This window comes from Pseudochaenichthys georgianus, chromosome 14 (assembly GCF_902827115.2).
Source record: "Pseudochaenichthys georgianus chromosome 14, fPseGeo1.2, whole genome shotgun sequence".
NCBI classification, from domain to species: domain Eukaryota; kingdom Metazoa; phylum Chordata; class Actinopteri; order Perciformes; family Channichthyidae; genus Pseudochaenichthys; species Pseudochaenichthys georgianus.
Genome location: NC_047516.1, coordinates 29,962,258 through 30,106,436, shown reverse-complemented (window position 1 = coordinate 30,106,436; position 144,179 = coordinate 29,962,258). Strand labels below are relative to the sequence as shown.

The 144,179-nt window shown below is 40.6% G+C and overlaps 3 protein-coding genes, 1 long non-coding RNA gene and 1 other non-coding gene across 7 annotated transcripts; 4 read left to right on the top strand and 1 right to left on the bottom strand.

Annotated features, from left to right (window-relative positions):
- Positions 1 to 25,678: 25,678 nt before the first annotated feature.
- Positions 25,679 to 25,863, top strand: LOC117459125 (U2 spliceosomal RNA). The gene has a single exon (XR_004553497.1). It is a non-coding gene; the product is annotated as a U2 spliceosomal RNA (small nuclear RNA).
- A 27,346-nt stretch (positions 25,864 to 53,209) lies between these two features.
- On the bottom strand, positions 53,210 to 56,716 carry LOC117458420 (uncharacterized). Its single transcript, XR_004553436.2, has 3 exons — positions 56,627 to 56,716; positions 53,850 to 53,921; positions 53,210 to 53,306 (listed from the first exon to the last, which is right to left on the bottom strand). It is a non-coding gene; the product is annotated as an uncharacterized lncRNA (long non-coding RNA).
- A 5,049-nt stretch (positions 56,717 to 61,765) lies between these two features.
- pcdh1g32 (protocadherin 1 gamma 32) lies at positions 61,766 to 71,955 on the top strand. Its single transcript, XM_034099453.2, has 5 exons — positions 61,766 to 61,877; positions 63,491 to 65,973; positions 71,035 to 71,102; positions 71,209 to 71,321; positions 71,626 to 71,955. Exons 1-5 carry the CDS (start codon positions 61,766 to 61,768, stop codon positions 71,898 to 71,900), a joined length of 3,051 nt encoding a protein of 1,016 aa, XP_033955344.2. The 3' UTR covers positions 71,901 to 71,955.
- Positions 71,956 to 82,659: 10,704 nt separating this feature from the next.
- On the top strand, positions 82,660 to 91,400 carry LOC117458119 (protocadherin alpha-C2-like). 3 transcript variants are annotated; one of them, XM_034098386.2, is made up of 3 exons: positions 82,660 to 85,229; positions 87,297 to 87,333; positions 88,182 to 91,400. In XM_034098386.2, exons 1-2 carry the CDS (start codon positions 82,794 to 82,796, stop codon positions 87,306 to 87,308), a joined length of 2,448 nt encoding a protein of 815 aa, XP_033954277.1. In that variant the 5' UTR covers positions 82,660 to 82,793; the 3' UTR covers positions 87,309 to 87,333; positions 88,182 to 91,400. The 3 variants fall into 3 exon arrangements, with proteins under 3 accessions (XP_033954277.1, XP_033954276.1, XP_071061612.1); XM_034098385.2 differs by lacking the exon at positions 87,297 to 87,333; XM_071205511.1 differs by lacking the exon at positions 87,297 to 87,333 and having other exon boundaries at positions 88,179 to 91,400.
- A 15,677-nt stretch (positions 91,401 to 107,077) lies between these two features.
- LOC117458963 (protocadherin alpha-C2-like) lies at positions 107,078 to 137,340 on the top strand. The gene is made up of 4 exons (XM_034099734.2): positions 107,078 to 109,858; positions 113,482 to 113,540; positions 122,630 to 122,715; positions 133,427 to 137,340. Exons 1-4 carry the CDS (start codon positions 107,318 to 107,320, stop codon positions 133,732 to 133,734), a joined length of 2,994 nt encoding a protein of 997 aa, XP_033955625.1. The 5' UTR covers positions 107,078 to 107,317; the 3' UTR covers positions 133,735 to 137,340.
- Positions 137,341 to 144,179: the final 6,839 nt, after the last annotated feature.

The following is a 144,179-nucleotide window of genomic DNA, read 5'->3' as shown; positions in this document are numbered from 1 at the left end:
AAGAAAAGAAGTTCTTCATTATTAAACAACACAATACTAATGTTTGAACTTAGGAAGAGTTCAGAAATCAATATTTGGTGGAATAACCCAGCTGTTTCAATAACAGCTTTCAATGCGTCTTGGTTGCTCGCCACCAGTCTGTCACATTGTTGCTGGGTGACTTTATGTCTCTCCTGGCACACAAACTCAAGCAGCTCGGCTTTGTTTGATTAGGAGACGTTCGATTCCTGTTTTGAATAGTGTGCCGTCGATGGGTTTCATTCCATTTCAAAATGCTGTTTGTCACTCAGCGCACTGCCACTCCAACATCCAATCACAGAACTTGAGGACAAATCACGGGGTTTGTCAAGCAAAACACATGGTGTAGTCCCAAACGATAGCTGAGGATTCTGGGTAGTGTAGTGTCTTCGGCCATCCTAAACTGAACAAATATTTGTTTTTCCGAATCGAAGGGGGGAAATTACAAAAGCATTGTACACAATTTAAACCAATCAATGTTGTGTAATTAACAAGGATAATCTGGTGTTTTTGAGTTGATGAGTAGTGCAGATATCACTGTAAAATCAATCGACAGTAAAGAGAATACTTACTTCCGGGTTGTAAAATCCTGCATTATCCAATGGGAATGGACGCTCACATTGCTCTCCGTAATACAATAAAGGGGACATGATCAAATCGGAATATAATGTCTTTTAAATAACCTTAACTAAAGGGAACAAATCTATTTGACACAGCTGAAGCTCTGGCCTTCCTTACAAACTAAACTAATTTAATAAAAATCACAGTTGTATTACACACAATGCACAAACATTCGTAACTAATGCACCATAATACATTCTGACGAAAATAAAAATATTATGAATTACAAATAAAATAAAAGAAGCCTCCCCCGAGTTACTACAAGCTATAAAGTATATTTTAAAAACGTTTATAGAATAAAAGCTCACTGCAGGACGTTGTAGAAATGCGTGTGTGCACCACGACAAAAGAGCCTCATTCACTTTACATTGGGGTTGTTGGCGTGGTGCCGACACGCAAATGTAACAAAGTTCGTGAGTCCACCACGCAATGCGGTGTTAAGGAGTCGTGGTGGAGTCACGCATTCTGGTGAGATCAGGTTGGATGTTTGTCAATTTAAAAGATAATTGTGCAAGTAAAAAAAAAATATGTGTCGTAAAACTGTGAAGTAACACATTTTTGTGTGTGAAGCGCTCAATGAACTACATCTCTGGTCTTGCATACGTCACCAACACCAAGATGGCCGTCACGTTAGCACATTCACCTCTTTCTTTTCAGGAATGAAGTGAAAAGTATTAAAAGTTGGTGAAAATCACTACAAGTCTGGCCATGTTGAGAACTTACACAAAAGAGGAGTTAGTCGGTTCCGTAAGAGCCAGCATGCGGGACCGGCTATACAAGGTTTCAGTGAGTAACACGAGTGTAATGTGTAACGTTGGATTTGCCAAGCCGTGGCTTGGAAGCATATACTTGCTTCGTTTCTGAAGGAAGTGACTTGGAAGTACGCAACTACCAAGCCAGCATCCTCGCGATTGAGAAACACCCTCTCTGTCTCGTCTGAAAGGAGTGCTGACGGAGAGCAACGGAACTCCGCTCCAGCTCTTCAAATTAATTCATAAGGAGCCGTACACATGCCGCAGTGTTTGCGTGGCTGTGTCTTTAGTTGTAAGCACAGTGGTGATTTGTTGTTATTAGCATCTGGCTAGCTAGCTATGCTAACGAATTTAAATAGCTTTTCTACAACCAGGTGGAAGAGAGCTCGGTGAGGTTAACCCTTTCATGCATAGAGGTCACTACAGTGGACAGATATTCAAAAGGTGTTTTCTTGTATATGCATTGTTTTTTTTTGCATAGTTGCACCGTCATCCACTACATTGTCCCTATTGCATCATCCCATACACTGCTACTCAGTGCCAAGTCAGTGTAAGTGCATGATACTGTACATGTCTCTAAACCAAGATGGACGACAGAAAGCCACATGGACCAAGTCACCCATCTATATCTTGCCAATCCTTTTATGGAAAGCGTCCCCTGCAGGTATAAAAAAGGTGGTGACATCAAGTAACAACTAAGGAATCATATAATTCATACATTATTAAAGTATTGATTTTATGTTTGCAGGAAATCATGATTAACCACCTGTCCACTACAGTGGACGTCATGCATCACTGGCTATATTTCAATTACAATTCGTACTAGTACTGCTGCTGTTTTTCCCAGGGCCGTCCCTCCCTACAGGCAGATCATGCAGACTGTGTGGGGCCTCACCTTGTGGAGGGGCCACACCTTGCAGAGGGGGGCCTCATCTGAGGCGCACCTATGCGCTTATGTGGCGCAATTAGGGTGGCGCGGAACGGTTTCGCCGCTGCGAGGCTCCACTAGCACTCATCATATAACTGTGCGTGGTGCCTCAAGTTGGCCCCTGGCCCTGGTTATTCTTGAAAATACTTCATCTGCAATATCTTTTTGGGCCGTAAATCAATATACTCATGTTATTATAATGTAATTTTAAGTTTGCACATCTTTATTTATCAAAATGTACATCTTCAGTTCAAACCCTGAACGCATTCTGTCCACCTGAGTGGACATATAAAAATCTCCTTGAAAAAACTAGATTATGTTTTTCATGCCCCAAGAGCAATAATAACACTTGGTAAAAAAATCCTGACTGAGGCTTTCATAATTCATGCATGAAAGGCACACCTTGATATGATCATTATAGTTATTAATGAGACATTAGAGACTAAAGGAAAAACAGGTATAAAATACTATATGACAGTAACAAAAAAGTTGTTAAAAATAACAAGAATAGAGTTTAAAAAGTGATTTGTAAAATATCCAAAAAGAAAAATCTGCTTACAGTTCTGTTTCAAATGTACGGAGCCCTGGAGGGTTCATAGAGAGAAAAATAAATAAAATGTGGCCACGTTTTACTTTCTCGTTCGCGCACGAGTTACTAAAGCGTGCGCACGAGTTACTAAAGCATGCGCACGAGTTAGTAAAGCGTGGCCTCGTTTTGTGTGTGTGTGTGGTGTGTGTGTGTGTGTGTGTGTGGGTGTGTGTGTGTGTGTGTGTGTGTGTGTTGTGTGTGTGTGTGTGTGTGTGTGGTGTTGTGTGTGTGTGTGTGTGTGTGTGTGTGTGTGTGTGTGTGTGTGTGTGTGTGTGTGTGTGTGTGTGGTGTGTGTGTGTGTGTGTGTGTGGTGTGTGTGTGTGGCACAACTTGCCCCCGGTGCGGGGTAAGTTGTGCCATTAGAGACAATACACTGGGGTAAATTGTGCCATTGATAATTGAAGTAAAACAGATCATTTTAATCTCACAAACAATAATGCTATATAAAAGCAAGACCAATTCAATACAAAATTATTTATGTAATGTTTATTTAAAGTTTTAATAACATCAAAGGCCACTTTTCTATAACAAGGCCTATGAACAGCTAACATCCTACTTGTCCAATGCTGCAGGGAAATATGAACTTCTGTTCCCTTCTGGCTGAACCACCAAGTTTTGTGGTGTGGCCAATTTGCTTAAACAAGGCCTAGCGCCACATGAACACATACTCAGAACAACATTTCAATTCCAAAATGAGCACCTAATCATCTGCAAATCATCTGCATCTGAATCTCTTCACAGATCGGCTACTACTGAACACCCATTGTCAATGCTGCAGGGAGATGTGAACTTATACTCCCCTTCTGGCTGTACACCAAGTTGTTGTGGGTGTGGGTAGTTTCTTGAGCACATCACCTCTAGGGATGACTCCTTCATCATTCTCTCGAAATGTGAAGATGGGCTTTCCATCAACAGACCTCTTACAACTTTGCTTCAGAAAACTTTGCACTGATCTCGTCACCTTCAACATTCTCCACCAAATCCAACATAGTTATAGGATTTGGATTTTTTTACCTGCAAACTTCACATGACAAAGTCACCAGCAGACAGATCCTTGTCACCATCATCATCATCACTCTGGACATCTGAACTCTCATAATAAGTGGCATCGCTAAGTGGAATCGGAAAGTCACTCTCTTCTGAGCTACTGGAGAGCACTTTCTTTTTGGACTTGGTTGGTTTTGACCCTTTCAGAGCCCCCTTCTTATTTCCACTCCTTTTCTTCTTTTCAGCCCGTTCCTTTTCTCTGCTGTGTGTCTTCTCCAGGCCATCTTCTGCCTCATCATTGGTGGTGGAGCTTTCTTCTGAGCTACTGTACACAGGTTTTGGTTTGATTTGCAGCTTTCAGAGCCCTTTTCTTCTCTCTTTCATTCTTTTTCTTTTCCTGTTCAGCCTTTTATCTTCTTTTTCTTTGTGAGCCTTCTCCAACTCCATCTTCTCAGGTGTGTCGGTCACAATTCTTGTTTTCACTTTCTTTCTTACAATTTCTTTTTTCTTTCTGTGGCTTTTGGCAAGGGAAGAATGACTTCTGGAGACACATAACCCAAGTGAGCAGAAGAACCAGATTTGTCACTTGATAAGTGCTTGGGATTTGTCAGAGTTTTGTCCAGGGCTCTCCTGGATCTGGATCTGCTTCAAGGAAAGGACTCAAAGAACTCAAAAGCCAGTTCACGGCATTTCATGACACCTATGCTATGAAACATTGCTGCTAGTGTCTTAATATGGTCAGCCAGCTCTTTCCCCATGTTCTCATTGAATACTCGTTTGGCGACTGCTGTTCTTTCATAGCCTGGCTTTGTTACTTCTCCTATATTTTTCTTATTCATATATCTTTTTATGGTCATCCTGCAGATCTTCATCTCCTTTCCAACCTGACGTAATACGTTCTTCCCCTGTTGCACCTCTTTCACTGCTCTTTCCAACTCCTTAAGAGGAGTTGAAACCCTGTCTGTCTTTCTTTTGTATTTGCGTGGCATGATGGATTTTAATCTAAAATTAAGAATGTCACATAATTTTAGTGATCAAATGTAAGAATACAATGTAGCCTACAATAACAATAAAATACAATAAAGTAATATATAGTAAATAATCATAAGTTGGGTTAAGTTGTGCAACTTAACCCAGGTCCTTTGGCACAAATCACCCCAAGCCCACCATTTTGAAAAAAATGCATCCCCCAGCTGTTTTGAGCTAGCATCATGCTAACTGCATAGACTCATGGTGTAGCTTACTAAAGCACTAAAACATGTGTGAACTGTTTTCAAAGTTGTCTAAATTGTTCAAACACAGCAATCAAAAAACCTTGATCATAGAAATGTTACTTTGGAGGGCAAAAAATAGTTGTTTGAACTTAAATGTGCTTACCTCTCAAGCCATGTGTCTCCCTTCTTTGCAGGATGATTGAAATGGATGCCTCTTCAAAAATATTTGGTCACATGACCAACTTCTTCTATGGTTTTCTAGATAACAGGGGTGGCAATACTTGCCCCTTGGTACAAATTACCCCACTCTCCCTAACTATGGAGAACCAGATTTGTGTAAAGTACTGTTCGTGGTAATTTGAAAACAAATGACGGTGGTGTCGGGCACACACGAACACGCACACAGAGCTGAACACCACACACCACAACACACACACACACCACACACACACCAACACACACACACACACACACACACCACACACACACACACACACACACACACACACACACACACACACACACACACACACACACACACACACATCATGCACCCCGGTGACAGGACATGTCCTTCATAAAACGAGGGGGTATACTCTGGTAGTTCGATGTGTGTAGAGGTGTGTGTGGTTGAACGTAGCAGCCTCGATCTCTATTCAGCGGTTCTAATGAAGGGAAACGCAGTGAAGTAAACAGTAAAAGGCACAGCTCTTTGCAGCTGGTGCTGCTCTTCTCAGATTCTGCTAAATTACACGTTACTGCCTCCAGTGCCCTGTACGACGAAGCCAGTTCAACAGACCCTGGACCTGGATATGTTCGATTTACCCGGCTTAACTAACCCTAACAAACGCGATGTCGCTAAGCGGTCCTACGAAGCTGGTTATCAACTCAGTAAATCAAGCAGGGTTTCTCTGTCCGGCTGAGAGCGCGTTCACGTGAAAGGGACGGGGTTAGCAACATTTGACCAATCACAAACATGGAGACGCGTGCTGACAGCGCAGCGTCATACTTCATGAATGAATAGTGTAAATAGCAAATCCTGCTTCGTAGTACAGGCCACTGGTGCCACAGAGATTTCATAAAGTGAAGGAGGTTTTCCTTCTATAAAACAGCTGCGGGCAGCAGCAGATTCTGTGAGTCACGGACAGGAATCCCTCAATTTAAATAAAACGAGGCCATGCTTTATTAACTCGTGCGCACGCTTTATTAACTCGTGCGCACGCTTTATTAACTCGTGCGCACGCTTTATTAACTCGTGCGCACGCTTTATTAACTCGTGCGAACGAGAAAGTAAAACGTGGCCACGTTTTATTTATTTTTTTCTCAATGAACCCTCCAGGGCTCCGTACAAATGGGTGTTGAAAGATGTATCCATAGATCTCCCAATGTTGCTCTCAAAGTGCACCAGATTGATGCTTTTAACTTAAATATTTAAAAAAAAATCTTCCCGGGGGAGCATGGACCCTAGAGGAGGTTAGGATCCCCCCCCCACTTAAATCATGTTCACATGGATAGGATACTAAATACATTTGCACACATCTTGTGTCCATATCTTTCTGTTTTGGTGGTCATGCCACAACCCTGCACATGCATGCATACGTGAGTCATGGTGAGATATATGGATTAAGAGGTTGCTTTTTCTTTGCACAGCATGAAAGAAAGGCCAAATGAATGCGCTGTGATTTTAGTTTTTTTAGGTTGAGTTCAATAATTTGTGGCCCTCTCTGAGGATGTTGTAAAAATTGAAAGGAAAAAGGTTCCCCACCCCTGCTGTAAATAATAATAAAAACCCTTGATTTATAACTTAACATCTCTGTCTCCTATTGATCTGAGTAAGAATAGCCAGTTAATTGAAGCATATAGCACAGGCCTTTGTCAGATGGTATATTACGCTATTTGTTCTCTCTTTTTTCACCATACCTGTGTTTGCATCCCTGGCAATACATGTTCAGTGTCTATTCTTTGTATATTTACTGCAGTTGTTCATGTATACCGGTAGTCTGACACAATATTTACAGTTTGAAAGGGTGTTAAATGAAATTTGGTGATGATTAATGGTTTTTGTGTTAATGTAATAGCAATTAAAACAGGACCGGTCAAATTTGACCGCGAACACCAAAGTAAGGGGGGGGGTGGCGGATGAAGACAATAGGAGGGTTAAGCTTGTTGGGGTTCTCTCTTTCCTGTAGTGTGTAGGTCCCTGTGCATAATGGTCTGCAAAGGCTGAAATCTCCTTCAGAATGGAGTTTCTCAATCAGAGCAGACTGGGCTCTGGTTTCAGACAGAGGGTGAAAAGAAGTGCTGCAGAGAAAAATAAAAAGCTTTTTAAACATTAAAACTTGTAAATATGTCACATGATTAAACTTTAATGGGTCTAACACCAGATTCCAGTGTGAACAGGTCACATTTCTGAAATGACCTGCAAAATAACAGTGACAACGACAGAGTGAATGTGGAGGCTACTTGGTGTTTATACTTTAATTCAATGTGCAGTGGATGCCAGCAAATGCATAAGCAGAAAAAAGCAACAACAAGGAAGAAGAAAATGTAATTATGCTTTTTTGTGGAGCATATCTCTGTAGGGGGGATGTGTTTGGATGCAGAGTTGGAGAGCTACAAGTTGTGTTGTTTTTGGACGAATTTTAACACATTATCTTATTAAGAGATGTACACATTTCAGATTTCACTGTTCCGACATAGTTATACAGTATCTGATTGAAGAACACTAAAACATTTGTCTAAATAAATATTGAAAATATGTGATTCACTGTGTTATTTTTCAGTTCACATTGTTATAAAAAGGAAAAACTGGGCTGAGTCTTGCATACAAATCAGATTTGAGCCACTTTTGCCTGCAGCATTAACAAGGACTTATAGCTCAAGCGACTAATCACTTCTTCAGTATCACTTTATAATGCATCTTACAAGTATCACATAATTACATCTAATGACAGTCTATACTTGGGCATTACTTCATAAGTGCACATTGTTTCTTGTAGAAGCTGTGAAATGACTGCTGATGGCAGTTGGTCGAGCACCTTGTCTGTTAATTGCAATTGTGTACAATAAATTGACTTGTTGAGGAGATGGATGTTTTCTTATCTTACTTCGCCCCTGGGCTGTTGTGTTAGAACCAAGTTATTAATAGCATCGCTATTGATGAACTGTCAAATGCTCAGCAGTCGGCAGATGGACACTTGTACTTGATAACATGTTCGAGGCTGGGGGCCATGTTCCATTTACAGAGCTGAGGGATCGCAGTGTGTGTACTGTAGCAGCATCGGGGCTAATTTAGAGCCAGCAGATGATAACTCTGTATGATGTGATTTATTGGTAACACTTTATTTTGATAGTCCATAGTTAACACTATAAGTCATCAGTTGACATTCAAAAATACTGTTTCAACAGACAATTAACATGCATTTCACTAACTGCCAGTAGAATATAAGGTACATCTCAAGTGTTGATCTATAGATTTTACAAAAAGTGTCTGTTTACTGTCAACATGTTTTTTGCAACAGGTTAATAACCGATATTCAACCTTACTATCTGTAGATTGTGTCAACATCTTCAAAATTGACAATCAACTACTCAAAATCAATCTGTCAGTTGAAAGTCAACAGGGTTATGTCGACTATCTGTTGATAATCTGTTGAGTCGAGATGTCAACTAAAGATTACATTAAGCATTAGTTGATGATCAACAGGTAAGCAACTGTAGAGTTGACTATCAGTATACTTTTAGTAGGCATTCTCCACCAAGCGTTTGTAGGCATGTGTCAGGACTATCCAATTAAAGTGAAAAACAGTTGAGAACAGTAGAAAGTCTATAACCTATCAACAGAACACATACATTCATCCACTAATTATATGCAACAGACATGGGAATAAAGCGAAATGTTTTGCACAACTGATCACGAACACTGGATAACTGAAGTCAATACCAGGCTATAAAGCACAGTAACACAAACACTATAGGCAGCATATCAGAGAAAGAAAGCTTTTTCACTTTAATTGGATAGTCCTAACACATGCCTACAAACGCTTAGTGGATGCCTACTAAAAGTATACTGATAATAATAATAATAATAATAATATATTTAATTTATATAGCGCTTCTCATCTGCCAAGACAAATCTCGAAGTGCTTCACAACAAGGGATACTGATACGCTTTGAGATAATAAAAGACAAATAATTGTAATAATAATAAGAAATCAAAAAATAAAATATAAAATAGAGTACAAAAATAAAAGTCGGAGATAGCGATAAAAATGGCAGTACTCCAGGTGTACCGTGCTCAAAGTTTATTCGAAGGCCTGCCGAAAGAAGAGGGTCTTAAGGCCGGTTTTGAAGACCTCGGTGGAAGGGGCAGATCTCAGCTGATCTGGGAGGGAGTTCCAGAGGCGCGGGGCGAATGAGCAGAAGGCTCGGTCTCCCATTGTTCGGAGACGTGTGCGGGGGATGTAGAGAAGAGGAGCGTGGCTGGAGCGGAGAGAGCGGGTAGATGTCTGGGTATGAATGAGGTCACAGAGGTATTTTGGGCTTTGTCCATTCAGATAGTCAACAAAATAATGATAGTCAACTCTAGTTTAGTTGACGATCAACAGATAGTCAACTAAACTCTAAAGTTGCTTATCTGTTGATCATCAACTAATGCTTAATGTAATCTTTAGTTGACATCTTGACTCTCAACAGATTATCAACAGATAGTCGACATGACCCTGTTGACTTTCAACTGACAGATTGATTTTGAGTAGTTGATTGTCAATTTTGAAGATGTTGACACAATCTACAGATAGTAAGGTTGAATATTGGTTAATAACCTGTTGACATGCTACTAAATGTCAACTGATGACTTATAGAGTGTTAACTATGGACTATCAAAATAAAGTGTTACCGATTTGGTAGACCCAAGAAACACATAAAGGTGCATGTTCAACAACCCTTTTAAATAACGACGCTTCAGCGTGCTTGTCAATGTTTGAGTGTGCATAGATGCATTTCTTTAACAAGGATATTTGAACAACAGAAAGGCGGCGAGCTTAGCACCATAGCAGCTTTAACCATGGTGTCCCTATAGTGATGCCCAATCAGGGTAAGTGCTTTATATCGATTTAGCAGTCTGTGTTCAGCCCCTGCTTTTGATTTCCCCCATTAGGTCAACAGAAAGGGTGAACCTATTATCAGCATGCTTCATCTTGATAACCAGCATTTGTGTATTGCTTGTTGATAAAGGTTGCTCAACACCCAATGTTGTGTGCGTGTGTGTGTGTGTGTGTGTGTGTGTGTGTGTGTGTGTGTGTGTGTGGGTGTGTGTGTGTGTGTGTGTGTGTGTGTGTGTGTGTGTGTGTGTGTGTGTGTGTGTGTGTGTGTGTGTGTGTGTGTGTGTGTGTGTGTGTGTGTGTGTGTGTGTGGGTGTGTGTGTGTGGGTGGGTGGGTGTGTGTGTGTGGGTGTGTGTGTGTGTGAAAAATAAATGCAGATAGCTTCAGTCTTTTAAAGTGTGACATGTAGATGTGCGCTTGATGTGCGAGATTTATGAGTTGCACTGCACTCATCCGTCTCCGATATTTAGTAGTAAGTCCATAAATGCTTAAAGCGAAAGGAAAGAGGAGTGAGTAATTCTGAATGAGGACAGTTATGAAGAAGTTGAATTATAATCTCATCAAGAGCCAGTAGATAATCCTCTGTACGTCAGTTCGTGAAAAATCGAAGGCCGTGGATGTTTTTGAGCTTCTGTCAAATCACACTGGCTCACTTTTTGTCATTAGACAGAAAAAGTTCAACTTTGTGCAAACTTCAGATATTTAATAGTTGGTGCAGTTCTGCAAACATCGATCCTGCCATGCCACAACAAAACATATTTCACTGAGACAGTAGAAAATATATTAAACCTGGATATTAATTCAGTCAGTGTTGTACTTGGACATATAACTCTATTGATAATGCCTTATTGCATTTTCAGTACCAAGAATAAGACCAAATCCTTGAAGTAATTGTACCTTTTTAAAGTTTTGATACACTGGACTTAGCAAATATTTACATTCATTCAATTTAAGATTTAAATCTATAAGCAGCATACATATTAATATACTTCCTCAGTTAAAATCCCATCTGAAAAGGGATCACACCAAGAGCAGGAGAAGATTAATTTTGAATAATAAATAATAATACATTTGAATACTAATACCTAGTTGTGTGGGATGAAATATATTCATATACAAAAAAAAAACTTTCGTCCAAAAGTCTGAATTCTAGAAAAGAACGCAGCAGGTCAAAGTTGTGTGAAGCATTAGTGTTAATTATTGTAATTATGGCATAGAAAACATTTATTTTTAAAAGAGGAAAGTTTCTTAGAAATAAAAAGCCAGCTATCCTTAGCCATGCAATTCTATTCATGTCACATGCAGCATTTTTATTTTTATTTAATGGACCTATCATGCTATATTTGAATACTATATTGTCGGGCCATACCTATATAAAACCAACACATTCTCACTCCCTAAGCGTCCAGGAGCGACGTTTGGTCAGGGTCCGTGGCGTCCAGTTGTGACGCTCCTAGGCTCCTTCAGCGTCATAAAGGGATGCAAATAGCTTTCAACTGATTGCAATGTATTCCCATCTGCGGCGGGATTTGACGCTCATGGAGGCACGGCATTCGTTTGTGTCGGCTGCCCTTAAAGGCAATGTGAGCGTCCATTCCCATTGGATAACGGAGAATTGTACACCCGGAAGTAAGTATTCCCCTTACTGTCGATTGATTTTACAGTGATATCTGCACTACTCATCGACTAAAAAACACCAGATTATCCTTATTAATTACACAACATTGATTGGTTTAAATTATGTGCAATGCTTTTGTATGTTTCCCCTTCGATTCGGAGAAACAAATATTTTTTCGGAGTAAAGGATGGCAGAAGACACTACACTACCCAGAATCCCCAGCTATCGTTTGGACTACACCATGTGCTCTGTTTGACAAACCCCTTTTTTTTCACCATGCAATCCAATGGCTGGCGTCTATGTCACGTGATCTTCAAATTTCTCCCTGCAGAAAAAGAAAACATGGCCGAACTTCGTTTTATTCTCGGTGGAAAATGCCTATTTTAAAGTTAGTTTGGCCATTAAAATGCGTTTTGATGTCATTTGATGCGAGAAATATGAGTTGTTATTTCAGATTATGTGTGCAGTGGATGTACATGATCTTTAGTTTGCTAGTTATTACGAAGATTACTTCAGGAAATCGCGACGTTTTCATTGTTACCAAGGTGGTTGCTTGGGACGCTGCTATCGATATTATTTCTGTTATGTTGTGTAACTGTTTAATGGTGTTATCTTTATTGCTAACCCCTTCCCCGTCAATGTATAGTGTAATGTACAGCGCAAACATATTAGTTTAACAAAATCCGCATCTAAAGATAGCCTACGTTATTTTCCCCTGTGCAATTCCAGTCTCACATCTCACAGCACATCGTCATTAACAAATACCGGAAACAGACCCAAAACATTTAAAAAAATAAAATAATACTTTATTCCGAGTGTGCTTGCTTTTCTCTTGGAAAGTCATCACATAACGGCATTGTAATACACGGTTCGGCTGCATTAAATGTTACATATCTGCCGTAGTTCTGTATTTATCGAGCCCTGATGAGAAGACTTCTAGACAAACATGAGGAACTGAAAACGTGACGTGGATCATAATATATCAGCCATTAAACAACATCTTATATTTATTTTCACACAATACGTCTCCTTGCAGTATCAACACTAATTCGGCTGACTTTTATATTTGATACAATTGGTAGATAGGCTGTATTTACACCATAAAGGTGCACAGCTGATATAAAGGGACACCTAGTGGTTAAAGCATGTTATTGAATTTCATTATTTGTATTATTAGATATTAATAGGATCCAGTGGCGAGCCGTCAGGGCCCTCTAGGCCCTCTGTGAGGGCCTAAGATATTCTAAAAAATTATATTTGAAAACATTAAAAAAAAAAAAAATAATTTAAATATTATTTTTTATATTTTGTTGTTGTTACATTTTTCATTAATTTTACCAAAATATCTTGATTTAATTGTATTTAAAATAATACTTCCAAAGAAATAAATCCTTCGAATCTGCCTGTTCAGTTTCTGTTGGAATGTGAAGGGTTAAATGTCTCTGCGAGTTACTGTGAAAACGGGAGAGCTTGGTCCCTCTCTACATTCACAGAGGGCCAGCTATAGTAACTCAATGAGAGAGTAATGTCAAATGACAGTACAATTGACCAATCATATCTTCCCTCTAAATGGGCGGGCTTTATTTTCGCGGACTTTATGACAGGTTCCGCCCGCTGCGAGGTCTATGCAAGTGGTGCAGTGACGCGTCCTAAAACCCGGAAGTAAGCTTCGCGCGGATTCCCTCGACAGAAAGCAATGGGATTTCTCCATAGGATTTTGGAAAATACCTCGAAATAAGGTCTGTGGAAAACGAACCTGTTAGATAAATGCACGTTGTGTTCCGCCGGATAATATCCACATGTCTATCCTACTTTTTTTGATTCATAAATCTAATCGATAGATTTATGATCGATAGATTTATGATTAGCATAAGTTCGTTCATGATGGCTCACTTCAGTGATAGTGATGACATCGTTGCGAAATTATTAACCGAGTCATTTTCAAGATTGAGTTACAATGATAAACTGGAGTGGCAAAGAATCAGCTGAATGACCCGCAAGTGCTTCATCCAAAAGGACAGGAGGATGGACTTTGTGTTTCAGTGATTTGATCATCAAAGGTAGGCCAAGTCATTTTCAATGCGGGCCGCCGTGCCGACTTAATTCATTTGTAATTGCTACTTGGCTGTGGGTGCCCTGTCATGATAGGTGTTTATATAAATGGTGTTGTTTTGTGTGGTAGAGGGTCGCTGTCATTAATGCGTTTTGCACCCCGGACCACTGTTTTGATATTCCGCTGAAGTATATGTTGAGACGTAATATCTCTTCTTTTTTTCGAGGGAAGGGGGGGTCAGAGGGCCTAGGTATAAAAGTCACGGCTCGCCACTGATAGGATCCCTATAAAGTATATTCATTACTCGTTATTCTCTACTAATAGTTAATTAAAGACTGTATATAATGACTATTTTGCACATCCCTTTCAAGATTTCAAGATTTTCTAAGGTGTATTGACATATGATAGGCCTACACAACTATGGTGTAGTTCTGCATTGAATGAAAAACTTGGGTCACAGGTTCCTCAACAGTGCATTACAAGACATCTATCAATATTTGTTCATACCTCCAGCAATGTTAACTATTTTGAAGCACTTATTTTAACTGATATTATACATAATGTAGTATACTCTTATAAGATGTATGTAGATATTTCATCTCCGGCCTTGTCAGGTAACAATCAATAAATAAAGAACACAAAATTGTTCAATATAAAACACAGAATGTGTGTGATTATACTAAATGATTTACAAATAAACACAACTGCATATTTACAACTGTTACACATGCTGATGTAACGCAAATGTTCCAACTTGGGATCAATAAAGTATATCTTATCTTAAGCTGATCGATGGCTACTGCCATATTTGCAAAATTTGCCTCTGAACCTTGACAAGTGTATGTTTCAGGCTTATCAATTAATGTAATGTGATGTAATGTAATGTAATGTTATGAATTAACAACAGGGGTCACACACATAAGACCAGCTGTTAAATAAAGCTCTTCTGACCTTAGCTGGCATGTGTATATTAATGCTGCCCATTATGGGCACAAGCAATTTTCACCAATTTATTAATGATATGTTTTACATTTGAGTGTTTCCTATCCCGTAAACCTCCAGGGATGTACACAGTTTAATACTGGCAACTTCTTATTATGGGAAATACGAAAACGTCTTTTAAAACTACAACTCCCAGTAGGATGCATAAGGATGCTCATAAGTGTACGTGGTACCAGAGCACCCTAGGCAGAGCACCCTAGGCAGAAGGTCCATGATCGATTTCGTTATCGTATCATCGGACCTGAGGCCGTATGTTTTGGACACTCGGGTAAAGAGAGGGGCGGAGTTGTCAACTGATCACCATCTGGTGGTGAGTTGGGTCGAGTGGCGGGGGAAGCCTCTGGATAGACCTGGTAAGCCCAAACGTGTAGTTCGGGTGAACTGGGAACGTCTGGAGGAGGCCCAAGTTCAGGAGGCCTTCAACTCACACCTCCGGCGGAGCTTTTCGGGCATTCCTGTGGAGGTTGGGGACATTGAACCAGAGTGGTCGGTGTTCAAAGCCTCTATTGCCGAAGCCGCGGTAGGGAGCTGTGGTCTCAAGGTCTTAGGTGCCTCAAGGGGCGGTAACCCTCGAACCTCCTGGTGGACACCGGTGGTCAGGGAAGCCGTCCGACTGAAGAAGGAGGCCTTCAGGGATTTGTTATCCCGGGGGACTCCCGAAGCAGTTGCAAGGTACCGACAGGCCCGAAGGGCAGCAGCCTCATCCGTGGCCGAGGCAAAGCAGCGGGTGTGGGAGAAGTTCGGAGAAGACATGGAGAAGGACTTTCGGGCGGCACCAAAGTTGTTCTGGAAAACTGTCCGACACCTCAGGAGGGGGAAGCAGGGAACCATCCAAGCTGTGTACAGTAAGGATGGGACGTTGTTGACCTCAACTGATGGAGTGTTGGGGCGTTGGAAGGAACACTTTGAGGAACTCCTGAACCCGACAACTCCGCCCTCTATGTTAGAGGCAGAGCTGGAGTATGACGGGGGATCAACGCCAATCTCCCGGGGGGAGGTCACTGAGGTCGTCAAACAACTCCAGAGTGGCAAAGCCCCGGGGGTGGATGAGATCCGCCCGGAAATGCTGAAGGCTCTGGGTGTTGAGGGACTGTCATGGTTGACACGTCTCATCAACGTTGCGTGGAAGTCGGAAACGGTACCGAAGGAGTGGCAGACCGGGGTGGTGGTCCCCCTTTTCAAAAAGGGGGATCAGAGGGTGTGTGCCAATTACAGAGGCATCACACTACTCAGCCTCCCCGGGAAAGTTTACTCCAAGGTACTCGAAAGGAGGGTCAGGCCGATTGTCGAACCTCAGATTGAGGAGGAACAATGCGGATTCCGTCCTGGTCGTGGAACGACGGATCGGCTTTTTACTCTCGCAAGGATCCTGGAGGGGGCCTGGGAGTACGCTTATCCGGTCTACATGTGTTTTGTAGACTTGGAGAAGGCGTATGACCGGGTTCCCAGGGAGTTACTGTGGGAGGTGCTGCGGGAGTATGGGCCATCCAATCTCTGTACTCCCAAAGCGAGAGCTGTGTCCGGGTCCTCGGCAGTAAGTCGGACCCATTTCCGGTGAGGGTTGGCCTCCGCCAGGGCTGCGCTTTGTCACCAATCCTGTTTGTAATATACATGGATCGGATTTCGAGGCGTAGTCGTGGGGGGGGGGGTCTGCAGTTCGGTGGACTAAGGATTGCACCACTGCTTTTTGCAGATGATGTGGTTCTGATGGCTTCATCGGTCTGCGACCTTCAGCACTCACTGGATCGGTTCGCAACCGAGTGTGAAGCGGCTGGGATGAGGATCAGCACCTCCAAATCTGAGGCCATGGTTCTCAGCAGGAAACCGATGGACTGTCCACTCCAAGTAGGGAATGAGTCCTTACCCCAAGTGAAGGAGTTCAAGTATCTCGGGGTCTTGTTCTCGAGTGAGGGATCAATGGAGCGTGAGATGGGCCGGAGAATCGGAGCAGCGGGAGCGGTATTGCAGTCGCTTTACCGCACCGTTGTGACGAAAAGGGAGCTGAGCCGGAAGGCAAAGCTCTCTGTCTACCGGGCCATTTTCGTTCCTACCCTCACCTATGGTCATGAAGGATGGGTCATGACCGAAAGAACGAGATCGCGGATACAAGCGACCGAGATGGGTTTCCTCCGCCGGGTGGCTGGTGTCTCCCTTAGAGATAAGGTGAGAAGTTCGGTCATCAGGGAGGGACTCGGAGTTGAGCCGCTCCTCCTTCGCGTCGAAAGAAGCCAGTTGAGGTGGTTCGGGCACCTAGTTAGGATGCCACCTGGGCGCCTCCCTAGGGAGGTGTTCCAGGCACGTCCAGCTGGGAAGAGACCAAGGGGTAGACCTAGGACCAGGTGGAGGGATTATATCTCTTCGCTGGCCTGGGAGCGCCTTGGGATCCCCCAGTCAGAGCTGGTTGATGTCGCCAGGGAAAAGAAAGTTTGGGGCTCTCTGCTGGAACTGCTACCCCCGCGACCCGACCACGGATAAGCGGGAGAAGATGGATGGATGGATGGAACTCCCAGTAGAGACGTGCCATAGATAGAGAACATGTTTGCGAAACAGAATAGCCAGCATGTGTAGTTCTGGGGACGGGGTGGGGGAGGGGGGGACGCGGTGGACCCGTTCAAATCCAGTTTTGGACAGTCTGCCGTGGTTCCATCCCATTTCAAGTGCTGTTCGAGAATCGGGGTAACCCTTGGAGCACACTCTCCAATCACAGAGCTTGAGGACTATCACAGGGTTTGTCGAACAAAGCACATGGTGTAGTCTAAACGATAGCTGGGGATTCTGGGTAGTGTAGTGTCTTCTGCCATCCTTTACTCCGAAAAAATATTTGTTTCTCCGAATCGAAGGGGAAACATACAAAAGCATTGCACACAATTTAAACCAATCAATGTTGTGTAATTAACAAGGATAATCTGGTGTTTTTTAGTCGATGAGTAGTGCAGATATCACTGTAAAATCAATCGATAGTAAGAGGAATACTTACTTCCGGGTGTACTATTCTCCATTATCCAATGGGAATGGACGCTCACATTGCCTTTAAGGGCAGCCGACACAAACGAGTGCCGTGCTTCCATGAGCGTCAAATCCCGCCGCAGATGGGAATACATTGCAATCAGTTGAAAGCTATTTGCGTCCCTTTATGAAGCTGAAGGAGCCTAGGAGTGTCACAACTGCACGCCACGGACACTGACGAAACGTCGCTCCTGGACGCTTAGGGAGTGAGAGTGTGTTGATAAAACATGTCTGCGAAGTTTTTTTTTCAAAATACCAAACAGATCATGGATTTTAGTCATGCCTCATTTCGCTCTATTTGCTCTTTTTTAGCAAGGGCTGAATCTGAGAAGTCTTCTTCGCTGCTTTTGTGGCAGACTACAGCGCCACCTACAGGCCTGGCATATGTACTACAGCGTCTCCAGCGCTTTCGAACGGCAATGGCCATGGCTGTCTCCTCCTGATAGGTGGAGAGTTGGCTATATAGGCAGAGCTCCTCGTTTCTGACATCAGAGAATTTTCAAATCTGTATCAGTCTGTATCAGATCCGTTACTGCCCCTTTTTTAGAGATTTGGGTATGGAGGAAAAGAGAGAGGGTTGTGTTTTCTGACACTTGGTGAGTTCCCTGACACACCGGGGACACATACTGTATTCATGTATAAAAGACGTACAAAAGTGCATTTTGCATGATAGGTCCCCTGGCTTTTCTTAAATGTCCCAAGGATTGATTATAGATAATATCTAAAAACTGTTTTATTAACAAAACATTTTTTTTTTTTTAAAGGTCTACTATGAATTAATATCACCTTTTGTCTTGGGTTTGTTTTTGTGTGACATGGCAATCAGTCGAAAAAAATTTTTTAAATATAAAATGCCATTATCTCATACACACTTGCTTTCTTAAAACTCTACTTTCATGCCTTAATTTGCCAAACCCTGCATTTTTTAACGCATGGTAGACAGGAGCAGATCGGGACTGCTCATAACCAATTGCCCCTTGCGGGATTAATAAAGTTGTTGATTGAATCCAACCATGACCCCAACAATCAAAAATAATCATGAGATATGGAAAGATTCATCCCCCTAGCAAGCAGCATCAGCAACACTGATGATGATCATTGTGTCCTGCTGAAGGAGAAACACCTGACCTGTATACCCCTCATTATCTTCATGGAAAAGCCTATGTTTTCTACCAACTGTCCCCTCCAACAAAATAAACTGCAGCTTTCCTAAAACGAAAACAGCTGCACATGTGTTTTTTTCTCTGTGACAAATAAGGAGGATTAACTTATCAGAACTATCCTGTCCTGGGATAAAGATCGACACTCAGGCCTGTCCTGATATCTTCTGCGATCTGCCACAGCTCCATTCCTTCTGTCTCCGGGGGTAAAAATGGTGTGTGTCATCCAGCTGAAAGGGCCGTTGCAGTTGCTCTCCACTGAGCAGTCTCCTAATGCCTGAGCAAAGAGGAGGGCAGGGAGGATTGTCCCCGACATTGCCCAGCCAGGCAATCAGCTGTTGCAGGATTGGTGGGAGGTGGAATTAGTCCATCTCCACTGGCTCTGTCTACTGCTTCTGCAGCCTCTTCCCAATACCTGTCCGCCTCCTCAGCCAGCCCTCCATCCTGAACTAAATCTCACAACTGACTGCCTCAATACAAACCCGACATGCGGAATGATCTTTTCAGTTTATCCACCAAAACTGCGCTCCCAGGTTTTTTTTTAGAAATAAACTTTTCCGGAATGAAAAGCTGCTGCCTGTACAGAATGTCAGAGAGATTAGGGATCCAATTTAATGAACTCTTATAACTCATTTTGCAGCCTTAAGCATTATTATATATCATACATTATTTGCAGTGCTGGGATCAAACTAAGTACATTTACTTAAGTACTGTACTTAAGTAGAAAATGAAACTATCCAGCAACGTATACAGTAATCAAAATGAATGCATCCTTACAGATGCATTATAAAGTGATGAAAACACAGCTTATACTGAAAAATGAGAAAATATCACTGATGTTGTGCATATTTTGGTTATAAACATTGAATACAAGTTATTTGATACATTTTAATTGTAAAAAGAATTGTCCCATAAAAAGTTGAGCCGTAAAAAAAGGGCAATGTGAAAAAGTGGTTATTGTACATGTTCAAAGGATAGTCCCCCAATTAAACATATATATTTTGAGTTCATCTTAATAAATAGTAATACATTTTGTGTTACAACTATTGCATTTATTTGTATTAAGTATGTTTCTGGTAGAGGTGTATTTAAGTAATCCAATCATGATTTAATTGTGTCACCAGTAAGGAGGGCTCAAGTTACAGTATTATCTATTCCAGTGGTTACCAACCTTTGGTCTAACATACTCCTGCAGTTCTGTTCAGTTGTGTCCTTGGGCAAGACACTTCACCTGAACTTGCTCCTGTGGGTATTGTCCACAGTGACCATTGCATGTATAACAAATATGTGTAATGTGTGTATCTGTAAGCGCTTTGAGCACTGGAAAAGCGCTATAATAAATGCAAGGAATTATTATTATTAGTTCACCTCCATGAGATAATCACAAGTACTTCTTTGGCCCCACCCGATATGTTCCAAAGTGTTCATTTGAATCTTTGTTAAAGTCGCATTATACAACCTTTCCCCCGAGGTTGTAGCATTGTTCTTGACAATTTTGAGAACACTGGGCTACCAACAAGACAAGATTACTAATAACTGATAACTTACTTTCAGTTTCCATTTTCATATACGAAACAACATTGGTGTACTTGTTTATATTTTTCAGCTAATTTTAATTCATTTCCAAGAACTAGAAACCTAAGGGCTATATTAAAGGCAAAGTAAAAGTATGAATAAGCAATGGGTCTCTTTTGCCATTGAGAGCTTTCACAGTTAGCATTACTCTGGTTGTTCAGCTACCTGGGGAAAGCTACTTCAAGCTGTTGTGTTGAGCTGCTTTTTATCAAAATGCTCTCTGGTAAGAAGAGAAGCAGTGTATTTTTTTTTCTGTCAAACGGAAGAAAGGAAGGCGTGTGGTGGTGCTGCTGTTGACAATAAGGGAGCAATAAAGACTATGTTAGTTTTATTATTTTCATTTACAGTATGGGCGCAACTGAAACGCTATCTTCTTCCTTTGTGTGCCTTAAATCGAGCCTTTATCTCCCCGGAACAATGCGACCATGAGGCAGACGGATACAGAGAAAGGAATGCTCACAGGGAATTCATCTAAACCGTGTCATTATTCTACAGCCGATACAATGTGCAATCAACATTTACATCATAATACATCTTAATCACATAGGGTAAAAGCAAATAATGTGTCTTTAGAGACTTTAAACTGGATGATTTAACAGCCTACATACATGGATGGATGGACATAGTAGTTTATTAGTATGTTCTTCATCCATTTTAGCAGTTTGTTTTTTACTTCCCAGCGTGCTTGTCACTCGTTGTATTTGCTATCACTCTCAGCTTGCAGCATGTTGTGATTGATATTAATATTAATATTAATAAAGTATTGCTACATCTCTACATTTTGAGTTATAGGGAAAGGTTTATCATTTCATTAACTTGCACGTACAGAATTTAGGACAAGGCATTTATTACTGATTTTCAGGTTTACATTTGTACATTTGCCTCTGCTGTTTTTGCATATCTCCATGCGTTAATGATCAGAAAGCTCCCTTGAAAAAGAGATCATTGATCTCAATGGTATTTTACCTGGATAAATAAAGGTTTTGAATTGAATTGAAAGCTCTCTATTTGTCTCATACTGCCTGTGCTGCAGCACCTCTTTTCACCCTCTGTCTGAAACCAGAGCCCAGTCTGCTCTGATTGGTTAGCTGGCCGGCTCTGGTCAACCGCTTAGAGATGTGTTGGAAATTATCACGTATAATGTGTTGGAGTGCTAGCCAACCGTGACTGTTAGTGATGTCACTATGTGACAGGATTCCTATCGGGTTGTTTCATACAGGGGGGAGAGAAACTTCCTCTGGAGGGAACTTTGGGATATTAGCTTTGCTGACCATTTACTTACACAAACATCTATAACACACTACAGGAAAGGGGAACCCAAAAAAGCATAATAGCGCCTCTTTAAGTTGCAAAGAGGAACAATATCACTATTGCTGTAAAAACTAAATTAAACAAAAAGCATTAAACAAAACTTTTCCTGTAACACTTCAGTGATCGTAGAGGGGTTGTTGACAAAAAAGTCTGGAAGAAATCGTTGTAGATTCCATAGGTGAACCACTGTTAAGCTAGCTGCTTCCTCAGTATACAATCTGTACATCAATATTAACAGTGCCTTCATAGAAAAGAACATTCTAGCTCAGCAGAGTTTGTGAAAGTCCTGGGCAGTTGTTTTTGCTAGTTTATTCATTTAAAAGAGAAAATAAACCTTGAGTCAGCTTCCACTGGAAGTTCATGCAATAGCCATGCACTTTTTTTAAGCAGTGACCGAGGAGTTCAGAGTTTTATTTACCAACACTTCAAAATCCAATGTCCTGCTGACAAGTGGCAATGAAAAGTCTCCCGGGGCAGCGGCTTGGCCCAGAGGCAGGCATGATGTGTGATGACTGAAAGGTTGTTGTTCTGATTTCTGGTAGCAGAAGCAGGCTGTAGGTGTACAACGCTGGGATCTAGAGGGTGACTGATAATGCAACTATGGTACACAGAGCCACGATGGAGGGTCCCTGAACGTGACACTGAAGCACAATACATCGGAATAGATCTGCAGCGACGCTTCTTCATGACCTTTCCAATGAAAAACATGTTTATTACGGGAATGCTGAAAGAGATTTAGTGATGTAATGTTTATCCAGGCATAAAGCTATGAAGAGCGGTAACTAATTTCCATGTCACCTGAGGCATTGAACTTTGATATAAATACATGTTGGCATGTTTTGACATTGATATATTTCAAGTAATTGTAATTGGTTAGATTAGAACTCATATATTTACTTTAAAATAGAAAAGAGATTGAGAATTAAGTAATATAGACTGGTTAATGCACATTTGAGGCACATTTTAATGACTTTTCAGAAATGTTTAACAGAGAAACACCAAATGCCAGGGGGGGTTTTAGTTTTGACCAGTGTTGCCTAGCAGTTGTCAAGCGTTTGAATCACTGTGCTGGAAAATGGCACTGGTATGACACGGACAATAACAAGAGCTGACGTGTAAATATGAAATATGTTGGCATGCAGCTGCTGAAAACACAACAATATTCCAACTTGTTTTTTCAGATTCATGAATATCTTTCTAAAACAGTCATCACATGGTGTGTGATTTATTTGTTTCCACCAAGTATGATAATTAAATATCATTATACTCATAAGTCAGCGTTATTATTCTGTGCCAAAGAGACACTTATTGCTTATTTCAAACAGTAACCCGAAACAAGATTGCTGAATCATCAGCATAAAAGTTTGATATGCTGCAACAACGTTATTTTCAGAATAATCCTTGCATGCATCGACTCATGCTGTGAAAGAACAGGAGTTTTCATCCTCGGTGGATACTCAGTATAAAAAACTGGATCAGCTAATTGCTGTTTCTTTCCCACCCGATCATTTATAAAATGGTGTCTTGCAAATGGAATAAGCAATCTAAGAAAATACATTTGAATTAAACAACCAAAGAGAATGATTTATCTTTAATTTGTGTTGACAGATTGCTATTTTTGTAAATGCAATTTGCATGGTTATGATTGTGAAATATCTTCCAAGTGAAAATGATGTTTAAGAGGAAGGCTGTCTAATATCCATACCCCATTAGACAAAGATTAGACAGATGCTGACCTCTACAGGTTTGTTTCTGCCTTGCATTCTTGACAGATATCACTTCAAATTATGGAGCACATTACGAGGCTTTTATCTCAATCAAAAATGGATTGAGATTGATTGCTTTTATTTACATCACAGAAAACACATTGGTTACAGGCATGCCTTTATACATGATTACACTCATTAAATCCAGCCAAACGATGAGGATGTAAGAAACGTGTTGTTGCAGAGGCACTGATGGATAATGAAATGTCTCACTGGACCCAACATGTAGTGGCAGAGCAACAGGGAGGCAGACAGCTAAAGCAAATAACTGGGCTATCAGCCTCTACTGACAAACAGCCACAAGCCTGACTGAACTGGGAAAAATAGAGCGGTGGAGGAGACATGGTGGCAATGGAGCACAAAGTGGAGATGACAGCCTTTAGGACACAAGTGACAGCAATTGAGGGTAGACTGAGTGCAAGTGAGTGTCAGGCAGAGGGAAAAGCCATGCTGGTGCAACAAGCATTAATAGTGACTGGCACATGAGCTAAAGACAGACACAGGGGTCTCCTTTTCAGGGTCCCCTCACACTGCCACTCTGGTCAACTGAGGAGGAGTGCATAATGATGTTTCACTGCACACATTTTAGTCCTGACTTTTCTCAGAAAGTTGGCAGAGTTTGCAAGAGCTGGCCATAAAAAACTGAAAAATGTAGATTAGTGTTTCCTAAACCCATTATGATTATTCAAAAGGTTATTTGGGTCATTTACTTAAAGATACTTCGTTTATTGTCATAGAGCAGTACAAAACCAGAACACTTATAAATGTTCTTGATTAAGGTATTATTTTCTGGCTTAATAGATTTGTTTTTCGTCTTTATATATTAGAAAATGATGTAATATGTCAATTAGTATTTGTCAAGCCCAATATGACATGCAAAAATGTTTGTCCATTAACTCAAAGATATGCAATTTATTGTCATTGGGGATTTAAAAACTGGAAAATATTCACATTTAAGAAGCTGAAATTAAATATGTTAAAAACATTTACTTTAAATATTTTATATATAATGAAATATAAGTGTTGTAATTAATGACAAAATTAATCAATACATCTCAACAGCTCTACAAGTTAATTTTGCACAGTGTTAAAAATACATCAACGGAACTTATAGATCCAATTTAAAATGCACTTATTGGATGTAACAGAGATTGTTGAGGGACTTTCGGGTATCAGGCCTTTAGTTTTCGATAAGTTTAATTTTGCAAGAGAACTTCTTGAGAGTGAATGACCTCATATTGAAGGACATTGGACAATTTCACAGAAATGCCCAAACTGTCACACTCACTGGCCTTTATTAATAATAAATGGCTACACATTTCCCAACAGGATGTGAAATTAGACAATAAATCAAGAGGACATCCAAAGGTGCTAACAGAGGATCATCTGAGTGGAAAGAGCAGTCACCTGTTATAAAATGGTTCTGTTTGTAGTGTAATACAAGCCCTACATCCTATAACACACAGCAATACATCATATCACCCGTACTACAAGAAAAAAGATCCTCATATGCCTGATCTTTCATTCTATATGAATGCTAAAAGGGCCATTTTGAAGCAATGGTGAGTCTAGATTTGACTGAAAATAATGCTTAACTCAATTACTTATACTGGGAATTCTATTTAGAAAAATATTACTGAATCCAAGATCACAATCCTGTATGGAAAGGAAATATACTGTTACCATCCTTAGTATGTTTACATACATATGGGGCAGTAGATTGGGACTTGGCTTGGCAACTGGAAGGTCACCAGTTCAAGTCCCGGCAAGACCAAGTGCTACCGAGGTGTCCCTGAGCAAGGCACCGTTCCCCACACTGCTCCCCGGGCGCCGTTCAAAATGGCAGCACACTGCTCCTAACACTAGGATGGGTCAAATGCAGAGAAACAATTTCCCCTCGGGGATTAATAAAGTATATCAAATCAAATGTATCCCATTTTACAAAGTGAAATGCTCATGATTAAAACATGAGAGTTAAGCTATCTCGGCCGTTTGGCTTAGATCAAGTGTAGTATCTGTTCTTATCAGTTTAATATCTTATACTTCCTCTATAAGGTCATAACATATTAAACAGATGTTTCGATGGGAGCTGAAAAGGGGGGCTCGCCCTGTTCACTCCACACATCGACCCGCTATTGCAGAACGAACGGTGCGCCCTGATTCAGGGTTGCAGGTCAGTAGGGACCTGGCTTGCGAACTAAAGGGTCAACGCAGAAACGGCCCGACCCATTAAGCGACATCAGCAGCCGCTTAGGGCCCCTCAGCCACTATGGGCCCCCCAGCAAAAAATGAATGAATTCATTTTTCTTTTTATCTCAGTAAACCATCGCCGTGATAAGTATGTTTAATTCATTTTATTAATATGCCTAGATTTCCTACTCTCAAAGTCATGTATTATATTATTGAGTCAATCATATAATACATTAACCATGCTTTACCTGAACCTCATCATGACACTAGAGAGGACGGCATGATTGTAATTTCCCGTGTTCAGTGAATGCAACAGAGGCAAGGCACCAGACCAACCAGAGAGTTGAATGGAAATAAACATCTGTCTTATTGGATGACAGGTACCTATCCTGTGAGCTGTGACAATGTTTCAAATAAACTGTCAGTCGGACTCAGAGTTTTTGAAGATGGACATAAGAACATTTGTTCTTAAAAAATATGACAATTCTCAAGTGGTGGCTCACACAACACCCCCAGAGCCACCACTTGAGCCAGGTAAACAAGGTATGTAAATGTCAGTAAACTTCCAAGTTATGCGAACATGTAAGCAAAGCATAAATTACAGCTACGTTGATGTTACTTTGAATCGTGGGGGTAAGCTAAACCGTTAGCAAGTAGCTATAGCTAGCCAGATATATTAAATAAACATTTTGTCATATGATCTAAATGTAATGTTTTTTAGCGTTACCTGGTGATTTAAAAGAAAGCTCTCTGGAAAATGTTGGATGTTGAAGCTACCTTACAGTACACAGTTGATCACAGTTGAGTTTAGTCCTGTCAGTTAAAGTGTTTCATAGTTAGCTTAGGTAAGCATCAACCCAGCACTGAAATATATGGATATTATGTGACAGTATTTCTGAGAAAAAGTCAGCTGAAATGGTGGCATAGTTGCCACTGCTTTACGTGTCGACAGCATGTTTGAACATATTTGCAGCAGTACATGTGGCTGTTTGGCCACTGACGTTGCCATAACAACACCTGAATTTAAATGTGCAACCTCTTTTTGTGACAGATTTGTGCATGAAGTTATTATTCTTCTGAATGATATTCCTATTGACAGCTAGTTTCTATGAGAACATTATGAGATGGACAGCCAGAGAGAATGCATGAAAACACGTTATGAAATACTATATGATAAAACAAGAATACAGTTTAAAAGGGGAGTGATTTGTAAAATATCCATAAAGAAAAATCTGTTTACAGTTCTGTTTCATATGGGTGTTGAGAGATGTATCTATAGATCTCTCAATTTTGCTCTCAAAGTGCACCAGATTGATGCTTTTAATTTCAATATTTAAAAAAAAAAAATCTTCCCGGGGGAGCATGCCCCCGGACCCCCCTAGAGGAGGCGAGGACCACCCTAGAGGATGTTAGGTCCACGGTGTTTACATGCTTTTTTATACAATATGTGTGCTTATGCTAACATCATAAGACAAAAGTTGTTTCCGTGTTGTGTGTAGTGAGAACGCGCTAGAGTGAGGGGGGCCCCCAAGCCAAAGCTCGCTTAGGGCCCCCAAAAGTCTAGGGCCGGCCCTGGGTCAACGCTTCAATTCCCGATTGGACCAACAAAATACGGAGTGTGGACTCAATTCAATTCAAAACCTTTATTTATCCAGGTAAAATCCCATTGAGATCAATGATTTCTTTTTCAAGGGAGACCTGCAGCAGTAGGTTCCACAATAAGACATAAACACATAAACAACAGGACAACAAAAGGACATCATACAGCAAAATGTACAGGGATTACAATTTACATATCTAACCACATGTACAGGTACCAACAGCATCTGATTTTGTAGCATCCAACCGAGCTTTAAAAACATGTAGTGGTACTAGCTTGGTAATTTTCCATTATTTTTGCAGACTGTTCCATGTTAGTGGAGCTGCACATCTAAAAGCTTTCTTCCCTAAGACAGTCCTAGCACTTGGCACATTTAATAAAACCACAGCATGCGATCTCAGGCAATAAGTACTTTCAATTTGCAGAGAGATCAGGGAGCAGATATAATATAGTAGTTTATCCAACATGGCTTTGTAAATGAAAATGTACCAGTGACTGAGCCTCTGTACAGTAAGTGATGGCAAAACCGCCTTGGTATACAGGGTACAGTGATGCGTAAGTGCTTTACAATTTGTCAAAAATCTCAGTGCACTGTGATACGCAGCATTTAACTTGCTCAGGTAATTGGCAGGTGCATTCATATATAACAAATCACCATAGTCCAACACAGGTAAAAAGGTCACAGTGACTAGGACTGGTGGCTGGTCCCTGCTGCACTGCTCCCTGGCAGCCTCTTCACTTTGGCACCTCTCTATAAAATATATAATATGTTGGTGCATATCTGTATTTCTATGTATATCTCCTAATCCTATCACTGTTTTTTACTATCCTTTATTCAGGGGATCATTTTAGGGGATCATTAAAGGGTAATTATCTTCTTTTTCTATCATACAATTACATAAAGTGACATTTTTTAATACAGTAAAATGTATGGTTGGAATGGAATCTTAGTAATCAAATATATTGTATGCACATAACAGAGGCCAAGGTTTTAAGCACTAGACCATAACAGGAGTCGACCAGACGTGACTGATCCGTAATTAGTTTCTTTTTCAACATTGTTGTGAGATTCAGTTACTTTCCTTCAGTCAATGAACATTGCTGACTCAAGGCTCTTTTTTGTTTAACTTGTGCAATATAACTTCCATAAACATCTATATCAGTACTCAAATGGGTAGGATGGGCCATAAACAGGAGGTATATGTATATTTATAAAGGCCTGAACGATCATGCACACATTATATTAATAGCTGATAAATGTGGCCATTGTTTTTTATTTAATCCTCATATCATATCATATCAGTCTTCATGGTTTGTGAGTTCCTGTATAGTTCCAAAATATGAAATACCATAGAACAGATCCTTGTCGTCTGACGTATTTCCACATCCTTCTCATTTGTAAGGAAATGTGTCTCTGTTGCTGTGGCTAAAGGGTTAAATGTGTGTCTACAGGAGACCTACAGAATGGTCTATGGACTATTGGTCTAAAATAGACCATTGATGTATGAAGGGATTTTGGTAGCACCACACTGTATAATAGTTAGTAAATGCATGTTTCTCACAAGAAATCCTGCCAAAAATTATGTAAAATACATGTTTCCTAATTTGCTGGTGTAGTTAAATCATCAATATTATTTTTAGAATGTTGTAGTACAACCACTATGAGACCTATAATTGATTTTGTGTACCACACACTGTAAGTTATTACATATTTTGTACAAGAAAAAATCACCACGATTATTCAAAAACATATTTCTTCACTAAAGGTACTGTTGTTTAGCAACATAAGACCACTAATGGGTAGCATTGCATGTACTGTATAATCATGAAGTATTGTATTTACCATATAGGAACAAATCTACAAAATTATTTTCTTTCGTGTTGAATAGTGCTTTTCGGTAGCACTTTCCTGTCTGACAGGGAATGTTATTAAATATTGTGTTGGTCTTTTATGTCTTTTTGGCATTACAGAGACCAATGGAAGTTGTTGAGTATTGACTTGTTTTGATGAAAATGAGGATGTAGCTCATTGTTTACCTCACTGCTGTTGTTAAAAGACCATGTCTGTGTTTTAACACTGTTTGAGAAATTGATCCGTCAAGTTTGGAATTCTCAATAACTTTCTAACATTACCAAACTGTGTTCAAACGTGAACTTGACCTGTTCTTGGTGTAATATTTAAAGCTTAAGGTTTTATCAGCATGTTGTACTTTGGAATATCAAATTTATTATCACAAATTTTATTTCACAAAATATATTTCTTCAAAGGCCACAGATGGTTTGCCTCTAAGTGTTCACTGATTCATTGATGAAAGCAAAGGTCAAAAGCATCATTTATTTTTAATTGGCTAACCAAGGCCTTGCTGAACATAAAAAGACCAGCACATACAACATTAAAATACAATGTTTGTACAGCTAGAAATAATAGAGTGGGTAAGTGTAATCTTGAACATGAGCTGTATGTCCTCAGAGGACCCATGTAACATGATAGCAGCAAATATGTTGACAATGGTTAGAATTGATGGTATAGTGATGTAACCCAATAATGCATTACATTTATCTAACGAGAAATCAATCGCTGGATGCCAAAACCAAAATCCAGAACATCACATTGAATCTATTACAGATCACTTGAGAGTAAATATTATAAAGTTTATGACAGCTATATCAATTGTGAATGCACAGGAAGTGTCATAAATCTGTGTGTATGAGTTTTTGTGTTAGCTGTCCAAGTCAACCATACCCTGTAGTCTTTACTAAGAACCAGAATGATCTATTCATAGTGTCAAGTCATACTTTAGAGACATGAGAGCTATGTCGCTACGGGGGATGAACACCCTCAGCAGAAACTGAAAGGGAGAAATACTTAGCTATGCTTATTAATTGCCACTTATTGATTGTCAGACATAGGAGGAGTGCTTTCTGCAGAGGGCTGGATGACACAATAATAGATTTGGGTTGATAGAGAATGTGAGAGAAATAATTAAATGAGCCAACAATGGAAAACTCTCGCTGCTTTATTAAAATGAGAAATGAAATATTGAGATGCAACTGGAATATTAACGCTAGGAATAAATCAGCATGTTACAAAAACCAGGAAGTTATAGAGACCACAACGCAAAGCAAAGCCTATAAAGAGGCTGCAATAAAGGGCTTAAAACAGAGATTTATATATTATTATCGTTATTATTATTATTATTATTATTATTATTATTATTATTATTATTATAGGAGTAGTAGTATTAGTATTATTGTTGGTGTTGTTGTAATTATTATTATTATCATTATTGTATTTATTAATATTATTGTTATGAATAGTACTTTTATTATTGGTATAAACTCAATTAAATCAGTGGTAAATGTTTAAAGAAAACTGATTAAAGTTGTTGAAAATCTATCGTTTAGAAAATGTAAGAATAGGAAACCATGTTATTAAAAAAATACAATTTAAAGGAGATTACACATTAAGTAAAATCAGGATAGGCTCTCCAATGGAAGCGTGTTTTTAGAAGGGGCTTTAAGGAGATCACCGATTCAGCCGACCTGATTTCGCTCAGGCAGATTAGTAGATTAAAAGTCACTAAGACGTGTAGAAAACAGTTCCAAATGAACTGGGTCTAAAGATTTTAAATTCCACAACCAGGTTCAAAATTAATTTCCAAGACTTACACTAAGGGGCGCCCTTCGCACAGCCTGAGCCAAAGCAAATGTGATAGGCAAGCCTCACATTGACTACAGTATATACCTGCAGTGGTGTAAGAGGAGCAAGAAAGATACAGCATATGTTTTTAATGCTTTAGTATCAGACTGCATAGGTGTGATTAACTGGAAAATTAATGTAATTCCACAGAGGGTCGCACATAAAGGTTTTAAAAAGATGCATTTGCAAGCTTAGGGGCTGTTGAACAAGGAGGAATTACCAGAGTTCTCTTTTATCAAGGGCATTATGACCAAACTAATAAACAGCCACAGCACAAACCACACTGTGCATACCCAACACACTACTGTCTCATTGCATTCACATTTCAGCGCCATGGACAGCAACAGTGTTGACAGCTTCACAGCACATCAACAAAAACTATAATAAAATGTGCATACAAAAATATATTTGTAGAAAACACTTTATTTCTTATTAAATGTAATGTATACAGGGCAATTTGGAGGGTTTCAGGATAATATGCTTCCACTCTGTAGTGCACCTTGTCTAGGCTGAGTAAAAATATGGGTAATATGGGTGAAATATAGGAAAATAAACATTAATACATATATGACAGTCAGCGCAAATTGTAATACAAAGCTAGCTATGTTACTAATGCTGTTCAAGTCGAAAATCATGACAATAAGCCCATGTAATATACAGTATATTATATAGAGGACCTTCCTTCAAAGCAACAAATGAGACGCTGGTTTGAGCAATGTATTACCTGGGGGGTATACTACGAAGCAGGATTTTCGCTTAGCCGGCTAACTTCAGGGAAAACTCGGGGTTTCCGGTCCTACGAATCTGATTCTCTTTTTAGCAGGCTAGATTTCCATGGTAACTTATGCTGTGCGGGCGCGGCTAACCTGGGGGCTATACTACGAATCTAGTTCAACCTATCCTGGATATGTTTTGAGTTACACTGGCTCCCTATAGAACACAGGATAGAATTTAAAATTCTTCTTCTCGCCTACAAAGCCCTTAATGGGCAGGCGCCATCTTACCTTAAATAACTCATTATACCCTACTGTCCTACTAGGGCATTGCGTTCCAAGAATGCAGGGTTGTTGGTTGTTCCTAGAGTCTCTAAAAGTACAATGGGAGCCAGAGCCTTTTCTTATCAAGCTCCACATTTGTGGAATCAGCTTCCAGTTTGTGTTCGGGCGGCAGACACCCTATCCGTTTTTAAGAGTGCGCTTAAGACCTTCCTTTTTGATAAAGCTTATAGTTAGGGCTGATTAGATTCAGCCCCTAGTTTTGCTGATATAGGCTTAGTTTGTCGGGGGACACAGACCCGGCATCATGGGCGGGCCCCATGGGGCCGGGCCCGTCCATCCAGGATTTGGGCCCGACCATCCAGGATTTGGGCCCGCTGTTTTAATCAGGGCTGAATACAACATTGTAATTGTTTTATTATTATGTTCAGTGGCGGCACCAGGGTATACTTGGGTAGGCTACAGCCATACCAATAAATGGCTTAGCCCCACCATGAAAAATGATTTTAAAGTAAGCTAAATAAAGTCCGCCAACTCGCGCGGAGTAAATTGCACAGACAGCAGTTAGTAAGATTGATTTCAGCAGTCACTTGTCTGGAAATACCGAAGACTAGAAACGGTTTGAAAACTTTTGTCACGTAGTGATCATCTTCTCAATAGAACATCTTTGATAATGTCTTCTGGCCAATCAGAATCAAGAAAACGACGTGGTGTTGTTGCAGGAAGTCCCGACGGAGAATATTTTTGTTGTAGTACATCTCTATATACATCGATACAACATTACGTGTTGATAGAAATCAACACGTAATTAAATAAGACCCCACGGTTTGATGATTGATGTGTGGGCTGTCTTTCATTTTGACACACAGAACAATGGGGGCTATCCACCCTTATCCACAATGTAAAGTAATTCACAGCCTCTTCCCTCTTCTCTCTGTGAGGAGCACCAGGTTCAGCTTTCAGAACAAAGTAACACAAAACTGAAATGGCATTCATTTTTTTAAATATGTTGTGTAGTAATAGATGTATTTATTTTTCTTCTCAAGAGAGTACCAGAATGTGTATTTTATGTTAGTATTTCAAAAAATCTCCCCAGACCCCCCTGCAGGGGTTGGGTTTTCAGCATGTCAGCTCTTTCACAATTCAGTTTTCCCGGGAAATGTAAGTTTCGGGGTGGGCCCGCCCTGGTACATCAAATGCCCGCCCAGAGACGTATGTCTGCCGCCGGGTCTGGGGGGACATCTTACTTCTTCCTTCTCTCTGTCTATACCCGTGTACTCTCATGTTCCGATTAACCCAGCTTTCCCACATTTCTTTCTTTTTGGTGTCTATATACGCCGGGATCCGGAGTCATGGATGATCCTGCGGTCCTTTGTCCTGGATCGTGAGCCCTGGATCGCGAGTCGTGGCTGTGGTCCTGGATCATCGGTCCTGGATGGATATCCTCGTGGATTCATCTTCCTATTATACACACATGCATTTCCAAACATTTGGACTACCTATGTTGCAAATGTATTATCTTTTCAATTTACACACGGCATCTATTGCACGTCTGTCCGTCCTGGGAGAGGGATCCCTCCTCTGTTGCTCTCCCTGAGGTTTCTCCTATTTTTCCCTTTAAACTGTGGGTTTTCTCCGGAAGTTTTTCCTTGTACGATGTGAGGGTCTAAGGACAGAGGGTCTAAGGACAGAGGGTGTCGTATTGTCATACTGATATTCTGTACAAACTGTGAAGTCCACTGAGACAAGTGTAACATTTCTGATATTGGGCTATATAAATAAACATTGACTGATTGATTGATTGATTGAGTTATCCGGTTGACTTAATCCAAAACAAAGCCGCTCTCGTTAAACTGTCCTACGACGCTGGCTATCAACTTGTTGGCTCAAGCCAGCCGTGTCCTATCTAGTTAGGTGCGCGTTCACATGAAAGGGGCGGTATCTGGAGCATTTGACCAATCACAAACATGGAAAAGCGTACTGACAGCGCAGAGTCATACTTCCTGAATGAAAAGTCAACTATAATATTAGTCAAATATGAAGAAGTTAAACTTTAAACATCCATGACTTAAACACTTTATCCAGGATAAAAGCCACATAGTTGCACCTGCAAGGTGAATACAGCTGGTAAAAGAAAGTGTTGAATGCGTACATTAACAGGTTTATGATATCACTGCCCCGTCTAAAACCCGTGGATCTGACTTTCATTAGGCGCGTTCACACCAAGTACTTTTCCCACAAAGGTTCCTGAGAACTTAGTTCATGAGAACTCTTTTAGTTCTCATGAACTAAAGCAGATCGGATCGCGTTCACACCGAAATTAGTTCCTGGGGGAGGATTAGGCAAATGAAGCCGCTGACATCACTTCTTCTTCTTCTGCTTTGGGCTTACTGGCAGGCCGCAAACCACTTCACGGCGTAGCCGCGTATACTGCCACCCGGAAGTCTCCGGAATTGGGGACTGGCTTCAGTAGAAGCTGCTGGGACTCCCAGCAGCTTCGACTGAAGCCTTCCGAGTAAATCGCCAGAACGCCGACACCTCCTCATCTCCACCGCTCCCATGTTTTATTTTGTGTTGCCATAAGTTAGTCTCTCTGCGTTTCTGCGCTGCGCTAATGCTAATGCTAATAATGCTAATGTGAGGATAATAAAATGGCGGCTTCACAAAACTTTTTGGGAGTTTTACGGGGCGTGGTTTGTAATCCGCCCAGCCAATCAGACATAGGAACCTTTTTCTCCCACGAAAGTGAAAAGGTTCTCATTAACTAATTTTAGTTCCGGCTCTTTTCGGTGTGAACGCAACATTTCGGAACTATATCGGAACTAAAGTGGGAAAAGTACTGCGGTGTGAACGCGCCTATGGTTGGTATCTCAACTCTAAACGATTTCAAGTTTTTCAGTAGCAGCGTCTCAGAGCAGCAAGCAGCCAATAGGCTGATCTGATGCTAGCTGCTGAAGCACTAAGTTCATTGTTGTTCTCACTTTTACCAAGGTCCTCAGACGCTACTGCATCTCCTCTCCATAGTGAAAATGTAAATGGTGTAAAAGGAATCTAGTTGACATGGGCTGATATTGGCATAATACATGGCATCTTCAAGAAGTGATATAAGAATGGAGCTGGGTACAACCGTATCCTGAACGAAACATTTGTATGGAAACAAAATGTTACAATTAACTGAAACACACTGCGAAAAATTAATGGGCTTTTGTTTAGACAAAAACACAGAGAACACCCACATCAAACAACACTATTGTAGCAACCTGTCAATCACTACTTGTTAGGATTTGTCTGTGTTGGTATTTTTCTTGTCCTTTTCTATCTTTGGGTTTCCTGTTTTATTTTGTAAAGTGTTCACCCCCATTTCCTGCCTGTATGCTTTCTGTCGGTTTCCCTTTCTGATTACCCAATTGTGTTCACCTGGTACCTATGTGTTTTCTCCTCCCTCCTCACATGTCTCGTGTTTATGTGATTAGTCCTGGGTGTATTTAAGTTCGGGGTTTTCTGTCTCTCTTTGTCGGTTCGTCTTGTGATTTGGCTTGGTCTGCGATCCAACGGCTGACGAGTGGTAGAGAACGGAGAAGTGGTGTACAGAGTACGATTTAAAGCATCTGTGAAGTTTTCTTCACGGAGCCTACATATTCGTTGCTTTGGTGAACGGGTGTGGGATTATTTGAACGCCCCCCTGGGGGTTCTTCCGCTGATTCAATGGCAACTGAGCCAGGAATGGACAAGACCACGGCAACGCGGATCATGGACAACGAGAAAGAGGGGGGCAAAATGGACGGAAAGGAGGATACAGACGAAGAGCAAGGACAAAACAAGAAAACAGGAGAGGAGGAAACAAGAAAGGAGAAGGGGAGTGAGAGGTACAGTGTAGAACTAACTGTGGAGGTAACTGTGGATGGAACAATGATGGACTTACTAAAGGGAATACAAAAAAAGTGTGGAGTTGTGGACGGGTGCAGAGTGAGAGGGGAGCGGCTATATGAAGTCACCATGCGGACCTGTCTGGGGAAAATGAAAATAATGGAGAGGCTGAGGGTGAACGGGGTCATGGTGCACGCACAGGACCTCTTGAACAAAGATCTGACTGTCTCGTTCCTAAATCTGCCGGTATATGTACCCGATAGGATGACACTCAAGAGACTGGAAGAGTGGGGGGTCGAGCCCATCTCGGCAATCAAAAAAAGAGTGTGGCCGGGCACAGAAATCACAGACGGCACCAGATTCCTGAGAGTAAGGTTCAATGACAAGGTTAGCTCCCTACCCTATTCCACAAAGTTAGACACAGTGAGGGGGGCGGAGTACTTCAGAGTGTTGCACAATCGCCAGGTTCCTGTCTGCCGGCTGTGCATCCAGCCCGGTCACTTCTTTAGGGAGTGCCCGGAGTTTAAGTGCCACAAGTGTGGCCAGACAGGACATTATGCCAGGGAGTGCAGGTTCAGGGCGGAGAGAGAGGAGGAAGAGAAGGAGGACAAGGAGGAAGACGAGGAGCAAGATGAGGAGGAGGAAAACGAGGAGGAGGACAACAAGGAAGGAGTGAAGAAAAGACCCTTTGAGGAGGTCAGCGAGGAGGATGAAGGCCTGAGTGGGGGAGGAGCGGCGGGAGGTGAGGATGGAGCTAAGAAAAGTGCAAGGCAGAGCGCCGAAGGGAGCAGCGGCAGGGGAAAGAAGTGTTGGAGTCCTGGACTGGTGGAGGACATCTCGGAGGCATCAGAGATGGAGGAGGCAGTGCTGGAGGAGGGCCCTGTGGGCGACATGGTCTTCGGGAACCCTAAGGATAAGCAGAGGGGCCGCGGCACGAGGAGAAAAGAACGTGGGGATGGGAAGAAGACCTCAGCGGAGAACGCCGGGCGGAGTGCTAGACGCAAAGTGGACAAGGAGAGGGAGATGGAGATAAGGAGAGCGAGCTCAACAGAGGGGGAGCTCGAGAAAGAAAACGGCTTAAGGTAACGATGTTAAGGACGCATATTATAAAAATATCCCTTTTGATGGCAACCATCTCCTCTTTTAACGGCAATGGCCTCAAAAGTAGGATTAGAAGAGAACGGGCGATAATTCTATGTGGGGCCAGTATAATATGTCTGCAAGAAACACATAAAGGAAAGACACAGGTACTTACATTTGGGAGAAGGATGAGCATTCACATTTTACCAGGATTCCCCTAAAGCTGTTAGCTAAAACCTCTATTCACATTGATTACACATCTGTTGGCAAAGTACTCATGGGAGTCGAAGATGTCCTGTAAAGCTTTTATTGTAAACAACACACTTCTGTTTACATTTGGTATTTCTCACTGAAATGATTATGTACACTGTACAACTGTATACTTTAGAAATCATAAATCGGGTGGGTTAATTTCCTTTATTATGAAACATTAAAAAAAACGATTGGATTGTTTGTAACTTACAGTTGGTATGAAATGTACACAAATATCATACATGTGCACAATATATAAATAAAAAACGGACATAGAAAGGGAATTCGCATTATGCAATTTTGGTCGGGCTAATACAATATTGTTTTTTTGGTTTGGTCCATATTGGTGTGCAAGTCATGCTATAAATATGCATACACATTTTGAATAGCATGCCGCCATCGATTATGTATGATTGGAACATGCCATAAGGCAGTATCAAAAGGAATGCATCTAGTATTTAGTTACAAAATAATTGTGACTGTCGTATACATAATAAAAAAATAAATAAACAATGTTGTGTCAGCAAGTTATAATGAACCGTTTTCATGTTTACACAGGATTTATTATACATGCTGCTCTGTGTAATGTTGGAATGTGTGTATCGTAGGTGTGTTTTTTTTAACCACTTACATTTGGTTGTTAAAAAAGAGAAGGGCATGGGCGATAGCTGAGACGAGGAGAGATGTGGGAAGTGGGATGAAAAGTAATTGATGGGTGTGATGTATGACAAAAGTGCATGATGGGTTGAATAAGTGTCTGCTATATTTGAGAATGCTTGATATAAACTGAGAGTTTGTTGTTATTGATTTGGGTGAAAGCCTTGGGGTCCTTTCTTTTTGGGGATCAGTAAGGTTTATATTTTTCTAATAAAAAAAAAACGAAAACAAAACGTGATAACTAAGTTCGTCGGCGAGTGTTCTGTTTGTCTTTGTCGATATACGTATCATAGCCTTGAAATAAAGGAGTTTTCAGTTATATCTGCATTTGGGTCCTACTTCCAACACAAACCGTAACATTACAACCCGACCTTAAATATGGGCCCAGCAGATCCTTTTGAGCAGGAATTATTGGATTTTACTTTTTCTTTGGCTACCTGCTCTGATCAATGGATAGGAGCGGTCAGGGTTCAGCAGCGAGATGCTGCTCTGGCAGAAGCAGTCCACCTTACACTGAGGAATCAAGGTTTGGTGAAATTCTTACCTGCCAGGCTTTTGGATTACCTCACAATTTGTTTTCCCGATCCTGACAGACCCAGGTCTCCCAACTCCTGTTTTGACACCACACGCATTGGTGTGGTCCGTCTGGCGTCAGCCCCTGCTTCTCACCCAGTGTTTGCTACTGTCCAGGAGCCATTCGCTGGTACTCGTCTGGCCTTTGGAGGTCCACGGAGCCTCCAAACGGCTCCTAAAGGAAGAGGTCGCAAGGCCAGGTTGGCAGCACGAGCCCAAAGGGCCAGGGTTCCAGAACCAGTTCAGCCCCGAGCAGTCATGGTTCCGTGCCCCAGTACCATCCCACATAGCCATGGTACCGTGCTCCAGTACCACCCCACACAGCCATGGATCCGTGTTCCGGTTCCCTTCCCAGCAGCCATGGTTCCGGCTCCAGTGCCGGTCCCAGCAGCCATGGTCCCTGCTCCGGAACCGGACCTTACAGCCATGTTTCCGGCTCCAGAACCAGACTTTACAGCCATGTCTCCGGCTCCAGAACCGGACCTTCCAGCCAGGATTCTGGCTTCAATTCCGGCCCCAGTCCCGGTCCCAGCAGCCTTGGTTCCAGACCCAGATCTGGCCCCAGCTGCCACAGTCCCATCTCCAGTTCCCCCTCAAGTTCCCTCTCGAGTTCCCTCCTTTAGTCCCTCCTCTAGTCCCTCCTTTAGTCCCTCCTCGAGTCCCCTCTCTAGTTCCCCTCTCGAGTCCCCTCTCGAGTTCCCTTCTCTAGTCCCTCCTCTAGTCCCTCCTCTAGTCTCTCCTCCAGTCCCCTCTCCAGTCCCCTCTCGAGTTCCCTCCTCTAGTCCCTCCTTTTGTCCCTCCTCTAGTCCCTCCTCGAGTCCCCTCTCTAGTTCCCCTCTCGAGTCTCCTCTCGAGTTTCCTTCTCTAGTTCCTCCTCTGCTCCCTCCTCTAGTCTCTCCTCTAGTCCCCTCTGTAGTCCCTTCTCTAGTCCCTTCCCTAGTTCCTCCTCAGGTCACTTCTCGAGTTCCCTCTCGAGTTTCCTCTCGAGTCCCCTCTCAAGTCCCTTCTCGAGTCACCTCTCGAGTTCCATCTCTGCCAACTCCAGGACATGTCCTGTCCCGTTGGAGGCCCCGCCGACTACTCTTCTGCCGGGGGTCCTACCAATCGTATGTCTGTCCCGTTGGAGGTCCCGCCGTCTACTCTCCTGCCGGGGGTCCTGCCAGCTCCTTGTCCTGTCTCGTTGGAGGTCCCGCCGACTACTCTCCTGCCGAGGGTCCTGCCAACCCTTTGTCCTGTCCCGTTGGAGGTCCTGCCGTCTACTCTCCTGCCGGGGGTCCTGCCAGCTCCTTGTCCTGTCTCGTTGGAGGTCCCGCTGACTCTCCTGCCGGGGGTCCTGCCAACCCTTTGTCCTGTCTCGTTGGAGGTCCCACCGTCTACTCTCCTGCCGGGGGTCCTGCCAATCATATGTCCTGTGCCGTTGGAGGTCCCGCACACTACTCTTCTGCCGGGGGTCCTGCCAACCCCATGTCCTGTGCCGTTGGAGGTCCCGCAGACTGCTATTCTGCCGGGCGTCCTGCCAACTCCATGTCCTGTGCCGTTGGAGGTCCCGCAGACTGCTCTTCTGCCGGGGGTCCTGCCAACTCCATGCCTTGTCCCGTTGGAGGTCCAGCAGACTACTCTTCTGCCGGGCGTCCTCCCAGCCCTATGTCCTGTCCCGTTGGGGGTCCCGCCGACTGCGCTTCTGCCGGGGGTCCTGCCAATCCTGTGTCCTGTCCCATTGGGGGTCCCGCCGACTGCCCTCCTGCCGGGGGTCCTGCCAACTCCTGGTCCTCTTCCGTGGGGAGTCTTGCCAACACCTGTCCCACCGGCTCCGGATCCTGTCCGGTCGACACCGGAGCTGTCCGGTCTTCGCCCTCGAGCCCGACCCCCTGAGAGCCGCGGTTTTCGCCCTCGAGCCCGACCCCCTGAGAGCCGCGGTCTTCGCCCTCGGGCCCGGTCCCCTTACTCTTCCTGCCGTTGCCTTCGCCCTCGGGCCCGGTCCCCTGACTCTTCCTGCCGCTGCCTTCGCCCTCGGGCCCGGCCCCCTGACTCTTCCTGCCGCTGCATTCGCCCCTCCATGGTCCCCACCTTGGACTCTGTCTTGCCCCCGGGCCGTCCGCCCGAGTCCCCCTTTTTGGACTCCGCCTTGCCCCTGGGCCGTCTGCCCGAGACCCCTTCCTGGTCCTCTGCCTTGCCCCCGGGCCGTCCGCCCGAGACCCCTTCCTGGTCCTCTGCCTTGCCCCCGGGTTGTCCGCCCGAATCCTCCTTTTTGGACTCTGCCTTACCCCCGGGCCGTCCGCCCGAGAACCCTTCCTGGTCCTCTGCCTTGCCCCCGGGCCATCCCCCCGAGACCCCTTCCTGGTCCTCTGCCGTCCTCCTGACCCCCTCCTCCCACCCTGGTGGCTTAAAAAAAAAAAAATCCACTGTGTGTGTTTCCTAAGGTTGTGCCAAACTTTTAAGTAAAGGATCTAAACATTTCCTAGGGATTTAGTGCTTAAACCATAACTTGATTGACAGAGAATGAATTGCCAACCATTCAAAAGAGAGAGTATAGGCTATGTGCTAAGCAAGTCCATAACATTGTTGGTTTGAGCTTTTGAAATATGAAGATTTAATTTTCTCCCAGTTTTAATTTGATTAAAGTAAATTTGTCAGAATCAGAATACCTTTATTAGTCCCACAGAGGGGAAATATACAAATAAGCCTTGGTCTAGCGTAGTGTTAATTTCGTTGACTAAAACTATGACGAAATATGTTCGTCAACTACCTTTTTTCCATGATGAAACACCAGAAACCTGACCAGATACTCTCTGCAAAGCTGCTTTCTTAATCATTCAACCTGTGTTTTTCATCAAATAAGGACAAGATAATCTTATTGTGAAATAAGTTTGACTAAAATGACAAATCATTGGTGTTGGCTAGACTAGTTTGACTGAAATGTTCTATATAATCTGATGACTAAAAAAGACTCAACAGTTTTCATTGACAAAAAGTAGACTAAAATGCTCAGACTTTTAGTCGACTAAAACTTGACTAAATAAAAACAGGATGAAGGTGACTAAATATGACTAAAACTAAAAAGGAAATTTAACACAAGACTAAAACTAAATAAAAAAATAGCTGACGAAATTAACACAAGTCTAGCATTAAGACCGTAAACTAGCAGAAAATGGTAATACATCTAGAGAGCTATTTTACCGTAGACTTGTGTAAAATCTGAACAAATGCAGGTTTAAGGCACTTCCATATTGGCTTTGCAGGACTGGAGGTTGCCGCTTGTTTGCATCCCAGTAACCCGCACATGGCCTGCAACTCACAGTTTAGATGTATGTTTTACTGTGTAGTAGTGACAAATAATATACAGACAGGCTTTGGTTGTTTTCAGCTCAACAGTCTGTGGGCCTACGTCTGACAACAATATAGCTTTTTATCAGCTAAAAATGTTCTTTGACTGTGAACAAATCTGGTTGTAGACATCTTTGGCTCGCAAATCCAACTCTATGTTCACGCCTGAAGTTGCTAATCTGACTGTAAACTATTAGAAGCGTCATATACAGTATTTAGTTCAAACAGAACCCTAGATATATAGCCCTTTGATTCCAAAGGCTTATAATTGCAACCTGTTTAACAATATACTGAAAAAAAGTATATACAACATAATGTGTTTTTTTTTGCATATGGTTCTTGCAATTGTAGAACTATGCTGAGGCTCTTGTTCAAAGACGTTGTGCTAATGTGCATTTTTAAAGACCTTTAAACCTCTCGTATCATATTTCTGAAATGATAAGATAAGAATGTCATAAACAACATTTTGAAGTCTGAAATGTCAGAAATACCAGTATTGGTATAGAAAGTCAAATGAAATGATTAACTGAAAATGATAACATGACATTTGTGATTTTGTTGATTAAAACCGCACACATAATATCTGAAAGCCATAAAATATAAATAGCGGGTCAGACAAAGGCAGTCTCTGCTTCTGTCTGGAATCTGCCTCTCCGTTCCTGGATAAGTAATGATCATAGCAACAGAGGAGAAGCCTCTCAAATTGGCTGTCTAACAGTCCATCCCCCTGGGAAAGAAGACCATGTTACACAGTCTGAGCAGTCTCTCTATTGATGCGTGGTGTTGGTGTGTTGTAGCAAAGAGACAGCTACTTGTTGGTGGGGTAATTGTGTAGTCTCTCCATATATACGGCAGTGACCTCAATTGCTCTATAGTCTCTTGAGTCTGCATTTTATTGCAGCCACTTTCCAATTCCTCATTTGCACAGTTGTCTGCAGGTCAAGTGTGCATGTACTATGTAGCCCTTTTTGTTCTGTCTGACTAGCAGAATCTATTTGTAACAGATAAGGTTTCAACGGGTAGTGTGTAGCCTACCTGCAGACATGGTGGCTTTTCAAAGCGAAATAAAGTGTTGGCTAGAAGGAAAGAACTGGCCTGGTCAAATTCACAGTGTCCCTCGACCTCCAAACTGAAGATATCTGATTGAAAATGGGTTCTATAGGTAACCAATAGTCTGTCCTTTAGAGGAATTCCAATGTTATTCTAATCCTATACAGTTTTGGACAAAATCATGTTACTTGTTCGTGGTACACACCCAAGTTTTGCAATATTTTGGTGGTATTTAATTGAAATACCAACCCAGTCTCACAAAAAAACGTGTAATAACTACATTGGTCGACAACTTGGGACTTAGTATTTCTACAAAAACGCCTCTGAAATTGTAAGATCCCTACGTTTTTTTCACCATTCAATTCCAATGGCTGGCGTCTATGTCACGTGATCTTCAAATTTCTCCCTGCAGAACAAAAAAACATGGCCGACATTCGTTTTATTCTCAGTGGAAAATGCCTATTTTAAGGTTAGTTTGGCCATTAAAATGCCTTTTGATGTCATTTGATGCGAGAAATATGAGTTGTTATTTCAGATTATGTGTGCAGTGGATGTACATGATCTTTAGTTTGCTAGTTATTACGAAGATTACTTCAGGAAATTGTGTCCATTCAACGTTTTCATTGTTACCAAGGTGGTTGCTAGGGACACTGCTATCGATATTATTTATGTTATGTTGTGTAACTATTTAATGGTGTTATCTTTATTGCTACCCCCTTCCCCGTCAATTTATAGTGTTGGTCCACAGCGCTAAAATGGTGGCATAGATACGTAAATTTTCCCCTGTGCAATTCTCCAACCCAGTCTCACATCTCACATCACATCGTCATAAACAAATACCGGAAACAAACTGAAAACACTTTTTTAAAAATAAAATAATACTTTCTTTCCGAGTGTGCTTGCTTTTCTCTTTGAAAGTCATCACATAACGGCATTGTAATACACGGTTCGGCTGCACTAAATATTACATATCTGCCGTAGTTCTCTATTTATAGAGCCCTGATGAGAAGACTTCTAGACAAACATGAGGAACTGCCGCCAAAACTGAAAACGTGACGTGGATCAGAGATATATCAGCAATTAAACATCTTACATTTCTTTTCACACAATACGTCTCCTTGCAGTTTCAACACTAATTCGGCTGACTTTTATATTTGATCCAATTGGTAGAAAGGCTGTATTTACACCATAAAGGTGCACAGCTGATATAAAGGGACACCTGGTGGTTAAAGCATGTTATTGAATTTCATTATTTTTATTATTAGATATTAATAGGATCCCTATAAAGTATATTCATTACTCTTTATTCTCTACTAATAGTTACTTAAAGACTGTATATAATGACTATTTTGCACATCCCTTTCAAGATTTCAAGATTTTCTAAGGTTTATTGACATATCATATACACAAACGATGTAGTTATGCAATGAATGAAAAACTTGGCTCGCAGGTTCCTCAACAGTGCATTACAAGACATCTATCAATATTTGTGTATACCTCCAGCAATGTTAACTATGTTGAAGTACTTATTTTAACTGATATTATACATATGTATTAGAGATGTATGTAGATAGTATAAGAAATTTGCAGAATACGACAGTTTAATGGTGGAGGTACACATACATATTGATAGATGTCTTGTAATGCACTGTTGAGGAACCTGCGACCCAAGTTTTTCATCTCCGGCCTTGTCAGGTATTGAAAAATCAATAAATAAAGAACACAGAATTATTTAAATATAAAACACAGAATTTGTGTGATTATACTAAATGATTTACAAATAAACACCACTGCATATTTACAACTATTACACATGCTGATGTAACGCAAATGTTTCCAACTTGGGATCAATAAAGTATTTATTATCTTAAGATGATCGATGGCTACTGCCATATTTGCAAAATGTGCCTCTGAACCTTGACAAGTGCATGTTTCAGGCTTATCAATGAACAACAGGAGGGGTCACAGACATAAGACCAGCTGTTAAATAAAGCTCTTCTGACCTTAGCTGGCATGTGTATATTAATGCTGCCCATAATGGGCACAAGCAATTTTCACCCATTTATGAATGATATGTTTTAAATGTGAGTGTTTCCTATCCCCTAAACCTCCAGGGATGTACACAGTTTAATACTGGCAACTTCTTATTATGGGAAAGACGAAAACGTCTTTTAAAACTACAATTCCCAGTAGAGACGTGCCATAGAACATGTTGCGAAACACAATAGCCAGCATGTGTAGTTCTGGGGACGGGGTGTGGGAGGGAGGGACGGGGTGGACCCGTTCAAATCCAGTTGTGGACAGTCTGCCGTGGTTCCATCCCATTTCAAGTGCTGTTCGACGCTCGGCGTAACCCTCGGAGCACACTCAAACATCCAATCACAAAGCTTGAGGACTATCACGGGGTTTGTCAAGCGAAGCGGAGAGAATACTTACTTCCAGGTGTAATATTCTCTAAAGCAAATGAGCTGCTCCGAACCTCGGTCCTGACGGACTCCAAATTGTGTTTATTAATCGAACAAATACATAAACACAAGGATATGTGTTATTGTTGAGTAAATGGAGAATTGCACAGGGGAAAATAACGTAGATCTATGCCACAATTTTAGATGTGGATTTTGTTAAACTAATACGTTTGCGCTGTGTGGACCAACACTATAAATTGACGGGGAAGTTACAGTTACAGAACATAACAGAAATAATATCGATAGCAGCGTCCCTAGCAACCACCTTGGTAAAAATGAAAACGTTGTATGGACACAATTTCCTGAAGTAATCTTCGTAATAACTAGCAAACTAAAGATCATGTACATCCACTGCACACATAATCTGAAAAAACAACTCATATTTCTTGCATCAAATGACATCAAAATGCATTTTAATGGCCAAACTTATGAAGGTAGATATGGTGCAAAATGTGAGAGCGTGTAAAACCTGATGTGAGCACTTGCAGAAAAGAAATCCATAGGTTACTTACGTGACCCCAGCTCTCAGAGTAACATGAAGTGAGATGTCTCACTATGGGATGCGCCTCATCGCGGAGCAAACAGAAGCATCAATCTCATTACGCCAATCCTGATTGGCTGGTGATCTTGACGTCAGCGTCAGGGGAAATCACCCCCTATAAGTAGCTTGCGCCACAACGCATGCGTCATTCAAAATAAGCATCTCTTCTCGCTTCACCATAGCAAGGAGGGCCGTCTGGTGAGACATCTCACTTCATGTTACTCTGAGAACTGGGTTTACGTAAGTAACCTATAGTTCTCATTCATAACGATTCGATGTCTCACTATAGGATATTGTAGCTCCCGTATTGCCAGACGAGCTTATCTCGAAAATCACCGATCAACCAGAATTTAACAGGTAGAGTTGTATACTCAACAAGGTGCCCAGCACTGCTCGGGCCACGCTTGGAGCGGAGACGTCTAGCCTGTAAAAGCGGACAAAAGTGAGCGGCGAGGACCAGCTCGCCGCTGCACAGATGTCTTGGATGGACACCCTTGAACACCCTTGAACAAAGCCCAGGATGTAGCCAGGCCCCGAGTCGAGTGAGCCCGCAGACCCGAAGGTGCTTGCAAATTCTGACTCGTATAGGCCAAAGCAATTGCCTCCACAATCCAGTGTGAGAGCCGTTGCCTAGTAACAGGCTTGCCCTTGGTTTGTGAGGATTAGCCCAGGACACGAAGAGTTGGTCATTAAGACGAAGCTCCTTTGATCTGTCCATATATGTGTGTAAAGCCCGGACTGGACACAACAGATCCTGCTGCTGCTCCCCGGAGGAAACCAGCGGCGGAGGAAATGCCTCAATGTCAATCGGGGTACACGAACCAACCACCTTTGGTGTAAAGGCAGGGTTGGGCTGCAACAACACTCTCGTTTGCCCTGGGGCGAACTGAGTGCATGAGGGATGTACAGACAGTGCATGGATATCACTGACCCGTTTAGCGGATGCCAGGGCCAGTAACAGCACTGTCTTGAGTGACAGATGTTTCATGTCAGCTCCTTCCAGGGGTTCAAATGGGGTCATTCTGAGCCCATTTAAAACCACTGCCAGGTCCCATAAGGGCACCAGCGACCTGGAGACAGGGAGGAGCCTGCGAGCTCCCTTCATAAAACGGCAAACCAAAGGATGTTGGCTAGCCGTCTTACCCTCAAAGCCCACATGGCATGCAGCAATAGCAGCCAGGTACACCTTGATCGTGGAAAAAGCTCTGTGTTTATCGATCAAGTCCTGTAGGAATGATAAAATCACCCTGACAGGACATTGAAAAGAGATGTGTCCTTCTTGAAGGCACCACTCCTCAAACACCCTCCACTTACAGTCGTAAAGAGACCTGGTGGAGGAAGCTCTCGCACTCTGAATAGTGTTTATCACCTTCTGAGGGAGTCCCACTGTATTCAGATTGTACCACTCACGGGTCAGGCCCATAGTGCCCCGCGCTCTGGGCGTGGGTGAAGGATCGCCCCCCCCGCCTGAGACAATCTGTCCCTGCGTGGTGGGGGCTACAATGGCTGCCCGCACAACAGCTGATATATCTCCGCCAGTCCGTACGTTGCGGGCTAGGGCGGAACCATCAGAGTAAGTGTGTAGCGTTGCTCCTTCACTCTGGCCAGAGTTGGGGGTAACAGAGCCAGGGGTGGGAACGCGTACAGAGGACCCGGAGGTCAATCGTGTACGAGTGCGTCCCCGCCTAACAGTGCGTTTAAATCGTGCATTAAAGAGAACAGCTGTCATTGAGCATTTTTTCTTTATGCGAACAGATTTAACGCGGCTCCGCCGTAACACACCCACAGCGGACTCCCGATCCTTGGATGTGGAGTCCAGTCTGCATAGAGTGGTGCACCTCTGGACAGTAGTTCTGTTCCGAGGTGCATCCCTCCCTGTACCTGTACCTGTGTCGCTCTCAGAGAGAGGAGACGTCTGCCTGTGTGCCAGTGTGTGTGACTGGAGACAACGCAACCTCCCTTGATGGTTCATTCATACACGATATCGTGTTGTCTATCCTCACGGGGACATGAAGTCCTCTGAGAGAAGGCAGGAAGCGTTTTAGGGTGGGGAACACCGCTAAAAGCTCCGGGTAATTTATGTGCGCCCGCTCGAGGTCTCTGTTCTAGAGACCTCTCACCGGGCGACCCTCGTAAATACCCTATCAGCCTGTCTGACATGCGTCCGTGGTGACCACCTTCCGTGAAAGGACAGCACCCGTAGGCGCGTCCCGCACTAGAAAAGTCGGGTGTAGTGCCACTACGCATTACATAATAACCAATATTCTCCGCACGCCGTGGCGCGCGGGGTTTAGTTTTATTATGAGACCCATGTTGAGCGGGTGCTTTACGAGGACATTTGTCTGCGTAATCTGACTCTGCTCGGCGGGCATTATAGATAAAACCCTTCTTTCTAGGAGAGAGAGAACCTCTCTCTCTCCAGAATATGGGTTGACTCTCTCTGGGCTTGTGAAAACAGATAAAGTATAACTGTTTTGAGAAGCCCAGGCAGATGTCGTGAGTATCTCCTGCAGTATGCTCCTTAGAGCCAGCTGAGATGTCACGCTTACGGCTCCAGCCGGCACTGCGCATGCGTGTGACGGTGGTGCCTTTACAGTTCCAGCCCGCACAGCGCATGTGTGTGACGGTGGAGCCCTTACGGCCCCAGCCGGCCCCAGCCGGCACTGCGCGTGCGCGTGGCGGTGGTGCCTTCACAGACCCGTCAATAATCCGACTTTTGAGAGATGCCGTAGCTGCTCTCAAAAGGGGAAGAATTGGCGGGCTGTTTATTGGTTTTATTGATTTTCTTTTCATTTTTTTGAGCTGCGCCCTCGGCCTGAAGCCTGGATGCGTCAGCGGCAAATGTTTTATGACAGAGGAATCAATCAGCATGTGACATGTGTTTGTGCAGACTTGAGGATGGTGTTTAGGCATCTCTCGAGGCGGCGGGAACACAGTCACGGAGGGGAGAAGGAGGGGCTGTCATGTCGCTCGCTTCTTCTTCCTCGACTGCTGGCCGAAATTCTGGGTTGGCTGAGCCCGAGCTGCAGCCGGAACCGGAGATTTTCTCGGCCAACTTGCCCTTGTCTCCAGCCTGGGCTGGGGACTCGGGGTGGGCTGCGACCTCTGCTTGACTGGTGCTTTGAACCGGGCAGAGTTTGCTTGGGTGAAGGACTGCTGCTGCGAGGGCAGCGGCTGGACCCTTCGAGGGAGGCAGAGGTGGAGTGCCTCGTCCTCCTTCTTCGTCTCGCACCTCCTTTGCATGGAGGCGAGAGCGGAGCCGAAAATTCCCTCGGGAACGATGGGCATATCCAGCACATCTTCCCTTTCTCGGTCAGGGAGGTTGGTGAGGTTGAGCCATCTCGCTCTTTCCTGCACCACCATGATCCCCATGAATTTGCCCGTGGCCTGGACGGCGCAGCGGAGGCAAATGTCCGTGACCGCTGCCATCTCGTCCAGAGTGGCTGCTCCCGGGCTACCCAACAGGTCCTCGCAGAGCTCCGCTTGGTAGGCGATTAGCAGCGAGGACACATTCAGGGCCCTGGCGGACAGCGCTGCAGCTTTATAGGACTTTTCAGTCATTGTGGACTGAAAGCGGTCCGCCTTTGCTGACAGCGTGGGGTTCCTGCTCGGTGAGGGGCCACCAGCGGTTCCATGGGCGGTATGCGGGCGGTATGCGGAGCAGGCCGAGCCTCTCCATTCCATCGCAATCCAGGGAGGAGGCACCCTGGTTTGGGACCTTGTTGCTGAATCGCCGGTCTCTCCACGAGACCGACACTTCATCTAACATTTCCGGAAACACCGGGAGGAGTTGCCTCCCTTTGCCCGCTGTTTGGGGAAGATGCTTCTCCTCGTAGCGGGACCTGGAGGTCTCCTTGGCCATTTCAGGCCACGGAACGTTGAGTCAGACCGCAGCGCGTTTGCACACGGCCTGCAGGTCCATGCTCAGACCGGGCGAAGCTGGTGTGCTGTCGCTCGGGAGAGCAGCCCTCGCTCCAGGCTTTGCAGCCTGGGCCGATGACATGAAGGTGTCCTCTTCTTGGTCATCCGACTCGGACAGGAGGAATGCCAGGGCGTCCCCCTCCTCGTCCTCCTCATAGTCCAACTCGAGGACATCCTCCGCGGGTGAGACCATGGTGAGGTCTAACCGGGATCCCCAGCTTGGTAAAGCGCGGGAACGGGTCTTGTCATCACCGGGTCCCGGCCTGTCAGGGCGCGGGATTCCGGTTCTGAGGCCATCGCTGACGATGAGCCCCAGGGTTCATGGACATGGGGGGGTCCTGTTCCGACAGGCTAGCTTGTCTCGCTAGCCGTCGGCGGAGGCTCTTGACAGTGAAGCGGACAGAATTTCCGCATGAGCCGGGGTTGTCGATAGCGCCTCGGGTGTGTTCCAGCCCGAGGCAGGACGAACAGACCTGGTGTGTGTCTGTGCCCGAGATCTTCAACCCGCAGCCGCAGAGTCAAGCCACCGAGTCCCTGACTCCTCTGGTGTGAGGGAGGGGGGCGTCCATCCTTGTCGCCTCGTGGCGTGGAGAGGGCCCGCTCTCGACAGGTGGGACGGGAAAAAAGGTATTGCCACCTTGTCCTTAATCCGGAGAAAAAGGACGGTGTGGGTCTTTTATTCCCGGAGAATACTGACTGGTGTGGCAGTATGCTCCTTTTTTAATCCTTTTCCCCTCCGTGGGGAAGAGAAAAGAGAAACTTCCGCGCTACCGTGGTGTCGGTAGAGAGGGAGCGAGCTAGCAACAGGTGTGCTGCTAGCTTGAAAAAATCGGACCTACCTTACTTTCTCGTAGAGAAGGGTGAAGTCGATTTTTAAATACTAACGGCGTTAGTACTACAGTCTTCCTGCGAAGCAGAAGGAGTAGCCGGCTAGCGCCCGTCGATCGAAATGTTATTTTGGGTTCAGTCTGTGGACAGTGAAGCTTGCCCGGCTACTGTGAGATGTGCTCTGAAACGAGAAGAGGTGTTTGAATGACGCATGCGTTGTGGCGCAAGCTACTTATAGGGGGTGATTTCCCCTGACGCTGACGTCAAGATCACCAGCCAATCAGGATTGGCGTAATGAGATTGATGCTTCTGTTTGCTCCGCGATGAGGCGCATCCCATAGTGAGACATCGAACGGAGTGTTATGAATGAGAACTGAATTTGTGTGCATACATTTACACTTGTATAAAATATCCACGTGTCTGTGAACCAAATTTACACTTGTATAAAAATATACACGTAACTGTGAACCAAATTTGAAGTCACAGAAGAAAAAAAAAGTTTTGTAACTTGTAGAAAAAAATGAACTTAGTGATGAAATGTTCACTTGCAGAAAAATACATATTTTTTAAATATATTTCCCATTACAACTGCAACTTGGTTATTACAACCTCTCAAATCAGTCATTACAACTTGACGAATCTGCTCTGTGGCAGTATAAATCAACGAATCTGCGGTCTTGACTTTTGCTACACTTCTTGCGATAAATGTGTCGCAAAAGTAATTTTCGCCTGTAGATGTGGGGGGAGGGAGGGGGGTTGGAGCGAAGGGGCGGAGCTATCAGAACAACGAGGGTCGGGTCAGGCTAACGGTTCGTGTCGCTACCAGTCCCCTGACATGGCGCGTCAATCAACGTTAAGATTTGCCCATTACTTGCCCAGTATTACTTTGAATATTATTATTGTGATTGAGGATTAAATCCGCTTTGAAGACCATCGTTTTATATCGTGCAGTTTAGCGGCAAAATAACGTCAGTTAGCCAGCTAACGCTAGCTTTGTTGAGTTTATGCTAGCTAAACAAGTAGTGGTTGTAGTAATATATTATAGCCTACTGCTTTTGCACTAACAGTTGATAACCATTTATGAAAATAAAACCAATTGAACTTTACTGAAATAAAGTTTTATAATTGTCTTGGGCTCCTGCTGTGTTTTTAAAGCCTTTGTAAATTATCCATGCTATTTTCTATTTAGAACGAATCAAATAAAATCAAGTTTTATTTATATAGCACATTTATAAACGATTTTTGGTCGAGCCAAAGTGCTGTACATATAATAAAAATAGCCTACAGTAGAGACACTTTACAGTAAATACAACAACAACGAAGACTTCAGAATCTTAAAATCCCTTCACGTTTGTATGCAATTGTGCTAAATTCAACTCTGGAATCAAGCAAATATTAATATGTTTGCATGACATTAGTTATTTATATTTTGCCATCACTTAATTATACGTTTAATACATTTAAGTCAAGCTAAGGTACATGTGATGGTAGCTAGTTAGTACTCTTACCTGTGAGGCCTCCTCCAAACAGCATAATAACTAGACATTATCAATAAAACTACAAGTACCAGTTCTAGATCCTTGACTTTAGACAAACAATTCAAAAGACAACATGTATTTAAAAACCAATATTTATTTGAATGTGCCTCTTAACCTGGGATATTAGTTATACAGTAATAGTATTGACAATCTAAAAAAACTGAGCAACTCAACAGTCAACTTTATGTTTCTTATTGTCTAAAGCATTTATTATTTTCATTTTCCCCCTCTCATATTCAGTGTGAACGGATTGAGACAGCGTGGTTTCCAGAGAGCAGCAGAGACTTCAGGGAGAAATCTCTGTGTGATGGACGTCCTGTCTGTTGGTTTGGAAAGGACTGAGGGTCTTTCCTCTGCGAGGAGGACCAGGCCTGATGGAGGAGCCCATGCTGGGCATAGCTGATACCAACTGCACAGGCCTAGTCTGTCACTTTATTTGACTACATGTGTTTACTTATACATTTAATAGGTTTACACCTTCTGTCCATGTCCATGTGCTTTTTATTTAAAACATGTTTGATTAACTTTTGGTTCACATTTCAATAAATTCTATTTGTATTCCTTTTGTCCATTATTCTTACTGAAAATGTTAGATTACACATTCACATCTGACTGAAGATTGGCCCCATTTATTTGTGATGTTGCAAACTCTGCGGTACAAGGCACAAGCGATGTGAAGCTCATAAAGTGAGGCAAATAGAAATAATCAGCTGATGGAGTGTATATGTGGAAATAGATGCATCTCATCAGCTGACTATGTTTTTGGCCACACTTTATAAGCCTGACTATAACCACCCCTTCTCTGAGGTGCAGGCAGCGTCACAAACAAATGATGGTCCTGATAGACTACAAAAATATTCGGTGTGCAGATCTTTGTTTTCATAATAAAAGTAGTTTCTTAGTGAATGTCCTCATAGTCTTAACATCTCATACCATCAGCTTTTAATTTTCCTCTTGGATGTTCTGCTTGAACCTCAGAGAAAGTGGAGATGCTGAGTCGTGTCTTTCAGGCATGTCCTTTCCTAACAAAAATTACAGGAAACATAAAACATATTATTGCAGAACAAGTGTGTTATTTATGAAAGAGGTGTGTTTGTGTGTTTAGGGGCTGTAGATATAATTATGTTTTAATTGTAATCAGATTATGAATGAACAGTATGAAATTCATCAACATTGAAATATATTTTATTATCAAAATAATATTTAACTGTTACAAAACGTGGTGCAACTGTAGAAGCTTGCTCTGTTGTCCCACTGAAAGAATAACTTTTACCACGTTTTTACAGACAATATTGAGAGATAAATAGTAGCAGTTCTCACTATGTGTTAAATATCTTTTCCTTCAATACATTAAATTAGAAAGCTGACAAAGTCATATTGCTTGTTAACATCTAAATGTAACCTTTTGCATGGAAAAAACCCTCAACTTAACTGATGTGTAGGTGATCTAGTATTTAGTATTGTTTATTGGAATGTATATCAGTGTATTAAAGTCAATACTTCATTTATTTAAACCAATATCTTTCTTGATTCTTTGTACAGTATGACAAAAATAGTCTCTGTACCTGAGCTGAAGTTCACTGCTGTGAGGAGTCCAGTTCTGTCTCTCACTCTCTGGTCCAGCCTGTCTGCATCACCTGGACATTTTAAACAAACAGATATATATATGTAAAGAACCATGTATACAAACAATATAACTGATTCTCTTCTGTTGAACATGTTGGATTGTGTATTGTCCGAGTCAGGGTCCTTTTTATTTTACTGTAACTTTGGAAGTTGTGTTACCAATGCTTACTCTTTATTTGATATCAATTTGGTAATGCAATTAATAAAAACAACAAGGTTTGGGTTCGTTCTTCAGATATGACTGACGTTAACGTGTAAACTCAATAATGAACTCCAGCTCAATAAACCATATTGTAATATCTAAGTAATCATCTTGAAATATGACATAAATAATTGTAATATACACATATCCTATTGTGAGGTTGATTTCACATACACTACTTTGACGTTAGCTAAATAGAAAATAGCATGGATAATTTACAAAGGCTTTAAAAACCCAGCAGGAGCCCAAGACAATTATAAAACTTGTCATTATTTCAGCACAGTTCAATCGGTTTTATTTTCATAAACGGTTATCAACCGTTAGTGCCAAATCAGTAGGCTATAATATATGAATTACTGCTGTATAGACTACAACCACTACTTGTTTAGCTAGCATAAACTCAACAAAGCTTGAGTTAGCTGGCTAACTGACGTTATTTTGCCGCTAAACTGCACGATATAAAATGGTGGTATTCAAAGTGGATTTAATCCTCAATCACAATAATAATATTCAAAGTAATACTGGGCAAGTAATGGGCAAATCTTAACGTTGATTGACACGTCATGTCAGCGGACTGGTAGCGACCATAGACGGTAGCGACACGAACCGTTAGCCCCGCAGTCATCCGGTTCGACCTGACTGTGGCTGTGACTGTGTGCCTGACCCGAGCCTCGTTGTTCTGATAGCTCCTCCCCTTCGCTCCAACCCCCCTCCCTCCCCCCACATCTACAGGTGAAAATTACTTTTGCGACACATTTATCGCAAGAAGTGTAGCAAAAGTCAAGACCACAGATTTGTCGATTTATACTGCCATAGAGCAGATTCGTCAAGTTGTAATGACTGATTTGAGAGGTGGTAATAACCAAGTTGCAGTTGTAATGGAAAATATATTTAAAAAATATGTATTTTTCTGCAAGTGAACATTTCATCACTAAGTTCATTTTTTTCTACAAGCTACAACACTTTTCTTCTGTGACTTCAAATTTGGTTCACAGTTACGTGGATATTTTATACAAGTGTAAATGTATGCACACAAGCTTCAGGTTTTACACGCTCTCTTATTTTGCACCATACCGAGAATAAAACGAATGTCGGCCATGTTTTTTTTTCTGCTGGGAGAAATTTGAAGATCACCTGACATAGACGCCAGCCATTGGAAATGAATGGTGAAAAAAAACGTAGGGATCTTACAATTTCAGAGGCGTTTTTGTAGAAATACTACGTCCCAAGTTGTGGACCAATGTAGTTAGTACACGTTTTTTTGTGAGACTGGGTTGGAAATACCTATAACAGTCATTTAGTGGAGATTAACATTATCCCTATTAACATAGGTGACAGTCATATCAGTTTAAATTTAATTTGTGTTAAATTAAATGTAGGCAGCACCCGAGTGAAACTTTTGACATGGTAGCCGTTGCGCCCCGGATTGTCTCAGGGTGGAAACTTCCGTCCACCCCTCGTTTCTTCATTGCTGCTGCACCTAATCTGTGTTTTACAGGTTAGTAGTTGGTAAAATGATCAATGTAAACTGGTGTACATTCCCTGTGTTTTAATAATCGTTTTCGTCTAACTTTAGAAACTTTGAAAATACACTATCGGCTTTTCTCAGATACCGCATGTTTGACTATCAATGAGTAGGCCTATTTATTTAACCTGGGTAAAGTCTTGCAGGCACGTTAGCCTTGGCTGCAAGGATTGTGTTTTATTTTAGCTGAGTTGGGACTTACAGGTTTTAGGTTTAATAACTTTACACAACGGTTTTTATTTTGGCTCTTACATCTGTTAATGGCTTAAGAAAATTGGAATAGTGTTAAGTGCTGGATAATATTACTGTTTGATTTTACAGAACTGTACTTGTTATTTTAAAATGTTGATATTGTAATTAATGTTGCTAAAATGTGTATGGATATTTTTTCACTTAAGCTACAAATGATGGAGTGATACAGAATTTGACACTCATGTGATGTTGTGTTATGTGTATTTGGAGGGTATTTGAAAAAGACACAATCTGGCTGTCAAACTGAAAGCTCTTTCTTTCGTTGCTACTGAACTTTATCTGTATTCTACATATGTATTTTGTATTGCTGTGGTACCAACGTTGGTACCAGTAGCACTAGCACATGCATTAATGTTTTTTTTTTTACATAGTCTAAAAGTCCCTAAACAGCAATGGCCTAAATTCTATGACTGGAAAGCTGAGACTCCCAGCTGTTTTCATTTGCGATGTTAGTCCTAGTATAAGACACTTTCTTTCAAACTTGACCTCAATGTATAAAACAAACTGACCTCACAGCCTTATGAAACTTAACAATCACAAAATACAGATTGAGGTTATTCATAGGACACATACATTGTGTTTTTATCTTCACAGTTTACTGTATATTTGCTACTATGTAATGCTGTTTTAATTGTATTTTGAGATGTTTAAATTCTAGAATCGTTTATTTCAACTCTTTAATTCCTGCCTTGCTTTTGTTTCCGAATTTGAGATCAATAAAGTACCTCTTATCTTACCTCTTATCTCATCTTATTTCCTAGCCACATTGACAAAAATGAGTTTTCTGAGCAGTTTCCATAACAGAAGTGGTAGCCATCCAATTGAAAGATTACATTCTAAATAGATTCCAGTTGCAGCAGGGATTTTTCTGTTCCTCAAGTTCCAAATGTTATATTTAAGAATTTGTAATCAAATCTGTGTTCAGAAATTGTTAAATATTTACCAAGTCTGTAACGAGGGATACATAATAAAGCATGGATGGCCATCACATACTTCATATCCTTCATACTGTAATGTCCTAAACACTCTAAATTGTGAATAACAGAGCAAATTCACTTAGTGCCGAGTTACATCTCAATGTAATCTTTTGGTTCCCAGCTTTCAGATGAGGTAGACAACTTCCATGTGGAATATGCTTTGTATCAACCCCTAAATATCCCCTTCCCCCTTGAAAAATACAACAAGGGTCTATGCTAAGGTGTGGGGGGGGGGGGGGGGGTGAAAGAGGTTAGTTAAGTTTACAAAGTTTGACGTTTTAGAGGACATGAAGTTTGCTATCAGTTGAGAATGGGGAAATCTAAAATGCTAAGAGAAAACAAGATATTTCCATTATGTTACTCTCAGCTTCCTTCTGCAGTTATGACTGTTGATGCTATGCCAAAAAAAATCTCATAATGTAACTGTCAAGTGAGCTGGTGGTTGTCTCATGCATACATCAATTCGTAAGTGGGGAAAATGAGATAGACGCAGGTTATTTTCACTGCCTCTGCTTTTCACTCTCCCTGTGGCTGTGAGTCGCTAAACAAGAATACAGAGATGATTCCATGCAGGCTTTCTGAGCCAACTATCAGTGTCAAGAGGTTACCGTGTGACAACTCCAATAACAACTAAGCTCTCAGCTGTCCCGCTTTATCTGACATCCATGCCCTGTTTCAGCAAACAGCGAGCCTACTTTAATAACTCAGGAAAAGCCGGCTACATTTATAGGAGGCATGAAAGATATTCACATACAACTTTACAGGCACAATGTTAGATTCACGTTGGATATAAAGCCTGTGCAGACTATATGGATATGATGATAATCGTAAAAAATACATCAAATGAGTACAAAGAAATTATTTCTCTGCACTCTGAGGGAAAAGAGAACAGCAGTTTTTTGTGATAACAGAGAATGTATTAATGAACACAACCAACCATGCGCATGAGTTAATATCCAAATGGATTTTTGCAGACTCTTTCATTTTTAATTTATTTTTATGATAATTTATGATGATATTAGAACTAGCCTGAGTGCAGCCAGAATCCTTTTTTTCCTTACAATGATATTTGTTCTAATGGGTGCGCTTGTTCAAATCAAACCATCCATTTATTTTAGGCCAACACAAATTGTAAAATATTAACCAGACTGTTCAAATTCATACCGTGTGTAAACTTGTCCATACTGTTTGCTGTGGTAGCCTCCAGGTACAGACGCGCTACAACCCAAAACACGTCCATTAGGAGAAATGCGCTGCACTTTCACAAACAATGCAAGTCTAAAAACACGAATACGCCAAAACACATGCAAATGGAAGAAATATCTTCACCAACTCCACATCACATGCTACGCATTTAAAAAACATTCACAAACGAAGGAACCTTGTAATCCCCTAATGTCAACAAGTGCTCAGGTTCCACTTTCTGTTGTGTTTTCAGCTTCTTGCGTTTTCTTTTTTTACCATTTGTGTTTGCAGCATTTGGTTTATGCATTACTTTGAGTAAACTCTGTGCATGTTTTGTGAACTTGGTGAATGTTTTCTAAATGCTGCGTGTGTGTTGTCAATGTTTTGGCACATTTGTGTTTTTTATTTGCATCGTTTTTGAAACTGAAGCGCATTTCTCATAATGGAAATGTTTTGCAACGTTGTAGCGCGTTAGCACTTTTCGGCCACCACAGTTCCCTGTGTTAAACTAGCAACCTCTCCATTTAGCGTGTCTGTCATTTGTGAGACACTTGTTTTTCATGCGCTGGTCCATTGTGGGCTATTACGCTTCCATAACATGTCTCCTTTCAGACTAGTGGGAGAGAAGCACCTACAATATAAATGTCTGTTTATTTTCCTAACTTTGCATTTTTTTCTCCAAAATCAACCAAAAGTTAACATTAAATAATGTCTTGTATGCATATGTTTGTGACCCACTTGTTATCAAATGTTGATTGCCCATAGATTGTTTACAGATGATATTGACAGTTCTGAAATGAGTATGTCATAAAAGGAAGATATCCATTGATTTGGGTTTCCAACGTGTTAAGAGGATTTTTGTTGTTTGCAGTTAAGCCAGCAAAAAGCCCCCTTTTCTGATTGTTTTATACATTTAGAGAAAAAACCTTGTTCAGCAATCAATGTTTGGATGGTATCTGAACTCCAATGATCTCAGATAATATTTCAATCACTTGTCTCCTGTTTAAATGCAGAGCATTCCAAAAACATGTGTACATTTGTACCAATAGTCATTGGTTGCACAGAAGGCATATTGGGCCTGGGAACATCCTCAGCTGACAGCATTTCCTGGTTGACAGATAATGTGTATCATTTTGTACTGTATCAATTGCTGATTGTAATTACGTGGTGTAATCTCTTCCAATCAATAACCTGAGTATAGCTTTTTGAAATCTGTGTTCCATACTGCAGAGATGCCAATATATCCAAGTCATTTATTTTGCTTCTTTTTCTTTACATTCCAAAGGTCCACTCCCACCATTTGAACTCAGTAAGACCTTAACCATTGGGTGTTGGCAGAGGATGATTCCAATACTCAAAAGAAAGAAGAGCAGACATGTTGTTTGTTTATTTCAAATATTAGAAGGACATCAAGCCGTTGCTGTTGGTTGTATCAGAAAGATAATGTATATACATGTTTAAACAAACAATTGCAGAAAACTAGAATTACCTTAAAGGTGACATGTCATGCTTTTCCGGTTATTGCCCGTCCCCTTGTGTGTTGTGAAGGTTTTTATGCATGTAAATGGTCTGCAGAGTCAAAACCCTCAAAGTACACCATGTAGCGAGTAAAACTCTAACACAGAAAATACCTCCCCAAAACGCCTCGTTGGAGATACGTCACTGTCCATTTGATTCTTCCGGGTACATCATGATGTCATGTCATCCCCGGAACGAAATGGACCAATCCGTGGAGCCGTTACGTTACGTCCGCGGAGACGTTACGTTAAGCCCCCGCTGATTGGTCCAAATTGACGAATCCACGGACTTCCTCACACACTCAGTGCAGGCAGCTCAGCTGATTTCTCCTCCCTGGCTGCAGGCTGATAACAGACAGTTGGGATCGCGGCGAAATTCTCTCTGCAGACCCATTCTCACAGCGTTTATCAACCTTTTTCTTACTCAATATCAAGCCACACTTATTGTTTTTACTTCGGCTGTGACTTTGTGTGTGCTCAGGGTGAGTTTGGCTGTGTTTCGCTGTGTATCGCTAAACAAGGAAATCACACCTCCACGGAGCTTAGCGCGATTCACAACGTCCCGACTGGTCCCGACCAATCGGAGCACACTGGGCTCACAGGGAAGGGGGGGCAAGAGCTGCAACGAGCCGTTTAGTGGAGAGAGGGAATACACATACTTTACAGAGATGCTGTATGCGAAACCAATGTGAGTTTGGAAGATTGCACAGTCTAAATCTATTCTAGTAGACCTCAACAATGGAATTATGATCAGTAGAAATGGCCATGACATGGGACCTTTAAAGTAAGTAATCAACTGTATGGGGAAGTGTCATGTTTGTGTTAAATGTTCACCATAATCACCAGTAGTGTCTTTAAAGGCAGTTGTCGTAAAATAAGCTTTTTCTTCTTATACACATATCTCCATTTCAGTCGCACTAGCATATATAAAACATCTAAGTTTAATTAATATCTATGTTCTGAAGACTTTTACAAAGGGGTGTGTGTATCTATCATTCATAGCATCATTTGTGAATATGAAAACATTTATGGGCAAAAAACATGCAAATGAAGAACATCTTCACCTACTTGGCAATGCTTGTGCATTATTTAGAAAACATTCAACAACTTCACGCAACATTTGCTTCCTTTTCTGAAAGCGCTGCATAAACGAACCGCTGCAAACACATAACGCTGCAGGAAGCTCAAAACACAACTGTAACGGGGACACTATAAAGTGATGCACACAGCTGGGACTGAGTGCTTGTTGACGTTCAGGGATTATAAAGTTGGCCAACTGTCACTGTTTCATAATTGTAAGTATGTTGTCAGTATATTTCAAATGAGTGTTACCTATGTTAGTTATCTAGCCTATCGCAGGTATGCAATGCTGTATCATGTGATCACATGTTTTAAATAACCCAATAAAACGCACATTTAAGGTAGGTTTCCATGAAAGTGACAGTTGGCCAACTTGATATCAGGTCCCGGCCGTGTGCATCCCCTTTTAGTGTCCCTGTTTCCGTTGTTTTTTCGAGCTTCTTTCGTGTGTTTTTGCACATTTGTGTTTTTCTATTTGAACTGTTTTTTAAACTGAAGCACTTTCCTCCTGATGAAATTGTTTTGAGGCATTGTAACACATTTGCTCCTATTGGCCAGCGGAGATTTCTGTTCTTGAAATGTATGCAAACGAGCACATATTTATACATTCAAAAAACTGAAAAAGAATTGCCTTGATGGATGGGGGTTTTATGATGATATGAATAGGCCTAGATTGTTACCTAGTTTACCTGGGGTGTCTCCCCTTTATCTAGCACACATATAAGCCGTTTTTATATGGCAGCACAAAAGAGAGTAGATGCTAGAATTTCTCTCATTAACGCAGCAGTCAATCATGTGAGAAGTCATCGCTGTCAGTTCGCTGTCGGCTCTCCATACCAGGTGGTGCAGAGCATCTGCAGTGTTTCACGAGAGGTTAAATAAAACGCAAAAATAATTAGGAGCACTCAGAACATGTCAGACGTCAGACATGCTACCATTAGGGCGGAAACATAACTAAAACCGCTTAAGTGTTAAAAGCTGCAGAATATAGGCTAACCTACTCTAATCCTTCAGTTTTAAAAGTGGAAAGTAGTTAAAGACAAAGGGATTGATACTCTACTTTTACCCTTGAGTGAGAGGATGAGGGAGGGAGAGAGACACAGATGGGGGGTTGTCAATGTGTGTATGTGTGCAAGAGAGGGAGAGGGGGACGAGTGACAGAGAGATAATCTCTTTTGTATGTTTGATCCCTAAATGTGGTGGTTGCGTCCCCTTATCCCAGCTACTTAGTTTCTGCAGTGCGTAAGTGATGCCATGCACTTAGGGCCGTGAAAAGCAGGTCAGTATGACCACTGAGAGAAAACCACATGTGCATCACATGGATAGCCTTGGGATTATTCCTCACAAAATGTCTTAATTCCTCTGTTCACTAATGATCCAGGGAAAATGCCCTCTAATCTCCATTCCATTAATTAAAAAGAGCATGAGCCCGTGGAAAACCTCACCATCTGCTGCGGCTTCATTCCAGCAGACAGATTGTGTTTTCAGCTTTTAAACAGGGGAAACTGGGTTTCTTTTTTTCAGAGCAAACGGTTGGAGCACGCATTGAGGTGGATGGTAAACAGATACTCCATTTGAGTATTTATGTGCTGAAATATGATGAAAAATCTGTTTTAAACATGAGCAATCCTTGCCAGGGCAGTGATGATGTCTGGGAGTTTGAGCTGCCTCCTGAGGACAATTTCACAATTTGAACGCTTCATACCCGTGCTATACATAGAGTCAGTAACAGCCCTCTTAATACTTATAGTCTTTTACATTTAAAGTTACTGCTTCTATAATAAAATATGCACTTCTCTTTTTTTATAGGAAATGCTGCAATGCAGTCCCTGTGTTTTTCTAAAGGATTGCTATCATTCTCTTTTTCATTTAGCAGGACCTTTAAAGCTGCTTTAAGCTGCTGCATCCTCTCTGTTACACTGATTTGATTAAGGTTCCACTGATATTACCATTTCCTCTAATAACATAAACAAGTATTAAAGGATGTTCACACCTTCCACAGAAACAGATGCTAAAAAGTTGATTGAAAGGTTTCTAAAAAAGTCCTTTAATTACAAATCTCTAAAAGGACAGTTTATGACATGTTCCCTATCCTGTGCTGTAACAATAATACCTCAATTAGTGAAACATTTCAAATAAACTGATTCATTTAATTAAGTTGAATTAAAAGTGTCATTTTTTTAAAATCAATTTAAAGTGAATACGATTGTTTATATCTGAATATGAGTTGATTGAAAGGTTTCCAACAAAATCCTTTTATCCCATATCCCATAGGACAATGTATTAATTGTTCTTTATCCTGTGCTAATGATACCTCAATTAGTGAAACATTTCAAATAAACTGATTAAATTAAATAACTTTAATTATAAGTCATGCGTGAATATGATGTGTTTATGTCCGATTATGCTGAACCCCAGTTGAGAAATGATGAAACACTCCTGTAAGAAATTGAATCAAGTGCGTTTGACCCGCGGTCAGAGCCTAGAGACTGTGACATGGATTCGACCGGGCTATAGGCAGGACAGATTATCCCAGCAGATGTCGGTTCCCTTCTATTGGAACAGTAGGGCCAATAATAAACACGCACACACACAGAGACACACGAAACGCGCACTAATCTGGGAGAGATAGGCTAGTAGCCCTTGCACGCCCCCCTTTCTCTCCTCTCTTTTCTCTCAGGCAGACAGTCGCTGTTCCACCACTGTCAAGTTTTTACCAGACTCTATGTTGCACAATTCTGCCTGAATCATTCTGTAAGCAGTTCTTAGTGTAAGGTGCATTGTTTCATCCAGATGGACACACAAGGGGCAAAGAAAAGACTGTTTTGGAGATGGCATACAGTTTGCCTATTTGCGTTGTGCACTTGTTTCTTGGATGCAGTCCGGGGACAGATTCGCTACTCCATCCCTGAGGAACTGGAGCATGGAGCTTTTGTTGGCAACATCGCAGAGGACCTGGGCTTGGATTTGGACAGGCTCTCTGCGCGCAGATTCCGGATAGTCTCCGGTTCCAAGAAGCAATATGTGGAGGTGAATTTGGAAAATGGAGTTTTATTCGTCAATGAGAGAATTGACCGCGAGGAACTCTGCGAGCAGAGTTTGTCCTGTTCTTTCCACTTGCAGGTGGTCATTGAAAACCCCTTGGAGCTGTACAGGGTGGAGATGGAGATTGTGGATGTGAACGACAACTCCCCTAGTTTCCCATGGACCGAGTTTAATCTGGACATCTCAGAGTCTGCTACGCCAGGATCCCGTTTCCCACTTGAGAGCGCACAGGATTTAGACGTGGGATCCAACTCCCTGCGCACATATTTGCTGAGTGTCAACGAGCATTTCCTTTTGGATATACAGACGCGCAGTGATGGCAGCAAATTTGCGGAGCTCGTCCTGCAGAGCCCGCTGGACAGAGAGCAGCAAAGTGCGCATCAGATGGTCCTGACGGCGGTGGATGGAGGCACGCCGGAGAGATCTGGCACTGCGCAAATTGATATCACCGTTTTGGATGCAAACGATAACGCGCCTGTGTTTGACCAGTCCTTTTACAGAGTGAGGCTGGTGGAAAACGCACCTAAAGGCACCGTAGTCATAAAACTCAACGCGTCAGATTTAGATGAGGGCCCCAACGCTGACATCACCTACTCGTTCAGTGGCCATGCGCCCATCAAGGTGCGCCAGCTCTTCAGCGTGGACTCGCGCACGGGGGAAATCAAAGTGAAAGGAGTGATAGACTATGAAAAGGCCAGGATGCATGAAATCTATGTTCAGGCTAAAGATAAAGGCCCCTCCGCTGTGGCAGTGCACTGTAAAGTGCTGGTGAACGTGTTGGATACAAATGACAACCTCCCGGAAGTGATCTTGACATCAGTGTCCACACCTGTGCAGGAGGACGCCCCCCCGGGGACTGTGATAGCTGTCATCAGCGTGATGGATAAAGACTCAGGTGAAAACGGGAATGTGGACTGTGAGATCCCACATCACGTGCCATTCCAGCTCCACTCCTCCTTTAAGAACTACTACACATTAGTAACTTCTGATTTTCTGGACAGAGAGGCGATGGCTGAGTATAACATCACACTAACAGCGCGAGACATGGGCTCCCCTCCTTTATTCACCAGGAAAACTATCCTTGTCCAAGTGTCTGATGTGAATGATAACGCGCCTCTCTTCAAACAGCCGTCCTACACTGTGTACCTGACTGAGAATAACGCGCCGGGTGCATCCATATGCTCGGTGACTGCACTGGATCCAGATTCTGGCCAAAACGCGTACCTCTCCTACTCTATCCTGGAGGGGGACATACGGGGAATGCACGTGTCCACCTACGTGTCCATCAACTCGGACAACGGGAACATTTACGCACTGCGGTCCTTTGACCACGAACAACTTAAAAACTTTCACATCACAATTCAAGCTCAGGACGCAGGGTTCCCGCCTCTGAGCAACAACGTGACAGTGAACATCTTTATCCTGGACCAAAACGACAATGCACCTGTGATTGTGTCACCGGTTGTGCAAAACAGCTCCGCGCCAACAGCAGCAGTGCCCAAGTCAGCTGACGCAGGTTACCTTGTCTCCAAAATCAGCGCCGTGGACGCAGACGAGGGTCAAAACTCGCGTCTCTTTTACCAGATGCTCCAAGCAACAGACCCGAGCTTGTTCAGCGTGGCTCTGTACACAGGCGAGATCAGGACAATTCGCCAGTTGGTGGAGAAAGACCCCTCGAGCCACAGATTGGTCATTCTCGTGAAGGACAATGGTCAGCCGCCCCTCTCGGCCACTGTTTCCATCATCCTGTCAGTGGTTGACAGCCTGCCAGATTCGCAGCCCGATTTGGGTGACCTGTCACTAAGCCCGCATCACAGCCCTAACTTCAGCCTGTACTTAATCGTGTCTCTGGGCGCAATCTCCTTCACATTTCTGGTGGCTATCATCATCCTGGTGTCAGTGCGCAGGCTGAAGGGAAGAGCGTCCAGCAGGGAGTCAAGCTTCCCCTCCATCAGCTGCTGCTGCTGCTGCTGCTGCTCCAGCTCAGATTCCTCCACCACGGAAGATGTGTTCAAAAAGACCAATCTGAATGTCCGGATGCCCGCAGGAGCACCCGGGTGCGCAGAGGCAAACGGCAATGGAGCTCTCCCTCAGGTCTACTGCTATAAAATGTGTCTGACTCCGGAGTCGTCCAAAAGTGACTTCATGTTCCTGAAGCCCTGTAGCCCGGTGATGTCAGTTCAGCAGAATAACGCCAAGAGCACGGATTACCTCACCTCTGGCTGGAGCGCAGTGGACCGTAAAGAGCTGGCCAACAACAGAGCAGCGTCCCCAAACGAGGTAATACACGGACATATACCGACGCGTGAAAATCCAAATAACAGAGGAGTTGTTTCTCTTATCCTTCACTTTAATAATTATACTTTCCCCAAAACGTTATACACTTACTCATCCTGTTGTCTCACATGAATTAGAAATGACAGAAAGGTTGAGTCAGGGGCAAATGTCAACATGCATTTGCCACTATAGGGACGCTCTAAACCAGGGGTGGGGAACCTTTTTCCTCTCAAGGGCCATTTCAATTTTTTCAACATCCTCCGAGGGCCGTACAAATTATTGACCTCTGCTTAAAAATACTAAAATCACAGCCCATTCATTTGGCCTTTCTTTCATGCTGTGCAAAGAAAAGCAACCTCTTAATCCAGATATCTTACCCATGACTCGCTCATGCATGTGCACGATTGTGGCATGAGTCATGACCACCCAAACAGAAATATATGGACACAAGATGTGTGCAATTTAGTTTCCTATCCGTTAGCATAGCTAGCTAACCAGATGCTAATAACAACAAAGTTATTGATTTTATGATCAGTATGACAGATGAACAGATCGCCACTGGGCTTTCATCTAAGCCAATCTTTTTTTAATTCAAATATATTTCAAAAATGGTTTTGTAAAAGGGGTGTTAAACTGTTAAACGCTATTTAATCTGTGAATATAAAATGTATTAATGACATTATATTAAAAACTTCTTCAACCACAGTTTGTTAACATTCTGCATGTTGGACAAAGTAGTTCCAACCAACACATGTTACATTACATTACATTGCATTTAGCTGACGCTTGTATCCAAAGCGACTTACAATAAGTGCGTTCGACCAACAAAATACAAACTTGAAGAAAACAGAATCCTAGTACATCAGGTTTCATGTTGAGACCAGACACTATGCAATCTGGGAAGGTTACAGTGTCAATGTTTGTGTTGCAAACTAAAAAGGTGTTGCGTGGGTAATGTAATTGTACATTTGTATCCCAGATATGACTGCTGCAGTGTTTGTGCTCACCTCAGTGTAACCAACCACTAATCCTCACATTAAGCAGATTAGTAATCAAATCATTTAGCTATTTTTAGGAGATGGGGCACCTTCTCCCCTCATTAAAATGTTGCACCGGAGAGCTTTTAATGTAATGTGCAGATGTAGTGTGATATTCTAATTTGCTTAATGGTCTTATAAAAGAGGAAATTCAAGTTTTCAAGTTTTTTGAATTATTTCACAAAAACATGAATTGAGAATTTCCTTCTGGACTAAACGCATTTGCACCCAACAACTTTATTTATAATGGAATGGAAAATGCCACAACATGTGTTGTGATTGGTCTAAAGTCTTAAAACCTGGTTTGGATATATACTTTGTCCACAATAACACATTGATATATTTAGATCACTTAAAAAAAAAAACACTTTTTTTCAATAGTCAAAGTCAGGAGTTTTAAAACATTGGAAAAACGCTAGTACTCTTTTCATCTAAAGACGGCAATGTTCTTTTCCATAAAATATAATGATTTATAAAGAAAAACTGCATACCAGATTGATTATTACATGTATATGCAAACTTTAATAAGATCACTGAATACCTACATACATTTAAAAGTAAATTCAAAGTAATTGCCATATCGGAGACTTGGCTAAATAAAGACGAAGTCACTGATTTCCAAATTGAGGGTTACGTGCTACACCATATCAACAGAACCAATAAGAGAGGAGGGGGTGTGGCTCCGACAGCGTCCTAAAATGCACAGTGGTTGAAAAAATGTCAATTGTGACTGATGATTTAATGGAACGCATAACTATAGAAATTGAAATGGAAAGGAAGAGAAATGTTGTTGTGACTTGTGCATATAGAGCACCAGGATCAAATGTAGAGCTTTTTAAAGATAGTTTAGGAGTATTAATAGATGGCCTAAATGAAAATAAAAGATTATTTGTGGGGATTTTAACATCGATCTTCTAAATGTATCTAAACACAACACAACTTCTGATTTCCTGGATGCTTTGTACAGCAGGGGGCTTTATCCCCTAATCACTAAGCCCAGTAGAATAACATCAACTTGTGCAACATTGATCGACAATATCTTTACAAATGTCATGGAAAACAGTGCTAAGAGTGGGCTAATAATAAATGACATAAGCGACCATTTACCTGTATTTGTAGCATATGATTGGCAATTAAAGAAAAAGAAGGAAGAGACTCGCAGTAGATATGTCAGGGTAAGGACTGATGAAGCAAAAGACACATTTAGGAGTGACCTCTTAAAGGAAGAGTGGAGAGGGGTTTATGTAGAAGATGCAAATGCTGCATATGAGTCCTTCCTAAAAATCTACATATCACTGTATGACAAACATTGTCCCACTGTACTCCGTACATATAAAGGTACTTATCATCAAAAGCCTTGGATAACCAAGGGCTTACAAAATGCTTGCAAGAAGAAAAATAACCTTTATAAAGACTTCATAAAATGTAGGACAAAGGCAATTCAAAAGCAATACAAGGCATATACAAATACGTTGACAGTTATAATGAGACAAGCAAAAAGAGAATATTATAATAATATGTTAAAAGAAAAGAAAAATGATATCAAGGGCACATGGAAAATCTTAAATAATGTTATTGGAAATAAATCTGTATCCACTGGCCTGCCCAGTCACTTCATTGATGACAACAATAAGTTTGTAAAAAACATGAATGAAGTGGTACATGAATTCAACTCTTTTTTTGTAAATGTCAGACCTAATCTTGCAAAGACTATTCCAAAACAACACGATGGGCAAAAAGAGGATGGCGGAATTGGGGGAAGTAAAGTGTTGCAGTCAATGTTTCTGGGAGAGATAAACGAAATTGAAATGAGATCCATTGTAGACAAATGCAAAAATAAGACTTCGACAGATCGTGATGGGATCAACATGCCAATAGTGAAAACGACTATTGACTGCATAATTAAACCGCTAAGCTACATCTTTAATCTTTCATTTCAGACAGGTATTTTCCCAGATAGCATGAAAATAGCTAAAGTTATCCCACATTTTAAAACAGGGGACAAAAGCCAATTTACCAACTACAGACCAGTGTCCTTGCTTTCACCATTTTCAAAGGTCCTTGAGAAATTGTTTGTCCAAAAATGTGTTAGAGTTATTGAGTGAGAGTCAGTATGGATTTAGGAAAAATCGATCTACAGCTTTAGCTTTAATGAAAATAACAGAATAAATTACAACAGCTATAGAAAGAAAGAAATACACAATAGGTGTATTTATTGACTTAAAAAAGGCATTTGACACCATAGACCATTACCTATTAATTTCGAAATTACATAGATACGGAGTGAGAGGAGTAGTTCTAGATTGGTTGAAAAGTTATTTAGATAACAGACAACAATATGTAGAATTTGCTGGTAGTACATCGGTGTGTATGAACATAGAATGTGGTGTCCCGCAGGGCTCGGTTTTAGGGCCTAAACTTTTTATTTTGTACATCAATGACATATGTGAAACGTCAACATTATTGCAATTTGTGTTGTTTGCAGACGACACAAATGTATTTAGTTCAGGAGATGATTTAAACATGTTAGCAAAGTGTATTGGACATGAAATGGTCAAACTTAAAAGATGGTTTGATGAAAATAAGTTAACCCTAAATTTGAATAAAACGAAGTTCATGGTTTTCGCTAATAGAAAAAAGATGAAAACATTTCACTGTCCATTGATGGAGTTTTTATTGAAAGGGTTTCTGAATTTCGATTCTTAGGTGTGACACTGGATGAAAATCTGACATGGAAATCACACATAGCACATGTTAAAACCAAAGTGTCTAGGAATATTTCTGTTCTAAACAAGGCAAAGTATTTGCTAGATTACAAGGCATTGTACTGTTCACTCATTTTGCCAGTTTTCATTTATTGTATAGAAGTGTGGGGCAACACGTATATGAGCAACATAAAGCCATTGTCAATATTACAGAAAAGGGCAGTAAGAATAATGCATAAAGCTGACTCAAGAGAACACACCAACAGACTGTGTTTTAAGTCAGGACTCTTGAAACTCAAAGACATAGCTGAGCTGCAGACATTATCAGTAATGCAAAAAGCAGAATGTTACCAGCATTTTTACAACAGTTGTTTGTTTTTAGATCAAACAAGGAAGACCACGGAAGGAAATTAAATGTTAAGCATCCATATGCAAGGACTACTCTTAAACAAATATGTATTTCGGTAGTTGGTGTACAATTGTAGAATTCTCAACACAAGGATCTAAATAATTGTATATGTATTTTTCAGTTAAAGAAGTTGTATAAATTAAGAAATATGGGACGATATGAAGCAGAATGTGAATAAGTCTATGTACTCTGGTCCTTCATGTTTTTGATGTATTTGATGTGATGTCTCCTCTGTATTTGCGGGTCCCATTGCCATTGTTATTGTTGTTATTATCATCATGCGTCACTTTCCACCTTCTTCTCCAGTAGGACTCAGATGAGGGTGTTGCACTTTTCTTTTCCTTATACATGTGATGTTTTGGTGTTGTTTTGTTTCTTTCCATTAACCGTCAAGTGGGAAATAAGTATTTTTTTTGTGTGTTTCTCTTAGTATCCTAAGATACTGTTATGTTTGGCTGTGAAAAAAAAAAAAAAAAAAAATTATTATTATTATAATGAGGGGCAGACCATCTATTTGTATTTATTTGTTTTTTTTAGAAAGGGGCAGGTCACATAAGATGTTATTCTTCTCCCTGCTCCTTTTCGCTCAATGGTGGAGTCATGTTTTGTGGCAATTGTTGTACATTTGGTTTTGCGTACCATGAGCGGGACAAATAAAAATGAAATGAAATTATTAAAAAGCCATATTTTGGCTTGTGTACCCAGACAATAATTTCAGTCATGGGAATACTATTCCATTTGCGGGCACAAATATGATAACTGTTATTACAATTAAATATCTCTGATCATTTTATCTTATGTATCTGACACTTTTACCTTGCCAATATCTACATGACTGCATCTGGACAATAACGCAGTGCTCTTGTTCTTCTTGAGCTGATCACTAATTGTTGTTTGTGTTCCAACTCTCCAGCTTAAGTATGCAAGTATTACCAACGACTGGACCTTGACCAAGAACCAACGCAACTTGGCATACAAGAGGTGAATGCATTAGTCGAGCCAGTACACACACACGCACACACACACACACACACACACACACACACACACACACGCCTATACTTATACTTTCTTATTTTCTCCCAAGGTATAGTTCAGCAAATATGGAGGGAACTCTTACCCGTCAACAGAAATACGATGCCCATGGGTTTTCCTGTTCTGTGGCTCCACAGTATTGGACCTGGGGAAGCCATATGAATGGTAGGTGCCGTTTTGGCTCATTGTCATTCACAGGAAAGGGGGGGGGGGTTCTTCTCCCTGTGTCTGTTCCTGAGGATTTAGTCTGAAATATAAAATGGTAAACTGAATAGATAATACCAGGGGGGATTTAAATGCATCAACACGAGGATTACTTTTAAGAAGATTCCTTCTTTTTTGCCAAAAAGACTGAAATTAAGAAGATGCCTTTTTTAAAACCACCTTATTTAAATTGAGTATGTAAATAGGAGCTCTTTGCAGAAATAATCTCCCGATACAAACTGTAATTTATGCGCATGTTTTACAGACTGCAAGATATCTCTCCAGGAGGGGACACTCCCTCACTACTCATGGACTCCGAAGTACACTCAGCCGAGTTCTGAAGCGGCAGACTACCAGCACAACGTGTACATACCCGGCTCCACGTCCGACTACAGCACTCTGAAGCTGGCTTCCAGAGGAGAGCTGGATGTCTACAACACCTTCTCTACCTTTGGGAAGAAAAAGAGATTCATCTCAAACTATGAACAAGCTTTTGACATCGATGATAGTCTCATCGTGAGTAATGACATCTTCAAATGAACTCTACTGTATTGTACAGTATGTACTTATGTGTATATATATATAAAGATATGCCATTTATTAGTTCCATTTCTAATAATAAATCTCTTCTCCAGTTGAACAGTTTCTCTGGAGGCCTGACAGACATGCGTGTCCTTTTTCAAGTGGAATTTAATACCACATGTATATTTTTATTTTTGTAAATACTATAATAAAGTATAAATGAAGTATATTTCTAGTCATGTTGGGAACAAGGGATGACTTTATAAAGTCTAATCAAAAAAGCTTACAGTAAATTCAAAAAGGGTATGTATCAATCACTTTTATGTAGACAACAACATACCTTTACACGCCGTGTTTTAAAAGTGTATAGCCTTTTAAAGGAAACGTTTCTACTTAAAGCTATCACATTTAAGATGTGAGATTTAAATTCATAACTTTGCCAGTTTTCTTTTTCTTTTCATATATTTTGGTTGTATGACGAAGCAGTGCCACAGTTACAGCTGTATAGGTTCAACGTCTTGCATCCAATCATGCTGCATTACGTTAGTGACGGGTCATTTGTTCAGGTCTATTGAGTGTGAATGCAGCCCAGGCACAAGCGCTGCAAACAGATGGCAAAGGCAATGCGCAGTTATAAATAATTATAAGCACTCATTAATATTAAAAGGCATTGAACCAATAACCATTACCCATTATAAAGCATTGTAAAATGACTTAAAAGGTGAAGTAGCAGTATCGATGCTTTCTTTTGCTGGTCACTCACTGCCATTTTAGATGTAATTTATATATATATATATATATGTGTATATATATATATATGTGTATATATTTTAGTAAAGCAAACAATTATCACTTATAGTGACTTCTAACCAGTTTGTAATGTATTATATATGCCTTTACATTGGGAAATACAAAATGTATAACACTGCTATCTATCCACTTTTATGCAACTTTTCATAATAATAATAATCCTTATATTTATTATAGCGCTTTATCAATGACTCTCAAAGCGCTTTACAAATACACATTACACATACAGATCATACATGTAATGGTCATCTACTGTGGACAATACCCACAGGAGCAAATTCGGGTGAAGTGTCCAAGGACACAACGGCCTGACGCAGTGGGGCGGGAGCGGGTTTTGAACTGGAGTTCCCCAACGCCCCCTTGATCTGATGATCAAACGCACAGACCACTGCGCCACCCTTTTCATCACATTATAATGCATTATAACGGTGTAAAAAAGGAATTACAACTTTCAGAATTATGATAGAAACATAATAATTACATAAAAATGACACTTGACCATAAGTGTCTTAAGTGACCATAAAACCTCAACTTAAAATGTGTTTGAAAGGATTATTCATATTTATGAGTGCTTATAACCAACAGTTCTACATGTCTGAGCAGATTATAACATGTATAAGTATATTGCATTAGACATGAGCGCCATAGAAAGGGTTAAAAGCGATACAGTAGAGAAGAGATCCAATGGCAAATGCATCTGATTTCAGAATAATGACATTGGATAAGTTGAAACATGTTATGTGTCCATTATGTTTCAGTGAAGGATTTCTTTACAAGGAATTGCACCGCAGCTGCACTAAGAATGGCAATAACAAGGGTGTTGTGCTACTGCAAGTAACACACACCAAATGTCTGATGACACTCAATTGCTTTTCAGTCACTGTTATGTGCATCCAGATTTGTATTTATCATTTTGTGTGATGTGTGTATCTGCTAAGCATTACACAGTTATGCTTAGTAGGACACATCAATCTGTATTTAGTCTATGTATATATTCATATCAATAAATCTGACTTCAACTCTGTACTTTTTTCATGTTGCATTCCTTCCCTTGGCTTGGGGAACTTGAATGTCTTCATTATTTTCTTGCCAAGGACCCCTAACTTGAAAAAAGACAGGTGAGGGACCTTGTACTACATGTGTTCAAAAATGAGTTGCATAATTAACTGTGCCAACAATTACGTGTGGTTGGCCGAAAGTGGCTATAGTATAAACAACATTTTTCTAAAAAACAACATTAAAACGTAATGAAACAATAACTTTCCTGCAATAACTCTGAATACCTCCGATTAGGCCCTTTTTCCCAAAATAAGACGATGTATCTGTGTCTCCTTGATTCATTATTTATTTGTATTGATACATCCAACATGTATGTTACACATGATACGTTTGTATTACAGGTTTATAGGGTTCCTTTTGCTTTGCCTGGATGTGTGTGTGGATCAGTCTCAGCTCAGATCAAGTGAAGTGCCAACAGATGTGTCTCATTAAGTCTTTAGCAGGGAGGGGCTGGGCGCTGTCAACATGAAGAGACAAATGTGACAATTCTGCAGTGAATGACTTATAATATTATTATATTGTAGTGCCGAGAGATAGGAGTCGGAGGCGCTGCATCGAAGGTGCAAAAGGTAACTTTATTGAGGAGCAAAAAAGCACATGTTGCTGGCTTGCAGTCCGAGTAGAGAAGAGAAAGAGAAAGGATGGAGGACACATATATACCCCGGAGGTACAGTAAGCATAAGTGTCCGTGGGGAACAATACCCCCAACCTGTAGTTCCATGAGTGAATTATGTATTAATAAGTGATCACTACAATATATTATAAATGTAATGTGCTCATTGGTAGGTTGGCAGACATAGTTGGCAGCTGAGAGATCTTGTATTCATTGTATGTTATACTGTGTGATTTGGGTTTTGCTTTTTATTAAGCCATCCCTATACTTACCTGGGCAGTTGGTATGTTCCAGTTAAAGGTCCCGTGACATTGCCATTTCTACTGATCATAAGTCCATTGTTGAGGTCTACTAGAATAGATTGACATTGTTCAATGTTCCAAACTCACATTGGTTTCTCATTCAGAATCTCTGTATAGTATGTGTATTCACTCTCTGTCCTACACGCCTTGTTGGAGCTCCGCCCCCCCCCCCCCTCCCTATGAGCCCACTGTGCTCTGATTGGTCAGCTCGCCCACTCTGTTCTGATGAGTCCACCACCGTTACAGCGGAACATCAGTGTTTATGTAATTTACAATGGCGTTTGTTAGCAACCAGAAAAGGACACCAGTAATGACAAACAGATGAGAATGCTGCGTGGGGTCTGGGTGCCGTGTTGGCGTGTGTGTGTGTGTGTGTGTGTGTGTGTGTGTGTGTGTGTGTGTGTGTGTGTGTGTGTGTGTGTGTGTGTGTGTGTGTGTGTGTGTGTGTGTGTGTGTGTGTGTGTGTGTGTGTGTGTGTGTGTGTGTGTGTGTGTGTGTGTGTGTGTGTGTGTGTGTGTGTGTGTGTGTGTGTGTGTGTGTGTGTGTGTGTGTGTGTGTGTGTGTGTGTGTGTGTGTGTGTGTGTGTGTGTGTGTGTGTGTGTGTGTGTGTGTGTGTGTGTGTGTGTGTGTGTGTGTGTGTGTGTGAGGAGCTCTACGGATTGGTCCATTTGGGTATGGTCAGGTCACTGTACCCAGGAAGAAAAAGAGAAATCTCCAACGAGGCGTTCCGGGGCAGCACAGACAGGTCTTTTCTGTGTGGTTCTGAAATAACTGCTAAATGAACCTAGTAGTAATTTCAATATGAATAAATCAATCAATCAAAAACAAAGCAATTCAAGTTGCAGACATGAAGGATTTTCCTCAGTCCCCCTCAAAAGCTGAATTGAGGATTTTTCTGTGTCAATTACATTAAACACCAACTATAGAAGTGTGGAATGAAACGTGTCAAGAGCACGATTAGCTGGTGGTCTTCAAAGGGGCCTTAAGAATAAAAGCTCATTTTGCCTGCACCGGCCTTGCATGTTGCCTCTGAACAATGCCTTTAACAATTCAGTCATGTTGTGCCGATATGCTGACATTAAGATTTGGGCCCAGAGAGGACAGTTGTGTGAACCATGGAGTCATATTTCTTGTAAAACAAACTGTCAACCCCACTGGAAAATTGAAACAATTTTTTCCAAAGTGTCCTGCCGAGATGCAGTCAGGTGTGGTGATCCCAGCCAGTCCCACTAAATCTAGAAGGTGCAGGCAAGAAATCAGGCTTAGTCCGGAGGATTGGAAGAAGTAGGAGCAGCTTTTGAACGTTGTGTCATTTAACCTTTTCTCTTGACATTTTGGTCAGTAAACCTGGGGTTTCAATTACTGCTCTGGAGATAATACCGAAAGATCCATGGGCTCTCACTGAGCTAATGCAGACCTGGGGGTTAATCCTGGGCCGGGCCTCACTGCCTGAGCAGAGCTGCTCCAACTGCTTCTAAAAGCTGGGGGCAAAGGGCCAGTTTCACATTTATTTTGAACTCTCTCCAGCAAGGCTACAAGAGATATTATTCAATAAAATACGTAGTATAAAAGATGGAAAACACATCCCCTCGCTATGTATATACTATGTATATCATTTCATTGTTTTGCTACGCTACAGACGACCACACAACATATCTGCAATTGGTATAAGGTTACAAATAAATGATTCTAGTATTGCTTAATTATTGCTTCAATTTATTTAATTTACGATTTGTTTCCCCACAAAATAGTGATTCCATTCACGACTTCTGAGAGAACACATGTATTTATTTGGATATGTTTTTAATGGGCAGAAATGTTTGTCAATACGCAGTTATCTTGAATACAATATGTATAATAGGATGTATTGAATTCCAATACCATTATTTAAAACTGAATAGTCAATCAGTGCTGCATGCCTGTTTTAAAGTGTAACCTTCAAAAGACACCAAAGTTGCGGGAAGAATAAATAATGCCTACATATTTGCTGACTCAGCATGCATTACATTAATCAAGAAAAGTAGATTTACATAAGAATGCTTACTTAAAAACAATACAGTAATGTATAATGCATTACATTTCATTATATAATTGTAATTGTCCGCTGCTCCCTGAATTTAGTTTCTCTTTCCACAAACTAATTCTATTCCACTATGAATAAGAAAATCACCCGAATGCAGGAAATAAAATGTTTGAGCTTTAAATTCACAATGGAGATAAGACTTCAAAAGGATAACACCTTGGAGATAAAAAAAATGAATATTCATCCCCGCCATTTAGAGGTGACTAAGAGATTAAAACACAAATCCAGATAGGCCCACCACTATATCCTGCCAATAATTACAGACACCCAAGCCAAGGCTTAGCAGGCATAATATGTCCCACATGTAATAAGCAGAAACAAAGCTTCAGCTTCCAAAACTCTAGCAGATAAGAGCAGTTCCCTTTTTCTCCACTAGAGGGGGCCTTAACCTCACAGATGCCTTTTTTTATATTTGAAGGAATTTCATTGCCACTTTGGTCTTAAATAATATGTCTCTTGTATTGCCCTTGGATTGATACATTTGAATACATTTGAATAGATTTGCAAAAAAGTGTCGGAATATGGCTTGTTTATAATTTAAAACGCAGAAACTATGCATTTATGGCATGCACAGTAAATTCAAGACCAAATCAAATTGCTATGTTCATGCCTGATGTTTGCCAGGAGCTCTGAGTTATCCTCGTCTCTGCCCTGCTACACACCATTCGATTGTTGGCAGGAGGCATTGCTTGTATAAACAGTATGTAACACCTAGTTTGGCCGTCACCATTATATTCCTGCTTTAATTAGCAACTGGGCGAGAATGGCCCCTGGAGATATATGACTGTGAAAGGACAACAAAAGCATTATCAATCAATCAATCAATCAATCAATCAATCAATCAATCAATCAATCAATCAATCAATCAATCAATGTTTATTTATATAGCCCAATATCACAAATGTTACATTTGTCTCAGTGGTCTTCACAGTGTGTACAGTGTTATATGACACGGACATTAATACATAATAAGGCAGGATGATAGACCTGCAAATAAATCTAAAAAGCAGACAACAACAAAGCAATATAAAAACACAGGAGGCCACAAGCAGCATTATTACACAATCCCAAAGCAGCTTTTCAAACACGATCTGCACAAAACAAACCCCAAATAAAGTGATTCATATGTGGATAATTGTATACCGAAATCTTAAATGTTAAGGTGATCAGAAATGCTTAAAATGACATTTTTGCTCATTAATATGTATTCATCACACTACATGTTTTACATGTTAGCATTGGGATGCTGTAGGGGTCTTACCAGGTTTGTATTCTCACTATAATCAATAAAACAAGATTGTAGCTGTACATATGAAGTATTTATATGAATTTGCATCTTAGACGTATACGTGTGAACCACAGGGTCACACTCTTTATACAGTCTATGGTCATACTTCAATAAAGAAAACCTTAAATGTTGATATTTTGGGCTGTGCCAACTTAATATGACTTGATTGTGTTTCAGATTTAGTATTTAACCCTTGTGTGGTGTTCATATTTTTGTTACTCAGCCAGCCACTGTTTGTGGGTCTGGTGGACCCGCTGCCTTTTTGGGCTTCAATTCAACACAATCAAATATTGTATGTTAAAATACTCAACAGATGTTTACTTCATCTCAATTATAAGCAATATAAACAACATGGTTAATATTGGCCCTGTTACATTTGTTATATCACATTAATGAATTAAAGTGCTACTCGTTTTTTTGCCCGCTGACCGGCTGGACCTGTGGCTCGACTTTTTTAGCTAGCTGATGCTCAATCCCATCCTCTTCTTCAAAGTCACTGTCGGACTCAGAATTCTCAGAAATGCTCACCCTGTAGGTAAATCCTTTGGGCGTGGTCATTTTAAAATTAGCTCCCAAGCTGAAAAAGTGTGGGCACCCCTGCTCTACATCATCATCAAATGGTTCTCTCCCTTCCAAAATCATTTGCAAGGCCCTCTGAGCAGAGAATCGTTTGGCCATCTTGATCAGTTGTGATAAGGACCCACACTGGCGAAGCTTTATTTATTGTGTCTTGCCCCAAATTTGCAGCTTGGATAGAGTGTGAAAAAAATAAAGATTGGTTCCCGCAAAACCTAATGCGGGAATGTGAGAGCAGACAGGTGTCCGTGCTTGAATTTATCAACAATGTTGCAACCTTGGCCAGGTATGGCAGGGAATGGCAGGGGCAGAAACACAAAAGTCTCACACATACACACTAACAAACACACGCCAACACACACACACACACACACACACACACACACACACAGACAAACACACGCACACACACAGGTGCACAGGACCTACAATGTCCACACTTTTGTTAGCCAGTGACCCGAACATCCTGTATGCAATATAAATGTGTAGGGGGGGGGGGGGGGGGGTACAGTGGGTGGTCATTGAAAATGTGTTCTGATATATGTTCTTCACAGAAAATTAGCCAAGGCCACTGAGTGTGGGTTTGAAACAATTATTTGTCACATCATTTGTCTTTAGCTAAAAAATGAAAATGGGTCCCACAGACCCGAATACCATACAAGGGTTAAGGCACTTCAGGCAAGAACATTGTTTTTCATGCACTGGTTTGAGCTATTTAAAACCCTAACTCCAAAATACACTCGTAGGTGTTTATTTGACTACACATTTATATATTCAGTTTAATATTCTTTTAATTTGTATTGTACAATGACATGTCTTTTTATGCTGCTGCAACACAAACATTTCCCAAATTGGGATCAATAAAGTACTATCTTATCTTATCTTATTGGCGTCTGTAGATTTCTCCTACATTTTTCAGAAATAAGCATTAGGTATTGCGTCCTTCAATATTTTTTAAATAAAGTTTAAAAAAACGTTTAATTCAATAAATATTTGTCTTTATGTAAGTATTCATCTTCAATACATTTTAGAAGTGATGCCATGAGATACCTTCGTGTAAAACATGTCACTGTTACTGTTTATGTGAATAAAATAAACCTGGCTATATTCAATGCTCAATGCATGTTGTTTTTATTTATGATAAAATAAGATAGACTTTATTGATCCCAATTTGGGAAATGTTCTCTTTGCAGCAGCATGTAAACAAGGCATTGCACACAATGTGAAAAAGAAGTACAAAAACAGACACAAACATAAAGTAGAAACAATCAAAATAGAAAATAAAAAACAGCCCTTAAAAGTAAATCAAATACAGTGGAAGATATACATTTTTATATCAGAAGACTGTCTGTCAAATATTAATTAATTAAAAAATTAAATATCAATGTACAGTGTGAATACACAATATACATATAGACAAATTATGAATTTTGAGTGTAAAAATGTCCAGTTATCAAAGCAACATAAGGACCTATGGAGCTGTGAGTTCTCCGGCAGCCAGAGGTGATTTGTTGTACAGGGTTATGGCAGTTTGCTGGAATGTTTTCCTGTACCTCTCTCTGTGACAGTCTGTTGGAGAAGGAGCTCCGCTGTCTGTCCAGCTGCTGGTGGAGAGGGTGGGAGGGGTTATTATCCATAATGGATAACAGTTTGGAGAGGGCATTTAAGTGCCCATTTCATCTGGGTTGTCTCCTCTAGTTATTGTATCTACAGTCTTCCTTTGTCGTTTTTACCTCAGGGTTTGGCCACTAAGACACTTTTACCAAAGCAAGTTACATGGTCCTGACATGATGCACCTAAGTTGATGCAATACCGGCTGACTGAAGTGATGTAAGTTTGGATAGAGGAGAAAGATACATACACTATTTTGAATAGACACAATAAACAGGGCCAATATTAATCCTGTAAATAGGTAAAGTAGATACAAATTAACATTTGAAATGCATTCAAGTAACATAAATAAAATAAAGCTCTTTGCGTGAGATAGGTGAAGTCCAAATCCTCATGTAATCCTGTATATTTTCACCAGATGGAGCTAGAGGAAAGGAATACTAGGACCATCCTCATGTTACTGCCCATCATGTCAGTTTATAATCCATTTAGTTAGTGAAATGCTAAAAATAATAATATCAGGGGTCATAAAGTGCATGTTAAATGGTCAGAACGCCCCAATGCAAGGCTTACCAGTATGTCACTCTATGTGACTTTTAATTTGTACATTATATTTTTTATGTATATAGTTAACTTCTCCTGCATTACTTACACATTAGTCATGCAACAGTTCTCTTGTTCTATTTTATTTATACTCTTTTTGTATTGTTTATTGGATTTGTTTTATATCTTATATATATTTATGTTGCATTGTTGGAGGAGCCTGGGACTTAAGATGTTCATTGCCATATCTACACTGTAGCTGTGCATATGCAAATACAACCTTTGATCATTGAACCTTTAAAAGGAAAACGTTGTATAATTACTATTCATTGTATTGTAAAAGGTTTTAAATCTACTTGATTATTTTTGGGGGCAGGTGCCTGCAAGATTGTAGCTAAGAGATGCAAACACAACTTGAAGTGCATGTTACATGTCTTCATATATATTGATCAAGAAAAACCTTAATGTTTCTTTATTATCTGATTATTATTATTTTGATTGGTACGTTCAAAGTTCATTCTGGATATATCAATTGCAGTATTTTTTTGTACAGAGTGGGAGATTTTTCACCATAAAAACAGACATCTGGAGAATGTTCACAGGTCATCATCCTGAAAAGACATGAGCTCACCTCAAATCATGATTAGTGAAATCTTAAGCTTAAGCTTGCCATGCTTTTCTATGTTTCTCTATCGTTATCAGAATGTATCACATGTAAAATAAGACCTGTATGGGGGTGTGATTAATTTAAACAATAATAAAGATATGGACATGCATGCTATTTGTGTCTTAATCATCCAGGTGCAGGGCCACACTATCAACAACTTCAATAACTTCCACTCAAAGATCATTATAAAGAAACTTTCATTGTCACCCCCAGTCTGTGTGCTGAAAAAACATTATTAATGTATCTTTGTTGCACTCAGCAGCATAGAGAGATGTTAAAAAGAAAGGGAAGGGGAATGACTGAGGTCCTTAATGCATCCTTCCTACTTTTTATTTTTTAAATCACATGCTGTCTGCAATTTTTAAATACATTGATTGTATTGATCCTCCAATGGTTTAGGGGTGATGATGAATAATTTATAATTATGTTTTTCCTTGACTATATCAAGTAAGACAATAGTTCCTTATATAATATATTTGAAATGATACATGATCATGTTATCTAATCCAATCCAACAACTGTATGTATGTATATTAAGAGTCAGAAACAGGTTTATTCCCAAGTAGGTTTACACATAATGGAATTTGCCATGGTATACATGGTGCACATAAACCCAGTTAAAGAAGAGAAAAAGTAAGAAAAACAACCAAAAAATTAAATAAACTATTATAAAAAACTATTTAAAAAAAATGATTTACATGAAATCTGGATATTACATTGCATTTAGCTGATGCTTTTATCCAAAGCGACTTACAATAAGTACATTCGACCAGGAAGACACAACCTTGAAGAAAACAGAATCATATAAGTACATCAGGTTTCATAGAGCCAAACATTTCAAGTGCTACTCAACTGGCTATAGATAAGCCAGTCCTTTATTAGTATATAATTGCTCTTTTAGCAGTTCTTTATTAGTAATTATATCGCTCGAGGTGGAGTCGAAAGAGATGAGTGTTCACGGATATACAAATAAACTATGAACAGTATATTAATGCAAATAACTCAAAATAATAAAATACAATAATACATGTGCAGCATTGTTATGGTAAGTCAACGTGAAATGTTTTTTATATGAAAATATCTACTTTTTATTTTTGTGAATTCAAAAAGCCTTTTATATGTCCCCCCCCCCCCCCCCCTTAATCTCAGTGCGGCCCCCCTAGCAGCCTACACACTCGCTGTCTCCGCCCCTGTAGAGCAGCGCTGTGAGAGCCCAGCTCCTCCAGCCCTACTGTACCGTGCATGGCCTGCTGCAGCTACAACTAGTGGAGGCAAGAATGACACCGGCGCTCCCTTGCAACAAGACAACCTGATCGTAAGAACGGATCTCTTTTTATTACATTTGACAAAATACACACAATGATGGCGCGTGTCATTGCTCCTTCACGGACACGTTTTATCGAGACTGCTTTCACATTCATTGCACTATGGGGCAGTGCGCTTTCCATCACTCGGTACTCTATTCCGGAGGAGATGGAAGAGGGCTCCTTTGTTGCCAACCTGGCCACAGATTTGGGTCTGGATGTTCGCAGTTTGGTGCAGCGCAGCGCAAAACTCGATGTCATTCACAGCAAAAATTACCTTGACATCAACAAAGAAACAGGGGAGCTGCTAATCCGCGAGAAGATCGATCGGGAGAACATATGCATGACTAAAACAACCTCGTGCTTTCTGAAAATGGATGTCATACTTGAAAACCCAATTCGTATTTTTAACATTGAGTTAGAAATCATGGACATCAACGACAACGCGCCTGTGTTCCGCAGGAAGACAATGCACTTGGACATATCAGAGGCAACCCCTCCCGGTGAGAGATTTTCATTGACAAACGCCGTGGATGCGGACGTGGGGGCGAACTCCATCAAAACGTACTATCTCAGCGAAAGCAAGTACTTCAACATCGACATACAAACGGGCAGCGATGGCTCCAAATATGTCGATTTAGTGCTGAACGGTAATTTAGACCGGGAGGAGCAATCGGTTCATAATTTGATTTTAACCGCTGTAGATGGAGGGGTGCCTCCCCGCTCCGGCACAGCCAGCATCGTTATTAACGTGCTTGACATCAATGACAACGCCCCCCTCTTCAGTCAGCCTGTATTTGCAGTGAATTTGTCAGAGAACGCGGCTGCAGGAACACTGGTCCTGACCTTAAATGCAACAGACTTGGATGAAGGCACAAACGCTCAGTTAACATACTCATATACACTGTACACCTCGGAGAAGACTCAAGAGCTCTTCTCACTTGATCCAAACTCTGGAGAGATCAAGGTGAAAGGGGTAATTGACTATGAGGAGAGTCAGAGTTTTGAGATGCACATCCAGGCCCAGGATGGAGGGGTGAACCCCAAGTCTGGGCACTGTAAAGTCACTGTGTTCGTCACAGATTTGAACGATAACTACCCTGAGGTGACCATTAAGTCTGTGAAAAGTGCCCTGACAGAGGATGTGGCTGTTGGGACGCTGATTGCGGTGGTCAGTGTCAGCGATGGTGACTCTGGGGACAACGGGAAAGTTGAGCTTACTTTGAATCAACACGAATCCTTACCATTCCTCCTGAACAAATCCACAGAGGGTTACTTTGAGCTGCTTGTTTCAAAGCCACTTGACAGAGAAAAAGTAAGCAAATATGACATCACACTGAGGGTGACGGACAAAGGCTCGCCGCCCCTAGCTGAAAACGAAACCATCACGTTAGAAATTCATGACGTCAATGACAATGCACCCACGTTCCCCAAGTCCTTTTACACTATCCATGTCGTGGAGAACAACCAACCAGGGGCCTTATTGACATCCCTTAGTGCGTTTGACCCAGATCTCAATGAAAACCAGTACTTGGTTTATTTCATAATGGAGAAAGAGATTGTTAACACGTCTATGTCAATGCTGTTTTCCATCAACCCAGAGAACGGAGACCTTTATGCCCTGAAGACCTTCGACTTTGAGCGAGAGAGGGAATTCCTTTTCCACATCGAGGCTAGGGACTCTGGTGTTCCACCGCTGAGCAGCAATGTGACAGTTCACATCATCATTCTGGACCAGAATGACAACAAGCCCCTCATTGTGGCGCCTTGGCGGGAGAGGGGTACTGTCGTTGAGGAGGTGATACCGAGGTCTACTGATAAGGGGCACCTGATCACCAAAGTGATCGCCATCGATGCCGATTCTGAGCAGAACGCTAGGGTCACGTATCAGCTCCTGCAGATCACTGACTCAACCCTCTTCAACCTGGATCAGTACAACGGGGAAGTCCGGACGACGAGAATGTTCAGCTACAGAGACCCGAGGCAACAGCGGCTGGTAATTGTCGCCAAAGACAACGGTGACCCTTCTCTCTCCGCCACCGTCACCATTCAGATATCAACGGTGGAAAACGTCAGGTCCTTTTCAGAGACCACAGAGTTGCCACTCGAGTATGACGTCTTCACAGACCTCAACCTGTACTTAGTAATCGGGTTAGGGGCTGTGTCGTTTCTGCTGCTGATAACCATCTTGGTTATTATTGTGCTGAAGTGTCAGAAGCCCAATCCAAAGGTCATCAAGATCCCCCAACCCAACAGGAACAGTGTGATCAGCAGGAACAGCATGATCAGCCAGAGAAGTTCCACCATCGCAGATTCCACCCTGATCTCCAGCGATGCCTACTGGTACAGTTTGTTCCTCGCAGAGACCAGGAAAGGGCAGGTGGTCGTGAGACAGCCCATCATTCCCAAAGGAGCTGGGTATTTTGTGTCCAGCATACCCAGGAGCATAGGGCCGAGTGAGACCACAGACTCCAGAGCATCCACACTGGAGGTATGTATGTTATAAATACTTTGTGGGTGCTTACAGACAACACAGAGTGGCCGGAGTGACAAGGGTTACAAAGTCAACTAAGTTATGTGTTCAGAGGAATATGTTGTGATGCTTTTTCCCCCTGTAAGGCCAACATATTTCATAGAGTTAACTGTGGATGTACGTTGGTAGTACTGTTGATAGTTTTTGCAGGTACCAGGCCTATTGCATGATTGAATAATATAACATATTTGCTCTGAAACAGGCCGTTGTGCAGAATGAGTACTTTTACTCTTTGTACTGCAAGTACATGTTGATGATTATACTTTTCTACTTTCACAGAAATAGAAGTTAGAATTCAGGTCTCTCTACACTGTGGTATTACTACTTTTACTTAAGTACCTTTATGAGCATTTCATCCACCTATATAGATACCACACTATGCACAGTTTTACACAAAAAAACGAACATGTGTCTATAAAGTGCACTTCATTGATAAACCTGTGGTTCCCAAACTTGTTGGCCTTTTATTCTTTACCAACACACTCTGTATGTGTCAGTTTATGTCAAAGCATCTTGAATAATTTGGTTAAAATAACTGTTAGTGGCTTGAAAAGTTCAAATGATCTGGTGACCCGCTGAAGGGTGATGAGTGAATCTCATAATATACAGTCAGTGATATAAAGTTGTTAAAACTAGCACCACCGCAATAACATCAAAATGCTATTGCACATTGATTAGTATTAAGAAAGTAATTATGTCAAATACAGTATGTTAGTATGATTCCAGTGGCAATATTTTGTTCTGCAAATTCTTATCTACACGTTTGGGATGTCAGATACAGGACTTGTATTTGTACTGAAATACATGTGCCATACTTTTCTTAAGACAAGGATTTGAGTTCTGGGCATTTTATTGTCGACCCTGAGACCTGAAAAACAGGCTTGGGCTTAATAGGTTAAGACAAGGATGTGAGCAACTGTAACTCTCATACCTACTTCAAAATGCATTTAGCCATGAACTAATGACTGAAAAAACAACCGTTGTGGAGGAAGTCCTCAGATATTTATTTATTCTAGGCAGCTGATTATATGATTTTATCTACATTATTTTTGCACATTAGTGAGTAGCTTGATCCCTCTAGGATAAATACATTCCTTTTGATACGAACATATACTAATTAATTTTGTGATTTGGTATTGTTGATCTGGAAAAGTATCAAATAAATGTAGTGTAGTCTGAGATGTCGTGGATTAGTAATATATAAAGTAGCAGAATATGGAAATACTTGAGTAAAGTACAGGACCTCACAATTATACTTAAGTACAGCCCTCAAGTTACTTCCACCAATGAAAATCAAAGCTGTATGTTTTAACTATTATTATTTATGTTGTGTCTGGCTTATTAGCATGGCAACAAGGGTGCGGAAAAAGTATACAAATGTGAAAATACTGCATTATCCACAGCATTTTTCTGTATTTATATATTTATAATTGGCAGTAATTTACCAATTTAAAAAGGCAGCATACAAAAAATCGGTGAAATAAGTCACAACTAAGAATAACAGCACTGTCATGTTGATGCTCATCATCAGGGTATTTCTGGTGCAAACCACCTGCACTCCATTGCATAATTAGGCCAAACAAATAACCCCCTGAAACAGAACACATGCCACTGTTCTATGTCTTATGTAGGTCATTTATTGCAGATGCATAACACACAATCAGATCATAACTGGTGGGTGTGAAATAGGGGGGAGTTACTTCAAAGAAGCCCAGACATGGAGGGATTCTCTTCAAGGACAAGAGATATCGCTGTAATGAGACGCATCATGCGGGGGGTCTGAAGAGACTGCTGCTCACAGGCAGCAGACTGTTATCAATGTGGAAGCGCTCAAACGCATCCAGATGTTGTTTGCTTTTACACAGATGGACCTGCAGACTGAACCCGAAACAAGTGGTCTACTGAAAGATTAAACCACATGAATATGCATGAATGTACGGGTGCATGTTGAGGGTGAGATTTGTGAACGATGTGAACTGAGTGTAACCCGTAGCACTGAACTTGTCTCTTTTTTCTGTTCTTAAGTACTCAAAATGAAAGGAAGTCCATTCTACAACTGGAGGTATGCTGGTTGCTAACTACATTCTGTAGAGCCGCTATAATTGTGCAGACATTTTCTTTCTATTTGGTATACATTCTTGGTTTGGCTCAAAAAACGGTGCCAATATGGTGTAATCCTCAACATATCTTCCTGATTGAATACAGCAAAAACGATTATTTCAATTGTCCGGTTCGTCTGTGTCTTTCACGAATACAACATTTTGCTCCGGTGCGAGGCTATTGAGAGCAATTTAAATTGGCCAGTCTCTCAAGTGCAAAAACCTTTCAGCTCACGGAGAGCAGAGATTAGAAAGAAATTGGCTGCTGGTCAGACCTGTGTCGCGCACATCTGGCTAGCTTGGCGGAAAATCAGGGCAAATTGATGACGCAGATTAAAAAAGAAAAATGATATCAAGGAATGATTTGTCCCACATAGTTTTTCTCAGCATGTAACATACCTGAGAGCACAGACCTACCAACCATCTCTTTGCACATGAGCTCTGTCCTATAATACAAATATGGAGCCTATCCTTTTTTATTTCCTGTAATTACGGCCTACCAAATACCAAATATAGCATTGTGATGCCTGCCTGTGCATGCTTTAAATACACCCTTTGCTTCCCTATTTGGATTTTTCATATTTTACATTGGCCATTAGTTACAATTCTAAGGGTGATTTGGTTAAATTCCTCAACAACCGATTTGAAAAACTATATAGAAAAAAGTGATCAACTAATCCCTGAATTGAAATGTCCCTGATGGTGGCAGTAACCAGTCACAATCCATTGTTGCATGAGTGAGGACTTTCTACAAGTGAATATGGAGGTTGACTTTCTATGTTTGCTAATTCTATTTTCTGTCTTTAAGCAGCAACCCAGAAGAGAACTGCCATGATATTATCATCTCTTCATGGAGCTGAAATCCTTCCCTGTGACTCACAAAGAAGAACTGTCCTCCCTCTCTGTCCCTCGGCTGCCATTTCTCTCCAGCTCCTCCGATCCCACCGCTCAAACATCGACCACGAACCACCTCAGCTTTCTACCTTCTTTTCTCTTCTAAGCATGGGTCTGCATGATTCTACAAGAAAATATTTGGACATAGAATTGAAATCATTTATGGCAGGGTATTTGGACATGTCTAGAGTTGCCTCATGTAGTCAATCTTTCTTTCCTTAATGCTTTGAAACTCCTCAGTGGACATATTTGCCTTCTCTCCAGGGTTTTTACGCTGTGTGCTGTAGTTCTAGAAACCATCAGTGGCTCAACATATGCGCAAGTCGTCGTCATTCAACCTCCTTTTTACTAAGGGTCAAAACACGCCTATTCACAAAGACTCACATTAATCAGGGTGAATATGTTTCTTCCGTAAATATGATAAATACTGAACTGTAGCTGGTTACGTCACCGATTCAGGCTTTGCACTTGGTATTTATCTTTTATGAACAATACTTTTTACTATATTAAGAGTCCTGCTGTTGAGCAGGCTGTCAAATGGTTACGTACCAATAAAATAATCAACGCTCTGATTTTTTTTTTACAATGTTTGTTGTTCTCAACAGTATTGAATGTGTGAACATGACAAAAAAAGAATGAAAGAAAGCTGTAAAATGGAGAAAAAAAAAATATAGGAGATACATTGTTTCTCTTTTATTTTGATTGTAGATATTTTAGCTCTATAGAAATTATAAGGAGAAATACTTTTTACCCATGTAATGAAAACTTGCATCTGGCTTTATTGGGGAAGAATATACTGCAATATTGAATTTACTGAACTGTTGTCACGTTCAGAATCTAGCATATACTGTTTCAGCCTCTCTTGTTGGGGCGAGAGAGCCAGGGTGAATGGGGGAGGTGTGTCCTCAGATCAAGTTTCTTTAGTTGAAGGACGCTTTGACATCACAACATGGGGGCGGGGCCAGAGTGTAACACGTGAAAATTCAAACATGATAAACTATATTTTTCAAAAAAAGGGGGAAAAGTGTATCAAGCTTTTGCTTTTCACACGTGTAAGCTAGTATTATCCCAATTTAATTTCCACTGATTAAGCTGGCAGTATTAACTGCATCATTCCTTGCACACAAAATAATCCATTTAAATAATTAACTTTCCAAAGCAGTGGAAATTTGAAAAAAAATATTTTGTAATGAAAAATACTCTTGGTTATCGGAAAAGAGTAAAAAAATATCCAAATGTATTAATCTTTGCCATGGTGCAAGGAAATATAAGGCAAGGTATTGTTTTATGACTATTCATGTTTTTATAGGTATTTTATGTATTAACTTTTAATGCTGCTTTCGTGAGCTTATTCCAGGGTGTTTTCTGTTGCTTATTTGTAGTTTAGTGCATATGATGTTGTTTTGATAGTGTACATAAGTTACTATTAAGAACTAGAGTACTTTGTTGACCTCAAAGGTAGCGCTGTTGCACTACTGTGAAGCCCAGGACTTTCCTTCCCCAGAAACAAGGAGCTCATTAGGATCTTATTAGGGTGCTAAATGATAGAATCTAATTGGCTGATGGGATCCTGTGAATAGTGGTATTTGTAGTTGCGGTATTCTAAGTGATGACTCTGCAAGAACACATAGACAGTGCAGTATTAAGCAAGTGACAGCACTTTGAAATATGCACCAGATCTAAATGTGATGGCAGCACGCACACAGTAATGCAGCGAAGGAAGAATATTTCCATAAGTATCGAGCTTCGTATTCTGAGTCGGTGAAATCTAACCCCTCTCCTCCTCTCCCACTGTTTCCTGGTGTTAGTGGCGCACCAGGCTTCCCAGACATGAACACAGCTGGTGGTCTGTCCTAAGACTAAACACGCCATCACGTAATGAGGGATCTCTTGCTGTGGGGAACATGGTATGTGTGCAATCAATGCCTGGTTCCAACAGTGTTTAAAGAATTAATGAATTGCACATGCGATGAGCTCCTTGCGTGCCTTCTGCTTTGTAAGAGATATATGTGACTGTTGATGAATGAAAAAAAGACATGTCATACAATATTACAAATGACTGTGAGGGCTGGGGTTGTTCTATAGATTAACTTTGGATGTAATAGGATTGTGAGGAAATCATGTCTCAATACCCAATTGAGTTGTCCTGATTGTCAAAAACAAGCACATTTTATCTAACATTTCTACGAAAATCTAAAGTGAAATATTCTGAAAGTAGTATGGAAATATTGCTTCTTAATTACGCTAAAAAAAGCTTAGTAATTTTCATTTTTTTAAAGTATTTTATCCATAGAAGAGTATAAAAAGTAGGCTTTACCATGTGGGTATTTCTTCAAGACACATTTTTCTTTATTGAATTACCAGAAAACATGCTGTATCGCGTTATATGACCTATGTCGCGATATACAATATCTTAAATGGCATATCATGATATACAAGTATGAAGTTACCTACTGTATATCGTAATATGCAATACAAAATGGCATGTATCATGATATACAAGTATGGAATTACCTAGGCCTATCATGATATACGAAGTAGGAAATAACACATATCGTGATATATGAGATATGAAATGACATATATCAGGATATACACAATTGGAAATGACTTATATCGGGATTTCCGAGACATGAACTTCCCTATATCCGGATATGAAATGTTAGCTGTGTTGCCCAGCCCTAGTCACAGTACCCCAGTGATAAAAGACCTTGAATCGCTAAAGCGTTGTTGGATAGGGGCTCAGCCTTTCGGGTTTCAAAACAGATGTTCTATTGAAAACCGGTAAATGCATTTACTGTAAATTGAACCGCTTTATACTTTGTGTTTTTTATACAGTAGACTGTTTTGATATCTTCTGTCTTCACTGTGATCAAATGGCACAGAAGGTGCTTGTGCTTGGTATAGTAAAAGTGTGTCATTTCTCATTTGTACACAGCTCACTTTTATTTCTCTGCTCATTTGCCAGTCAGATTGTACTGGAGAGTATTCTTCGAGAGTCGCATCAAACCTAATCCAGTTCCGTCCCACTTAGTGGATCAAAGAAAGTATGGGAGAGAATGGTCTTGCTTTATTTTCAAGTCTAGTTAATTGTCGATTTTTGATGTCGCTTATTTGGCTTAAATGTTCTGCCTGATCATGCTAGTTTGAATAAAGCTTTTTAATCTGTCTTTCTGTCTTTTCTGTGATGAAACTGAGTTATTGAGGAATGTGACACACTTGCTCCCTCGCTCTTAAAATTCTCTTGCATGCACACACTTTGACCCAATTCTCCGTACAGCGCGCTGTTCAAGTTCTTGGAAAACTGAATAAAGGGAGATGTGGCTGCAGTTCAAATCGCGGAAGCACACAAATAATAGTTTTGTCAGGATTAATAAAAGTCTGTTTTCTCTGTGACCATGCTTTCAGTCTGCAGTCCTACAGGAGACTGGTGCGTGAGAGCTCGATGCATTTCCATGGAAGAGTCTCATCATAATCAATGGCATCTATCTGTCTGACTAGGAAATTCTCTGTTTGAAAAGGACGTGTTCACACTCCAAAAAGCCAGAAAGATTGTAAGTTAAATGAGAACTGCTTTTGAAATGTATTAAAGCGGCTGCATTTCTGGAAGATTACATTTAAAATATTCCAAAAAGTTCAATTTCGGATGTTTTTCATGTTAATCAGGGTTATTCTTACTGAACTGACATTATTATACAATATTGCTTTCGTGTTAATAATACAAATAGGATACAAAATATAGCACCTTTAAAAGCTCACTATCTATTGGAGGAATATTTTGGGTGCTTTTTTGGTACAATTATGGCGACATGCTGTTCATCTCCTTACACTCATATTGTGGAATGGAATAAAAAACACACAGAAATAGCAAAGTTAAAAGATGAACTTCACTAAAAGCATACATTTCTTTCTCAAATGATCTTTAGATATTGCGATATTGTGAAGTAACAATCCGAATTGTGACCTCAGTGGCTGAACATAGAATATGAAATTCAATATATGTTGGATAGATGCTGAACTAAAAGCCACCACTCATCTCACCAGCACTTTGTTGTTCGAGCACTACTCTGTTAAAGGCCTTAAGCTGTACTTGTGCTGTGAAAGAATTGGGAGCAGGTCGGAGGAAGTAGTGCACCTTTGGCTACGTCCATGTGTGCTGAGCATTGCTGTATTTCTGCCAGTGCTCTTTGCAATGCTGGTGCTGTCCATGGTTCTGAATGTGTCCAGCTGCGATAAAGCAGGACACTGGGGTGCACAACACTGCTTATTATCACACTCTTTACTTGAGGAGGAAATTAGATTTTAAATCTGTTAAAGTATTTACTCTGCAGAGCTGCAATTTCACACATTATCTCAGTTACTTATTTGTACTGAATGGTATGTAAGAATAGCATGTAGGGCAGCGGTGAAAAGCCACCCACGTCTCCGGCTTCTTCAGGAATTCAAATAGTATCAGTGGTGAAGAATAATAAATGGCAACTCAGGTGGATTATCAGGCTCTGGGTTTTCTTTCACACACATGTCCCAGTGATGTCGTGTTAAAAAATAGAAAAAATAGATTTAAAAAATGATAACTGATATCCTCTCATGGCTCAACATTTATTGTAGTTTAAGTGATTTGTAAAACAAATTGGAGTTTACTACTCCCCAACACTGGTTGTGATCAACCTTGATGATAATGATATAATGTTAACTATGCACATATTCTAATCTGTAAATAAACCAACCACCTCTCAAGTTGTGTAATCTCCACCCTCCTACATTCATATTTTGAGTGTAATTCATTTTCTGAAAAAAAGACAAAAAGCAATGTAACATTCACAGACTTTCTTCTGGCTATTTCTCTATTTCCTGCTTTCACAGGGCTCTAGGCCAGATGTGAACCCGGGGCCATGGGTGTCAGGATTCAGCCAGAACACACCAAACCAGGTGAGCTAGAGTACCAGAGCGCGCATTGGCTGTTAAGTGTGGCGTTTTTTGTTTTGTTGTTCACCTTTGAGACCTTAAATACTCCTGTTTCTCCAACTTTGCAGATTTTCTCTTTCAGTCATTTTATATAGCCTTTCAATCAATGTCACCTGTGTGCTGAACAGTTTAGCAACTGCAACTCCTTTCTGTAAATCGTACTACACTATACGTTATTTCAATTGTTCTTTTTGTAGGATTTTTCACAAATTGGCCGAGACACGAAATGCACAATAAACAACATTTAAGATTAATTGTACTGAGAGCATTTTATTTTATTTCTTTTTTCTATAGACATCACAAAAACTTATTTATTTTTGTAATCTTTTTAGTAGCTATTAGCCCTGTTGTTAACTTAATAATAATAATAATAATAATAATAATAATAATAATAATAATAATACATTACATGTATAAAGTTACTATAAATACTTGTATTTGTATGGAGGGTTAGGGTGCCAACAGCAGCTGTGTAGCCACTTAACCTACATATGGCAGAAAAGCAGCCGCCTTGAATACTTGAATACCTTGAAATGAGGTGGTCGAGTGGACTGATAGCAATGCTCTTGAAATCAACACCAAGAAAACTGAGGAAATCATTTGTGGCTCACCATCTGACTCCCATCAAGTCCCCATGGTCATCCATACAGATGAAATCAAGCAGGGAGTTTCATACAAATACGTGGGTGTAATGATTGACCATCTGCTGCCATGGAAGGACCACATTGAATCTCTGAGCAAAAGGACAAAACAAAGAATTTATGTTCTCCGCCGTCTTAGGTCTTTTGGGGCGAGCAGAGAAATTCTTCTGTTGTTCTTTACATCTGTGATCATGTCCATTCTGCAGTACTGCAATACTACCTGGTACAAATGTTTGTCAGCAGCTTTAAAAAACTGCTCCACCTGTTAAAAATCTGCTCAAAGATTGTTGGTCAACCCTGTCAGAGACTCTATGACTCAGCCTATCATAACAACCTGGTGAGGCTGTCCAACAACATCATCTCTGACCCAAACCATGTTCTGAACAGTGAATATGAACTGCTACCATCTAATCGGAGATACAGGGTCCCACCATTCAATAAAGTCAGACTGAAGCATCCTTTGTGCATCAGTCACTCCTCACAGTAAACACAGAGCTGAATCAGATCAGATGCAGCTGAAGGCTCTTTGAGCAGCTTTTCTCTCACTGATTGTGCTGTTATGTTAAATGTTTGTTGTTTGTGTTTCATGTATTGTGTCTGGATACTTGTCTGTTGATGTTGGACATGGAGCTGCTGTGACGCAAGTACAATGTCAGACTTGACAAATAAAGTAATATCGTATCGTATTTCTCCTGTCCACAGCGAATGCATTATCAGATGATGTGTGGTCTTGGAAAGGTTTGCAATTAGGCAGTCCATTATACATCAGGAATACTTTACACGGTGATGTTGTCTTCACAATAAGGAAGGCGTGGTTTGCACAGAGCTCAGCTGGTAGAAAGCATCGTATCAATCCAGTAAGTGTGTTTCTCTATTGAACACTGTCTGTTTCACTATGGAGTGCTTCAGAGATTGGTGAAAGCTGCTTAAGCATATTTCAACCAGATTATGTGGATTTGCTCAATCCTATATCGAGATAATATCAAAGTCAATTTTGTGTCAGTTTCAATGTATGTATTTACATGAATCTTGAACTTGAAACTTGGTTCCTGTTCTAGAACGTTATGTAATGTTGGTTAAGTCCTTCACAGTAGTATTTGGAGGCCAGTGCTTGCTTAAAGTAGAAACAGTCAATTCCAGTGTAGGCATGCAGGTATATTAGCAGAAGGAGTTCTCTACTGACCTCTATCTGGGTTTTATCACACATATCATTTAGATATAACATTTAACTGACCAAAAATTAAATCTAAGCTTAATACACATCCCCTTCTTATATTCAATATCCTCTGCAATTCTCATCAAATGTTAACACTGAAAACTAAAGTGCTCGTGGGATTTACATTTGTTATTCATGCTATGTTTAATAATGTTTTTTTAAATGTTTTAAATGTATTACACTTTTATTTTCTACATTTCTACATTATTCATTTTAAAGTCCAACAAATCTTTAAAGCAATCATTAATATACTATGATTTTCAAATAAAACACAGTGGAAAAGTGATTATATTCCAAGTTTCATAGTTTAAGATATGAATTCCCTGTGATGCCAAAAGAAAACATATTTGTTAAAACCATAATGTGAGTACAAATGGACACGTATCAGTCAAAGTGTGCGACAGGCTGAGTGACCCATTTGTTTGAGTCAGTCAGCAGAGGAGATCCTCTGGCTGGAGCCCGTTTGATGCACAATGGGGTCATGAGTGCCAACACCTAGAGCCTGGGAGGATAAAGTGAGGAGGTCTTAGTCCAGAGGTCTTAGTCCAGAGGTCTTAGTCCAGAGGCCAGTCCTGCGCTGCTGGAGCAGAGAGCAGAGTGAGGATAGATGTGTCATTAGGGCCCGAGACACAACAGAGTCAGAATGCAGGACCTATTGTAATCCCTAGAATCATTTATTGGCTAAATAAATCCCTATTTTGAAAGCCTTAAATGTTATCAAAATGTGATTTTATTTTGCAAACTTGTCAGGTTTGGTCAAAGTTGAGAACAGGCAGCCCTTCACTCAGGTTTCAACTAGAAATGTGAAACTTGTAGGTATATGTAGCATGGTGAGACGCACAAGAAAGCCTTTTGGAGACATATCGTAAACTCAAAAGGAAGTCGGCCATTTTGAATGTTATGTTCAATATATGGCACATTTTTGCACTTTTCAGGTCCCTTATTTTAACAACCTCCTGCTACAGTTTTTAACTGATCTAAATTTCAAATTCGGTCAGTACCATTTTTAAGACCTTGAAGAACAAAGGTTTTAAAAAAGCTTTAATTTACATCGAATGCCCCCGAATTGGCATGGCGGTGAAAAAGCGCCTTTCGCGATAAAACAGGAAGACTCTATAAATGTGATTTGGAACCCGCCCTGTAACTTTGACCAGGATGGTCATAATCCAACCCAGTCTCACGGCTATTTCGTGTTATAGTCACGACATTTAATCGATTCGTGTTCACCAACACCATTTTTCCCTTTTTTTCGTGTCACACAGAACGATAAAAGCAATGTATTTCTATTGGTAGTATGTTTCGTGCCTGCTGCACGTCTTTTTGTCCGTTCGGGTCGTGGAAGATCGGAAGCTGTGGGGTTCATAAAAACATCTCCTTACTCAATATCAAGCCGCGATTATTGTTTTTATTTTAAATCGTATAATGTCGGACTTTTTTCGTCGTCTGTGAGCAAAATAAATGGGGCTCAGAGCCTCAGAATACTGAACTCTGTATTTTTTTAAATCTTTTTTTCAATCAATCAATCAATCAATGTTTATTTATATAGCCCAATATCACAAATGTTACATTTGTCTCAGTGGTCTTCACAGTGTGTACAGAATACCAGTATGACAGTATGACACCCTCTGTCCTTAGACCCTCACATCATACAAGGAAAAACTTCCGGAGAAAACCCACAGTTTAAAGGGAACATGGGAGAAACCTCAGGGAGAGCAACAGAGGACGGATCCCTCTCCCAGGACGGACAGACGTGCAATAGATGCCGTGTGTAAATTGAAAAGATAATACATTTACAACATAGGTAGTCCAAATGTTTGGAAATGCATGTGTGTAATAGGAAGATGAATCCACGAGGATATCCATCCAGGACCGATGATCCAGGACCACAGCCACGACTCAAGATCCAGCGCTCGCGATCCAGGACACAGGACCACAGGATCATCCATGACTCCGGATCCCGGCGTATATAGACACCAAAAAGAAAGACATTTGGGGAAGCTGGGTTAATCGGAACATGAGTGTACACGGGTATAGACAGAGAGAAGGAAGAAGTAAGATGTCCCCCGACAAACTAAGCCTATATCAGCAAAACTAGGGGCTGAATCTAATCAGCCCTAACTATAAGCTTTATCAAAAAGGAAGGTCTTAAGCGCACTCTTAAAAACGGATAGGGTGTCCGCCGCCCGAACACAAACTGGAAGCTGATTCCACAAATGTGGAGCTTGATAAGAAAAGGCTCTGGCTCCCATTGTACTTTTAGAGACTCTAGGAACAACCAACAGCCCTGCATTCTTGGAACGCAATGCCCTAGTAGGACAGTAGGGTATAATAATAAGGTAAGATGGCGCCTGCCCATTAAGGGCTTTGTAGGCGAGAAGAAGAATTTTAAATTCTATCCTGTGTTCTATAGGAAGCCAGTGTAAGGCAGCCAGAATAACTAATTTGTTATTCTTTTCAAAATAACACACTGTTATTTACTCACCAATAACACACAATTATCCTTGTTTTTATTTATTTGTTTAATTCCATAATCTCAGGCTTTTTTGGCGTCCGTCAGGAACTGAATTTCAAAATAAAAATAACCGGAAACAGACGTAGGCGATACACAGCCCCTGAACTGATTACCCAAGATCCTCAGCTATGGTTTAAGCTCGCTGATTGGATGTTTTAGCCGCAATGCATGTAGGGATATGGTGTTCATGCCATATCAAATTTATTTTTATTAAAAGAAAATAATACTTTATTCCGAGTGTTTTTTCTTTTCTCTTTGAAAGTCATCACATAACGGCATTGAAATACACGGTTCGGCTGCATTACATATTACAGATCTGCCGTAGTTCTTTACTTATAGAGGCCTGATGAGAAGACCTTTGGAAAAACTGGAAGAAATGCCGCCGAAGCTGAATACTTGACGTGGATCATAAATATATCAACAATTAAACAACATCTTCAATTTCTCTTCACACAATACGTCTCCTTGCAGTATCAACACTAATTCGGCTGTCTTTTACATTTGATCTAATTCGTAGATAGGTTATATTTACACCATAACGGTGCACAGCTGATAGAAAAGGACTGTAGTTTTCAAAGATATTACTGATTTTCTTTGAATGTAAGAATGTAAATACTGAGTCTGAAATAGTATAGCAATATGCTGTAAAATTATGTGAAAGCATGAATAAAACTACACATCTTCAGATGTTGTACATACATAAGTGTCCTACACTAATAATACAAAGTTATTATGGCTGTGTGCACCTTGTGTGCACCTCCTAGTGGTTAAAGCACGTTATTGAATTATTGTTTTTATGTGTTATATTTGATGAAAAAAATATTAAGAGTACATACTTTCATAGGGGGAAAGTAGAAGGTATGTGATAGAAATATAGAATATAAAAAAATCAAGAAGATACTATAAGTGATCTCTACAATAACACAGTTTAGTGCAGGATGTACACAGATATTAATAGGAGGAGGTGCAAAACAGAATAACTAATTAACCTTTATTTAAACATTAAATAATACTTTAGATTATGGTCTTCTTGTAAATAAGAAAAAAACTACAGATAAATATTAAGCCTGACAAAGTACTTAACATCTAATATATTGCTTTCCTGCAATGTTAACTATGTTGAAGCACTTATTTTAACTGATATTATACATATGAATTATACTCTTATGTATGTAGATAGAATAAGAAATGTGCAGAATTTGAATATGTTTAATGGTGGAGGTACACACATATTGATAGATGTAATGCACTGTTGAGGAACCTCAGCTGTGACCCAAGTTTTTCATTCATTGCATAACTACACCGTAGTTGATTATGATATGTCAATAAACCTTTGAAAATCTTGAAATCTTGAAAGGGATGTGCAAAATAGCCATAATATACAGTCTTTAATTAACTATTAGTGGAGAATAACGAGTAATGAATATACTTTATTACTCGTTTCCATTCATGTCAATTGCAGATACATGTTTAGTCTTCTCAAGCACCAACTATCAAATATCTCTCCTTGACAATCACCTTACCTGAATTGTACTCAGGTGTAACTAAAGTCTGATTTAAGGGTTGTTTATATTTCACATCATTAATCAGAATCTGCAAAGTAACTCAAATAAATGCAGTGGAGTAAAAATACCAGGTTAACCTCTGAATTGTAGTGGAGTAGAATTATAAAGTAACAATGAGCTGTCATGTGGGTATATATTAATGCTGCGCATTATGGACACAAGCGATTTTCACCCATTTATTAATTATATGTTTTACATTTGATAACACCAATGTGTTTAATAATGGCAACTTCTAATTGTGGGAAAAACGAAAATGTTCAGTAGAGACGTCCCATAGAACATTTTGCGAAACACAATAGCCAGCATGTGTAGTTCTGGGGGGGCATTCGATTCCAGTGTTGGATAGTCTGGCGTGGTTTCGTTCCATTTCAAACAGCTGTTTGACGCTCGGCGTAACCTTGGCGCACTGCCACTCCAACATCAAATCCCAGAGCTTGAAGATTAATCATGGGTACAGTAGTCCTAAATGATAGCTGGGGATTATGGGTAGTGTCATCCGCCATCCTAAACTCAGAAATGTTTTTCGGATTTGATATGGCATTAACACCATATCCCTACAAGCATTGCGGCTAAAACATCCAATCAGCGAGCTTAAACCACAGCTGAGGATCTTGGCAAATCAGTTCAGTGGCTGTGTATCGCAATGATGCTCAAAATGTCTCTTATAGGCCTACGTCTGTTTCCGGTTATTGTTATTTTGAAATGCAGTTCCTGACGGACGCCAAAAAAGCCCGAGATTATGGAATTAAACAAATAAATAAAAACAAGGATAATTGTGTTTTATTGGTGAGTAAATAACAGTGTGTAATTTAGAAAAGAATAACAAATTAGAAGGAAAAAAAGATTTTTAAAAATACAGATTTCAGTATTCTGAGGCTCTGAGCCCCATTTATTTTCCTCGCGGACGACAAAAAAAGTCCGACATTATACGATTTAAAATAAAAACAATAATCGTGGCTTGATATAGAGTGGCGAAGTCCCTCCCCTTCCGGGGGACCTCCATGGGACCTTATTTCGGAAAAAGTATGTCTTGAAGTCAATGGAGAGAGAAAGATTATCTTTTGATCCTGTTTGAATTATGCAACGAATTACATGATGTTTGTCAATTTAAAAGATAATTTTGCAAGTCAAAAAAAAAAAAATGTGCCGTAAAATTGTGAAGCAACACATTTTTTTATGTGAAGCGCTCAATGAACTACATCTCTGGTCTTGCATACGTCACCAACACCAAGATGGCCGTCACGTTAGCACATTTCACCTCTTTCTTTCAGAATGAGGTGGAAAGTATTAAAAGAGGTGAAAATCACTACAAGTCTGGCCATGTTGAGAACTTACACAAAAGGGGAGTTAGTCGGTTCCAGCATGCGGGACTGGCTTTACAAGGTTTCGGTGAGTAACACGAGTGTAATGTGTAACGTTAATGTCAGCTAGCTAAATTCACTTACACGACTCTGGGATTTGTAGTCTTTCTAGTCGCGTATTTTTCATAGTCTTATATTTCAACAGTTTTAAGACAAACTGTGACTTTTTGACATGGAAATGATTTTTTAAGATTGACAAACATCATATGTGTAATTCGTGGCACAATTCAAACGTGATCGAAAGATAATCTTTCTCTCCCCATTGACTTCAATACATGATTTTTCAGAAATAAGGTCCCATGGGGCGGATGTAGATGGGCGTGACTTCGCCACTCTATTGAGTAAGAACATGTTTTTATGAACCCCACAGCTTCCGGTCTTCCAAGACCCGAACGGACAAAAAGACGTGCTGCAGGCACGAAACACACTACCAATAGAAATACATTGCTTTTAAAATCGTTCTGTGTGACACGAAAAAAAGGGGAAAATCGTGTTGGTGAACACAAATCAATAGATTAAATGTCGTGATTATAACACGAAATGCCGTGAGACTGGGTTGCATAATCACACAAAACTCCCACTCTTGTTAGTTATGAACTTTTTGTTTGAACAAATAGAAGCAATCCATTCTGAACAGGTGATAAATTAAAGGGGGTTTCTAAATCTGCGAGAGCTGGTGTTATGGCTGCTGGATTTTGAACACCCACTTGTCACATGGCACATTTCCATTGCAGGGCCTCGCTTGGCTTAGTACGGTGTAGTTAGGCCTGGTTAGGCCAGGCTCACTTTATGCTGTGTTTCCATTACAGTTTAGTAGCTGGAGCAGTAACTATAGTAACGCAGTGTAGGCGGAGCCGTGACGTCATCTTGAATGCGAACCACAGAAAAACAACATCAGCCGTTAGCTCTTAGCACTCAGAGCTCACAGCTCCTCATATCTGTTCAGAAACTAGACAAAAGTTAAACAAGTACAAACCACAGACTGTCTGTGTCATGGGGAATACAGTCGCTGGTTTATTTATGTCTGTATAGGCCGTTGTTGTGAGTGTGGACGGTCGGAGCATATACTGCGTTAGCTTAGCCGATCTCCATTTAGAAAACACGCATTTTAAAAGGTCTGTCAGCAGACTCCTCAAAGCATTAATTCATGGTTTTTACTAACCGGTATCAATATGTTGTTACTTCGGCATCATTTTGAAACGTGTATTACAATTAAATCACGGTCAAATATGTTCATCTTGTTGTAGTTGTAGCCCCCTTGCCAGCGATTATCTCTCTCTAGTTTAGCATACTCAGCCCGAATCAACCTGGTTGTTGGCCCGGAAAGAACCTCGATTTTATGGGGCCAGAAAAACTGTGAAATAGTACCCGCTAGCCGGAACTACGCCAAGTGGAAACGCAACCAAAAACGGGCCGGGCAAGGCGCCGCACGCTTAAACCGCGCTCCGCGCTGTAGTGGAAATGCGCCATTAGTTAGTCCACTTTAGTTCTTATTATTTTAGGGCACAAGGTCTGACGGAGTGACACGGGACAAATGATAAATATGCTGTGCAGGGCAGTACAAAGCTGGACACCTGTTCACCCTAACCGGAGGTGGTGTTAGATTTCCAAAACATCACTTTCAACCTCCATGTAAAACATAATGTGGATCCTTGGGGCCTGTCTCCAGCGGTCATGGTGCTTTACTGTTGGGTTGACAGGCATCATGGAAGTACACCAACGTTAATGCATAAGTGAGGGCCCAATCATCACTGCTTGTAGTTTTAATGTGTTTTTATTTGTGATGTGTGAAAAGATAAAGCAGTCATTGCATCAGAGCATAATTGGATTTGCGCAGGTTGTCTCTCTGATTTGTAAATGCAAGCTGGAAAAGACAAATCTATTACTGCATCTGCAAAGTTTTTTACAAGATCTCCTCTGACAACAGTACACATTCCCTTGGGACCCAGTGACTTGATGCTGACCCGGTGGCCGGCTGAAGCTTGATGGCGTTAAGTGCAGTGCGATTTGGGCTCCATTGAGTGACGCCTGTGGCAGGTTTTTTCACGAGTGGCTGCCCTTGCCAAGGGGTCACTGCTGCACCAGTTTGTGTTGGCTGTGTCAGAGGACTGCGTGTAAGCTGGATTTCTGCCAACATGTCTGGTACTGTTTTGAACCTGCAAGAGTGGTTTGTGAATTTGAATGGATTAGGCAACTGGTATCACATGTGATGAACAGACATTGAATTGCATATAATGTCAAATGTATATTTGAAATTGCACTTGTATGTTTTTCTGTTGCATGCCTAACATTGCATCCATAGCCTTCTCATTATTTTGGCATGTAGAAACGCACTGTTGTGTGTGGGTACAGTACATTACATTTAGAATGTTAATCAGAACTGGCTGATACATTCATCAAAATGTTGTTGCTATGGAAACACATGTTCTGAGTCTTATGCAACAATCTAAAATGGTTCCTGTAACCAAGCAGGTGAACAATCAGAATGCTCTGTGAATGCAATTGCTTTTTTGACAATATTTATACTATAATAATATATAATATAATTGGTCTGTAATTGGTCATTTCCAGATGTCAAGCTTCAACACTAGTACTGGCTTTTCCCCCTAAATTAAAGTATGTATTAGTATATTTTTTTCTATCATTTCGACCACATTACGATGCATCTTTCCTGTTTTGCTGATATTGATATAATGGGCTGTATCTTTTAGTTGACATGTATAGTATAAATGTGTTTTTTTCTAGTGAAAATATGTTTTATAACAGCATCTTAAAATAATTTGGGCTCACTGTGCATAGATTACTCAAAGCCGCCACTATATGACTCTCCTCCATTAGATGTATTCACCCAGTGATCTATTCTGCTCAAGGCTCAGCACAGCCTTGCCCTGCCAGCTATTGTGACCGACTTCACTTGTCTATTTTGGACGGATTTCCCAGACTCCCTCAGATTCAGCTCAAATATGTAGCTTGACTCTCACAGTGTGGTGGAGCGTTACATTTTTTTATCTTCACCGGTTTTGCTGCACATGCCAGAACATTATGGATACCATTCTTTGTGACTCAACTAAAGTTATGTGTGTGCCATATTCATCATTCCAGTTTCCTTTTTGGCACATGAAGCAATGTACTAAGGCTGCTCATTAGCTCACTGTCTGATCATCCGATCCCACATTTTACACAAGAGAGGCGATGTTACTGACCTAGCCATCTATGTTTACTCAAATTGTTGTGCAACATGCTGCCCCCTTTTAGTAAATTAGATTGCTTAAAGGTGGGGTATGTAATTCACTTCAGAAACACTTTTTGTTATATTCCATGGAATGCTCTTAACATCCCGATAGAAATGAATATATTAAATGCTTTGACAATAAACACAACACAAAAATGTCATCTGTGGAAGCCGTGGCGCTGTAAAAAGCACGACCAATCATTTTAGCCGGCCCGGCTAAAGTAACTGGATGGCCTACCTGCCTGTCAGCCTTCCATCTGTGTACAAACTTATCTCGTGCCCTCATTGGTCATGTGCGCGTTCGTGTGTGTTGGAGGAGGGGCTGTGTAAGGAAGTGGCAGATTTTTTCCGGCTGTGTATTTTCAAATTCTAGCGCACTCGAGCTGGTTTCTCCAAAATTACCTACCCCACCTTTAAGTACATTTGAATATGTTTTCATGTTGTCCTGTTGTAGAGACAAGACACCTATGAGCACATCTCTGGTAAAGACTGGTAACAACTATTTTGTACAGATCTGTTGGTTATATCACTAATAAATTAACAAAATCACACACACCTTTGACAACGAATGTCATGGATAACCCTATATATGACTTTTATATAGATGTTTTACTTTCTTGCATTGGTTTCACTTCTAATCCCTTTTATAGAGATAAACACACATTACAAAAACAGATATTTTCCTTAACTGATGTTAGCAGGAGCATATGTATTTAAATGTAGTCTGTGATATTTTTTTATTTTGTGCTTCATTATCATTCCTTTACACCCAGCCATGTTGTGTGCATGCATAACTGCATTAACATGGGATTTCCCTCATCTGATTAACACGTCCAGTTATAGATTATATTTGAATCCAAGTAACTAGGGGCTGTGACATTTTCCAGCTCTGCCATGAGTATATAATAATTAATACTGGAGTAAACCATACATCTCCACCTCAATTACATTATACATTTGACTGGATTATTATTTTACACACAAATATACCCAACAAGGTCAAATGCACATTGAAAAAACATACTTCCCTTTGCGTGCAAACATAGCCAGTAAATATACATGTATTACATTTGTATACATAATGTTTAATTATGTCACCTCACCCATCCTGAGCCTGAGGAACTGACCCTGGTGCAGAAGTTACTTCTTCGCTGATGCTTCTTTTGTCATGCAACCTAACGTGCAAGCATCTACTTAACAGTTGAGAAATATGAGAACAATTCAAACTCCATTTCTGAAAACGCCACTCTGATGCTTTTGCATAAACGTATAATGCCTCAGAACTGCTATCTCTGTGTTTTTACCATCTCTCTACAACGTTAACTGGACTTGGAGTGATGCATGATCCAAACTTCCTCCATTAATGTGGCATCAACACCTCCTACTCTTTTCCAACATAAAATAGATTATGTAGGACTACAATTATAGACAACAATATGTGACAAAAGAGCTGGTGAATTTTATTTAAAGGTGACAATGAAATTCCACTAGAATCTACCGACCAGGGTTTGGGCCACACTCCACCAGGAAATGTAACAAATGGTCACTCACAGCCAAAGAAAATGTGAAATTACATGAAACACAAAAGTAAAGATAAAAAAGAGGCAAAAAAGTACTTAACCACGCATTAAAATGGCTCATCTAGTCATGTCACCATATGGTGTACTGTACATACTACCAAACAATAAGAAGCCTCTGAAATCGCAAATAAAAAAGGAACAATTAAACAATGAGCCAGTATTTGCAACACACTGACATTTGAACCAAAAGACAATTTAAATATCTAAGTTCACTTAGGAGAACATGCTGCCTCTTACATCAGTGTAAACTCTTGCTTGTGTCTCCCCTATGTTACAATTTGTTTCCCTGATTTTTTTAACAATCAACTGCAAGGTTGGAAAGCAAATCCCTAGAAACAGCTAATGGAATAATTGAATATTTGCATTTATTGAAGAGTAGAAATATAAGAATAAACCTTAAAAACATAAGATACATATTAGTGTTTTAGCTTGATCTTCCTCTGATAAAGACAACACGCTCAATCCTGTATGTTGATTAATGCAGCCTCAGTATTTATTTATTTAACATATTCTGCACGCTCTCCGTTATTCCCATATAGTATACCCCTATATCACGTTTCTCTTCGGGATACATATCATAGAGAGGAAATGAGACTGCTTTATGGGGTCCACCACCGGCATCTTAGATATGATTATGTGACCTGACAGTCTGAGGTCTGCCTCTGACAGTGATCCATGTGGAAGGAAGCTTGTGATTGTCAGTGCAATGCTTTCTTTCTTCTGCGCCTTGCCCAAATGCTCGCCATGCGGGATGGCTCACAGAATCGCTACCGGCAAATGAACCATCTTCATGTCTCCAGCATACAGACAAAGGGAGACACACACAAGCCGGTCCCCAAACGTGCCGATGTATGCGACCACGTTTCTGCTTGTATCTTCCATGTTGGGGGGAGGTCCCGGTGTTAAATAGTGTGCAGATGAGCCTCGACCTTGCCTTTTATGAGCAACAGTCGAGTAAAATGTAACAACGGGAAATAAGATAATTTATCATAAGGTTTTATTTTACGTTTTCAACATAGGCTAGGTTTTTCAGCCATGTGCTGCACAGCATTTCTGATTTACGTTATGAATTACCGGTGTTGCAGAATAGATATTTATTTGTAATTCTGGGGGTGCTTTTAATGTGGTGGTCGTTCATTAGCTCCCAGACCGTAAGCAGACATCGCAATGGAGGCATGAGAGGCGAGAAATGGGTGGGGAAGGAGGAGGGGAGCTGCGCCACATTGGAGAGGAGAAGGCAGGGGTCTGAGCGCGCGCTGAGGTGGGATGTGTTGCTTCCAAAGTCAATTCAGCTACATTCAGTTATATAACCTCCGGTTCTAGTTTTCGGAATAAATCTTCTACATATTAACATACTAGCTGTGCTGCTAAATGTTTAATATGGCACACAGATTTATTATGATGTGTTGTATGTTTGTAGCTACCACACGCAATACAATACATTCAATAAATGCAATAAACTCATAAAAGTGCTATATTTATTGCTAGCAAAGGTGTAAACTCATTATGCATAATGGTAAGAATTAAAGAAACTATAAGTCAGGATTGTATAAAAAATATAACCAGCTGACTCCCAGCACGTAATTGAAAGATCGTAAAAAAAGTGCCGAGAGAGTACAATGGGAGTGGGTAGGCTATATGTGACAAGTTTCTTATTTTATTTTGAAAAGACTCCACCACGTTTCCGGTAATCTTGGTGCAGAATTCGACCGGCTTTACCTAACTCACAGCTCCAGAGGCAGGGAAACACACCCGTCAGCAGCGCGCATTGGAGATAAAAAAAGCGCATCACGGACAAAGGAAATATGGGTGCGCTGGAGAGGGTTCATCTCCGCCGGGTAGCACAATGGATGAGCTGCTTGTGCTTCTTTTACCGGGAGACCAATTAGCCCACCTTAATGAGGTGCTGGGACGCAAGATACTGCAAGCTAAACAGGCATAAGGCTGCGTTTAATCCGTCTGCGGATCCTTTGAGCTTGCAATGGCTGTGACGGGGATATGCAACTGGATAGGGAATAATGTGCCTTTTTATTTTGTGATATTTTCCTTATTTTGTGGCCTTTCCTTTGGACAATTGCGCTATTCTGTTACAGAAGAGCTCGAAAATGGGGCACTGGTCGGCGATGTGGCGCATGACTTGGGGCTGGATATTCGAAAGCTCTCCACCCGAAAAATGAAGGTAACCTCCAGCAGCGGTAAACGTTATGTGATTGTCAACCCCAAAAATGGGAAATTACTTGTCAATGAAAGGATCGACAGGGAGGCACTGTGTGATTTATCCAACACCTGCCTTATAAATCTGGAGGTGCTGGTCGAAAATCCCAATGAGGTGCACCACGTCGAGGTGGAGATTGTTGATGCCAATGATAATGCCCCGCAGTTCCCCAGAGACGAGTACCAACTAGAAATCACAGAATCTGCTTTACCTGGGTCTCGTTTCCAAATTGAAAACGCTGAAGACCCAGACATTGGTTCCAATTCTGTTCGCATGTATCAGCTCAGCACAAACGACCATTTCGCGCTGGTGTCCAACAAACCCTCCCTGAATACAAAGCACATCGAGCTTGTGCTCAAAAAGCCCGTTGACCGTGAACAGACGCCTTACCACCAATTTATTCTAAGTGCTGTGGATGGTGGGATGCCAGAGAAAACAGGCACCGCCACAATCAATGTCCGGGTCCTGGACTCAAATGACAATGTCCCCACGTTTGACAGCTCAGTGTACAAGGTGAAACTGTTGGAAAATTCAGCCAAAGACACCCTGGTTATCCAACTGAATGCATCTGATCTGGATGAGGGCACAAATGGAGAGGTGTATTACTCTTTCAGCAGTTACACCCCTGAGAGAGTGAGGCAGATGTTCAGCATGAACACCAACACTGGAGAAATAAGAGTGAGGAGCAATGTTGACTATGAAGAGACCAACTCCTATGAGATGTACATCCAGGCGATGGACAAGGGCCCTGGCGCCGTGGCAGCACACTGTAAGGTGGTCGTAGAGGTGGTTGATGTAAACGACAACGTTCCCCAGATAGTGCTGTCATCTCTGTCAAGCCCCGTGAGGGAGGATGCCCGTGCAGACACCGTAGTGGCCCTTATTAGTGTGACTGATCAAGACTCTGGCGCTAACAAGCAGGTGAGCTTAGAGATCCCAGCAGGCCTTCCTTTCAAGATCAAGTCATTCAGAAATTACTACACTCTGGTTACCTCAGCCTTCCTGGACCGCGAGACCACTGCTGCCTATAATGTCACTCTGAGTGCCACAGATGGAGGGAACCCTCCCCTCTCCTCTCAGAAGACCATACAGGTGGATGTGGCTGATGTTAATGACAACCCACCCCGATTTGAGCAGACTTCGTACACCGTCTATGTGGGCGAGAACAACGCCCCTGGAGCCTCTTTGTGTACTGTGAAAGCTCAAGACGCAGACATCAAAGAGAACGCACGCATCACCTACACAGTGCTCAATGACAACAACCATGGCATCCCTGTCACCTCGTATGTGTCTGTGAAGGCCGATACAGGGGAGGCGTATGCCCTGCGAGCCTTTGACTATGAGTCACTGAGAGAGTTTCACTTCCAGGTCAAAGCCCAAGATGGGGGCATTCCTCCACTCAGTCGCGTCGCCACCGTCTACATCTACGTAATGGATCAGAATGACCATGCACCACTGATAGTCAACCCTCCCGGCAACGGCACACGCTCCTTGGAAACAGTGCAAAAGAACGCAGAGCCTGGTGTCATGGTTACCAAAGTGGTGGCGTACGATGCAGACGCAGGTCCAAACGCCTGGCTGGTGTATGTGCTGGAGACGGCCACTGACCTGGACCTGTTCAAGGTGCACGAACACACAGGGGAGATCAGGACCACTCGGAGGATCCTGGAGGACAACTCCACATCTTTCGGTCTGACTATTGTGGTAAAGGACCATGGGCAGCCTAGCCTCTCCTCCACTGCCACCATCAATGTGGCTGTCATGGAGGTGCCGCCCAAAGTGGCCCCTGACCCGAAGAGAATCATACGCCCCCACAGCACGCTGCTGTTCTCCAACGTGACCCTCTACTTGATCGTGGCTCTGAGCGCCACCACCTTTGTTTTCCTAGTCACTGTTGTGGTGCTGGCAATCGTCCGTTGCCATGCCTACTGCACCCAACCTGGGTCTTGCTCTCCTTGCTGTGTGTCGCAAAAGCCCCCTCCCGATGGGGGGAGCAGCAGCGTGAGTGCTGGTGGGGTAGGCGGCGGAGGACCTGGAGCACAGCCCAATAGCAATGTGATGCTTCGGAGAGACCTCAAAGTGGAGCCTCACTACATCGAAGTGCGTGGTAACGGCTCTCTAACAAAGACGTACTGCTACAAGACCTGCCTGACAGCCACCTCCGGCAGTGACACTTTCATGTTCTACAACACGGGACGACCCATCAGTGGCACCTGGGGCAGCGGCGCCGACCGCTTCTTCACCAATAACAGTGGATTTGTACGCAGACTGAGCATGCCTGATGCCTCCATGCAACTCTGCCCAGAGGTGGGTCATTCATTTTGTATGTTTACCTTTGTGGGAGGTTAGGACTGGAAGGTCATGAATCACCATGTTTACACATTAGTGGCTTTAACGTAGCCTATGTAGGCTGCAAAAAAAACACCTATTATTTTATACAATGTGGATTAATCTGCAGAATATTTTCTAGATTCATTGTATGCAGTAAAAAATACAAGAAACAGAAAGTCTGTAATCTTTTAATGTTTTGTAATGTCAGTGAGAAACCTATTGATATTCAGTTTAATATGATATAAAACAGCATCTTTAAGAGGCTGAAAACAGCATTTCCTGACATTTGTGCAGTTAAAAATAACTTTCAAGAATAATCGATTATCAAGAGATGTTAAGATTATCTCCATCAGCTCAATCGAAAAGTCAACTAATCGTTGCCGCTCTACTTGTATGACATATTTTCTAGCTCTAAACAATGTAACATCCCTTTTTAGTACATACTAAACATGACTTTTCATTAAGGTCTATTGCCATAGCATGCATTGTCATAATTTCTGTCTGTGTGATAGTGTTGCTGCAGGGCGTTGATATTTCTGTATGTCAAGTTTGATCGCCTCCTGCAATGAATTGAATCCTTGCGTGCCTCATTCTCTCTGTGCAGTTCCCACTTGTGCTGTGCTGTCGCCCAGCCCAGCTCAGCACTCACACTGCATTAGTGTCAGGCCTGATGCTTTTCAGGGTTTTCTGTTAGTTCTGATGATTCAGAGATTTGTGTTTCAGTTTGAGGTTGTCATCACATCTACACTAGGAACAGGTCACGTAGTATTCACAACTCTCTCATTCTCTGTGCAAGTGTGTTTCACTTTTGTGTGTGGGGGCAAACGTGTGTGTGTGTGTGAGTTGTGTGTGACTGTTGCACTGGAGCAGTAAGGGTTAATTGACTTGATCAGAGGCCCTATGACTAGTTTTTTCTTCTGAACTTGCACAACTATTCGAGATGAGTTAAACAGTGAATGCCTTCACCTGCCAAGCCATATCTAATGATTTAATTCCACACACACTACAGTACATCAAAAATCCCTGAATTACATGACATTATTGCAACAAAAAACACCAACACTAGTATCACTTATATCGCTGTATAATTGACATGATGCTAATCGAGATGCTCTACAGTCTACATGCTGTCCTGAAGATACATGTGCCATTTGTTTAGACCTCTAATGTTGACATGTTCATGTTGTAGATTTATGGAGTCCATGTTGGAGATTTCTGGGTATATATTTTTGCCTTTATGCAGGAGACGTTAGATTAGAAGGTAAACATATTTCTGTCCGATTATTAAGGCAAATGCTGCTAAGGTTAGGCGTTCATCTCTGGATGCATCATCCTTATCGGTTGCCAGCCACTGGGACATTAGTTACAAAAAAAATCTCCAACCAAGACTAATGTAGCACTGTAGATTAAATTAACCTCCAGCCTCTGTTCCTTAGCCCTGTAAATTAGATTTACTCTATGCTGGTTCTCCCAGCAGGAAATACTCCCCTCTGAATTGAACTGAAGAACACAATGTGCCAGCATTATCTGGGACACTTGCTGCTGCCTGAGCAGGTTTGTGTCTTAAACACAGCTTTTTATTTTGTTTTAAGGGTTATTCCGTTCCGAGGCTACAACCCACATGATGCTGCCAAATTATTTTGCATGAATGCAGCTGTTCACATTATTTCATACAGTGCAGCTAGACGGTACCTATTCATGAGGAAAGTGATGTGTAGGCATAATCAGGCATGAATGATTAGCTCATTAAATAGGGCTTTCCCCCTATGAGACCAATATGGTATTTTTTTTATATGAAGGCATTATCATCAGCAAAATGTGTCCATCATCAAAGGCAAAGGAATAGCAGTCTTGGCAGCCTTAACATAATGTCCAAAAATCTCAATACTTTTAACCAGAGCTGCAACTAACAAGTGTTTTCATTATCGAGCTGCAAAGTATTTTCCTTCTTAAAAATTGTTCTTGCCAATAATTATTTCCCTATCAAACATTTTTGTTCGAAAATCGGAAGAAATGTCCATCAAAGTTGCTTCAATGTCTCTGAATATCTTCTTGTACAAATGTCCGTTTATAACCCAAATGTATTCAGTTGTATATGATGAGAGGCTAAAAAAAGCATATAAATATATTTATATCAAAATAAATCTTACCATTTACACCATCACAGCTCTGATGAGAGCTAATGTAAGATCATTTAAAATAGTGTTACATATGTTGTTAAAGATTACCCTCATCCAGGCAATGTGTTTCAATTTCAGTATAGTAAATATCCAATGTATGTAATATAGAAGAAATTAATTTGTCAAACATTATTGATCAGTTGTAACATGCATTGTCTTACACTCAGACACATTTGTGATGCTATACTGTACTGATATTGTTTATATAAATGCCTCAAGTAATACAAGTGGTTGACAGTAAATAAGTACATTTACTCAAATACTTTACTTAATTACATTTTAAGTTCCCTTATTTGAGAATTTTCATTTCTTGCCACTTTATACTTTTACTCTATTGAAATGCACAGGAAGTGTTTCTTTTTTTTACTTAACTACAATTATCACTTAGCTTAAGTTACATTGAAAATTCTAATTAATAATGAAAATGTACAATTACTAAATATTTTATGAACATATTAGTGCATTAATTATTATAATTCAATAATATAATACTGTATACTGAATTGTTTTATGATTAGGCCACTGTGCAGGATGAGTCATTTTAATTGTTGTTCTTGAAGTATTCTTTGACGCAAATACGTTTGCTTACTTTCACTTTAAACAGTAAATCTACTGTTTTGTATTGCTGCTTTTACTTTAATAAACGATCTAAATACTTCATCTACTACCCGGCTAATATAAACCAGAGGTATCGGATGCGGTTGCCCTGGCGATAATGGCTCTTGCTTATTGGTTTTCAAAGGCAATTATTCACCACAGGGACTGCTGGGACTTCCAACCACTCAGCTCAGCCCGGGTTCATCAGGAGCATACAGAGACTCACAGTTACACACACACACACACACACACACACACACACACACACACACACACACACACACACACACACACACACACACACACACACACACACACACACACACACACACACACACACACACACACACACACACACACACACACACACACACACACACACACACACACACATACACATCTGTCTGTGCACACACACACAGCCAGTCGGCACTCAGGGCAAGGGCATTTCTCCCCCCACTCCCACATTTATACAGTCGCAGAGTGACACTGTCCAACAACTCGTCAATATGGCGTTCAGTTACTGCCCTTTTTCAAGTCCTTCTGTGTCTGTGGACATCAATGTGTGTGTGTGTGTGTGTGTGTGTGTGTGTGTGTGTGTGTGTGTGTGTGTGTGTGTGTGTGTGTGTGTGTGTGTGTGTGTGTGTGTGTGTGTGCGCGAGCGCGATGGGGGACACGACTGCAGTGTTCCCATCACGTCCAGAGCTGGGATGTGTATCGTGATTAATTGATGAGGCCATGGCCCAGCCTAGCGCTGCACTGAATGAGATCAAACCTAACTCTCTCTCTCTCTCTCTCTCTCTCTACCTCCTGCTCGCTCAGCCGAAAGCCCCGAATGCTGACTGGCGATATTCTGCATCTTTGAGGACAGGGATGCAGAGGTAAGCACATTTCTATCTTTTAACTCTTTTACAACTTTGATCCTCTAGAAAAAGGCACACCTACAGTGACCCATCATAATGCTCTTTATCAGAGATGCTAAATGTACAGAATCTAATACAACATTTATCCACACATCATCACCTTTTTTGCACATCCCTACACTTCCATCAGAAATGATAGCAGCGCAATAAAAAAAACTGCTGACCAGTATGTGCCATTATTAAAAACAACCATCAGTGGCCCCCTCAGCATCACTTTGTGAACGTCTTCCTTCTTGGGGAACAGCCATCTGCAGCTCCCATCAGTGGATGCATAGCATTCCTCCTCTGCAGTGTAACACTATATAGGTCATCTACATTCTGAGCGTCGCTTCCCCCCAGTCTTTAAGCAGGAAGCATGAAGGACAAATGAGCTGACTATGACCTTTCTCAGATGATCAGAGCCACACATGCATCAGTCTCTACGTGCACATCACACATGCATGCCCTTCTGTGTGTCTTTTTGAGGACATTTTTGGACTTTATTCCTGCTGTTAATTGGCCTGCAGTGAGATTCCTACGCCTTATTGCTTGACCAAATCTGAATTATAGATTGGTCTAAAGATCTCATTATCATTAGTTTCAAAGCAATCAGAGAATACTGAAATTGGATCCAAAAATAGCTTTTTTGTATCTATTTGAATTTGGTAATGATCATGTCAGAAAAGTTGTTTAAAATACATAATCAAGTGTTCCGCTAATTTAATAGGAGGACAGCTGTAACGTCGGGGACTAATGAGTTTTACCTCCGCATATCTGTAATTTGTACTAAATTCTCCTAATTTCCTGCCAACAATGCTCACTGCTCAGTCGTGCAGTCCTCTGCCTTGTCTAAGTTTGATTTAATTGGATATTAGTGTTAATTTCTATGGCGTGGAGGGTATCATAATGAGCATCATGTCATCAAGTCACTGTAACATGACATGGATTAACATAAATCATCATTGCAATTTGCCGCTGCCATCTCTAGAATGGCAGTGCCTGTAACACGCTAAGACACAGAGAGGCTCATGTATTAACACTTCACCCTAAAACACGCATGCTGTAATATATCTAAACAAAGCGTGGAGCGTCAACTTTACTGACCCACATTCAGTCAGTGGAGAAAACACCAGTATCTGTGTCACGTTCTCACCCGTTACAACTAGCTCCCTTGATTATGGAAAAGTTAAACTCACACTGTTCAGAATGCACACAGCCATTTTTTATTTATAACTAATCCCTATTCAACGTGACACATAAGCGTGTTGCAGTTTTGAGGTACTGTAGATGCTCTGCTGCATTGCAGAGGCCACAGCCAGGGTAGTGCCTCCTATACAGTAAGCTCTGGATTCATTATGGATGTATGCGGGGAAAATCTCCGGACTAGGTTGGAAACCCTTGGCTTTGGATGTTTATAACATCATTACAAAAGTTTCTTAATCTAAAGTTACAATTTAGTGATTATGTGTCATCCTTTCCCCCCCAGTTGTGTTATGCTTAAGTAGGAAAGCTTAAGGGAAATTAGCCCTATTGCCCTTTTGAATGTCCTGTTTGACTCTTTGACCTGAAAGCATGGGTGTAAATAATACATAAAATGATGGCTGAAATCCATTTAGCTGCTTTGATTTCAGGGTCCTGCATGCTGGCAGGATGTCACTCTTACCTCAACAGTCATTTAGAAAGCAACACCGGAGCTTTTCTGAGAATAAAACATTTTTATTGTATCTTGTCAAGTCAAATGTTGCCATTTAAAAAGCTTATTCTGATTCCTAAATGCTCTGATTTAACAACAAATGATGTCCAAGGAGTGTAGGGTTTGAGAATTATGGCAGTTATATGGCGAATTTCGAGCTGTCCTCCACTCCACTAGCTGTGACATCACGCACTCTAAGCCTTAACCAGCTGCGCAATACACACCAACCCTGTCTCCTAAAAATGACGTTCCCACAGAACTAAACTGCATTCTTAATTACGTTAAGCAAGATATGTATTTTCTCCCACGTTACGTTCGTTATGAACGTATCTCAAATACGTTTATTTTCTACACATCTTCTAGAAACATATATTCTCCCACGTTACGTTTCTTATGAACGTATCTTAAATACGTTTATTTTCTACATATCTTTGCCATTTATTGTCTTGCTTATAATAATGATAATAGTCATTTATAAATATCATTTTAGAGCACACATTTGAAATCAGTAGGCGAGGCTGGAATTTCGGCAGCTGTTACTCTCATGAGTGAGGCAGAGAATAATAGTTTTTAACATGCCAAAAAGCTGCTGTGTTGTTTATTGCACCTCAAACATTAAAACAAATCCAGAGTTACGTGTTTCTGTACTTCCTCTAAGAAGAAAGGACAGTAACAGAAGAGCTCTGTGGCTTCAGGCTTGATCGCCGTTCAAATGACAGCGTTGGTTTCCCCAAAAATGGGCGGGGCTGTAAAGTGACGTAGATTTTACTCTCATCTATTATTCAAAACCATTCTATTTATTCTAACGTAAATTACATGCTGGTGTTTTATGTTTTTATTTTAAATCGTATAATGTCAGACTTTTTTTCCCGTCTGTGAGGAAAAGAAATGGGGCTTAGAGCCTCAAAATACTGAAATCTGTATTTTTGAAAATCCTTTTTTCCTTATTTACTCAACAATAACACACAATTATCCTTGTTTTTATTTATTCGTTTAATTCTATAATCTTGGGCTTTTTAGCCGTAAATAAAGTCACCGGAAACAGACGTAGGCCTATAAGGGACATTTTGAGGATACACACAAACCCACTGAACAGATTACCCAAGATCCTCAGCTTGAAGCTTGTTGATTGGATGTTTAGCCGCAATGCATGTTGGGATATGATGTTAATGCGATATGATATCCGAAAAAAATAAAAAAAAATAATAATAATAATACTTTATTTCGAGTGTTCTTGCTTTTCTCTTTGGAAGTCATCACATAACGGCATTGTAATACACAGTTCGGCTGCATTAAATATTACACATCTGCTGTAGTTCTTTATTTATAGAGCCCTGATGAGAAGACTTCTGGACAAAAAGGAGAACTGCCGCCAAAACTGAATATGTGACGTGGATCATAAATATATCAACAATTAAACAACACCTTGCATTTCTTTTCACAAAATACGTCTCCTTGCAGTATCAATACTAATATGGCTGACTTTTATATTTGATCCAATTGGTAGATAGGTTACATTTACACCATAACGGTGCACAGCTGATAGAAAAGGACTGATTTTCTTTGAATATAAGAATGTAAATACTGAGTTGAGAGAATAGTCAGGGGATTTGGGTGATGGGAGACACATCTATGGAATCACAATTTCAATAGCTTACCATTAAATGACGGATATGCCTTTCTGTCTGTGATGTTTTACAAATCAGATATTAATGTGTAGAAGTAAAGCATGAGAAATAGTATAGCAATATCCTGTAAAATTATGTAAAAACATGAATAAAACTACACATCTTCAGATGTTATACATACAAGTGTCCTAATACAAAGTTATTATTAGTATGCTGTGTGTACCTTGTGTGCACCGCCTAGTGGTTAAAGCACGTTATTGATTTATTTTTGTTGAATAATGTTATTTTTGTTGAATAATGTTATTTGATGAAAAAAATATTAAGAGTACATACTTTCATAGGGGGAAAGTAGAAGGTCTGTGATAGAAATATAGAATATAAAAAATCAAGAAGATACTGTAAGTGATCTCTACAATAAAACAGTTCAGTGCACGATGTACAAAGATATTAATAGGAGGATGTGCAAAACAGACAAACTAATTAACCTCTATTTAAACATTAAATAATACTTTAGGTTAAGGTCTTCTTTCAAATAAAAAAAAAACTTTGGGGGTATCTATCTACAGATAAATATTAAGCCTGACAGAGTACTTAACGTCTAATGTATTGCTTTCCTGCAATGTTAACTATGTTGAAGCACTTATTTTAACTGATATTATACACATTAATTATACTCTTATGTATGTAGATAGTATAAGAAATGTGCAGAATATGACAATTTAATGGTGGAGGTACACACATATTGATAGATGTCTTGTAATTAACTATTAGTAGAGAATAACGAGTAATTAATAGACTTTATAGAGATCTGCAGATAAATGTTTAGTCTTCTCAAGCACCAACTATCAAATATCTCGCCTGATTGTTGGCACTTGACAATCACCTTTCCCTGAATTTTACTCAGGTGTAACTAAAGTCTGCTTTAAAGGTTGTTTATATTTCACATCATTAATCAGAATCTGCAGAGTTACTAAAATAAATGTAATGGAGTAAAAATACCAGGTTAACCTCTGAATTGTAGTGGAGTAGAATATATATTAATGCTGCCCATTATGGATACAAGCGATTTTCACCCATGTAGTAATTAAATGTTTTAAATGTGTACACACCAATGTGTTTCCTATCGCCTAAACCTCCAGGGCTGTACACAGTTTAATACTGTCAACTTCTAATTTTTGGAAAAACGAAAAAACGTCTTTTAAAACTACAACTCCCAGTAGAGACGTGCCATAGAGAACATGTTGCGAAACACAATAGCCAGCATGTGTAGTTCTGGGGAGGCGTTCGAGTCCAGTTTTGAATAGTCTGCCTTGGTTTCGTTCTATTTCAAAGAGCTTGACTCTCGGCGTAACCTTGGCGCACTGCCACTCCAACATCCAATCACAGAGCTTGAAGATTAATCACGGGGTTTGTCAACGGGACTGTAGTCCCAAACGATAGCTGGGGATTATGGGTAGTGTAGTGTCTTCGGCCATCCTAAACTGAAATGTTTTTCGGATATCATATCGCATTAACAACACCACATCTGGCGTCACAGAGATCTTATGTTACTGTCCTTTCTTCTTACAGGAAGTACAGAAACACGTAACTGGATTTGTTTTAACGTTTGAGGTGCAATAAACGACACAGCAGCTTTTTGGCATGTTAAAAACTATTATTTTCTGCCTCGCTCATGAGAGTAACAGCTGGTAAAATTACAGCCTCGCCAACTGATTTCAAATGTGTGCTCTAAAATGATATTTGTAAATGACTATTATCATTATTATAAGCAAGACAATAAATAGCAAAGATATGTAGAAAATAAACATATTTAAGATACGTTCATAACAAACGTAACGTGGGAGAAAATATGTTTCTAGAAGATATGTAGAAAATAAACGTATTTGAGATACGTTCATAACGAACGTAACGTGGGAGAAAATACGTTTCTTGCTTAACGTAATTGAGAATGCAGTTTAGTTCTGTGGGAACGTAATATTTAGGAGACAGGGTTGTACACACTCATGTTTAAATCCTAAGAAGGCCTCTTTACCAAGCTCCAAACTAAGTTAAATATCTCAAAAAGTGTAAAAGATATGAAGGATCTGAAGAACAAGTTTTATAGCTGAAGGGTTTGTGATCATTTTAAAGTTGGAATGAAGTCTCTATCTGAAAGTATGTGGAAGGAGAAGCATTTGGTGCAAGGTGTAGGTAAAAGAGGATTTGAAGGTTCCTCCCATTGAGTTCCATGTTAAAAAAAAGAGTTTAAAAAGCTGAATATTTTGAAAAGTATACAATATTTTGAAAAAGTTGAACGTTTCCCATCATGTGCTGAAAAGGCTGACTATTTTGATATTTGAATGGTTTCTGTAGCTGAAACTATGCTGAAGTTATTGAGAGCCAAACTATTTGGTGAAATAAGAAGATGATTAAAGAATCGAAGAACTAGTGGAATGCTGTAAACAGCAAAAAAATGTGCCTAGAGGTTCCTGACGGCTCGCCACTGGTAAGTCGCTTTGGATAGCGTCTATCATGTAATGTATGGTAAAGGGTAAAACAATCATCTTACTATTCAATGTTAAAAATAATAATTACTTTGAGGCCTTCTTGTAGAAAATATATAAAAGGAATGACTTCTACATCTACAGCCCACCTGCTGAGTCGAATAAAACAGTAGATCCCAGAAAAGAACACCCTTTAGGTTTCATGTCTACTGATGAAATGTAAAATAAAAAACATCTCAGACTTCAAAAACTGCCAACATCCTGAGAGTCTATGTTGTGCTTGTAGCGTGAATTCTTAATATTTTTCATTTGGGTGTGGTAGGAGTGTCCTACTTTTTATACACATAATTATTAAAAATATAAATATGTAACAAGATCAGCTGGAAACACTTAAGTACTTTCAAAATGTTATGTATCCCTTTTGAATATGTAAATAATGGAGTCTAAAATGTTGACAGATGAAAGACCAGCAAAGTAGAAAGTGCTATTGGAAAGCTTTTACTGTGAAGCAGCTGCAGTCGGCGTTTACAGAAGAAAGGCACTCAGCGTGAGAGAGAATGAATTGTAGAAGAAGGATGATGGGAAAATAGGGGTAAGGGCATGACAACTCTAAACCACAGCAAGTCCTGTGTTACTCAACAGCTACACAAATATACTAAACTGAAAGCAAATGTTCTAAATGGCTTCTTCTATATTCCATAGTCGCATCTGTCAATGTCTCGCTGTCTCGCAGACAGCGAGATCAGTAGAAATGGCCATGTCATGGGACCTTTAATAAAATGTATGTTGGCTCAATTTTATTTAGCTCTTCAAATTAGGGTAAAAGGGGATTTCTCACTGTTTAAAGAGCCTGTGACACCATCCCAACAACTGTTGTGCAATGAAATATTGGGCTACTAGTAATCTCGAACCGTCAGTTTAAAAAAGAAAAAGCGATACCGTTTCGTTAAATATCAATAATTTCGAACATCGCGGGGAAATTCCTTCACTCATTTTGAAGTTTTGGGGGAAGCCGGAAGTGACGTCAATGCGGGAACGCTTCGAGAGCCAAACACGGACAAAGTGTGTTGTTATGCGTAGAAATGGTGAATTACTGAGATTAGGCACTTTAATAACGTTTTAATGAAGCTGACTACAGTATATTCATATGTGTCAGTGCTTTCATGTCAATTCGGCAACATAAACATAAATGATCGTGGTGAAGATGATGATTACATTAGGATTAAAAATCGGGAGTGAGAGCTGCTGAATTTCCTCCCGTCGGATGTAATATCAAAACAAATCGATTATTTTTGTGGTTGTAAACTCAAGTGGATGAAACTACATTTATTAGTGCTTTCATGTCAATTCGGCGAACATATGATACATTCAATAATGAGTGAGGATGATGATTAAAAATCGTTTGTTTGAGCCGGTCTGCATTTACTGATGAGAAAACAAACCGATGCTTTTTGTAGTTGTAGTAGGCACCAACAACATGGATTAAACGTGTGGTTTTTTACCACAATGTTGGGGAAATTAATGGATAAAATGCACGGATTATTATTATTATTCCCACTCCGATCGGGACACTAGGTCCACCGTTTCCCCGCAGCGAGGCTCCCCCCTTTGACAGTTTACGTGGGCTGGGTGCAGTGGCGGACTGGCCATCGGGACGAATCCCGATGGGCCGGTACCGAAGTGGGCCGGTCGGATAAGTAACTAGCACATCCCCCATAGGCGGCGCGTGAGGCTCAGGTTTGAGAAGGCTAAATAACTTATTTTACCTGACGCTGCCCGCCTCCGGCGTCTATAGAAAAGAGATCCACTCAGTGTGCGGAGTTTAAATCTCTCAAGTCATATTACAGGATAAAGAAAATACAGTTTAAACTGCCGTATGCAGAGAAGACGCCGACGTGTCGCACTTATCATTCATATTACATCATCAATCAGATCATCGATCATATAATATCATAATATATCATATATTTCCTTATCTGAGTCAGCTTCTCCAGCCTCATCTGGCCGTGCAACACTCACAGTGTCACAGACTGGATGCAGAAGTATTATTTAACACATTATGTTGACGAAACACTCGAGACAAATGTAATTAAAGTCAGATCCACTCGTGTCTTAGACGTGAACGCGCTCTCAGCTGGAGAGAGAAACCCTGGCTTGATTTACCGAGTTGATAACCAGCGTCGTAGGACCGCTTAGCGAGATCTCGTTTGTTAGTTTGTTGTTGTTAGTTTGTTTGTTACTCAAACATATCGAGGGTCTGTTGAACTGGCTTCATAGTACAGGGCACAGCTGGCTAGCAGCGCTAATGTCAAAGACACAGACATTATACATTATATTTGTATTTTACATCCCCCGCTCCCCCCGTTGACAATTTACTAGCGGTACCGAAGTGGGCCGGTCGAGAGTCCCGGGATGATTTTTAGTCCCATTCCACCACTGGCTACATGACCATACGATTGCCCATATTGACGCACCTCATTCCTAAACTTCTAACAGATACAACATAAACCGATCCTTCAGCCTCATATGAGCTCTCAGACACGTTCAACATTAACCTGTCATCGCTGTCTGAGCTTGCTGCTGTGTGCGCCGTCGTGCGTTTACATCTGACTGTATATATATAAAGGTTTACATGCAGATGCTGGGATCCTGGACGGTGCAGCTGGAGCGCTGTGCCCGCAATGACGTCACCCATCATTTGGCGGGACTTGAAGAATCCGCGAGAAGATCCAGAAAATTGTCAACATTGAAGGCAGATTAATGGTTATCAAAGTACAAATATCCAAAATCAGTTCAGTAACGGTTTTCAAGGGGACATATATGTACTAGATATGTACTCAAATTGATGGGTTTGGATGATGGGGGAAAACCGTGTCACAGGCTCTTTAAAGGCAGTGTACATGTAAGGGTTGAATGTTGTTGTTTTTTTAATATATGAAAACTGGTAAGTGGATTCTAGGGGCACCAAAAGTACAAGAAATAGATGTAGCAGTCCAAAAGTGGTCGCTCTCGGCACTGGGGTTGTCGAGGCCTGAAAATAGTGGCCAATGCTGCTAGAAATGTTTAGAATGTAAGTGTTTAATAGCCATTCAGTTGATGCTTTGGAAATATATACTATCATAAAAACAAACTTCTTTAATATGAAAATGCTTAACAGCCAGACTGTATAGCCATGAATAATGACTCAATGTTTGATTCAAAGGTTGAATTAATATTTGATTTGAAGTGTCTCATTGAGTTTGCTGAATGTGTTCTGCCTTTCAGTTCGGTCCACATGGAGGAGTCCTCTATGGTGCGGGGGGCCCAGGGGATGCTGGTCCAGAACTGGCCCACTGTGTCCAGTGCTGCAGGTGAGTAGCAGTGAGGAGGGAGTGGGGCAAAAGCACCCAGAGTGTCAGCTTATTTGGGAAATTGTGTATTCAAAAGCAGGGGATGTTCAAGTCAGGTGTACTGGAATGTCCTTACACAATATGTACAGCTCCAAGGTATTTGTTGAAAGGCATGTTAAGCAGGCACCAAATATTTAATACCTCTGGGACCCTTGTTGTGCGTGCCAAAAACATAATGGTCGGGGAAGCCAGCAAGTGTTCATGTCCCTGTCGCTGCACTCATGTTACTCCTTCCCAATAAAGCTGCTGGCAGGTGAATAAATTAAACCCTGGGGTTCATAAACACAGTAGGTTGTACAAGCTATTCGTATATACATAAATAATAACATCATTAGACAGAAGGGCATAACCCAACACTGCCCAGGTCATAAACTGTTGTGTAAGCTACTACTGTTAGCTAAACAATTGCTACAGTGATGTAGTGGACTATCATTTTTTTTTTTATTATGTATGCTCTGTAATAGTGTCACAAAACAAATATTTTAGACACATTTTAAGTCTTCAAGGAAACAGATAATAGTTTAGAAAGCTAAAGTAAAGAAGTACACTAATTTATCATTTTGGGAAATGCGTGTTTGTTTTCTTAACAAGGGTTGGGTGAGAAGAATCATTCTACTCTCATATCTGTAGCTCATTATAAAACAGCCATGATACGCTTAGCTTAGAATAAAGACTATAAACAACGGGAAGCGGCTAGACTTGTTTTGATTAAAGTTGTTTTTTTAAAATGGCTACCAGCACCTCTAAAGCTTGCTATTCAACATGTAATAGGCTCATCTTGTTTGTTTATTCTGTACAAGAGCCAAAGTGTAGAAAGTTGCTTTGCAATTTTCTTTTGTACTGTTTAAAGGTCCCATGTCATGCTTTTCCAGTTATTACCCAGGTTTTTCTGCATGTAAACGGTCTGCAAAGTCAAAAACTCTCAAAGTACACCCTGTAGCGAGTAAAACTCTAACACAGAAAAGACCTGTCTATGCTGCCCCCTATTCTAGTAGACCTCAACAATGGAATTATGATCAGTAGAAATGGCCATGTCATGGGACCTTTAAAGTAGGGTGACCATTTGTATTGGCCTGTCCCCGGTTGAAACTGTCCCCGGAAATGTCCCTGTTTTTTAATATACGTTAAAAACACATAGCAAGGTGAAATAAAACGTTTCATGTCAGGAAACACTGGGTAAACACTACAGACTGTGGTCAAGCCAGCCCCCACTTCGGAAAACACAGTCAAGCCAGCCCGCACGTCCTATGCATTACGGTAAAGGCATGTAAAAACTGCCTTCAAAATAAAAGCGTTTACTCGGTCAATAACAAATATACCTAAAAAACACACCAAACATATTCATATATACTGGAGCTTAAATTAAGAAATATGTACTATATAATGTGATCAATAATAATTTAAAACAAACTACGTATAACTACCACATTATAAATGAGTGAATGTAAAATGTAAGTATACAGTTATGAAGACATATCTGATATTTCCACTGGGTGACTAATTTCAATTGATGTTGACACCATCTCACAACACTCCTAAAATAACATTACTTTCTGAAGCACAATTTAAAATGTATGCTGTTTAAAATCTCAAATTAGATCTATTGTTCATCTATATTTTGATTATTATTTATTGGAAACTGTCCATAATCAAAGAGTCATTCGAAGTCAATGAAATACTTATTTCACTACAGGGTGATAGCAGGACATTCTGATGTAGAGTTTCAAAATAAAAGACCTTTGAAGTCTCATATATGAGCCATCGTCCTTCTGTTTGTATCCAACAGTTAAAATATTCGAATTACATTGAACCAGAATTGTCCCCGTTTTTTCTTTAACAGTGAAGAAAATTGGATATGTTAATGTTATATTGACTGCAAAATTCAAAATGTCGCCGGTTTTAATTTTGAAAATCTGGTCACCTTACTTTAAAGAAGATATGTGGTTTGTCCGTGAGCTTTTACAGGTACCCAAATGTTTGTCTTTTTCATTTGAACAGTGCTGAGCTTACTGATTCTCCCAAATATTGGTCTTCAGGTTAAGCTAGGCTGACTGTCTCCTGACACTAGGTTATTATTTAACGTACAGAGATGAAATGTGTATTTATTATGTGAACATCATTGCAACAAAGAGCACTTCCTAAAATGTGAAACAATTAATAAAAAATGACAATATATTATCTTGGTCAATATTTGCAGAAAGGAGTCCCATAGGGCATGCAACACAGAGGTTGTCTCAAAATAAAAGCCACTAAATTACATTTAATCACAATCACAATATGTAATACATTTGTGAAGTTGAATGAATCTTTGGTTCAGATAATATGGTAAAACTTTGGATTTGACATCTGCTTTAAATATCTATATGATCTGAATTCCACTGCAGTGTTCATGCAGAGCTTAGCTGAGGTGCCAAAAGCCTGGAGCTCTTTCACAGAGCCACAGATAAACAACTGTATCCTCCCTTGAAAGCAGCTGCAGCATAGGGAGCTACAGACTGAAAAAGCTGTGTGTATTTAATAAGACATGAGCTGTCCTGAGTGGGCGGCAACATAAAAACTGTGTTGCATAGCACAACATAAGTGTAAATAGAACCGGCTAGGAAATGACCTGTGCTTCACATAAACACAAGCTCAAAGGAAGCTAAAGACAGTTTTTGTCCATTGATTGGAACACTTTTGAAACGTACAACTTCGAAACAGTGTTTGGAACATTGTGAGCTGTTCCATCCTTCCTTCCTTCAGCCATTTATTGATTTTCTGTCTAGCTGCAGGAATAACAACATGGGTAGAGATCTGAGGGTGAAGGGTAGCATCCCAGTCAATCACACGGCAAGCAAGTGACAGATTATGTCTTACTGTCTGTCAGCGCTTCTCTCTGGGGGAAAAAGCTGGGAAATGATTCAAGGTACAAGCTCTACCCGCATCTCTGTGCCTGTTGGCTGCAGAGGAATGTGTTTTTGTAAGCAGTTTAAAAAAAGCTGCCACCATGGTCATGTAAAGACTCAAATATTGTCTTTAAGCAGAGTGTACAGTGTCTACTGCAGACATGCGTTGTTGCATGATAGGAAATCATTTGTCATGAGTGGCTTGGCACTAAAGGCATAGACATGTCATGGATTGCAGGTTAATCCTCTTATGCATCAAGAGGTGGAGCCTTTTTTGTGACACATTTTCATGTCTGCAGTGAATTGTTATCATGAAGTTGTCTGGTATGCTCTGATGCATCTAAATGCGGCACCCTCAAAACTGTGTTTATGTAAGTGACCCATGGTGCAGATGAGGAGACCTTTGTCTAATGCCAGAGGGGGAGAGAAGCTAGTATCAGTAATAAGAGAGTACCAAGGAGAAAAAAAGAGATCCAGTAACATTAAAAGCAATTTTAGAGAGGGAGAGCAGAGGAGAGGTACAAGGGGATGGAGAGAAAAGGAAAAAAGCGAGGTGTGGGGGGATGGAGGAAGAGAAAGGTTAAGAGGATTGGCAGGTTCCTGCAGTAGTGTTGTTGCTAGGGAACGCCATGTGACCTGTTGCCTGGCAACACTGTCTAACTGAGAGATTGCTGCAGCAGCCGCACCCTCCATCAGCAGGGAGTGGGCGAAGGCAGTTTCCATGGCAACGGGTCATATCTTTAAATGGAAAATGTACATACAGGAAAAAAAGGAAGGAGCAGGGAACGGAAAAGGGAAGCAGACTCTGCAGGGGCAGGTAAAAAAAGGGGATGCAGTAATATTTGAGGAAATAATGGTTCTGGTAGATGTTTCTCATGCAGAATGCATGGGCTAAACCACACATATTTATACAAGCGTTACTGCACACACAGATGTGGGACCCTATGTGCTACAAACCACTAGAGGGATTCTTTTTTAGATGGAATCGTATCTTGGATGAGATAGAAAAAACACAGCCTATTTTAAATGTAGGACATCAAGGTGACACGAAATGAGGCTTCAAACACCCACATATCTAGCAGGTGTCATGGCAACCTCCTCACAAGGAGCTGTGCTGACCTGCTTACCAGCCGTTTCACCATAATCCGTTTCAGGATGCGAATTTGCTCCAAAAGATCGGCTAATATGAAGCTATGGCAGAGTTACAAATAATCCTCCATGTTAGAGAAACAGTAGCAGAGGAAGCAAAGCTCTTGCAGCACGTTATGACTTATTTTCTTTTCTTTTCACACACACAGAGGAATATCTCAGATTAATACCTGGGCCAGGATTCTAATTAACAATGTCAGGGTTTTGGATTCGTCACAGCCGCTGCAGAGAGCCCTGGGATGTCCCGAGTCGCTGAGACAATATTCATTTGATTAGACACTTCACAGCCACTTGACATTTTACCTCTGTTGGTCATAAGGACATGAAATGCTATAGCCTCATCAAGTGCAAATAAACCAAACACTGTACTGCTCTCAAAGTGTACAATTGTCCTCACTGCAGGAACACAGTCATTATAGTGAGGTTTCCAGCTTTACTTCTTTTACTACTAGTACAGTAATTCAAAGGTTCAAAGGGTTTATTGTTGTATGCACAATAGCTACAGCGCAGTCTGGCAATGAAAAAAGTCTCAGGCTCATAATCAGCACAGGTTTAATTATATATACAAACAGGTATTAAAGTTTACAGAGTTTAGCATTTCTATTTCTTCTTAAAACATGAAAGGAAATGATTTATAATATTTATTTTATTGATAAAATGTAACATTTAAATTAACTCAAAAGGCACTATTTAAAAATTACATTTAGTACGTTTCAAAGTCTTCTGCTTTTATTCACTTTAAAAGAACAAAAAACGATGTCAGAATTGGACATTGCAATGAAAACAATATATTACGCAGGCCAAATCTAAAGGCTTCTTGTTACCTTTTTCTATAATGAGTGGTCCACCACAATTAAGGTCCCGTAGCCTGCCTGCAATGGTCTGGCCAATACCAAATAACTTGGATCAAATCAAAATATACCAAGAATGACTAGACGCATAATATTCTATAAAATCTTAAGTGAATATTAATTTGAATCGGAGGATAATCTGGATGTATAGGTGAACCCATCATCACCGTTTGTCTAGCACCTCCATCAGGCTTAGTACATTTTAATCATAGACCCTATATAAGAAGTGGACGTAGTCACTATTATGTCAGCCATTGCTTTTTGGATTACCAATTTCAATACTTGAGTTGGGCCTTCTTGGTTTTAGGCTTGTGTATTTTTCTCTAAATGGCTCTGTTATTTTCTAAGTACACATCAAGCTGTATTAAAGAACAATTGAAGTGAGCGATATTTACGATAAACTTGTCAGGAAAAACAGACATCCGCAGAGGTCTTCCGCTTGATTAAAATGTAATGAGCACATTCAAACTTCCAGGAGGCAGAACCCTTTCCACTGTGTGCACGTATTGACCTTTCTCCTCCATTTGGTGTTTGTATTTACTTTGGGTCTGACATTATTTGCGTGTAATCATATTTGTAAAGCTGTAGGAGAGTTGTGCAACCTGCCCCATTATACTTAAATATAATTAAAAGTCATGTTATGGTAAAAAGGTAGTTTGCAGGCTGCTTTGGATTAGGTGTAATGCTTTGTTTGCAAATTACAGGGTTTTAAACCTGTAAAAATTAAATGAAAATGTCAAAAGAAATATCCTTTGTCTGTCTTTACCTCCATAAATGCAGGTTAAGTCCGTCTAAATAATGTGTTAACAAAATATAACGACTGAAAACACTTTTAAACATTTAAATACACTGTAAAATGTTTGACTGTAAAATTACTGGCTACTATTTGCATGGATTTCACAGTAATTGACTGTGAATATTTCACAGTAATTTACTGTATATATTTTACAGTAAATTAGAATAAAAGTACAACTACATACTGTGACTTTACAGTTGCCATGCCCATGGAATTTCTGTGATATAGCAGTACAGAAATGTGGTATTATGGTACCTTGATGTACATCAATTACAGTAATTACCTCTACTTTCACACTATTACTGTAGAAGTAATGCAACACAGTAGCCAGTAATTTACTGTAAATATACAAATGTAAATAATACAATAATATATTGTAAATCTGACTAGTTCACTGGGATTTTACCATAACTACACAATTCAATCAGCTCAATCAACAAAGAAAATGCCCATTTTAACTTTGTATTACTCCATTGAAGTGCAAAGTACATTTCACAGTGTCTTGGACATGTTGTTACGGCCCCAACCTCTACTCCGCGGTAGTGGCTCGTGCTGAGACCCGCAACATGAAAGAATACACACAATAACCGGTACTTGGTAACGAGCATTTATTGATAATCAGCCGTTTGCTCACACAAGCAAAACGGGAAACAAAAAGAGGTCTGGAGGACTGGCCAAAAGGAACAAACAGAAGGAGGGAACCCGAGCCAGCCACACCACGGACCGTAGGACCCAGAGCTCCCCCCTAACCAGAAATCAATTATAAACCCTATGGGAAACAAAATAAAGCCGCGAAAACTGGACTACCAGGTCCTCCAGGCTAAACATAAACACACCTGCAAAAATATGGCCTACAGCTCAAAATTGTCAAAGAGGTATTCTGAGGACAGTGTCTCCCGGCGTTAGGACAAGCGAGACATCCTTCTCCTCCAGCTTCTCTTTATATATACACGGCTGAGTGGAATTTGGAACACCTGGGCAGAGGCGGAGCCAGGGGAAGACCTGGTGCACCTGCAGCAGGGAGACAGACAGAAAACAAGGAGGGGAGCACGTAACATGTGCAGACATCAACTCAAAGTCAACAAGTTTTCTGAAGAATGTGCTGACATGGGGGTTTAAATTTCCATGCCTCTTTTTGGCTTTCGAGCCCGTCTCAGGGTTAATGCCCAGGAAGCACCTGAAAAAAATAAGCCAAGACAACCATTTCAATTTTACATAGATTTATATGTTGCATTTATATGTGCCCCTTTCAATTTAAGTAAAACCTGCACCAAAGAAAGAAATTAGTATTTAAAGCCAAGCAAGAGTGATGAAAGCAAGAAAATCACTTAATTTGTTGTGGTATCACAGAGGATGGTCTGAATACAGTATTTTACTGTGAAATAATACAGTAACATGTTGTGAAATCCTGGTAATCATTGATCCTGTACATTCACAGTAATTAACTGTGCCTGTATTGATTTCACTGTGAAATTCAAAATGACCGTATTATATTGTGAACATTACAGGTAAAGACTGTAAAGTGGTAAAACAGTAATTTATTGTAAAATATTACAGCTAAATATTGTGAAATCATGGTAATATTTTACAGTGTAGATAACAGGAAATGTCAGTTATATAAAATGGAGGTGCATTGCGTACAGCAAATGTACTCACTGCATTACTGGCTGTATGAGATCTTCCACATTCTGCCTGACAGTATTTTGCACATTTAACTAACCGGCTGTCTTTTCAGGTTATTTTAAGAATGTTGTCCTCCTCCACATGAGAAGCAATCTTCCTGTCTAACCATTGAAAGCCATTGAATCGGACTGATTTAAAAATACCAGATCCTCTTCCTGGGTTTAATACCCAGATTAAAGAGCATACCATCAAATCATAATCCTCTGAAACAGCATTACAGAATTATACTAATGGTAAGATAAAATGATAACATATGACACTGACAAATCATTTAACAAGCTAAATAACTTAGGTCAATGGCAATTTACGATGGCAATGGAAGAGTCTGCCAAGGCACAAGCTGCTTTCAAGTGTTCCTAGAATGGAACCATTTCCAAATGTGGGTAGTTGCCCATCTAACTTTAGTGTGTTCATGACACCACAAAAAAGTTGTTGTTTACTGTTAATAGTTTTCAACATCATCTTGGTACTAAAGATAACATTTGTTGTTGCGACATAAGGGGGCGTTCACTTGAATTTTCTCGGTTGTGGACTTATTTTTCAGATTGGGAAATGTTTCTGTCACCATTTAAAAGTACCACAAACACCCTCTCTGGAATCGTTGAAGCAATTTAAGAAACACAATTCAAGTATTTGCGCCTTGTTCTGGATCTGCTCCAAAATGTAGTTGTTTCTGGACCACCATGTAAAGAGAGCTGGCGGCCCATGTAATGGAGCTATGTCACAATGCGGAGGACCCTTCTGTGTTGGCATGAGACAACCTTTTTAACACAAAGAAACAACATCTGCATTTTCCTCTGCAGTCGAGGCTTGAAGTGATTTATTAGCTATCCCGTTCCTTCACATGCTTATTATTTAATGAAGCTTACAAATGAATACTTCTATTTTTGCAAGAAGAAAACTAATTATGTATGTGTGTTTCTGTTCCTGTCACAATGGTACGTTGCTGCTTTGTTACTTTAAGACACACTATCTGACCACTCCTGCTATATTACAACCTCAATCCTTTACTGTGTTAATATGATGAATTTTCAGTGAGTCATGGCTCAATAAATGTAATAGCCTTATGTGAAAGGTGTAGTAGTTAAACAGGGCATATGGAAATATTGAGCATTGTGGTACTGCCCATTACATCTGCTCTTATTATAGTCCATTTATATATAATTTATTCTCATACTTGAAGAGCTCATTTGTAGGGGCCGGTTCATGGATGCATTTTCAGAATAGTGTACTTCCCAATGGGACTATGGTTTGAAACCATTTCAGCATTCCAGTAGTGTCATAAATAGCCTACAACAAAAAATCAAATAGAATCTTTTGCAAGGGCCGTGTTTGATCTAAATGAAATCCAGAGAGAAAGTAGGTCAGCGCAGAGGGAACTGGTGTGTGCCTGAGAGCACGGTGTCTGCAAAACCCACCCACCCACCCCCATCTTTCTTACTGCCTCTCAAGCGCTCTCTCTCTCTCTCTCTCTCCTCTTATCTCATCTCACATCCTCTTTCCTTTTCATTCCGCTGTCTTTAACCTTTTGACCTTAATATATATGTCTTATTTTCACTTCCCATAGCAATTCCTCTATATATACACAGGTTTTTGTCTTATTATCTTTTCCCCAAATGGCTTCCTTTCTGTCACATCCAAGCTTGAGGACAAAATGTTAGATTTTGAATCCCTGTCTCTGGCCTCCTATGAGAGTAGGATTAGGCTGCTGTCATCAGCCAAATACAAATAACACTGCCACGTCAAACATCCCTGTGGTTTAAAGGTTAGCCCCCTCCAGTGGTCTATCTGTCCTGAAAACATCCACTCCCTGTGGCTAGCGCTCCATTGTCAGGCTACTTCTCTCCACTCTTTTGTGCACCATTTTGATTATTCCTTACATGTCAGATTTGATGAACATCTCAAGGACCAAATCATCAAGTCTTATTAGGAAGCTATGCATGACAAGCAGGACAATTAATTCAATTGAGTAGCAAAGGTGGATTTACCTCTGTGAAGTCACGGTCAGAATGGACTGCCCTGCTTCTGCCACTCACAAGTAATCAAAATATAATTTGTAAAGAGCTACTGTGGAGTTTATACTTCAAGGAATAGTTCTACATTTTTGGAGAAGATTGCTACACCTAGTTTAACCGCCAATTGATGGGCATTATCAATGGATTTCAGACTCATGGGTTTGGGTCAGAAAGGGCCTGCTACTTCAACCAGTAAATATTACAGTCTATTCATACTGTTGATTAACGAGAACAATGAAAACAAAAAGGTGACACCTAACTAAAGCAGCAGATGTCATTATCACTGCAGAGGCAGAAGTCAGCTAATATATGTAGTATAAAAGCTCAAAACTAAAAACACAGGACTAGACCAATGTTAGTGAGATGTGTTGTTGTCTTTATGTTCATGAGAATGTTTCACTTTCATTTAATTTTCACACAAATTACAATATTTTCCTTAACATGTAGCTTTGGTGCTTAAACAAGTTAAAAGTTATTTGTAATTCAGTTATATAGCCCATTTATTTTTTTGGTTTCACTTTTAGAACTAAGTAGGTGCAGTTTTGCCCATGTGATACATTAGAATGGTAGCAACTGTTTCACTTAGCCTAGCATAAAAACTGAAAACTGAGGGATAGCTAGCCTGCCTGTAAGACATAAAAATTGGCCTACCAGCACCTGTAGTGGCCGGAAAGGATCAGACGAGAGGCAGGAGGAGATTTGCAGCCCGACAGGTCTTTTAGTTTTATTACAGTGTCAAATATGATACACCACGGAAACAATACCAAGAGCGAGCGCCTCAATTATATATATATATATATATATATATATATATATATACTGTAGTTACTTTCCCCACCCACCTAGCTTAAGTTATTTAGATAAGTTACAGGATGCCAAGCTTTGTCAAAACAAGAACATCCAAATGAACATAACAACTCTCTTGCCTCCATCTGGTTGGTGTACATTTTCTGTCACAGATCCAATAATTGTTCCTCCTAACTCTCATGTCACTCTGGCCTTTTCTTGTTGGCAACGAGAATATTTTTCGAAGTATTTCACTCAACTAATCCCAACACACTGACTTTGTCCAAGCCGGGAGTACACTTCAAAGAATAAGGATTACACGTCGCACCATTAAATATCAAAATTGAACATTTTGTTTGAACAAGTTTGTTCAACTTGTAATTAAATAATATAAGAATCGATTTCCTAATTTTACTTTCAATAGCTTGTAGACTCAAGAAAGGATTTCATAAATGTAATGAGTAGCTAGACTTGACATCATTATTTTTATTTGTCCTACCTGTGCAGATGGAGATGGTGGTGAACTCTCCCCCCCAGTGGGTGCTGGAGTAGACAGCAACAGCTGGCACTTCAGGTACGGCGCCTCCGGACAGGGCTACTACCCTCCTCAGCCCATGAGGCCCGGAGAGATTCATCCTGAAGCCTTCATCATCCCCGGATCCCCAGCCATAATTTCTATTCGCCAGGACGCCGGCCCCGTGGATGACAAAGGTGACTTCATAAGCTTCGGCAAGAAGGAGGACGCCAAGAAGAAGAAAAAGAAGAAGAAGGACAAGAAAGACAAGAAGGATAAGGGCAAGGATGATGATGATTAGAGGTGAAGGGCTGACTTGAAAACAGAGCTACCAACAAACTACCATCCCAATTACAGAGCCAGAACAAACGCCAAATACATATTGTAGAAACGAGGGAGCCTCCTTGCACCATACTTGCATAGACATTGTACAGTGGCCAAACCCTCATTAGAACAGGCCTGGCTCCCCACGTCATAAGAACAAATGTCTTGGCTCATTTGATCCATAAAGTAGGCCTATAAAAGTCTAAGGTTTATGGTAAACAAATGTTCTTAATGGACAGACTTGATCGAAAGGTTGGACCAAATTCAAACAGAAAGGGTTTTATTGGATTAGATTAGCCTTTCTGTGATTTGCTGCCCCCTGCCCCACTTTATACAATAAAACAAAAACACCCGAAAAGGTGTTCTATTTGTATCTGACCATTGTCAGCTGAGGCTGCCTGTGTTGGCTTCTCTGTCTTTATGCAGCCCCCTTCCTTTTTGGCTAACCTACTTGGAGGTGAAGTGGAAGCCAAACAAAAAAAATGAAACCGAGGCTTTTGTCTTCAGTATTACGGAGGCCTTGTAGAAATTCAGCAAATGCGGTCTTTTGTAAAAAATAATATGAAAATGAAAAAGTAACAGCATACAGTATATGTATCATGAGATTAGCACCTTTAAGAGATTGGGGTGGCTGAGACAAGTAGGACAACACTCTAACAAAGAGCTCTGTTTTTCAATGTAATATAGCACACTGCTGAGGCTGAGGACTTGGACTGGGTTGCACCAACTATGCGCAAATTTGTTCCAAAGTTAGGGTATAAAGTAGTTTCTCCATAACTGCTCGTTAATTTGCTATTAGCAAATTACTCGATTCGATTGTACGATGGGTAGTAAGCGGGCAACTCTACGGCTGTAAATTATAACCGAGATTTCAGATAATTTGCCAATCAGTAATGGCATTACCTCGCAGATGGGTACAGGGTGTATAGTTGACTAGATTGGCATAAAACAAAACAATCGGCAAATAACATCCATATTTGACTTTTAAAGGACAAGACTAGTTTTTGCATGTTGCAGTCGATCTTTTACGTCTCTGACGATTTTTTTAATTTGTTTTTGTGAGCCATTGTCATACTATTGCCACAAAAATAAATGAGCTGAAACCCTGAAACTATTTACCATTAACATATGCATTAAAGTGAACACAGGGTATAGTTTACTGCATTATACAATCTGGCCAGGTCTCAGAAAATTGATTTTAATGGAATGGAATAAAAAAAAAAAAATCTTATTTCAAAAATTGTCATCAGTAATGTGTCATTGTGTAGAAAATGTGCAGAAACATCACTGTTATAGTCCTTAAAAATGGCAAATTGGCATGGAATTACTGAAGAAGAAAGGAACAATGTTAAAAAAAATGGAAAAAAAGTTCTGCTTTACTGTTAGTGAGTGCAATTGTGTGACTTTGTATCATTTGCACCTGCTTACTTGCTTGCTTAACTATTTAGTTGTGACTTAAGGTTAACAGATTTTTGTGGTGCTACCGCTTGTGTTTTAGCAATGCGTGGATCGGGATAAGTGGCTAACTTCGGATAAAACTAGGGAACCTACGTGCAGCTGATGCAACCGGCACCTGACCATGCCTATTTTCTTGGAATATGGCACAGGTCAATGGGGTCATAATCCCACTGTGTATCAGCACACTCAGACTGACATTATTGTACACAAACATAGCCTCTTACTCACACACACACACACACACTCTCTCTTACACACATACAGATATACAGAATACACAAAAATATACGAAAAGAACACTAACGGGAGGCCAATGGCATCCTTAATATTGAGTGTATTATATGGATGGGAAGCAGGATTGTTGCTTGTTGCTTCATTTCTGTTCAAGCCTGTTCTCTCTTCTTCTGTCTTTGAATGTTAAGTAGTTGTTATTCAAGCCCTGTGCCACTGCCTCAACTGCTTCAGTGCTTGGAGCATTTGCTTGCCCGCTGCCTGTTTCCTTGCTCTACTCCCGTTTCTTCGAATCAACATGGTTGGACGATATTTCTCATGGAAGTCATTCTGCTTCAATACCACAGATAGATACATGCACATATAGTACACACACAGACACATCTTTTGTTAGGTTCAACTTCAGCTGAGCTTAGGAACCTTTCAGCCGAAGTGTCTCTGTCATCTCTTGCATAGTGCATTGTTCGAAAATCTGACAAGTTAGTTGAATCTGGGTTGATGCTGTACAGGAAATGTTGAGACAAAATGGAGAAGCAAAATAATAGTCATTGTGCAGCTCCAACGTAGAAGATGAGGAAACTGCAGAAGAGTTAATTGGGCAGGTCATTCCTCTTTCGCATGAGCAGATGCATTGCAGTCATTCTTCTGTCAGCCATTAGTAAGAACTGATAAACGTGGTGTTGACTAAAACCATGTACAAAATACATGCAGCGCAATTCAGCAGCAGTGGAAGGAGGTTGACTTGGAAAGGGGGGAATCCACTTTATTGAAGGTGAAGGACATTTTTAAGACAATAATCTCAGCTAGCAAGACCTTTGAAAGGATACTTTTTGTCTCAATTGCTGCACACAATCGATAGAAATAGTATTGCAAGGACATGCTGTGCAGAAAGAACGTCCAAGTTTCATTGTTGAAGTGTGAACGGTGTAAAAGTGATACGCTTTGTTTGGCCCTGACATTGTGAAACCCAGGTGTGGCATGGTAGCAAACAGTTTTAGATATTGGAACAGCATTACTATGAAGGAAAAGTGTCATAAAACCTCACCTCAGTGTCCCTTTCTTTTAAACATTGTCTTACCACTCACAGTAGGGAAATGTAGGTGCTGCTCGGGCTCAATCCCTCTCATGCACATGTGTTTTCCCCCCCTACCCCGTCCTTCAGGTGTACCTCTGTCAGATCACCAAGTGGCTGTTTGCATGTTATAAGCAAAGGAAACAGATAATATAGAGATACTATATATACATAGATGTGTTTTTCCACTGGGAGATGCGTATCGGAATACATATACCTCTGATACACATTCTCAAATACACACACACTGGAAGACCCACACACATTCATACATTCATACATAGCTATTGCGAACAGTAATTCTGTGGAAAAAACCTAAAAGAATCACATTTTTTATCCTGTTGAAAATGAATTTAATCTTCTAGATATACATAATGCTATTGTGTTATGCTATGAAATGCTTCCCCCTCCCCCATGTGTTTACCCTTATGATTTTCTAAGATCAGAAAATCATTCCTGAAAGTTGTGTTAAACTTTGAAATGATGATCAAACGAACACCAGTGTGAAAGTCATTTACTCATCCTCCATATATATCCCTTGTAAAGAAAACTGTATAAAAAGAAGAAAAAAAAGTCAAAATACATAAAACGTTGTAACAAAAATAAAGTTGATGTATTCTCTGCTTGTGTATAGTGAATGTTCCTCGGTCGCTGGGTGTGGCAGTGAGTGGTGCACGCCAGTCGACTGTGACAGTGCAGATCAGTTCATAACTTTTTTTGTACACCTGCTTTTCATTGTAAAGGTGATAATAGTGAATCTTATTATTTCATCTGGTAATGTGTTTTGTTAATAAGTCACAAATAAAGTTTTTCTTAAATATCTTTCATCTAAGCTGTGTTTTCACTTGTTTTCAACTAACGGTTAGTAACTATATATCATGGAGGTAACTCGTCATGTTTTATTAGTACAGTCCATTAAACTGGAATGAATCAAAGGCAGAGTTTATATAACAGCTTGTCATTCATGTATTTCTTCAGAAGAAACTGGCTCATGCAGTTAATGAAACAAAGATAGATGACAGAATGTAATATGCATGATCCCTTAAGATATTGTAGAGTATTTGTGGGAGTACAAGACACTAACTCACATAGTAAACCATCTGTTTTATATCTTGTCTATCAGATAATGCTAACATCTGACACGTCTTCCTGGAAATCCCTGGCCATAAATTGAAACAGTGCCCTTGCACTATTGCGACATTTCTGAAAACAACAAAAGGACACTTACAAGGCCCCCAACTTCTTAAACTGTGCTAGGTTTTTAATAATGACTGTCAGAAAATACAAACATCTGATTCGTCTTCCTGGAAATCCCTCGCCATAAACTGAAACAGTTCCCTTGCACTGTTGCGAAATTTGTGAAAACAACTTAATCACACTTACAACTTGGAACTACTTAAACTCTGCTAAGTCATGGACATTTGCATTTATTGGCAGGCGTAAAGACTGTTAAACACATTTCAAACCCGTTCATTACACAAATGGGGGGAAAAGGCTATACACTTGATGGAAAACACATGATAACAAGAGAAAGGCTTCATAAGCAGCTGGCCTATGAGAAAATCAATTGAGCAACCATCAATAACAAAATTGGAATAATAAACCCTTTGTGCTTGTAATTCTCAAACTGAGCAAAGGGTCAAAGGGTCAGCAACATAGTATGTGCACAAGTTGGGAGAGATTCTGTGGGCGTTTCTCAATGTTGAGTAAAGCTACTCCAGAGCCACTATTTCAAGCATACTACGTCATCGAGTGCCGCCGAAGGACTGTTCCAATGTCCAGCATACTTGGAATTCTACCAAGGCCGGCGTACTTCGTAGCGAGAAATTTCGAGGCTGCACGTGTAGACTCCACGGTCTTAAAATCCCCACAATGCTTTGCGCACGGACCAATTTCCAAATCTTTGGTGGAAATAGCGCTCCATTTAAGGCGGGCCTCTCATATGACGCACACCTGTTAGCCTGTTCCACAATTCTTTGTTTTCCGAGGCTAAGAAGGATTCTTGCCTCGCTTCTGAAGCAAGTGACTCGGAAAACATGTGCTACCAACAGGGGTGGTTCTATGGGGGGGGGGCAGTGACACTGACTTTGGACCCCCCTGTAGCCCCCCCTGAAAATGAAAAAAAAAGTTTATGATTAAACGATTTCCTGGCTGACGTAATAGGCGGAACTAAAGATATTTTTCTTTCTAGTCTGACCCATTAGAGCAGGGATCTCCAACACGGTTTTTTTTTAACGCAAGCCGTCATCGCTACAGAGGAGCACACAGCCACTGTGAGCGAGCATACCTTTATCTATTTAATATATTTGTAAAGAATTAAGTAATAAATCATTCCAATGTGTACTATAGGACAGTAAAAAAAAAAAATGCATAAATAAAAAGAAAGAAGGCTAACTAGGTAACATAAGATAAGAATAAACAGCTTTAAATGATTTGTTATTGGTTGTGATCATATTCTAAAGATTTTTGGATTATTGAAAAGTATACAGCTCCCTTTCATGAGTGTTGAGAGCTGTATCCATAAATTAATATTGTGTTCAAAGTGCACCAGATTGATGCTTTTGACTTCAACATTTAAAAAAAAACAAATCTTCCCAGGGGTGCATACCCCCGGACCCCCTTAGATGATGTGAGGTCCACCCCCAAATAAAGCAGGTTCAAATAATTAAATGGCATACATTTTCTTTTAGTAAACACTGAAAACGGGTCCCACAGACCCAAACAGTACACAAAGGTTAAAGGTAAGCATATAATAATGTGTAATGAAACAAATACAAATAACTATATTGCATTGTGTTCTTATGCGCAATTACTTCATACTGTCTTTGTCTTTTTCGTCCTGCATTTATTGTGCCCCCCTCAGAAAATAACTGGCTCCAGCCTGGCCCCCCCAGTCAAATTGGTCTAGAACCGCCACTAGCTACCAAGCAAGTGTCCTCGACATTGAGAAACACCCCATCTCTCGAGCAATACTGACACCCACTGATGAGAGTAGGGACTGGCAAGTGACCCACATTGTTTATATTTTATAACATATTCTTTGTGTATAAAAGGAAAAAAACTGAGTAACAATGTTACACAGAAAATCAGCAAATAAATATTTAAATTTTAAATTGTTGATCTTTTAAGATGTATACACAACACATTAATCCCAATGACAATAGCATACCAAAAGGTAACATTCATTTACCTTACCAGTCATATTATCAGTGAATAGATTACTGAAGGGCTCAAAATGTCGAAGAGACACTTCCAACCATGAAGAGACTAAAAATTGCCCACAAATTGACATAAATAGACTACAAAGTGAAATTAAATGACTACAGAGAAACACAAACAACTGCAAAGGGAAGCAAAGTGACTCACAATGACTATAACAAATGTTAAACAACCAAAAAGAAACATTTTAAAGAATATAAAAATTAATAAAAAGACAAAAGGAGGCTAAACATCCATAAAGTTTGTGAATTAAAACAAATCAGACGAAAACTGAAACAAATCTTACATTAACATTGCCATTATTAGTTGTCTGTTTGGTGCCCATCTGCCCCTTAGTGGGCATGTTCTGTAATGCAGGTTTAAATAAATGTAAAATCCTGTCCCTTATTCAGCTTTTAATTTCTAGACTATAGTTATATTCAATTATTTTAAACCTGACAAAAACATTTTTTAAACCCAGCAATGCAAACATGTAATTCTCTGAGCAATGACAATTATGTAAAAACGCACTGTTCAACTCTTTCATGAACGTTCCCCACTGGATTTCTAAACCATGTTATCTAGCAAGCACTAGCTTTTACCAAAAATGAATGTCTTGGAAATACAAAAGAATAGAACATTTCAGCTGTTTCAACACTGATTCAAAGAAAAATATCAATGAACTGTGTGTGATTGTGTATGTGTGTATGTGTGTTTGTGTGTGGCCTTCTCTTTTCCTCTCGTGTTTTCCTGATTGCTGTTAAGTTGATTCACCTGTTCCAAGCTGCACACCTGCAACCCATCCACTCATCAAAGCAGCAGTAACCAAACCCTGGTTCTTCAATCACTGTCTTCCAGATTGTTGATTCAGCTTTAGCAGCCACTTGATACAGTTCTATATCGTATAAGGCTTCGCCCTCTAAGGCTATCGCTATTGGGTAATCCCCTCTGCACGTGTGCAGCACAGACAGACTTATTCCACGCCCACCTATGACCAGTGTTGGGACTAACGCGTTACAAAGTAACGCATTACTGTAACGCCGTTATTTTTGGCAGTAACTAGTACTCTAACGTATTACTTTTTAAATTCAGTAACTCAGTTACCGTTACTACATGGTGCGTTACTCCGTTACTGCGTTAGTTTTTTTATATAGTCAATAGCCAGGTGAACAGAGATGAGAACTGTACTTAAGTACAGTACTTGAGTAAATGTACTTAAATACTTCCTGTGTCACATGCGGAGACGGGCTGTGGGTGTGTTTGTGTTTACTAACAAGACTATCATGGCGGCGGCGGAGCTCAAGTCTAGTTTCTCCACCTGGAGATATTCTCACTATTTCACTTTTATCGAGCACAAAGAAAAGAACGTTTTAGTTAAATGTAAGTTTTGTCCTGGCGGGTCAAAGAGCCTATCTACTGCCCAAACCAGTCATTCAAATCTCTTAAAACATCTGCAAAAACAACATGCTGGGACGAAGCTAGTAGCTAAGACCACAGAGACTCAGCCGACGCCACTCCACCTCCACCTGCACCTAAGCAACAGCGGCTGGATTTTAACCAAGGGACTGCTAGCCAGGGAAAAGTCGATAAAGCCATTGCACGGTATGTTGTAGAACACATGCAGGCTATTGCTACAGTGGAGTCACCCACTTTCAGGGAGCTAGTTAGCATGATAGCATGTCCGGGCGGCACACGGCATATGAAACGGAAAACTTTTTCCAACTACCTGGAGAAAGAATATATAAAAATGTAAAGCCAGCTAATATCGATGCTATCCAGATTGCATATAATGCATGTCAAGTTGATCAACAGATTGTATTATTCTCCAATGCAATAACAGTACTGAAATGAAGGCTAAGGGCATTAATATAATGGGAGCCCTTTTTTTAAGTAACTAAAACGTTACTTTTCACAGTAACGCATTACTTTTTAGTGTAAGTAATCAGTAAAGTAACTGAGTTACTTTTGAAATGAAGTAACTAGTAATGGTAACTAGTTACTGGATTTCAGTAACTAGCACAACACTGCCTATGACGTGGGCCCCACCTCCAGGCTCACTTCCGTATAAATAGGAAGTAGGCCCTACAATCCACTCCTACTTTTCTTCAGCACTCCGTTGCAGAAGCATTGACAGGCAAAACCAGTTCTTTTAAGAGCTACTTACTGAAAAACAAACATTCCCCCTAAAAAGCTTTATTTTTCTGGTAAGATGGAGACTGGGCAGGAAAGTCAAGGTTGCGTCGTACGCGGGTCGGGCTACATTATGAGCTTTGACAGGCACTCACAGTGTGAGTCCTGCCTGGGAATAGAGCATGCGAACGCTGCTCTCACTCCCGGGGTATCATGCTTGCATTGTGCCCGTCTGCCGCTGGCCCTCAGACAGCAGAGAGCGGACGCTCTCGCTGCTGCAGCTGCCGAGGACGATTGGCCCGTCCAGGAGGAGTACTCCGGGGACAAAGCCCTTGATTTCCTGGATCCGAATGGCGGGCACGAGTCGGACGACTACGTCCCCTCCATTCAGGGATCACCGGGTGAGGAGTCCCCCATTATCTCTCCCCTCCGGACGGAGGAGACAGCAGGGGAATATAATGGAGGGTGCAGGAAAGGATCTGCTGGAGGCTCCAATCAGTCCGGACGGACTATTTGGACCACAGTTCCACACCATGGTGGAGACTATGAAATCTGCGGCAGAGCAGGCAGATGACATAAGGTGTCACGCTAGCTGGCTTAGGGACAAACGGCCTCAGCGACAGCAGCGGCAGCAACGACAGCACCGGCAGCAACGACAGCACCCGCAGCCCCCGCAACAGTCTCAACGGGGGCAGCGCGGACAGCGGCGAGAGCAGCAACGGCGTCAGAATCGCCCTTCGGCAGCTGCAGGGGCTCCGTCCCAGGTCTCCGCTCCTCCGCCGCAGAGACAGGATCTGCAGGCGACGAGCCGGAGGGGAAGGAAGAACCCCCGCTCCTGGTCTGCTCCTCCGAGTGAACCTCCGAGGAAGCAGAACCGAAGATGACTCTTTGGGGGGGTTATGTGGGAAGAGAGAATTGTTAATAAAAATGATTCAAATCTCAACAGTGTGTCTGTAGCAACTGTGTCTCCAACCCAGTCTCACGGCATTTCGTGTTCACCATCACGATTTTTAATCTATTGATTCGTGTTCACCATCACGATTTGCCCCTTTTTTTCGTGTTGCACAGCACGATTTTAAAAGCAATGTATTTCTACTGGTAACGTGTTTCGTGCCTGCAGGCTGCAGCACGTCTTTTTCTCCGGTCGGGTCGTGGAAGACCGGAAGCTGTGTGGTTCATAAAAACATGTTCTTACTCAATATCAAGCCACAGTTATTGCTTTTATTTTAAATCGTATAATTTCGGACTTTTGTTGTCGTCTGTGAGGAAAATAAATGGGGCTCAGAGCCTCAGGATACTGAAATCTGTATTTTTTTAAATCTTTTTTTCCTTCTAATTTGTTATTCTTTTCAAAATAACACACTGTTATTTACTCACCAATAACACACAATTATCCTTGCTTTTATTTATTGGTTTAATTCCATAATCTCGGGCTTTTTTGGCGTCCGTCAGGAACTGAATTTCAAAATAAATATAACAGGAAACAGACGTAGGCATTTCGAGCGATTACCCAAGATTCTCAGCTATGGTTTTAAGCTCACTGATTGGATGTGTTAGCCGCAATGCATGCTGGGATTTGGTGTTTATATTATATGAAATCCGGAAAACATTTTAAAAGTATAAAATAATACTTAATTCCGAATGCTCTTGCTTTTCTCTTTGAAAGTCATCACATAACGGCATTGTAATACACGGTTCGGCTGTATTACATACTACAGATCTGCCGTAGTTATTTATTTAGAGAGCCCTGATGATAAGACCTTTGGAAAAACTGGAAGAAATGGCGCCGAAACTGAATACTTGACGTGGATCATAAATATATCAACAATTAAATAACATCTTCAATTTATCTTCACACAATACGTCTCCTTGCAGTATCAACACTAATTCGGCTGACTTTTACATTTGATCTAATTCATAGATAGGTTATATTTACACCATAACGGTGCACAGCTGATAAAAAAGGACTGTAGTTTTCAAAGATATTACTGATTTTCTTTGAATGTAAGAATGTAAATACTGAGTCTGAAATAGTCTAGCAATATGCTGTAAAATGATGTGAAAGCATGCATAAAACTATACATCTTCAGATGTTGTACATACACACTAATAATACAAAGTTATTATGGCTGTGTGCACCTTGTGTGCACCTCCTAGTGGTTAAAGCACGTTATTGAATTATTGTTTGTATGTGTTATATTTGATTAAAATATTAAGAGTACATACTTTCATAGGGGGAAAGTAGAAATATAGAAATATAGAATATACAAAATCAAGAAGATACTATAAGTGATCTCTACAATAAAACAGTTTAGTGCAGGATGTACACAGAT

Coding starts and splice junctions, on each gene's coding strand:
- pcdh1g32 (XM_034099453.2), top strand. CDS start 61,766: ATGTGTGTATGTGTGCAAGAGAGGGAGAGGGGGACGAGTGACAGAGAG. Junction 61,878..63,490: donor CCCCTTATCCCAGCTACTTA/GTTTCTGCAGTG, acceptor GATGGCATACAG/TTTGCCTATTTGCGTTGTGC. Junction 71,322..71,625: donor CTGGGGAAGCCATATGAATG/GTAGGTGCCGTT, acceptor CATGTTTTACAG/ACTGCAAGATATCTCTCCAG.
- LOC117458119 (XM_071205511.1), top strand. CDS start 82,794: ATGATGGCGCGTGTCATTGCTCCTTCACGGACACGTTTTATCGAGACT. Junction 85,230..88,178: donor CCAGAGCATCCACACTGGAG/GTATGTATGTTA, acceptor TCTGTCTTTAAG/CAGCAACCCAGAAGAGAACT.
- LOC117458963 (XM_034099734.2), top strand. CDS start 107,318: ATGGCTGTGACGGGGATATGCAACTGGATAGGGAATAATGTGCCTTTT. Junction 109,859..113,481: donor CCATGCAACTCTGCCCAGAG/GTGGGTCATTCA, acceptor CTGCTCGCTCAG/CCGAAAGCCCCGAATGCTGA. Junction 122,716..133,426: donor CACTGTGTCCAGTGCTGCAG/GTGAGTAGCAGT, acceptor CTACCTGTGCAG/ATGGAGATGGTGGTGAACTC.